This window comes from Diaporthe citri, assembly GCF_014595645.1.
Source record: "Diaporthe citri strain NFHF-8-4 chromosome Unknown scaffold_8, whole genome shotgun sequence".
Taxonomy (NCBI): domain Eukaryota; kingdom Fungi; phylum Ascomycota; class Sordariomycetes; order Diaporthales; family Diaporthaceae; genus Diaporthe; species Diaporthe citri.
The window spans coordinates 1,003,754-1,110,816 of record NW_025064853.1 but is presented as its reverse complement, the minus strand read 5'-3'; the positions used below and the strand labels follow the sequence as shown (position 1 = coordinate 1,110,816).

Sequence of the window (107,063 nt, the reverse complement as noted above, 5' to 3'; positions counted from 1 at the left end):
GTGGACGAGGGATGGTGAACTATCGCCAGGGTGTATCTCACTCGACAAGATGTGACGGGGAACAACCAGCGTGGGTCTCCCAGACTTGAGATAGGCAAGTGGAACACCCTCCTCATGGCAATTAGGCTAATCTAAAGAATGGGACCCGGCCAAAGCATACTAGTAGAACACAGGATATACTAACTGGTGGTGATAAACTTTTGGGTGCCTTGTCTGGCAGATCACCCGCTGAACATTGAACACTTGCAATGCGCCATTCAGTAATGGGTCCCCTAGTAAGCCTTAAGTATTCTTGGTCAGGTATAGACGTATCTCAGAAGGACTTTCTACTTATTTAACAGCCTATATGCCAGTGTAACTGGAGAGGCTCATATCAAATATTATTCATAGGCATAGTTAGATCTCTCTACTGCTACTAGGCTAAATCAAAACGAAGGTGTCCAAATCTTCCATGTGGTTAAAAAGAAATTCCTGCTCTGGGCTGTAACTGAGCTTCTCTGAAGAGTCCACAGGCACTCTCAAGCCTTGCTCAACAACGGTATATCTTCCCCCATGCGAGGGCCGGAGCAGAGCACATGTATCAATCAAGACAGAGGTATGCGGTCAAGTAACCTTAATCCCTGTACCTTACTTAACATCTAAATATGATATTTAAATGTTAATTAACCTCGTTTTATATTTAAATATTAATTAACCTTGTTTTATATTTAAATATTAAAAAAAGAATTATTATTAAATTATTGCGATCGATTTTTAATTTATATTAACAAATCTATTTTGGTATTTTTATGCAGCTACTTTAAGCTATATAAGAATCCCAGCATTTATATTAACATTAAGTATAATTTATCTCCTTTATGCTAAAAACCTTAATATATTTATAAATTAAATCTTTCTTATATTTATAACTTTTATAATAATAGCATTTCTTATTAACCTTCGTTTTATATAAAGCGATTAAAACTTTATATAGCATTATTAAATTCTTTTAAATAATCTTTATTAAATTAACCTTACTTATAAACTTATTATAAAGATAAATATAAACATTATTGCCGTTTATCTTAATAAGCTTTTTAAGGATGGCCTTTTATCTTTTATTAAAATTATATTATTAATAAATTAAAATTATACTTATATGCTTTTTATTAATTATATTGGTTATATTAATTATAAGATTTTAAATAATAGTTGCATTATTTATTTTTATCTTATATTTTTAAATAATTAGGTTATTCTTAATTAAATTAAGATTAATAAGGTATATAACCTTGGGTTTAAGTAATATTTTAAAATTTTCTTTTTTTTAAATTTATTTATTAATAAGTTAAACTTAAAGCTTTGGAAATATAAGTGCTGCTAATTATTACTTGCGTTAAGTTATTTATTAAGTTAATTTTAAATAAATATATTAAAGTTAGCTTTTTTATAAATATAGCTTAAGAAATAAAATTCTTTTTCTTTTTTAATTTTTTTATTTTTTTACTTTTTTAATCTTTTTAATGCATATTATATTATATAATATATTATATATATAATTAAATGTAATAAAGTTTTAATTATTAATATAAATATTATTTTTATTATTAAGGATTTATTATCTTTATTTAATTATTAATAGTTAAATATAAATATTAATATAAAATTAAAATATAAATATAAATATAAATATAAATATAAGAAGAATATAAAAATATAAATATAAATATAAATATAATATTTTATATCTTTATTTATATTTATACTTATATCTATATTTAAATTTAAATATAAGTAATTTATATTCTTATAATTAAAATAATTAAAAAGAATATAAAATATAAATAAATAAATAAATAAATAAATAAATTAATAAATTAATAAATATTATATTAAATATTTAATAAAATATTTTATTAGTTATTTTATTAAGTATCTTATTAAGTATTTTATTAATTATTTTAAATTTATAAATAAATAATAAATTACTTATTTTTTTTATATATACTTATATTTTTTATTAAGTTTTATATAAAAAGGAAAATAAAGATTTAAAAGGGTTTATCTTTCTTTATATATATATTGTTTTATATTTATATTTATATATATATATATAAATATAAATATAAATATAAATATAAATATAAATATAAATATAAATATAAATATAAATATAAATATAAATATAAATATAAATATAAATATAAATATAATATTTTATATTTTTAAAGATATAAATATAAGTATAATGTATATAGTTACTAGGCATAATGGGTATTAAGGGGTAAATAAAAATAGTGCTATTTATAAGTATTAATTGCTATTAAGACTAATTCTTAACCCTTTTAATAGTTTTTTAAGGGCTAAATCCTTTCCTTTTATACCTTAAGCCTTTAGCTACTAGCCGCTAAGCCCTAAGTTATTATAATAAGATATAAAAATATAATTATAACTTTAAGTAATATATGGAAAGTATTTTATAAGATAATAATTTAATTTAAATAAACTACCTTATATTTATAATATCTTAGTAATTTTTAAAGCTAAGCTAAATATTATAATAATTAACCTTTTATTTTAATAAGTATATTATTTATATTTAAATATTAATATATATAATATAAATATTTTAAGATATAAATATTTATAATAAAGGGTAGCTTTTAAGTTAAGAGTTTAAATATAGCTAAAATAAGCTTTATATATAAAAAGCCTAATATATAAAGTTTGCATTGCTTCTTAATTATTATACTTTATATTTTATATAATAATTAATTTAATATATTAAATATAAAAGTTTATAATATACTTTTATTAATTATAGAATCCTTTATTTATTTATATAATGTAATTAAAATAAATAATTTTGCGGAAAAGTAGGATAAGAATTTTTCCTTTTCTTCTTATAAGAATTAATTATAAAAATAATAATTTTATCCCTAACTTTATTTCTTAGCCTAAATATATAATTATTAATATTTAAGCTTTTATTTTTAAAAGAATATTTATTATAAGGATGGTTTCTTAGCCCTTTAGCTACTTTATTTAATAGACTTATATTTAAATATTAGTATATTTAAATATAGTATTTAGATATATAAACTTACTTATCTTAAGCGGCTAGCTCTTCCTTTGCATTATTATCCTCCTTATTTAATTTAGATTTATATTTAAATATTAATATATTTAAATATAATATTTAAATATATAGACTTACTTATCTTAGGCGGCTAGCTTTTCCTTTGCATTATCCTCCTCCTTATTTAATTTAAACCTATATTTAAATATTAGTATATTTAAATATAATATTTAAATATATAAACTTATATATTACTAGATATATTAATGTAATTTATAGCTTTCTCTTTTTTAAGCTTATTATTAAATATTAATATTAATAATTATACCTTTATATTAATATATATTTAATTTATTGCTTTTTATTAAAGCGTTTTTATTAAAGTTTGCGTAATAGGAATATTTTATTAAAGATATTATTTCTATTTAAAGTATATTTAAAAGATTGCTTTTCCATAGCCTTTCTTATTTCTTAAATTTAAGTATTAAGATTAGCTATTAATTATTTTAAGGGTTAATGGATTAAGGTTGGAAGGGAAGCCTTATTAAGGCTCTTATAATAATATTAGCTTATAAGTATATATATATATATAAAAATATATATAAAAATACTTACTTATTATCCTTTTTATTAATAAAGTCTTTATTAATTTCTAAGTTAAAATACCTATAAGATATTAATCTTTATACTTTATATAATATAAAAATAATATATATATTTTAGGTAAAAAATTTAACTTATCTTTTTTTTATTAATAAAAGTATTATTACGAATAGTAATTTCTTTATTAAATAAAAGAGATATTTTAAGAGTAAGGTTATATAAATAATTAAATATAATATATTTAATTTATATAATAAAGAAAAATATTAATATACCTTAAACTTAAATTACTTTTTCATTAACTTTAAATTTCTTTTAACCTTGCTTATCTTTAAAACTCTTTTTAATTTAGCAAAAGATTTCTTTAAGTTTTTGCTAAAGTTTTATAATAAAAGATTTTATAAGGCTTACTTTATTATTATTAAAGTTAGAAAATTTAAGTAGCAAAGTTTTAATAATAATATTTTAATTAAGGTTATAAATAAACCCTTTAAACTTAATATTTAAAGAATTATTATTATTAATTAATATAAGTTTTGCCTTATAAGCAAAATTTATATATTTATTAAAAATAAAAAGATTAAGCTTTTTAAAATAATTAATATTAAGGATATAAATCTTAGCCTTTTTAAGTTAAGATAGCTTTTAAATTACTAAATTTATATTAAAATAAAAGTTAATAAAAGTAAAATATAATTAATAAATTATATATATAATATGCTTAAAGTTCTTTAACTTTTAGGTTTAAGCTATATTTTTTTATATTTAATAATATAATATCTTTATGCTTTAACTTAATATAATTTTGCAAAGCATTTACTAATTTATATAAAGTTTTCTATAATAATAATTAATATTTATTTTATTATTAAAATTAAAAAAATACTTATTATTAAATAATTAAGGTATAAACATTATGGCATATCTATCTTTAAAATTATTAATTTTAATTTTATATTCTAAGAAGAAAAGATAGTTAATTAAGGTAAACTAAATTTAATAAGAGTATAATATAATAGCTATAAAAAAAGAATTAATTTATAATTTAATAAAAAATAATATTAAAATATATATACTTAATCTTTAGCAACTCATAACTTAAGTATTATAATATTAAAAAGTAGCTTTACTACTTACTTTTAATAAATATAAAGATTAATGCTAAAAAAGGTAAAGATAGTAATATAAAAAATTAAAGGGAAGTATATTTAAATATATATATTTAAATATTATATTTAAATATTTAATTAATATTATTTAAAAGTTAATAAGAATGGTTTAATCTCTTTATTAATTTTAAATATAAAACTTATATTTTTGCGGTATTTAAATATAATATTTAAATATTTTATTAATATTATTTAAGAGTTAATAAGAATGATTTAATTTTTATTAATTTTAAATATGAAATTTATATTTTTATGGATCTTTTTATTAATTATAAATTAAAAACTCTACATTTTTATAGTATTTAAATATAATATTTAAATATTTTATTAATATTATTTAAAAGTTAATAAGAATGGTTTAATTTCTATTAATTTTAGATATTAAACTTATATTCTTATAAATCTTTTTATTAATTATAAATTAAAAACTTTATATTTTTGCAATATTTAAATATAATATTTAAATATTTTATTAATATTATTTAAGAGTTAATAAAAATGATTTAATTTTTATTAATTTTAAATATAAAACATATATTCTTATAAATCTTTTTATTAATTATAAATTAAAAACTCTATATTTTTACGGTATTTAAATATAATATTTAAATATTCTATTAATATTATTTAAGAGTTAATAAGAATGATTTGATTTTTTTATTAATTTTAAATACGGAATTTATATTTTTGCGGTATTTAAATATAATATTTAAATATTTTATTAATATTATTTAAGAGTTAATAAGAATAGTTTAATATCTTTATTAATTTTGGATATGGAATTTATATTTTTGCAGTATTTAAATATAATATTTAAATATTTTGTTAATATTATTTAAGAGTTGATAAGAATAGTTTAATTTCTGTTGATTTTAGGTATGGAACCTATATTTTTGCAGTATTTAGATATAATATTTAAATGTAATATTTAAATAATCTTAAATAATAAAGTAATGAAAAAGTAAATTTAATAATATATATATATATATTAATACCTATTTTAAGTATAAAGTTTATATTATCAATTATATTGCTACTTATTATTCTTATAATATAATTAAATTTTTTATTTTTCTTTATACCTTTAGGCTATAATTTTACTTCTTTATTATCTTAATATAACTTTATTACTTTAACTATTTAATTATTTATTAAGTTTAAGATTGCTTATTATAAAAGCCTTTTTATTACCTTTAAAGTAATTAAAAGTATATAAATTAGCTATATTTATATAAGTTATATTTAAATATATTCTTTAATAATTTATTTAAGATTAATATTAATTTAGCTTAATAAATTATTAAAAGAAGATAATAATAAATTTACCTTTATTCTTTATAATAATGCTTTTAATATTAAGGTAATAAAAATATATTATTATAATTAATTTTTAAAATACTTATAAAGTTTAAAGGATGGAATTGCTTATATTTATTATTTTAAATATTATAAGACTTATAAAATAACTTTTAAGGTAAGTAGATAATTATATATATATATATATAAATTATTTATTTTTATTAATATATTAATAGGAAATTTAATTTTATAATTTATTATTTTAAGGAAAGCTTTTTAAAATAAATCCTTTTTTTTAAAATAAGCCTATTTATTTTTAATGGTATAACTATTTAATTACTTTATATTATGAATATCTTTATTCTTGCTTAAAGGAATTTTAATATAATAAAGCAGTACATTTATTCCTTAATGAATTATTAAATTTAATTCAGGCAAAAATTAAAATAAAATTATAAAATAACCTCTTTTAAAAATTTTATAAGTAAGTAAATTCTCTCTTTATATTATAGAAATTAATATTTAAATTTTAAAATATAAATAGTTTTATAGCATAATTACTGCTTTTAGCTTAAAAGAAGGCTTTAAGTATATAAATCCTTAGCTATATAGTTAAGAAGGTTGTTAACTTAAAGTTTGAAATATTAATATAATAAGTATATCTTTATTAATTTATTATATTATATTTAAAATTAACTTTTTATAGGATTATTTAAAACATTTAATATTTATACTTTGCTATTAATAAAATAAATTAAAGAAATAAATGCTAAAAGGGGTTTAGCACTTCTTTATAATTATTTTAAAAGAATACCATTATAATATTTTAATTTTATTTTAAATACTTAATAATATTTATTTATTAAACCTAAGGTATTATTAAAAAGTTTTTTTAATAACTTTATGCTTAATAACTTATAATATATATATTTTATATTTAAATATAATATTAAGATATAATATTTAAATATTAATAAATTTTTAAGTATAGTTTATTTTTAAGGCTTAAAATAACTTAAAATATTATTACGTAAAAGTTATAATATATCTTAGGTAAGAATTTAGGATATTTCTTTAAGTTCTTCTTAAATAGTAATAATCTTTTATAAAACTTATTTAAGCCTTATTCCTTTATTAATAAAAATCCTGCTATATATTGAAAACAAGCTACCCAAACAATAGGGGATAGGTTTTGCTAAACCTTCTTAAGGGTAACTTAAGGAGGAGCTTTAATGCAATAGAGAGAGAAGATAGGAATAAAAGGGAATTAAAGAAAGGGAAAAGATAAAATATTTTAAAAATTCTTAAAAATAAGAAAAGCTTAATCAAAGCATTAAATATATATAAAAAGAAAAGAGTTAATTTCTTAAAAGAATATTTAAAATAAGTATAAAAGCTAATTTTTTATAGCTAATTAAAATTTAATGCAGTATTATTTTTTATATAATTTTTTATATTTATTAATATATTTCTTTTTAAGCATTTTGCAATAAGTATTGCAAAGACTATTAAAATAAGATTTTGCTATCTTTAATTAAATTTATAGGTTTTAAAATTTATTTTATTATAATTTTAATTATTATTATTATCTTTAATCTTTTACTTATTTATTTTATTATAGCTTTTGCTTTTTTATAAAAGTTTTAAATATTTTTAAAATTTGCTTAATAATATATTTACTAATTATATTCTTTTAATTATTAAAGTTCGCTTTAATAGCTAACATTAATATAGCTATTAAAGATTTAAATATCTTTATAAAATAGGAAGTAAATTTATTCTTTCTTTTAATCATTGCATTAAGTATAGCATATTAATTTTGCTAATTTCCACTTTTGCTTTTTGCAAAGTTTCCGTTTTTATTTTTGCTTTTCATAGCATTTTTATTTTTAATATTTATATTTTATATTTAATTGCTTAATTAATTTACTTATAAGCTTTTTAAATCATTTTTAAATAAATTTTATTATTATTTTAATTATTTTAAATTAATTAATATGTTTTAAATTCTATTTATATTCATTATTAAAATAAGCAAGCAAGAAAGATCTTTATATATATTAAGATAAGCATTTTTTATTAACTTTAAAATATCCTATAATGTAATATTTAAGCTAAAGATTTATTTAATTAAAGTTATACTTAATTAATTTTAAGCTATTTAAAAGTTTATATCTTATTATATATTAAATATTTAAAATTAAGTTATTAAATTAATTTGCATTAAAAATATTATTTTCCTTATGTTTTTCTTGCAATTAGCAGTAATCTCAGCATATTATAATTTAAATAGCTGCTGCCAAATAATATCTCTTTATAATAAAAGCCTACTTTTTGCTTTAATTACTTTTATACCGTTAATTTTAATAAGGAGAACTAATATAAGCATTTAAATGGCTTTATTAATCCTATTAAGCTTTAATTAAATAGTAAATATTTAAATGGCAATATTAATAATAGCTTTAAGTATCTTATAATATATAATTCTAATTAAAGAAGTCTTAGCTTAATTCTATATCTCTTAATTATTCTTTCTTTAATTCTCTTTAAAGTAATTTTTAATAAACTTAATAATGTATTATTTATAAGATATTTTATTAATTTATTTTAATTTTAATGCAAACTTTTTATTAAAATCTTATATTTTATTTTTTAAAATAATCATTAAATATTTATAAATAAGCGCTTTAGTATTTTTATTTATTTTACTTTTCTTATTTCTTAATATAAGATTATTTTATAATAAGCAGTAATTCTTTATTTTATTAAAAATTATTATTATTTAATAATTAAGTATATAAATAAATATAATAATGAATTTATAATTCTTTATTAATTTATATTATTAATATTTCTTAAATAAAGTATAATTATAATATAAAGATTTTTTAAATAAGAATATAATATCTTAAAAATTAAGAAGCTATTAAATTATAAGGATTATAATATATTAAATTCTTAATTCTTTATATTTATAAAGCATTCCTTTTATATTAAAGAAATTAAGAATAAGAAAGGCTTAATATTATTTTATTAAATTTATTAATTTAATTGGTTTTTTTAACTTAAAATAAAAATTAATATTTAAAAAATATTCTTGCATTATCTTTATAAGCTTATTATTAAATGCTATTTATTTTATATTAAAGAATAATAATTAATTAGGGGTTTAAAATTGCTAAATATTATTTAAATAAATTCCGTTTATAATAATTCTTATTTTAAAGAAATCTTTAGAAAAATTAATATTTGCTTTTTAAGTAAAGTTTTATTAATTTTAAATATTTATAATATTTAAGAATTGTAATGCTTTGCTAAGTAAATTTTTAAAGTTATTAAAATAAGGAAGTTTTAAAATTATTAACATTAAATTATTCTTTCCTAAATTAATAGGCTTAATTATTAAAATTAAGGCATTAAGATCCTAAAATATCTTATAATATAGAAGCGATTAAAACCGCTTTTTTATCTTATCTTTTTAATTAAAAAACATCTTAGTTTTTAATTATAAAGAAAAAAGGCAAAGAAAATAAATAATAAAGCGAAAAGTAAATAATAAAAATTAAATAATAAAGAGAGGAGATATAGCGATAAGAAAAGCCTTATATCTTTAGGAATTGCTATATAAGTAATTAAAATAAAAAGGGTTAAAAATAAAAAAAATATATTTAATATTTAATTATAGCTTAAAATAGCTTTTATAAATAATTATTGCTTATCTTTAAATAAGAATTAAATAAGAAAAAAATTAATATATTAAAAATGCATTATTATTAAGATAGCTAAATAATAGCTAATTTTTAATTTTTAATTAATAATAATATAAAGATAAGAAAAAGAAGAAAAAGAGAGAAAGAGAAAAAGGGCTTAATTATAAATAAATAGATATAATAATATATATAAGCTAAAGTAGCAGAAGTTAATAACTTACTTTCTTTAAATTAAATAATTGCATTAATTAAAAGAAAAAAGCGATAAGAAGGTTTATAAGTTGTTATTAAAAGCTGTTAATTTATTATTTTGCTAATGATTAAAATAAAAGAAGTGCATAATCTTCCGTTTCTTTTAAATAGCAGCTAATTATAAAATATTCCTCTTTTAATTCGTAAATCTATTAAATATAAATTAAAACGGGCTACCTAGCTGAAATTCCTTTGCAATGGAAAGATAAATAACTTCTTTATAAGTAAGAAATTAAAAATAAATAACTTCTTTTAAGCAATAAACCAACCTTGATTAAAAGTAAGATAATGAATTATTTCTTTTAATAATAAAGTAGTTTATTATTAATATTGCTTATCTTTTCTTATTATAATAACTTTATATATATAAATTTCCTCTTCTCTTTTAAGTTTTCTTTTTTTTTCTTTTCTCTTTTTAATATTCTTTTAACTTTAATTAGCCTTTAAATTAAGTTAAAATTAAAATAAAATATTATAATTCTCTCATTTTTAAATATTTTTTTATAATAGCATTTTTATTATTAAACTCTTCTTAATTAAAATTAAAAAGTTTAATGTAAGAGGATTCCCCTTTTCCTTTTTAAGCTATTTATTATAATTTATAAGCTAAGTAGGTCTTAATTAAGAGTATTTATACCTTTTTTAAGCCAAAAAGCATCTTTAATAAAGATTAGTTTATTGAAATTATTCTTTATAATGCTTTTATAAAAGATATTTATATATATAAGATTATTAATATTAAATAAAATTAATATTTTGCTTAATAACTTATTAATCTTATTTTTAAAAAGGTAATTAAAGAACTATTTAATGGGTTTCTTAATAAGCTATAAAAAAAATAATTTTTAAATAATATTAAGAATTTAATTAAAAGCTATATAAATATTATTATTATTAAGGGAAGCAATAAAGCTCTTTATAAGAAATATATAATAGCGATATATAATTACTTTAATTATTATCATTAAGCAGTTTTGCTTATAATCTTTTATAATTATTAAAATGCTTCTTTTTGCAAATATTATTTAAAACGCATAAGTTATAATTTTTTCTTAATTATAAATAAAAACATTCTTATTATAATCCCTTTTTTTAATTATTGCTTTTTATATAATTTTTATAATAATGCTTATATTAATTATATTTATTATATTAAGAAATTTAATTATACTTTTAATAAATATAATGATATAAAGGAAATATAAAAGGTTATGGTAGTTAAATAGGTAGAGTTTAAAAATATACTTAGTTCCGTGATTATTATTAGCAAAATGGTATAGCTTAAAGGAATGATTAACTTTAATATCATTTAAAATGAAAAGGCTAGTATTATTTAAGATTAATAACCATGACTTTATAATATAAAATTCCCATTATATTAATTATAAAAGTAAGCTTTTAGCAAGGTATAAATAATAATTAAGGCAAAAGGAAAAAGGAAAAAGTAAATTAGATTATTAAAAAAAAAAGAAAGTTTTTAATCTTAGCAAGAAAATAATAAATAAATATATAGTAAATTTTGCAATGCATTTTTTAAAAATATAATATTTTATATTTAAATTCAAGGTTAAATCCGATTAAGTAAATAAATGCATATAAAAAAGAAATTTCATATTTAAACTTAAGGCTAAATCCGATTAAGTAAATAAATGCATATAAAAAAAGAAATTCTATATTATAATAAATATATATGTATATATATATGAGAGAAAACAACCCCTTTTTCTTAAATAAATACTTAAGTTAAGATTTAAAAATATCGCTAAGCTAATTATATTAAGAATATTGAAAGTTATTTAATTAAAGCAAAGAAATATTAATGAATTATAAAGATTTATTTCTTAAGTTCTTTTATTTCATATATAAATATATTATAAGTTTAGCATTTTAAATATTAAAGTTTAAAGAATTTAATGAGTTTAAGCTTATAGATAATTAGTATATTTAGATAGCAAATAAAGATATATTTAATTAATCTTAATAATAATTAAAATTAAGGTTATTTAAGATAAGGTTAGATGGATTGAATTTTATTAAAATATCTGGAAAGGGGTTATTATTTATAATAACTATAAAATTTGTTTCCTAAAGTAAATAAGATTTAGATTCTTATATCCTGGAATGATTAATAAATCTTTTTAATTATTTTAATGAAAATATACCTAAAAGATAAATATTATTAAATATTTAGAGTTTATAAATATTATTATAATAGATTTTATAAATAATAAAAAGATTAAATTAATAATAGGTTAATTTTTAAAATAAAGAATAATTAGCTTTTCTTTGCTTATTAATAAGTAAAATTAAATCGTTCTTTTTTAAAGGAATAAATTAAGGGAAACCATAATATATATTTTATTATGTAGCTTTCTTCTTATAATTTGAGATTAATTTAATTGCTATTTTTATATCTTATAAGAAATTAAGAAGTAATTAAAGCTAAGAATTAAAAGCATTTTAAGTAAATATATTTAGAGTTTAAGTTTAGATATATTATATGGGAATAATGATCTTAATTAAAATAATTAATTTAAAATTATAAAGAAAATAAAAGGAATTCTTTTTATAAGATCTCTTAAATAAAATTTAATTAATAAAGAAGGTATAAAATAAGATTTATATTTAGCTTTTAATCTTTTTATTAAGTATTTTCTTAATAATAATAATAATAATAAAATATCTATATTTAATAATATTATTAATATAAAAGTTATATATTAAGATTATAATCTTCTTAACTTTAATTATTAAGAGATATTAGGTAAATTAACTTATATTCTCTTATCCTTTATTTATTATTATCTTTATTAAAAGCCCTTATTTAAAAAGAAATCTTTAAATAAAGAACTTTTTAATGCTTTTTAAATTAATTATTTTAAGAAGCATAACTTTAACTTATTTTATTAAATTATATTATTCTTTAATTAATTTATTATATTATTAATTAAAAAATAAATATTAAATATTAATATAAATCTTAATAAATAATTAATTTAATATAATTAAAATAATTTTATTATTATAAATTTAAATATTTTATTTATTATAATAAGGATAGCTAGTAATAATTTTCTTAATATTAATATATATTCCTTTTTAATAATATATAGTTTGAATTTAAAAATAAATAACATTCCTTTTATAATATTTAAAAAAAGCATAGTAGTTCCTAATAATTTCTTATTTTTAATTAAAATTATTTATAATTCGTTATTATAATAAATTCTTTTTAAATTATTTTTAAAAAATTCTTTTATAAATAAAGAAATAATAAGTCTTTTTGCAAAAGAATAATTATTATTATAATATTAAGTTTTTAAGATAGGTTTTATAATAAAGATATTAAGTAATTTTAAGTAATTCTTTTAATTAAAAATAATTATTAAGTAATAATAATTTTTAATTAAATAATTAAAATTAAGATAATTAATTAAGAAAAGCATTATATTAATTTTTAATATTTTCTTTAAATTTATAATTTACCTTATTTAATAACTTTAATAGCTTTTTAAAAAGTATATTTATAATAATATTCTTAAAACCTTTAATATAATAAATAGTAAAATTATATATTTTAATTATAGCTAGCTATTTTATAATATAAGCGCTTAATATATTTAAAATAAATTTCTTTAATTATTAAATTAAAATATTTAAATTTATCTTTAAAGTAAAATAAATATTATAAATATAGAAATATAAGCATTTAATTATATATAGAATAATTTTATATTTTTATTTTATTATATTATATAGCTTTTTAATCCTTATTTAAATATCATTTTTATATTAAATTAAGTATTATAATTTATCTTTAATTTATATAAAGTATGCGCTTTATTTCTTAAGATTTATATTTATTATAAAAATAATCTTATTATTAAAATAGTTAATATTAATTAAGTATAGTTTTAAAATAATTATAGCTTTAAGAGTATTTATAGCTTTTTAATAATTTAAGGTTTATTAATAAGGCATATTTTTCTTTAAAAAGTTAAATAATAGCTTAATAATAATTTTATAAAAAGGTATTTATATTTTATAAAAGTTTAATAAGCTTAGAAAAGATTTAAACTTAATTATATTCTTATAAATATTTTATTTATTAATTTTAATAATTTTTTTATTTAATGAAGATTAATTAAATATTTTATAAATATAGCTAATAATATTAATTTATTGCTTATATTATTTTAATTTAGTAATATTAATCGCTTTTTTAGCTAGCTTAAAATTATAAAGAATATTATTAAGATTCTTAATATATTTAATTATATATTTCTAAACTTTTAATAAGATAAGTATTTCTTTATTTTTATAATTTATCTTTAAATTTTTAATTATAATATTATTAAGAAAAAATTTATATATTATAAGAATTAAGTTATAAAAGATTTAAATTATATATTATATAAATTAAGCAATAAAATTTATAATTTTTATAAATAAGTTATATTATTAAAATAATTTAATTAAAGTAAAGAAGATTATAATATTTTAGCTTTTTTTATTTAGCTTAATTTAATTATATCTTAAAAAGAAGTTAAGAAAAAATAATATTTTATATATTATAAATTTCTTAGCAAACTTATTTATTAATAATAAAATAAAGATATTTTTAATTATAACTTTATTAGTTTTTAAGATATTATTAATAAGTTAATAATTAAAGTTCTTTTTTTTTATAAAAAATCATTAATTCTTATAAATAATATAAGATTTTTTAATAACTTTATTAGCTTATTAATTTTTAAGCATTTTAATAATTATCTTTTTTAAGGTTTTTAAAAGTTAAATTATTTTTGCTTAATATACTTTATAAAGAATTATTTAAATAAATTATAATAATATTATATTAATATTAATTTAAGCAATATAAAATTAATTTTATATTAAAGATTTCTCTTAATTAAAAAGTAAATAAGTAAATATTTCTTTTTCTTATTTTAAAAAGAAGTTATAGTTTTTTTATAAAAGAGTATTTAATTAATTAGGCATTAATCTTAATTTCTTATTAATTAAAAAGAATTTAGGCTGAATTTAGGTATTATATTTATTTTTATAATTCTTATTTATAACCAATTTTATTTCTTCTTTATAAATAGGTTTTTAATTAATTATGCCCTTAAAAATAATATTATTAAAAGGATAATTATTTATAAAATGGACTTTAATATTTATTTGCTTATAAAGAGTTTTAATTAAAGATTAAATAATTTCATTAATTAATTTAGTAATAGTTAAAATGAAAGGAATCTTATTAACTTATTTTTTAATATATACAGCTCTTTTTTATAAATAAGCATTATAAATATAAATTAATATTTATTAATCTTTTTCTTTAGCTTAATAAATTTTTTAGATTTTAATTTAAAAGTTTTTTATAAATATAAAGATTAAACTTTTTATATTTTTATTTAAAAAAATGCTTAAAATTTTTTTATTTTTTTTATCTTAATATTAAAATAAATTAGTATAATTAATATATTAATTAATATTAAGCTTTAATTAAAGCTTAAAGAAAGTAAAAAAATGCTTTTGAAAGCTAATAAGTATTTTTAAGGAACTTAAGCTCCTTTAAGTGGAGCTATTTTAAAGGATTTCTAATTCTTTTATTTTAAATTATATATTACCTTAATATTACTAAGAGTAAGATAAGCATAAAGATATTCTTTTAATTATTTAAATATTAAGTTTATATTTAAGAAAAAGAGCATTTTTAAAAGAATATAATATAAGGTATTAAAGGCTTTATTATTAATAATAAAAAATATAGCTTTGATTTTATTTAAATTAATATAAATTTATTTTTCTATAACTTTAATTAAAGATAAAGAATCCTTATTATATATTATTAAGTTTATATTATTAAGTAAAGCGTATAAAAGTTTGTTATATTTATAATATAATAAGAGTAAGAGATTTATCTTAGTTTTAATATTTAAAAGAGTAGGTTATAGAGAATAATTATTTACTTTTATGCGAATTATTAAATAAATTAAATTAAAATATTCTTAATTAATTATATTTATAATAAATATAATAATAAAGTTAATTTAATATTAAATAATTTATAATAAATTAATTAAAATATTGGTTTTAATATTATCTCTTAAGAAAGTAATTATGTTAACTTTAAAAAATAAGTTTTTAATATAATTCCTAAGATATATTAGCTTAAAAGGTATCTTTAATAAGATATATACTTTAAATTATATTATTAATAAGTGCTTAATTAGAGTTAAATTAATATTGCTAAGTATTAAGATATTTATAGTATTTATTTTAATGGTTGCAATTAAAATTGCTTAAGCTGCTTTTTCTTTAAATAATAAGGATTATTAAATATGCTTTTTTAATTTTAAATTTATTGCATTTATTAAGCTTGCTCCTATTATAAAAGATTTAATGTTTTCTTTTTAAATTTAATTTTAATTAATAAATAGGTTTTTTTTTTCTTTATCTTTTTTTTATTTCTTAATTATAACTTATTATTAATAATTTAAGATTAATTATTTTTTATTTCTTTAAAGTCTTTAAATTAAGTATAATTAGTCTTTATAATTTTTATAACTTTATTTTAATTTTCAATATTTTTAACTATATGCTTTCTTTTAATTATAATAATATTTATTTAAAAGAGCTTATTATTATTTATAATTATAAGCTTTTTCTTAATATAAATTGTATAATTTATAGAATTTATAATTGCTAAAATTAAGCTAACTTTCTTTTAATTATTAAGCTTTTAAATTACTTTTAAGGCTTTTAATAAGGCTTTTCTTTTAAATAAAGAATTTATTTTAATAAGCTTATAATATTTAATTATATAAGGTAAATTAAACCTTTCTTTCTTAAATAAGAACTTTAATTAGCTATAAATATATCTTTTTAAATTATAATTATTTTAATTATAATATAATTAAATATAAATAAAGTTTAAATATTTTAAAAAGTTAGCTTAAGCATCTTTAAATAAGCTAAGGAATATTAATAATTTCTTTAATTTAAAAGCTATTAATAAATTATTTAAAGAAAGTTATTTAAGCTTATTGCATTAATATATATTATAATCTTAGGAAATATAATTATAGCAAACTTTAGGTAACTTATTCTTTTTAAAGAAAAACATTAAAATTATAGCTTATGCCTTATTATTATTAAGGTTACTTTAATTAAATCTTATTAAAAGCTGCTAAATAAAATTTACAGCTTTTAATTTAATTATTTTAAGATTATTTTATTATTTATTATAAAAGAAAGCTTTAATATTTTATTAAAATAATTTAAATTTATTTTTAAACTTAATTAAATTAAGTTTTAACTTTGCAAACTTTTTAATAAGTTTATTTATATTTTATAAATCCTAACTATATTTTTTAATAATATTAATATAATTAAATTTAAATAAAGATTATTAAGCCTATGAGTTTTTATTTTAAAAATGATTTAAAAAATTAAAATTATTTTAGCTTTCTTAAAAGAAATTTAGCTTTTTTAAATAAAATGAATTTTAATTAGAATTATTTTATATAAATAAATATTCATTTTGCTTAAAATATTTAAATTTTTAATTAATAACTTTTAGCAAAATATATTTAAAATTTAGCTAAAGAATATTCCTTATTAATTTATAAATAATTTTTTTCTTTATTAATTACTTTTTTAAATGTAATAAAAACGCTTTATAAAAGGGTTAAGTTATAATAAAAGAAATATTATTTATATTATTAAGTTCTTAATTATATTCCATAATTTTTTTTTTATATTTTTAAGTTATTATAAGGGTTATTGCAAATAATATTTTTAATAATTGCAATTAGGTTTGCATAATAAGTTTAATTATTAAATTTATAAAAAATAAAAAGCTTTTTTTTTAATCTTTTTAAATAAATTATTTAATAATAATGCTTTTAATTGCTTTTACTAAGTTTAAAATAATATAGCGTTGCTTAAGTAATTTTAAGATTTAATTATTTAGGTAAGAGAATTAATAAGTAATAATTTTAAAGTTATTTAAAACCTTAATGATATTAATTTTATTAAATTTTAAAATATTTAAATTATAAATTATAAATAAAGCTATTTATAATGAAATTATTATATTAATAAAAAATAAAACTTTTAAAATATTAATTTAAATTCTTAACTTATTGCTAATAGTAAATTATAAAGTTTAATTAAAGCAAAGCTAATATTTTAATTAATAATAAGTAAGATTAAATCTTTTTTTTTTCTTAATAAGTTTCTTAAGATTCCTTTTTTAGCTTTAAGTAGAAAAGAATAGATAATTTTTAAAGTTTAAAGATACTTTTAAAATAAAAGTAAGTTTAAAAGGACTTTAAGCTTAAGAATGCAGTATATATATTATAATAATTTTTATTAAGATAATAATAAAATAAAGAAACTTAAAAATAATAATATTTTTAATTAAAGTAATTGCTTTTAAGGAATTTATTTTTAATATTGCTATAAAATATTTAAATTAAAGTTTAAAGAATAAAGATATTAATAAATATAATAAATAAAATAAATTTAATAAAAGGATATTTTATTAAGAAATAAAAATAATAAGGTTATAATAAAAAAAGCCTTTTAAATTTATATTTAATATTTTGCTTATTAATATTATATTAAATTCTTAATAAATTAAATTTAAGTTTAATTAAAGCTTAAATAAGGTTATATTTTAAGTTTAAGTTTTTTATATAATTTAATTAATATAAAAATATATAATATAATATTACTTATTAAACTTATAAGTAAGTAAGATAAGTATTTTAATTCTGTATTATAGCCCTTTTTATTCTAAATTTAAAATTATAATAGCAATAATAAATATTAATTAAGAGTTTAAAATATTTTTAATTAGTATTAAATGATGTTTATAAAGTTTAAATTTATTATTTTAATCTTAAATTTATATTATTGCTATATTTTAAGCATAGTTTTTAATAAGAGATTTGGAATAAATTTAAAGCTTAATAGTATATTAATATAAAATTAAGGTAGTATTTTATTTAGATATTAAAAGTATAAAAGGTATCTTAAGATTGGAAAATAATTTTAAGATATTTATAATATTATTGCAAGTTTAATTATATTTAATTTTTCTTTATAATAAGTTAAAGATAAATGCAAGCTTTAATTAAAGCTTTGGGCTAAAATATAAAATAATTTAATAATATTTAATATAAAAATAAAAGAAAAAAGAGAATTAGTAAATAATTAATTTATAGTTAATTTTTTATTTTTTTTATTATTAATTAAAGATATATAAGATTAAAATTATACTTAAATTAAATTATTAATAAAAATAAGCCACTTAAATAATAAAAGATAGATTCTGCTAAATTCTTTTAAAGATAACTTAAGGAGAAGCTTTAATGCGATAAAGAGAAAAGATAGAAATAAAAAGGAATTAAAGAAAAGAAAAAGATAAAATATTTTAGAAATTCTTAAAAATAAGAAAAGCTTAATTAAAACATTGAATATATATAAAAAGAAAAGAGTTGATTTCTTAAAAAAATATTTAAAATGAGCGTAAAAGCTAGCTTTTTATAGCCAGCTAAAATTCAACGCGGTATTATTTCTCACGTAATTCCCTATACCCGTTAATAATATTTAAGAAGAGCTAAATAGCATTATTGCTTAAATTAATTTACTTATTTTTATAAATAATAAGTTATCTTATTAATATTAAGATTTATATGGAAAATTATTAATTATTATAGGTACTTTATAAAATTACTCTTTAATTAACAAGTAATTAAAGGAATAATAAGCTTAGGCTTTAAGTAATATTTATTTATTACTTATTAATAAAGATTTAATTTAATTACTTATTTATAAGCATTAATTAATTTATTAATTAAAATGCTTTAATTTACTTGCAATATAATAAATATTTAATAAAAAGAAGAATTTAAAGTATTAAGTAAATATTCTTTTTATTTAAATTATATTAATTAATAATATTATTATTAACATTTTATAGTATATTTAAGATATTCTTATTAATAAGGATTTATTCCTTATTATTTATTTTATTAAGGCTTAAATAATTATGTTTTTAAGAATATAGTTTTGTTTAATTAATATAAACTTTAAATATTTTTAAGGTAAGCATAATAAAGTTATATTTATAGTTTTAAAATTATTAATAAGAAAAAGTAAGTTAAAATAACCTTATATATTTTATATATATATTTATTTTATATAAATATTTAAATATTATACTTATTTATGCTTATATTAATTTAAACTTTCCTTTAATATATTATTTTTTATTTAATAAGTTATTTAATATATTAAAAGAAAGGTTTAATTAAAAAGTATAATAATAGCATTTTATTAATATTAACAGTATTTAAGTTATAAGTAACTTTATTAGTTTTATTATTAATTAAGATTATAAATTTCTTATTAATAAGTTAAATATCTTATTTAAATATAATATTTAAATATAATATTTATATTTTTATAATATTAAGGTTTAAAATATATCTTTATGATTTAAATTCTTAGCATTAATTATGATAATAATAAATTAAATATATTATTTAATTTTGCAAAGTATATTTTTAATAAGGAATTGAAAGAATATTAAGTTAAAATTATATAAGTTTATATCTTAATATAATATTTAAATATAAGATTAATATATTTTAAAGTAAATTATTAAGATTATTATATAGCCTTATAATGGCTTTATTTAATATTATTAATTTTACTTAATATATTTAAACTTATTAATATATATAAGGTATGTATTATTTAAAAGTTTTAATAATATAAATAATACTTATTTTATTAAATTTTGCTTAAACCTTTAATAATAAGCTAAGTATAAAGCAAAGTTTATTAAAATGGGTTAAGTAAAAGGAATGTTTAACTATTTATTATAATTTTAATAAATATAATTCCAAAATCTTATTTAATAATTAGGATAAAATATTATTATTATTAAATTTAGCTAAGGTTTAATATTAATAAAGCTATTTAATTAATGGTAAATATAATTTACTTTTAAGGGTTATTATTAAGTAAGTTATTTAATTACTTATATATATTTATTTATATTAACTTATTTTTATTATAAGTTTATGAATATAAGATAAAGATAATTTTAAATCTCTTTTTATTATAAAAAAGTATAACCTTAAATTTAACTCTTAAAATATAATTATGCTAAGCTTTAAATATAAGCAATAAGCAACTTATACTTATAAGTAATTTTATTCTTTTATTTAATTATATTTATATTAATAACTATATAAAGTTAAAATATTATAAATATGCTTTTTTAAATTTTATTAAATTAAGTTAATAAGAGGAATTAATACTTTTAAATAATGTTATTACCTTTCTTAAGATAAGTTAGCATATTACTAGCTTAAAGATAATATAAAAGTTAACTTAAAAATAGTAATAATTAATATCTTATTTATATATTAATTTAAATTATTATTATTTAAACTTTAATATATTAATAAAAATAAAACTATTAAATAATAAAAGTATATATAATCTTTTATTTTTAATATATTTAAGGAAGAAGGAAATTATATTATAGTTTTAGGCTTTTTTAATTTACTTATACCTTCCTTCCTTCTTTTTATATCCTTTTTATTAATATTAGCTTATTTTAGCTTATCTTAAGTTTTATTAAATATTCTTTTAATTAAGAAGCAAAAGAAATTAAAGATTTAGAAAATAAAGCTAGAAATAAAGATATTAGCAAAGTTAAGTAAAAAGGCTAAAGAAAAGAAAAAAGTTTAGGAAGAAGAATAAAAGCTAAAGCAGTTATAAAGAATAGCGTTAAAGAAAAACTTAAGATTATTTTTTAATTTAAATAATAATTTAAAATAATTTAACCTTTATTAATTTTAAATAAAAAACCTTTATTTTTAAAATATTTAAATATAGTATTTAAATATAGTATTTAAATATAGTATTTAAATATAGTATTTAAATATAATATTTAAATATAATATTAATATTATATAAAACTTAATAAAAGTAATTTAATTTAGAATTTATATTTTTATAATATTTAAATATAATATTTAAATATTCTATTAATATTATTTAAATATTAATAAGAATGGTTTAATCTTTATTAATTTTAAATAAGGAATTTAAATTATTATAATATTTAAATATTATATTTAAATATATAATACTTAAATAATCTTAAATATTAATGTAATTAAAAGGTAAATTTAATAATATATATATATATATAATTATATTAATATTTACTTTAATTATATAGTTTATTATATTATTAATTGTATTACTATTAATTATTTTTATAATATAATTAAACTTTTTTTTTTTATTTTATACCTTTAAGCTATAATTTAATTTATTTATTATCTTAATATAAGTTTATTATTTTAATTATTTAATTATTTATTAAGTTTAAGATTACTTATTATAAAAGCCTTTTAATTAGCTTTAAAGTAATTAAAAGTATATAAATTAATTATATTTATATAAATTATATTTAAATATATTTTATATAAATATTCTTTTTTAAGTTTTATTAAGTTTAATTAATAAAAAGAATTAATATTTTTAAATAATAATTTTACCTTAAGGATAATATAAAGTTAACTTAAAAGTAATAATAATTAAAACTTTATTTATATATTAATTTATATTATTATTATTTAAACTTTAATATATTAATAAGAATTAAAATATATTAAATTAATAAAAGTATATATAATTTTTTATCCTTAATACCTTTAAGGAAAAAAGAAATTATATTATAATTTTAAGTTCTTTTAATTTATTAATACTTTCCTCCTCTTTTATTATACCCTTTTTATTAATATTAACTTATTTTAGCTTATTTTAAATCTTATTAAATATTTATTTAATTAAAAAGTAAAAGGAATTAAAGATTTAAAAATAAAGCTAAAGATAAAAATATTAATAAAGTTAAGTTAAAAAATTAAAAAAGAAAGAAAAGTTTAAAAAGCAAAATAAAAGCTAAAATAATTATAAAATATAGCGTTAAAAGGGAATTTAGGATTATCTTTTAATTTAAATAATAATTAAAAATAATATTAACTTAAAATAATAATAAAGAATAATATTAAAAATAAATATAAAATTATTATAAGGTTATAATAATAATTTAAAATAATATTAAATATAAAATAAAATATAATAAATATAAATTAAATTTAAAAATATAAATTATTTTTAAGATTTTAATTAAAGTTATAATAATTTTAATATATTTAAATATATATATAAATATTTATATTTATATATAAATAATAAATAATAATTAAAAAGATTAAAGAATTAAAAGATTAAATAATTAAAAAAATAAATAATTAAAAGATTAAATAATATAAGTATATAATATATAGCTCTTAATAATATATAAATATAAAGTTTTTATTAAAATTTAATATAATAAATTATTAATATTATAATATTTAAATATAATTTTAAAAAAAGCTTTTATATTATTTAATAAGTAATTTATTAAAAATTAAGTTTTATTAAAATAATTAATTTTAATATATATATAATTATAAAGAATATATTATATGTTATATATTATATATTATATACTTTTTATATTTTAATAATTTTAAATTTAAGAAGAATTATTATAAAATATTAATAATTCTTTTTTTAAAAAAGAAAAAGAATTTTACTTTTTAAGCTATATTTATAAAAAAGTTAATTTTAATATATTTATTTAAAATTAACTTAATAAATAACTTAATGTAAGTAGTAATTAATAATACTTATATTTTTAAGGCTTTAAGTTTAACTTATTAATAAATAAATTTAAAAAAAAAGAATTTTAAAATATTACTTAAACTTAAGATTATTAAGTATATTAATTTTAATTTAATTAAAAATAACTTAGTTATTTAAAAATATAAGATTAATATAAATAATATAATTATTATTAAATATATTATAAATAATATAATTAATATAATTAATAAGAAATATATAAGTATAATTTTAATTTATTAATAATATAATTTTAATAAAAAATAAAAGGCTATCTTTAAAAAGCTTGCTAAGATAAATAGCAATAATATTTATATTTATATTAATATTTACGGTATAAATTTAAATAATAAGTTAAATTTAATATTAAAGGATTTAAATTACTTAATTAAAGTTTTAATTCTATTTTATGAAATTAAGGTTAATAAGAAGTGTAATGATTGCAAGAAGTATAAGCTGGAAAATGCTTTCTTTAAGGGATGCTTTATAATTTTTAGCATAAAGGAGTTAGGCTGCTTAAGATGCTATGCGGCTCTTAATAACTATAGTAAGAATTAAGATAATGCTAAAATAAATTTATTAATATAAATTAAAAATTAATATTAATAATTTAATAATAATTCTTTTTTTAATATTTAAATATAAAATGAGGTTAGTTAATATTTAAATATAAAATAAGGTTAGTTAATATTTAAATATTATATTTAGATGTTAAGTAAGGTATAGGGATTAAGGTTACTTGACCACGTCCTACATTAAGACAACAATTACGTCTCCATCCCTCGCATGAAGCGGAAATTGCCAACTCCAGAACCTAACTTTAGTTATTGGCTCGTCATCATCACTACCAGTTCCGATTTGGTTAAGCGCCGTTTGCTGTTCACCAGGCTCGTTTCGTTCGCCACCAGTTTCTGTGTCGTCCAAATTTGCTCCATCTCCGGCTGCAGGCTGCTCATCAGGGTGGCCTTGACACAAGGCCCTGACTGGCTTCTCAAATTTATCATCACATGTTTCAAATTCTTTGCCAAGAGGGCACGGGAGTGCCACCCAAGCCCGTGAGGGGTGCGCCTCGGAGTCGGCAACAAGGTGGCCCAATGCCTTCCCACGCATCACAAGCGTGTCAGGCTCCGTCACATCCTGGTCGGCCCACCGCCGGGATTTTCGCGCAGATATTCGGGATTTCTGCGAGCTGCCGCCTTCCAAGAGGTAATGGAACAAATGAACCCGGTTGAACTCAAGTAATCTGAGCCAGCTAGGGGCCGGTGAGTGAGCTGAGCACATGGAGAAAAGAATGGACTTTGTTTCCTGGTCCTCCGGTCCATAGTCTTTATTGGACACGGAGAGCGAGGACAACCGCTCAATAGCCACGTAAAAGTGTCTCATCTCGTCATGCGTATCTTCAACGCACGTAGCACTGCGGCCCGGAGACCGACAGAGTAGTCCACCGGGAGCTGTTGCGGAGAACTGGCTATTCTTTTATTATGTGTCAGGCCCCACGAAGCGCTTGAGATGGCGTCCGCCATCGCTGTAAGCGAGAACACCCGGTCGACGGCAATCGAAACATCGAAGCCCCGGGCCATAGTCCCCACGAGAAACACGAGCAGGAGCTCCGTCTGTGTACGCCGTGATTTGATGCGGCCAGCAGGGTCGTTTACGAGCAGCCGCAGTTCGTGAAGGACTTCGGTAAAGGGCAATGAGTATCTGAAGGAGGCTGGCCCGTCGTCCCATATGTGAGAGCCAAACATTTCGGAAACGGAAGCATAACGAGGTCGCTCCCTAAGGCGCTCCAAGACGCTCGGGTCCTCCTTACCTGCCAGAAGGACAGAACGGGTGTTCCAAAGCATTCTTCCAACGTCCGGGATCACATGGAAGAACGCGTCGTACGATGTAACCGACCGACCACATTGGAACTTGACATTGGCTGCGGCCGCAATCTCCTGGATAATCCAGGTCCGTCTTATCCAAGCGCGTCCCAAGATGTCAGCAATCCCATCCAAGGCCATAGATACGAGCCCCAAGGTGTCGGCGCCGGCCCTTTCGTCGTCCAATGGTTCGTTGTCTCGAAGGTCGTTGAGGAATTCGTCCACGTATATGTTTGTATGAATATCATAATATGCCTTCTGCATTAAAACGTTTCTCACTCCTTGAGAAAATGCGCGTCCTATCGTCCTGCCAAATCATGTCGTAAACGTTGAGGATGTCGGCACCCAACCAGGTGCCCGGGCCAGCAGGGCCGAGCCACACAAGGACGGTGCTTGCTTTCCGATAGATGTGGAACATGTTGCGGACTTGGCGTGCTTTTTCAGCCTCGTCGTACTGGTTTATACATAAAGCATCGATCCAGCTACTATTGTCAGAAGTCCACTGGTGACTGGGCAGGCAAAGTCGTGGGTGCTATCTGGTGCGTGCAAATAGAGAGCACGGTTCACAGGGGAAGGCAGCTGTTTACTTACAGCCAACGATGGCCATGAGAGCTCCGCAGGTGCACGAGAGCCGCATGCAGGTTGGCCGTGACGCTGAAGTCGAGGCCGTTGCACCGGATGGCATGGCTGAAGACGGGCGAGTCCGACGTGTACGAGAGTGCCTCGTAGAGAATCACGTCGCCCGAATCCACGAGGCCCAAGCCCTCCAGGTGCGGTATGGCGGCGGTTTCCAGGTGCACCTCAACTATGTCTTCTTGATCGTGCTCGTCATTGACAGGTTCCAAGCGGAGAGCCCGGGTTTCCCATGGCCTGAGGGGCTTGCTGTAGATGATGGAGGCTGTAAGACGCCTTTGTGATTCAGAGAGGCTTGGTACAGACATACTTGTTTCTGTCAGGGTTAAGCAATACTTGGTCTGTAGTAACTGAGAGCGGATAATTAAGTGCGAAGAGCTTGATGAACTATTGCAATGTCTTCTTACCCGCTCCTCAGCTTCAAACTTTTCCACGTTAGGCGCCACGTCACGAATTTGAGAGTGGATTGGCTCTGTGTGAGGCGAGCTCCACAAGTCATACCAACCTCCGAAAGAATAGCTTGCCATGAGTTGGACGGACAGTCTACAATGTTCTATTTAACATAATTTATCAACCCTAGACACTTGTTGTTATAAAATCAATAGCACAGTGTTCCAAAATGGCTATTCAAGGATTGCAGGTAATTTTACGGTGGTTCCCTCAGGCCGTGGGAGGAAGTCCTAGTTCAAGCAGACTACGGGACTCTGTTGTAGCCCAAGGCATCATCATTGACTTCGGTATCCCCGATGGCAGCGGAAATCCTCAGTTGACCAAATGCCGCCGAGAATTACAATCCACACCAGAGCTATTCAACTTGTCACTTCTATAAGCACCAGGCAGAGGACGCATTGGTCAAACGTGAGTATTAAGCAGCAATAACAAGAAATGCGCGTGTACAAAACTTCTGAAGAAGACCCCAAAACAGCGACTCATTTCGTCAGACACCTCCTGCAGGAGCCTCCCATCCGTACATCAACATCGCTTGAAGCATACTATCCATTGCTCGCTAACTTTGGGGCTCAACCAAAGGAGGGGGAGAGGCCTTGGCAGTCGGCTGGTCGGCTGGACAAAAAGGGACTCCCTAGGAGATCTTTGAACTCTCTGAGGGGTCTGATTATCTATCACGTAGGCAGATTTTCAAACGCTTCTGCCCGGTAGAGCCACTGAAACCACTTATAGAAATGACCACTAGTCAAAGATCGTCAGCAACTAGGCCTGGCCGGTGGCCAGACACACAGGACACAGTACGGAGGCATGACGTCACATCAGAGCACTATTCGTTCATAAATAGATCGATCGAAGATGATAGTTTATCGTGTTTGGTATTTTGTACATGGTAAATGTTTCTGAAGCTCAAACGGTAAGACACGGTGTGGGCGCCGAGGGGTGGGTGTAGCAGTGTATCCGTGATAGGTCCGGGCTTTCCTGTGCAAGATGGTTATTGACAGCAAGACATCAGAATCTGGAAACCAGATACTGTGACCGCAAGAGGGAAAACCTGTCTCTTATGGTGCACTTGGCAGTCGGAAGCATTCTAGATAGCTGTCACGTGAATGAATATGTTCCAATCCCATCAGCAAGGTCTTCAGTCAAGCTGATCTTGCTGACCTCAATATCGAAAGCTGTGTCCTTTTCTTTCCATTTTTTTCTTTCAATGTAACGATCCCAAAATTATGTGTGATGAATTTGCGTCCGAGGTCCAGAAGCCGCGGATATCTTCCCGTCGACTCCGACCGCGGATCTTCGATACTCGAAAGGTCCATGCTGTGTCCGACGCGAAACTTTATTGACCTCACAGCACTAGGGCCACCCGGACAGGTCCTGGAGAACAAATTCCTAGCTCGACTGCCTTACTTGTGCAAAATAAGACGTTCGAAAACGGCGAGAAGCATGTGAATAAAAGAGCCTCACTCGAGGTAATGTCCAAGGCGAATTCCTTGCATCGATCTGATAGACCGACGCTGGAATTATCGATACCAGGTCTTGAACGTCACGCTTTTGTAAGCCTGGAGGATGTTTCGAGCACCCGTATTGGATCAGAGTAAATATTCTTCCGCCTGATACACAGTACCACGGCAACCAAGTATCAGGGTGGCATCGGCAGGATCGAGGTCGCAATTGGGACGGGACTAGAAACCTGAATGGCTTGTAAGTGGCGTGGTCAACAAGTTGCCTATGAATCATGATGAGTCGTGCTGTGCATTGAGGGACCCAACTCTCCAGCTTGTGTCGACGAGCAAGCATGCCCTCCATCCATACTGAAAAGCAAAGAAAGGTCGAACCTTGCTAGGGGAGGCGATAAATGTCGTTGTGCGCAATGACTCGAGCGGTTGAGAGCCGTCATGGGTCCCTTTAGAAGTGGTGCCTGGCACAAACATGAGTTGGCACGCTGGAACATAGCAAAGAAGTAGATGGCCAGGGCACCGAGCCGGTAGCAATCTGATGCTCTGAGAGCAAGTGTAAGCCATGCTAGCCCATTCCTTCGGTATAATGTGGTGGACTTCCCGTGATGTCCTTCATAACGGCCTGATGTTGCGAGGGCAAGTGGAGAATAAAGGAGGTTGTGTTCTACTGGAAACTTCACAAGCCACTGAGGGACGCACATCCGGGAAGTGCGCGAGGGGCGAGTGGATTTGCTGGGCGGGGGATTTTGTTCCAGTGGAGACGAAGGTATGCTGCTTGAGCGCAAGCATTTCCCCCTTGCTGTTGGTTGATACTATTATGGCTATGACGAGGAGGCAGACAGACCTGGTGGTACATGCGACTTCCAATCACGCACCCTGTTGTACTAGTGAGCTAGCCCATATTTCCGGTGAGTGAGAACGGCTCGATGCCATCGGCGGCTCGTCATTGCAGTCTCCCCAACACCATTTGGACCCTTGATGTCGCTGCTACCGGGGACGGTCGGGACACTCGGGAAGGAACAAAAATGTCAGGGGTTTCGACAGTCTACCCGACGGGGTACGACATGAAGCACGCATCGATGCAGAGCCATTACCCACCTCGTCATCGCCGTCAGATGTCGATATGAGCTTACCCCCAAGACGCCAGAGTGACGTCTTGCTTGCAGAAAGTCTCATCTGGCTGTGCAGATACGAAAATAAGCGCAGAAAGCATGTCAACACGTTTGGTAGATTCATTCGGGAGGTTTGCGAACATGTCGAAATGGCGTCATGCTGGCTTCTTCCGTCAGCCTCCGTTGTTAAACAGAATCCCAAAGCAAGCAGCGAAGTCAAGGGGTTGACCGCCTGTGCGAATTACATCAGTCTCGATAGATGACGTCCGCACAAAGATTCCCTCCACATGTTAGACGACGAAGGCAAGTGATACAAATTATCGACAGTCTTGAAGCACGGCCTTGACGACATATCCATCAAAGGGCTGTCGACGGGACATTCTAGGACTGATAGAATAAAGAATCCATGTAGACCCGCGGCGAAATCGGTCACTCGGCGAAGGGTTTCATCGCGGAGGCGGATCACAGGCCGGAAGGCCAGATACGACGCCAAGACTGTGGAAACTCGTCTCAGTGGCGAATTATATCAGTGATAGACTGGGCTTTACTGGTTTCTATTGAGATGCCCATGTGTCGACAACGCTTTGCTTGTGTCTCAGACAGGTGCCCCGGCAACGAAATCATCACATGGCGTCTGCCTACTCCGCGTGGGGGAGTTTCAGGTCAGATATCCCAACGCGGGCCGTGTGTGTGTTGTGGAAAACCACTGGCCAGGCTGCGATCTTGGGATCGAAATTTCTTAGTCGAAATCGGAGCAAGGAGTGAACGTCATCACGTGTGCCGGCTGGAATGCTCCAGCCTTGCAGTAGGGAAGAGGTCAAAGGACGTTGCTAGGGCTGTAGGTGTCGAATGACGACGGTCGACGGGCAGCGAAGGACTGGGGACAGGGGGGGTGCAGTAGCGTGTGGATGAGGTTTGTCAACGGGCTGGGCCGTGAGTCATATCCGCTGGCTGGCTGTAGAAAGGATAGTCCTCCTGATAATGTGGTGCTGATTGACTTGTTGAGTAGAGCAGGTACATTTCCGTACTGGCGTATAATGGATGTGCTGTATGTATGTTCTGCGCAGGAGACTACTGGGCAGGGACCAGGCACGCCCAAGCCCGAGTCCATGTCATGGCACGAAGAAGCATGCCTGTCGGACTGTAAGGAAGCAGCCCTGGACCCTTTGCGCGTCTGTGGCGTGTCAGCCCGGATCCGAAAGGAGGAAGACGTCGTGCCAGAGCAGCAGAATTTGCTGCACGGTTCAGACAGTGGACGGTGTGAGTGTGTGGACGGTACATAGACATACGTCCCCTCGGCCGTGTTGACGGGCAGGATGATCTCACCTTACGCGCCAGCGCGCATCGAGGCCCAGCACCGTCTGCAGGTGCAGTGTGCAGATGCTTTGTGTGTGGCGAGCGACGTCAAAGGTGCGGATCTGGCGTTGTGGTGGGCTGGTAGATTAGAATTGTCGAAACGCGCGAGACGTCAACCCTGACGTCGAGTAGGCAGGCAGATCAGCAATAGGCACAAAACTGCATGGAGTCGAGTGGTACGGAGGATTGAGGCGGAAAAAAAAAGAGCTGGGGTCCCTGAAAGAAGGACCCTGAATGCAGCGGAGCAGGCACATGCTTCCGGGCCCCCCCTTGGCTCCTTGGGCCTAGACTGCCGTGGACCCCTGACAGCTTCCACCACACCTTGCCATGCCTCCAGTGCTAGCAGCATCCGGTGGTATTACTGGCCACCCCCCGGACGGCTGACCTAATACCCGTTTCCGTTTCCGTGCCGATGACGTAGCTGCCAGCTGCGACGGGGTGGCACGCCTTCCGTCACTTCTGACCTCACTCGTGCAAAGTCGGCTTCCTCCTGGTGGTGACCACCGCCCAGCAATGTCGGACCACTGTCGTCAATTCCCGCCTCCTCTTTCGCCTCAGCCGCCCAGCACCAGCACCCGTGCTGTACAGGCAACATGTGCCGAAGTACCTGCAGGGCTGTATCGCCCAGCTCGAGACAGGGAGAAAGGGCAGGCGGATAGTGCCAAGGGTCTCCCAGACCAACTCATCTGGTTCCTGACCGACTGGGTGCGCCAGCAGCAACGGTGATAGCTTCGCAGTTCCACAGTGCCTCGCGTCAACAGCCGAGTCACGGGTTGATGTGTGCTCCGAATTGCCATCAGGGGGGATAACACGCTCGGGGCATGGCCGCGCAAGGCCTCTCCATGCATGTGGGATCCAACACCTGCCAACTCGTGCCAACTTTGCTGTTGCGTCTGGTCATGGACAGACACCACCCCCAGTCCCCAGACATTGCCCACCCGGCTGCCCAGCTGCCCAGCTGCTCCTCTACACCACAGCTGACACATGCTGCACAGGCCGTGATCAGCCTTGCTACAGCCAGTGACCTTCTTGCCGTGGCCCACCCTCGCTCTGGGGAAACCCTGGAATACCTGCAGTCCATGTATCGAGTACGCCGGTCCAGCGCGCCAGGCCGTCCTCCGTCCCTCTCGCCAGCCAATGACATCATGTGGAAGCGAGACTTGGGGCGGAAAGGCTGTGTAGATCTCAAGGCATCCTACCCAGGCATCCTGGCGGGCCTGCCACGCAGTGGTCGTGCGCCAGGTCATTGTCTCGCACAGTCCAGGCCGTCCCAAACACACACCTGAGGACGCCTGGCTGCTGTACTCACAATACTCTTGGTGTTTCGTTTGCCATTTACGGGCTAACCTGCTCCGTCCGGCAAGTGCCTTTGATGCCCTCCTGATCTGCGCTGCGTCTGACGACATTCGTCCAGATATTCCTCTCGGACGGGCTGCGGCGAGCTGTGGCCAATCTGTGGCCAACGGGCTCTGATGTAGCCCATGACTTCAGTGCCGTCGCCGATCTGCAGGGTCTTCCACACCCACGCTCTCGCCGTCATGTACATCAGACCCTCCGTGATCCTAGCGTCGCCTGTGAGGTTCGGCAGGACCATGCAGGGCGCATCATCGTCCACCACTCCCGAGCCGCGCCTGGTCTGCGGCTACATCACCCAGCCCTGCAAGTGGCGACGATCGCTGTGGGCCCTCACTCGCACACATGCTAGGTTACGACATTCTGTGCAGCCATGCGTTAGACAGTCTGACCAAACATGGCACCCACAGATGTCGATCCCACTCCCAGAACGCTGCAGGAGGGGCTGGGGGCGTGGAGGTAGCAACGCTCACATCTCCAGTCTTTCTCCTCTGTTCCTAGTGGGCTAGTCTGATGAGGGTCTGGAGACGAAGAAGGGTCCTGGTCAAGGCAGCCCAAACGGCTGCCCGAGCCTTTCTTCGCCTTGCTTCTCGCCCAAATAAGCTTCCGCATGCCTAGTTTTATATAAACTGGATTCATCCCAGGGACTCCTTCTCTTCCCAAACTTTATCTCTACCTCCATCAGGATTCCTATTCAATATAACAAAGATTGCCCACCCAGCTTTTCCCCTACTCCTTTGCGCTCACTCCAGATCTCGAGCCTATCTACTGCCACGAAGCCAAGAAGCCAAACTTGTCTCGTCACCTCCTACACGTCACGCTTCTACACCATCACCTACATTTACAACAACGCATATGCCTCTCCTCAGAATGTCGTCCCAAGAAGACTCCTTTTCCGTCAACATGGCGAACTCCCCACCACCACCCACTGATATTGGGTCGTATTCCCGCACAATGCTCCAGCACACAAAGAGACAAATGGAGGCCTTCTCTGGCACATCCGACCGACGGAGCCGCAGCAACGGATCGCGGAACAGTGGCCAACGCAGCGCAGGCACACCATCAATGCCGAATGGTGTGCACCAAGCATCGAGTTCTCCCGACGACTATCACCACACATGATTTGTGCCAGCGAGGAAGTCGTCAGACTTCAGTTTTAAGACCAAATTTAAACGCCACGCCCAGCGAAAAAGCGCTGAGCGATGTGGAAAAAAGCGTTGGCAGGCAACACAACGCACATCCGGCAGGGAAATAGGCCACTCCGACATGGGAAAGCAAACGAATATCCCCTACACACCACACTGGCACAACTTATGTGCTGGAATTCCCCAGCTCGATCTTGTCCGTCCACAAGAAAACATGCAACGGCCATTTAAACCTGTACCATCATCATTACGAACACGGCCAGATCAGGCACATGTCAGCCTGAACGGCAGTGTAGTTATACACGCAGATTTGGGCGGCGACCCACGAGCATTACCAGGAGCGAAGAAGGGTCTGACGCCGCCGCGGGGGCGGATTTATTTGTATCAGCGCCTGCGATTCAGCGCGAAAACTTTGAACAGCGTTGAAAACCAATACCATATCAGTTTATACAGCATAACAATTGTTTTCCGAATGTGCTTTACTTTGTCGTTTGCCCATTTTCATGTGACACTACGATCGATCTGATATCCACTTCCAGTGAACTTGTCCAACCCACACACACTTTCCAAGCTGCAAGCTTGTAGGCTGTCAAGGCGACAGGCCCTCTGCCAACATTTGCCCGGTATCCAGTGCGTGCGAGTAGGCCCTATGGTCCAGTTTCCACGGTGCGTCATTGATCAATACAATGACCCCACCCCCATCACATTCCGTTCACTTTCTCAGCCGGGGTCACTGTCACGGCCGCAGTCCTTGCCAAGAAGCATGTCTAGCTCAGCATAGAGACCTGCTTTTCGAGATTGGTGGTGTGTACACCCAGCCGTGGGCTCGCCAGAAAACCCCCGTGATCCGCAGCCATGATTTCCATTTCGACCCGTTAGGCCCGTCCGCCCGGTTTTCCTGTCTGTCTGTGCCAGCGTGGGCGGCCACCCACTCTCCTGCCCCGTACTGGCAGCCCTGGATGAGCCTCCTCAGAGGCTAGATCCGGGAGTTATGGGGAAAACCCCCTCCCCAGGATGCCGTGGTTGGACGGTGGCCGCTTTGTTCGGTGAGTGCTCGCCCGGGTAAAGGAGCAGCAACCACCCGCACCACGCAGATTGACAACCTGCTGCCGAGGGCGGAAACGCCCGGCCGTGCAGGATGTAGGAAGTGCGTACAGTTCTCCCTCCAAAAACCTTGCCAGGCGGAGGGACCAGTGCGGCCGCCGGTCCTCAGACACTGCTACACCGGCCGCTCGAGCTTTCCCGTTATTTAATGCGGAGTATCACGTCGTAATGTGTCTCACGGTTAACCAAGTAATCAAAAAATTCCCCTTGCCCGGACCACATTTTGTGTCTGATTCTCGCATTTCGTGTCTACCTCCGGACACCGCGCGGCCGTCGCTCGTCAGCTTTTCTTGGAACATCGTGGCCATCACCAAGGAACTGTGTGCCCCTCCAGCCCTTCCCCCTCCCCCCAAACGGGGACTGGGAACTGGCGTGTAGGTGCCTGACTGGGCAGTAACACCCCTGAGCCCGAGGGAGGATATACCCGCCCCCCTCCACCGGAGGGAACGCCCTCGCCTTGATTGCACACTCTCGCCCCGGCGTAGCAGCACATATGGGGTGACAGTCGACTGTGCGTATGCACACTCTTGACTCGGGGGTCCTACTGTAGTGCCATGGCCGTCGCGCCCACGCCCCAAAGCCTGTTCTTGCTGGATCCACCCAATCTCCACGGGTGGGTTTGTTGTCGTGGGGATTGCCAGACGGTTTGACGGGTTAGCTGAGCCCAGCTGGCTGGCGCGCTGTGGGTGTGCTACGTGTTTATCACTCTTAATTTTGACCCCCCAGCACGCGTGGCGAATAGGCCTTGCTGATAGTAGCTGATCTGACGGACGGACTGAAAGGCGACCGGATACCGCATATCGACGGATACCACCGGGCCTGTTCCGTATGGAAAATCGACATTATTGAACCATTTTGGGTATCGTAGCTTTTGACTCCTAGACGCCGTAACAAACACATGCTTAATCACTGTCCGATCCATAATCAACTAGAACCGCCTTGGCCTTGGCTGCTGCCGGCGCCGGCGCCGTCTTCGCGGCAGGTATAGGAGGGGGCCCCATCTTGAGGCCCGGGATGAGGACCTGCTCCTTCTTCTTGGCCTGCCGCTTGAAGCTGAAGGAAGCCGAGGTATCCTCCTCGGACGCCTTCCTCTTGACTCCGTTCCCGTTGCCGTTGCTGCCCGAGTGGGAGTCCCCAGCGGCCGGGTCCTCCTCCTCCACCACCTCCCAGGTCTCCTGCTGCGCCTTGGCGGCCGCGATGGCCTTCCTGTAGGCCTCCTCGTCCTCCTCGTCCTCCCGGCGCCTCAGGTCGTCGTCCGGCCTGGCGAGGTTGGCGTCCCCGAGCATTCCGTCGTGGTTGGCGCGCTCCATCCTCGCGTTGCGCGTCCTTATCTCGTCCAGGGCGTCGGCGACGGCCATGTCCCGCTTGGCGTCGATGGTCTTGGCCTCGAGCTCCTCCATGGCGTTGCGCTCCTCCTCCTCCTGTTCGAGCCGGTCCAGGCGCTGCTCGTCCGTCTCGGCCTCATCTCCGACCTTGCGCCAGGGCTCCGTGTTCCGCTTGGCGCCCCGCTCGCACGTGTAGTCCTGGTTCTTGGGGTCGGTCTTGAAGGTGATCTCGGAGCTGCACCGCGTGCAGCGGATGTAAAAGCGGAAGATCTGGATGCCGAGGTACTTCTCGGACTCGGGCGTCTCCTTGCGCGCGTTGAACTTGCGGCCCTTGTAGATGTACTCGCCGCAGCTGGTGCACTTCATGCTGAAGGGGGCCATGAGACGGACGGTTTGGACCTTGGGGCCGACCTGCTTCGGGCCCTTCTTCTTGGTCAACTGCGCCGGGTCGAAGTCGGGAGGGTAGTATTTCGCTGTAGAACTTGTTAGTCGGCTCTGCTCATGACGAGGAACAAGTCGCAGAAGTCCAGGCTCCCGAGGCTCGCGAGGCGCCTGCCTAGGCGTAAAGGCGAGGATGCAAGTGAGGAATCAAGCTGTACTTACTGAGGACTTTGCGTTCAGACATCTTGGATCACGTAAACGAGTGGTATGTGAGGTTGATAGTTCATTCAAATCAGATCGTGGTGGAAAGAGCACAGGCTATCAGCATGTGGTGCTGATGCCAGCTCTGGCTAAATTTCCGAAATCTGAGAACCTTGTAAGGAAGTTGAATGGAATGACTAACCTAATTAGGTAGTTACTAATCCCAAATGATGGTTTAGGCAAGCTGTTGCCTTGTCAAGATTAGATAAGCCTTTCGGACGGGATACCAGTGAAAGCTCTTGAAAAATATGTCCTGAATTTGGTGACGAAAATCCACCTGGGGGGAGTGAAACTTTTCTGAAATGTAAATTCCACCACCCTTGGATCACTGGCTGGTGTGGTCGAGCAATCCGCCTCCTCGGGTATTAGGTAATCAGCCGTTTTCACTATCCTGCATCCTTCGAGCTTGCACTTCAAAAGGTACCGGCTTGACAGGTTTCTGAAAACTCGTCGGCGTCCTTTTTCGGCCTATTCTCATGCTATTCTCGTACATGAGTGTTCAATATTCATGCGCTCTACTCAGAATCCTTTTGGTCACCAGCAGGCAGTTGCTGAGATGGACATCTGCTGTGAATGCGCCTAGACAGAAGTACCCAGGCACCCTCCATGCCCCGGCAAAGCGGTGAGGACCCTGACCATTCTGCCGGACGACTCGCAACTTTTTCTTGGGCGCGAGCCGACGCGCTTCTGTCAGGCTCTCTTCTCCTTTCTTCTTCAACGTGCGACCACTCACTCATATAACCGCCAGCATAGCAATCTCTTCCTCTGTACTGGCAAATTCGAGCTGTGGTCTAGATCAAACAAGCTAGACTTGAAAATAGTGCCCTAAAACCGTCATTATGAGGGCCCCTATATGCGTGGCATCCCAGGATCTGATGACGACCTGACGGTACAGACATTCCATTCCTTTCCATTCCAATAAAAGTCGATACTAGAGTCTGCATGACCCGGTACTTTGTTACGTGCCGGGTTGTCACATGCAGGGCCAGGTGAAGCGTAAGTGCATCTTATCATGTTCATCCCTTTACACCTCCTGCTGTGATGCAATATCAATCATCTGGTAAGCTGAAAGCTCAGCCTGTGTGTCTGCGGCATCCGCTAGGAGTTGTGGCATGTCGTGGTTGAGCTGGAAGAAAAGAGATAATGGCATTTTATTTGTCTGAGCAGCGCTGTATGATTCAGCTTGATGAGCCCTGCTTCGTTTGCGGTAGCGACGCTGACTGTTGGCAGCACACCCCTCGGGCCGCTTCTGCTGCCAGCTGCGATGGAGCGAGCAATGGAGATCTGAAGACCACGGCCCGGATCGCCTTGCCGACTGTGGATGTAACTCTACTTTTGGCTCTATCAAACCTTGTATCGCGACGCCTGCGCACACGATAGAATTGTACACAGTAGCTAGCCGTGGACTCTCTTGGGGCGTATGCCAGTGGAATAGTCTACTTGGCCTGGTATCTGGCTGCCGGTCTCTACGCGACAGCGCCATAAGTAAAATGAAGGTCAGCGGGTCTGCCGATTTCGCCCAAGGATCAGTAACGTGCATCCTCTCAGAGAGAGATTATTTGCAAGCATCGCAGCTCGTCCTGCTCTAACGGCCGGCAAATCCTCGAGATAATGAGTATCCTGATACCAGAGTCTCATCCGGCGGCTCTATGATAATCCCCTGGGCCAGGTTTGACTTTGTCCAGGTGGAGGGGACCCCCCACTTGGTGACGGCGGGGCGGGAGCGCGATAGCCAACAATCAGATCTTTGCCAGAACAAGCCATTGAGACGTCACGCCTTCCCTCCTTTATTCAAAAATTTGTCGTGCTTGCTTGATAACTCCCCTCCACTCGCTCAATTGGCCCCTCGCTGTCGCATCGTACCTTGTGCTAGGTTGTCGCGCAGGCTAGAGAAACCGCACGTGGCTGTTTGACTGCCGACAACGGAGCGACCGACGCGTTCCCCCACGTACTGCTGTACTTGCGTCGACGTGAGACATCGTCGTTGTTCTTGTTGTCCAGTCTCTCTGCGCATTTCGCTCGCTGCAGCTGCCCGGGAACCACATCGCCGTCGTCATGGACAAGATCACCGACAAGATCGCGGCTCTGCCGCCCGATGCCAACTACTTCTCCCTCGAGTTCTTCCCTCCCAAGACCCAGATGGGCTTTGCCAACCTGCGATCCCGTCTGGAGCGCATGGCCCGGGCCCTGAAACCGACCTTCGTCAACGTCACATGGGGCGCTGGTGGCTCGACGGCGCAGAAGTCCATGGAGCTGGCCGAGATCTGCCAGCGCGAGCTGGGCCTGACAACCTGCCTGCATCTGACGTGTACCAACATGAGCCGGCGACTCATCGACAAGGCCTTGGAGGATGCGAAGGTATTGGGCATAAGAAACATACTGGCGTTAAGAGGTGATCCGCCACGCAAAGAGGAGTACCGGGATGAGAACGAAGATGACGACGAGGGGGATGACGAGTTCACGTGGGCGGTGGACTTGGTGCGCTATATACGGACGAACCACGGCGACCATTTCTGCATCGGTGTCGCTGCGTACCCCGAGGGCCACGCCGATGAGAGCCACCCTCTGGGCCAGAGTATGGAGCACGACTTACCGTCGCTGGTAGAGAAGGTCCAGGCCGGAGCAGATTTCATCATGACCCAACTCTTCTTCGACATCAAGGCGTACGACAAGTTTGAGAAGACGCTCCGTGAGCACCCAAGCGGCGCTTTCAAGGACACCACCATTATCCCGGGCCTCATGCCCATACAAAATTACCAGATGATCAAGAGGACGACGAAGCTGAGCCATGCCAGGATACCCGACGACCTGATGGCACGACTGGAAGACGTGAAGAAGGATGACGAGCAGGTGAAGCAGGTTGGTGTCGACATCCTGAGTGAGCTGGTCGAGCAGATCAGGGAGATAAAGAGCAGGACACCAGGACCAAAGGGATTCCACTTCTACACTCTCAATCTCGAAAAGGCCGTCTCTTTCATTCTGGAGCGGACGGACTTGATACCACCAGAGACACCTAGTGAGGAAGCGGTGATGGACGACTTGATACCCCTGGTGCCGAAGATCGAAGTCAACGGCTCGGGATCCAACCACTCCTCACAGCTACATCTCGCTGTCGGTCACTCCTCACGCCGCCAGTCCAACGTCTCATCCGAGCCGCGTAATCGGGTCATCATCTCCGCCGAGAACCGCAACCCCTCAAACCCAGAGTACGAGGCCACGCAGCTAGAAGCATCGCGACCCTTCGACCCAGTCCACAGCCGGGTTAACACCCTGGCCATTTCGGAAGGCGAAGGAATTATGGGACGCGAGGCAACCTGGGATGACTTCCCCAACGGGCGATGGGGTGATGCTCGCTCGCCGGCGTACGGCGAGATCGACGGATACGGCGTGAGCCTGCACATGTCCGTGACCCAGGCGCAGAGGTTGTGGGGGGCTCCCAAAGCGGTAGAGGATATCAACACGTTGTTCCTCCGCCACCTGAGGGGTGAGCTTTCGGCAATACCCTGGAGCGAGGAGGAATTCAACGCCGAAACCGGGACAATCAAGGATCGGCTCATCGAGCTGAATACCCGCGGCTGGTGGACGGTAGCATCGCAGCCTGCCGTCAACGGGCTGCGGTCTTCAGACCCGACGTTTGGGTGGGGCCCGGCAAACGGATTCGTCTTCCAGAAGGCGTTCGTCGAGTTCTTCTGCCCTGCTGACGACTGGAAGAGGCTGTACGAGAAGTTGTCAAGACCCGAGATGAAGGACAGCATATGGTTCTACGCGGCAAATGCTTCTGGTGACTTCTTGTCGTCCGACTTCAGCGGCGGGCTAGACCTCGAGATGAAGGAGGCGGGCACCAACGCGGTGACCTGGGGCGTCTTCCCCGGAAAGGAGATAATCACGCCCACGATCATTGAGGAGGTCAGCTTCCGGGCTTGGGCAGAGGAGGCATTCGGCATCTGGGGTGAGTGGGCGCAGGTCTATGGCAAGGGCTCGGAGAGCTCAAGATTCTTGGAGAAGATGAAGAACGGCCTGTGGCTGGTGAACATCATCCACCACGAGTACATCGAAAAGGATGCGCTGTGGGATCTCTTGGCGAGTTCATAAACTGTCACCGAGACTGCACAACAATTGGGGGAATTAGCAGTATCGCCTCAATTGAGGCCCCTCAATACAAAGCGATGCCAAACGATTTCCTCATTAGGACTCGACATCGGTCGAAATGTGGTTCCAGTCCAAGCCCTCTATTTATTCGCTACCCCTGCCCAGCAATTGGGTGTATTTTCCAACGTCCCTTTCTATACCCACGTGGTCCCATTCACATCTTAATCCTGACCCAAGGAGGCTCTCGCTTATCTCTCCAGGAGACCGTCTCGTTTACAGTGGAGCCCCATCTTTCTCTGACAGGCGGACGCACCCGATTAAACTTTTGGTTGATCATAAACAAGTGATTATGATCTTCGCGCCCAGGACAAACAAATTGAGGGAGCCCCGAGAAGCTATTCGGAGCAATAAACACCATCCGTTTTTTTCCTTTTTTTTTTTTTTTTTTTTTTACACGCGTATGTTCCCCCAGGATGCCCACAACCATTCCTCCTTCTGCAGGATGTCAGCTCCTCCTGAAACCCGCCGACGCTCAGGACCGACCCATTTAATTGGCAATCGCACGGTTTTAAATTGCAGCTCGGCTGATCGGCTCCCAGGGCTGTGGGATCCGACAGCGCCGCCGAGCCGCAGCGCTGGGTCCCGATTCTGACAGGCAGCCAATCGACGCCGGCAAATTCTCAACTTCCTCTCGTCTCCTTGGCCAGAACGAGGATGGCGTGGGTGCCGCTTATATCGGTTAGAGGGGGGGCCACGCGACGTGAGCCCTGGGGTGACTTCGTCTTGGTCTTTGGGCCCGTGGGGTGATTTCATGTTCCCATGGCCCTCGTGGGTCCGCCTCTTGAAAGGGCCTCTTCTTCCACCAACCGCCCTCTCCCATAGGTGTCGCTGATCTGCCTTGCTCCTTTCTTTTGATTTCGATAAAAAGCTGTGCTTTAATTTCCAATTAACTGAAGGCGGTGTTGATCACTGTCTTATACTTTCGCTTCTCGGCCGGGAAAACAATACCTTCACTCACGATACCCTCTTAGTTCATAGCCGCATCGATCGATCGAGCAGAGCTGCAGCCCTCACCAGCATTGTACGGACCAGCAAAACAACTCTGGCCATTGCCCTTTTCGTCCACGACCAATCAGCTCGAATATACGTCTCCCCCAAACTACCCAGTCGAGCTCCCTCCAAACCACAGACATGGTGTCCGGCGCGATAGAAGCAGCACCAGGCTCGGCCACGACCGACTGGGTGACCTTCGACGGCACCGGGGTGCCTGCGAAGTTCATGTTCCACGTCGTCTTCTTCCCGGTGCTAATGTTTGCATTCCTGACCGTGCCTGGAATCATCTGCTGGTTCGCCCTGGGATGCGGGCGCCGGGGCAGGATCGCTCAGTATCAGCCGCCGTATCCTGCAAGGTTTGGTGAGTTGTCTTCCATCCATATCAGTCTTCCACACTCTCTCCGTGTGCCATTATTCAGAGAGGCTGTGGGAAGGGGCTTAATGATCTGAATGATCGCTAATGTATTGGCCATGATAGAAACCAAGGATATGCATCATGGACCGGTGCACAATGGACAGGTGGCGGATGTGTAGAACGTATTGATTTGCATTTGCTGGAGTTTGGTGTCTTTTTGTTTTCAGGGCCATCTGTCTTGAGTGGTGGTTGATTTGCATCTCAGCGTTGTGTTGTTGGTTGTCAGCGACCTACTTAGGACTGACTGGATCGCCGTGATCTTGAGGCACGGCACTACATTCATGCAGAATGAAAGAAATAACACAATGTCTCCGAGGCACCAACAAAACGCGTGAAGTTCGAAACGGATAGATGAGACTATGTTGCCGACGGTAACTTCATCTCGTCACCTCCCACTCCCTGCTGACCAGAATCCCTGGCGTGTGTCCGCTGTCCACCTTGGCCTCGACTTCACGGTCATCTCTTCTCTCATCGCTGCTGCCGTTCCCAACCGAGACGGCCGAGACTTCGGCCTGATGCTTGAAGCCTAGGGGACGAAGGCGCAGTTGTTCGCCGCCAGCATCGTCACCAAGAGGCTCAAACTGCTCCCTCCTAGGAACCCTGGACCCAAGGTTGTCCCCAGCTCTGTACTTGCAACGGCCGACCAGTGGCCGGAAGAGAGGAATGCAAGCCAGAGTTACGGCCATGCTGGGCTCGAGGCCACCGAAGATACTGGCCAGTGTGAAGCTGTATGGCAGGTCGGTGAAATCCATTTGCGTGAGGCAGACCAAGCGTATGACACTGGTGACGCATGTGCTGGACAAATTTGGGACAAGTCAGTCTCAGATAGCAGACAAGACACACTTTCAGCAATGCTTCGACGGGGTGGACATACAGCAAGCCCAGACTGAACACGGCAACTAATGCCAGCTTTTTACATATGCTCATGCGCAACTTATACAGCGCAGGTAATGGCAGAACGATGATAGCCAAATTCGTTGCCAAATTGATCGTTCCAATGATAACAAATAACCGGACTTGATCTCCACAATGTCCACCGGAAACCGTCTCCCAGTGCTCCGAAAAAGGCTGGCATGTCAGGAACGCTGTGAGGATCGTCCCAGCGGCCCACACCACATGAATTGCGATGGTGACCCTTGCGGCAACAACGAGATAGTGCTCTGTCTTGAACAGCTGGGAGTACAGAAGCAGTATGGAAGTCTTGGAGAAACCGAGACTCAACGTCCATAGGAACTGTAGCGGGATGACGAGCTTCAGCAACGTCACGACCGGGGTGCTGCCAAACTGTGCCACGATCTCAGAGGCATGTCCGTATGCCAGGCCACAGTGGACAACGGCCGCAATGCTGATTGCTTCGAGGGCTATCGTCAGGACTGCAGCAACGATAGCACAGTAATCGCTCAAGTTCAGGGCCCGAGCCGAAATGCGGCGGGCGATGACACGGAGAAGGACGGCGGCTGTGGGTACGACGCTGAAAATAATGGCCGCGGAGAGGACGGCTCTTTGCCGGTAGTTAACGATTGGGAAGGTCGTCATTTCGTCATGTCTTGTACATGTGTGTGTGTTGGCAGGAGCGACGATATCCCCCGGGAATAAATATTTGTGCTGGGCGAAATGGCTTATAAGACAAGGCCCCTTCTGGTCGAAGCCAACCCGACCAATAATCCAGTAATTATCGCCATCACACGTTGATTAATTACCAGTCATTCAACGCGACAAGAATTCGACGCCACGGCCACGGCACACGAAAACCTGTAATGATCTCCGGTAGTTAGGCAAACCACATGTTCGGTTGCCATCTCCGGGCACGTCAAGTGCCGGGGTAGACTTCCAAACCGGGGTCCGGGGATACTCGGTTTTGTAAGTCTGGAGGCTGGATGGCGATCCACATTGCCGTACTGGGCCTGCCTGAGTGTCCATCTTTCTATGATGGGTCTAGGTCTGCGGAGCCTGTATGACAGAAATACGACAGGTGGACAGTGTGAACCGAGGCGTGCATTGTCACAGTGGGCCAAAAATCTCAGAGCCATGGGCGATGCCTTCGGCTGTCTCTTCCGATTTTGTCGTGGACCTGGGCCCAATGATAACATTCCTCTTAGTTCCGGTAGCTATACAATAGAGACTATGAGCGTCAGCTGCAGGATCACCTCGACACACCAATCTCAGCTCTCTGTTTCTTGCATTGTGGGGAACCTGGCTGACACTACCCGTAATCAGTATCGATACTACAGCAGAGTATCGAGCTGGATGCAACGTCTGACACAAAAAGGACCATCAGGGTAAAATGGTGACTTTGCGTGTTGAACAGGGCATGGGCAAAATGTCGATCGCCTCACAGGTTGTGGGGTCTCTACTGGTGGCTGTTCTGAGCATCCTCTTTTGGAGGAGGTATCTGTCTCCCCTGCGAGATACCCCTGGTCCCTTCGCCGCATCCCTCACCCGTCTCTGGCACATGAAGCGGATCCTGAAAGGCGACCAGAACCTGGAACTGATCCGCCTCCACGAGAAACATGGCCACTTTGTCCGCATTGCCCCGGACGAAGTTAGTGTTAGCCACCCGGATGCGCTCAAGAAGATCCTCCTCGCGCCGCTGCGCAAGGGCGACTGGTACAAGATCGTGCACTTCCCCGACAGGCGCTTCAAGAACCCAATGGGCGAGACGGACCCGGCGACCAAGATTGAGCTGAGCAGGCACCTCGCCGCGGGCTACACCCTCACCAACCTTCTCCAGGCAGAGCCCGCCGTCGATGACACAGTTGAGCTGCTCCTCGGCTGGCTGGACAGGCACGCCGACGAGCACAAGCCCATCGACCTGGAGCGCTTCTTCACCTACACCACCTTCGACGTCGTCGGCGAGGTGATCTTCTCCAAGTCCTTCGGCTTCCTGCGTGAGGGACGGGACATCGGCGGGGCCATCGCCAACTCCCTGGTCCAGAACATCTACGTCGCCGTCGGCGGGTACATGCAGTGGTTCCACCTGCTGCTGTCGAACCCGCTGGTAACATGGCTTGACGTCCTTCCCTTTGGCCACATTATCGACACGGCGGTTGGCGCCATTAAGGAAAGGGAGAAGAATCCAGATGCACGCTTTGACGCTGTGGCCCACTGGTTCCGGTACCTTGCACAGAATCCGGCACGCATGTCCGCAAGGGAAATACAGTCTGCGGCGAGCAACGCCGTGGCCGCCGGCGCGGACACGGTCGCGTGCGGCCTGCAGGCGTTCGTCTACCACATGATCCGCCGCCCGGACCTATGGGACCGAGTGAGGAGGGAAATCGACGACGCGGGCTTGTCGGCGCCTGGGGTGCGGAAGAAGGTGGTGCTGTATTCTGAGGCGCAGAGGCTGCCGCTCTTGCAGGCGTGCATCAAAGAAGCGCTCCGAGTGTTCAGCCCGGCTCCAATGGGACTCCCGCGGGTGGCCGGTGAGGAGGGCGTCACGATTGGTGATCGCACATTCCCAAAGGGAACGATTTTGTCGGTCAACGCGTGGGTGATACACCATTCAAAGGAGATCTGGGGCGCGGACGCAAGCGAGTTCCGTCCGGAAAGGTGGCTGGCTGGTGACAAGTCGGCAGCTCTCGACAAGTACTACATGCCTGTAAGCAGCATATCCCATACTTTGGTCCCGCTGTTTCTTCAGGGTGCAGCAACTCACATCCTCACAGTTTGGGCTCGGTTACATGTCCTGTCCCGGTCAGAACATCGCAAAGATCGAGCTATCCAAAATTTCTGCAACCATAGTTCGTGACTATGATATTCGCCAGGTCGACCCCGGACAGGCATGGCAATGGAAGGCATACTTTACTGTCGCTCCACACTCATGGCCGTGTTATGTCGAGAAACGGGAGTAATTTGCATGCTCCGTTGTCTGGGGGAGGCATTCTGCAGGACCGACAAGAGATGATGCAACTAGCTTGGTGGGACTGGTAACTTTTCCAACAGTGTCCATTCAGAACGGACAGTGGCCTTCAGGATGCGCAATAGGTCCAGTGGCTGCTCACCTCTTAACCTTGCACATCATTGTTTCGATACGATATCAGCAAATACCATTCTTGTCAGAACCATGAAGGCATGAGACAAGGAGATTTGAAAGTCCCTGACAACACCAACAAAACAAGGAGTGGCTTTCTAAAAAAAAATGCCCAGAAAAAGAACTTGAGAGATTCAGTTCTCTGTCTTCAGTTTCTTTTCCCGACACTCGTTCTTCTTCTCTTCCTCTCTTCGCCTCTTCTTGATCGTGGATGCCGGATCAGCGAATCGCAAAGCAAAAGCCTTCGTCACTTCCGACCTGAACAAGTCGTCCTGCAGATCGTCCACGCACGCGGCAAAAACCTGGGGCGGAGCATTGCTGGCGGCTGTGACGAAGGACCATTCGAATGGTTGACCATTGTCTAAACACAGTCGAAAGGCGTCTTGCAGGTCGAGCATCTTCGCTTTCAAACTTGTTTCCGACCTGCGCTCGTACATTCGCTGCCAATCACGGACTGAATAGCCACGGCCTTTCGCATGAAGTTCTTCCTCTGCAATCTCCTTGACTCTATCGTTGCGGAAGCGGTCTCCCAGTTGCCAAAGGAACAAAATCCGCGGCCAAGGATGATGAAGAGGATCCCCGCCACGATCGAGTGGCCATACGTCCTGCAACGTCGTATGACCCCTGTGGAGGGCCAAAGGGTACATGACGCTGACGTAGTCACCGAATTCCTGGACCGAGATGTCGTCGAGATCAATTGAATTCGTTTGTCCCTCACTGAATGGCCCGTCCAGGACCTGAGCGAAGGTATCCGATTGCTCGATTAGCACGTCTCTATGGATGCAAAAGGTATGCCCCCCTTTGACCTTAATCGAGACCATTGCACACGGCGCGCTGACCGCGACTTTAGCTTCAAAAAGATACTCGGGAACAATCGTCTAGATTCGGAACGAAACTGGCGTACCTCAGAGGCCCATATCCCACTGTATCTGTAGGGCCGCTTTCGGACGCTGAGTCTTGCAGCTCGGAGTCACTGCTCATAATGAGTGTATGAACAGCGAGTCAGCCTCTATGGCGGCGTGTGACTGGCAAATTTATCAAAACTGTTGAGTATATGAGCTTGTCGAGGAGATTGTCTGTAGGAGGACATGCAGGGCGCGTCGGACCGTCGCGTCGTGCGCGTCTGGCGTCCCAGGTTTCGGGCTTAGCGTCAAAATTAATTAAGATTGGTTAAAGTTGCCCGATGCGACTCCGGGCCCAGGCTTTCTCATTCACCGATGCAGGTTCCATACACAGCACCTCATCTTGCTCATGGGAACCGAGAGCACGATGTGTAGGGCCGAAACTGGGACATGAACCTCCATTCACCTTTTTCAGACAAGTCAATCATTCAGAATACCTGCCTCAGTTGTTAGGACCAAATGAGTCTCAGAGGCCCAAGCAGATTGACCAGGGCCGTCCGAGAAACATTCTTTAATCACATTCCAATAATTGATTGGTAACTTTGGGGACGCTTATTCTTCATGCAAACATGTCGGCACGTTGATGCATCGACGACGCCTAAAGGACGTCTGACAATCAAGCTTTGCGTATGTTGGCAGCTCAAATGTGTTGCAGATGAGAAGAGGGATGCTGAAGACGGTGGGGCATGGTAGCCCCTGTTCATGGGATCGGCGCTAAGATAACTCTAATTGCTTATCGAAAAAAGTTTTGGTTACTATCCTCACTCTCGGCTTGCAGCCGCCGCCTGTGCAGCCCCGAACTGTCACCAGCATGCAGCAGTCGAGATGACAACAAGGCTTCCTTTCAAAACGACGTTCGAACCCGAAAGGGCGATACAGCCCATTTTCACAGGCGGCTCAATTGCACTGGACAATGGCGCCAAGTTTCTTGCCACAACCCTCGGTGAGGATGCCGTTCTGACGGATCTCTTGACCGGGAGGCAGCTTGCCAAAATCGAAGGGGTTCGTCCACCATCCACGACAAGCATCAGGCAATCAAAGTGCTAACGCTCAGTTCTCATCAGGATGACGAGCAAATCTCGACGTTGACATGTGCGACACACCAAAGCCTTCATAGTGCGCTGAGTGACAGCTGACCTGAAAGCCTAGTGACCCCTTCCGCCTCTCATCTAATAGTCTGCTCTCGGTCCCTTTCCATGCGCATATACTCCCTCAAGGTCTCCGAAGATCAAACCGAGATCGAAGCGACCCTGACACGAACCCTCAAACCACACGGAACTCCCGTTGTCGTCTTGGCCGTCGACCGTACTGGCACCCTGCTCGCGACCGGCGCGGCTGATGGCAACATCAAGGTCTGGGATCTGATCGGTGGATATGTGACGCACACATTCCGAGGGCCCAGCGTCCTCGTTTCGGCTCTTCACTTCTTCGAAATCGCCTCCAGTCGCCTGGCAGACGAGCAACTAACCGGCAAGAAGAGCAAGAAGACGAAGAGGAAGAGCGATGTGGGCAGTGAGGACAAGGATGCCGCAACTGCTAGGTTCCGCCTGGCGTCTGGCAGCCAAGACGGAAAAGTAAGAGTTTGGGACCTACACAAGCGCGCGGTGGTCGCGGACCTCGAGTCGCATGTGTCGGATGTTCAGGGGCTGGACTACTCCGCGTCGCAACATTCGCTCGTCACGGCCAGTCGTGACAAGACGATGATCTGGTGGGATGCGAAGTCGTGGACCCAGAGGAAGGTCATTCCAACATTTGAGACGATGGAAGCGGCTGGCTTCTTGGAAGACGGCAGGCTGACCTACACTGCTGGCGCCAACGGCTGCGTGAGGTTGTGGGATTCCGAGACAGGCCGAGAGGTGACGACGGAGCAGTCCTCGAAGTCTGAGGAGGGCTCAATCGTTGGCGCAGTTCTTTGCTCGGAGCAAAACCTGCTGGTGACTGTCCAGATGGACCATACTCTCGTTCTCTACCGAACACCTTCGATGCGAGACGCTCTCACAATACCTGAATTGCCGCCGCTTGAACCGCTCAGGAGGATTTCCGGCACTCATGACGAGATTATCGACCTTGCATACGTCCTACCTGATCACTCCATGATGGCACTAGCGACGAATTCGGAGGATGTGCGATTGGTCTCTGTGGCAGACGCAGAGGAAGGAGCTGATAGTATCAACGGGACGGGACATTACCTAGGCCAAGATATAGGTCTTCTCAAAGGCCACGACGAGATCGTGATAACACTCGACGTCGATTGGTCTGGACACTGGATCGCAACAGGTGCCAAGGACAACACAGCTCGGCTGTGGCGGGTCGACCGGGAGAACAACAGCTACACGTGCTGGGCAACATTCACGGGTCACGCAGAGTCGTTGGGCGCTATCGGCCTCCCGAAGACTGTTCCTCAGGAGTCGTCTGCAGCATTTCAAGACCCTGTCAATAACCCGCCTGCGGTCCTGATAACGGGATCACAGGATTTAACGGTGAAGAAGTGGGAAATCCCTCGACAAGCTTCAAAGAAGGCCAAAGCTCTGTTTACGAGGAAAGCCCACGAAAAAGACATCAACGCACTCGATATAAACCCCTCAGGACAACTATTTGCATCTGCTTCTCAAGACAAGACTGTCAAGATCTGGTCTGTGGCAGAGGGTGAAGTCCAGGGTATTCTTCGAGGTCACAAGAGAGGCGTTTGGTCAGTGAGATTTGCACCAGCACACACGCCCGTTATCCAGGGCGACAAGGGGGCGGTGGCTGGAAGAGGTCTGATTCTGACCGGCTCTGGAGATAAGACCGTCAAGATATGGAGCCTGTCAGACTACACATGTCTGAGGACATTTGAGGGGCATTCGAACAGTATTTTGAAGGTGGCGTGGCTCTACCAACACACCGAGGGCGACAAGTCCAAGCGGGTCCAGTTCGCCAGCGCCGGTGGTGACGGTCTTGTGAAAGTCTGGGACGTCAACAGCGGCGAAACGGAGACCACGCTGGACAACCATGAGGACCGCGTGTGGGCCCTTGCTGTGCATCCCGAGACGAACATGATCGTCTCCGGAAGCGCTGACTCCACCGTCACCTTCTGGAAGGATACTTCGTCTCAGACGCAAACTGCGGCGGTCGAGGCGGCCACCAAGCTGATCGAGCAGGAGCAGGAGCTCGAGAACTATATGCACACGGGTGCATACAGAGATGCCATCGCCCTCGCGCTGCAGCTCAACCACCTGGAAGGTTGCTCAACCTGTTCACCAAGGTTGTCAACTCCAAGGAGCCAGAGAAGGGAAGCATGTCCGGCCTCAAGGCGGTAGATGAGGTCTTGGCGACGCTGTCTGACGAGCAGATCTTCCTGCTGCTACTACGGTTGCGGGATTGGAACACCAATGCCAGGACCGCGCCAGTAGCCCAGAGGATACTGTGGGCCCTGGTCAGGAGTTATCCGGCCTCCAAGTTCTCGAACCTGTCGGTCAAGGGCGCACGTGGGCAGAGGAGTCTGAAAGAGGTGCTGAATGCGCTGAAAGTGTACACGGAGAGGCACTACAAGCGCACGGAGGAGCTTGTCGATGAATCATACTTGGTGGAGTACACATTACAGGAGATGGAGAACCTGGCACCTATGATGGACCTGCCTGCGGCTGCTGAGAACGGTGAGGGAGATGTGCTGATGCTGGATGCATCTTCATGAGGTGGAGCAATTCTTGGGTAAACAAAATAGAAGTGATACCAAAGCATCCAAGTAAATCCAGACACATTTCCGTCTACGGTCGTCAGCAGTGCTCACAGTCACTGAGGAATAAAGGTACACATTTTCGACGATACCACCAGGAAGCGATTAGTACACTGGGCTATCCTAGTATTGTTGTATTTAGAAGCAGCTGTCTAGGCCGCTCAGTTCCGAAATCCACACTTGTCTTTGAAATCTGTTGCCAACCTGGTCCCTAACTTTCGTACCCCAACTCAGCAGCGTGAAATTCTTCTCTGCTCAGTCATTTCAAATTTTATTGCCATGGTATCATGGTGTCAAGCTTCAATTACACCGTTGTTTGCGAAGTCTTTTCCAGGATAAATGCGTAGCTTGGTGGTGATGCCGTGGGTCTTGCGTGTCCTGTATGGTTTTCCCCTTCCAAAGTCAGCGAAAGTTCGACCAAAAGGATGCTTTGATGGTGGCGCAGACTGCGAGGGAGTGATCAGGAATGATCACCCGTTCTCTTCCTGGGATCGCAGGTCCCGTGTTCCCGGTCACGCAAACAAACCAGAATTATCACCAATGTGGATCCCCACTCTTTATTTCTCACACGTCATTTGCGAATCCAAAACATGGACGAGGCCTCTTGGTTGTCGTGTTGTAAGCTTGTGTGGAAAAAGCAAACGCTTAATCCGTCAGCCGGATCAAGCCTTATATACCGTAGGTACTTCAACATACCCCCGAGTTTGCAAGGTGATACCCACTAAGTGAAGTGTATGCCATGGTAGCCCCTATATACGTGAAATGCTTCGCCTGGGTTATATACCCTAAATGCACTTATATAAGCAGTGCCATTTAAACGGCAGGTGGTTTTTAAACTTATAAACTTTTTAGCCTTTAAACTTAAAATCTTTATAAAACCTAGATATAAGGGGCTTAACCCAGGGCGCTTAATTTGGTATAGCTTAGGGGAATATAGCGGTTAATCGCGCTATATAAACAAACCAAGGGCCCATAACTATGGAAAAAGCGAACGCTTAATCCATCAGCCGGATCAAGCCTTATATACCGTAGGTACTTCAACAGCTTGCGGATGTAAATGGTCATATCGCCACCGCCTGCAGGCCTAATGAAAATGTCATTTCAGTTCCAGCCTTGCAGCAAATCAGTGAATGCTAACATGAGACATGACAATAGCTGTATAAGTATTGCCATGACACAGAAGTATAATACACGGCATGTGTGCAACTATGTTGTAGATCGCCGCTTTACAGCCCCCAAGCTAAAACCGCTCTGCCAGAGAGCGAATGCAGGCTTACTTAAAGTTGCTGTTTTAGGCCTAAATTTGCAGCAGGTTGTTTCTGACGTGAGACATAACAGGAACGATATAGGTAGGGAATAGATACATTTCATGAGTACCAAGTATGTGTACAGCTGTATCATTGGCTTGCAGCTCCCAAGCAGGAACCACTTTATACACATACAGGAACCATGACCAGGCATTCCCACTAAAGGCATGTTTAGCGCCCCAAGAAGAGGTCATCCGTGAGATAACCTCAAAGTCACCTCTGACGGATGTGTGTCAGGGCTTAGGATCCTTCTGTTCAAAATGGTAAGGTTCGAGAAGGCCCACCCTTGACCTACAGTTTAGGTGGATCGAGACAATTAGCTGCGAGACCTCTCTCTCTTCCTCTCTCTGCCTTTTTCCCTTTTTCGCTTCTCTCTTTTGAACACTATCTGGCTTCACAAGTCCTACAAGTGAGTGTGAGAAAGGGACCCACATCTGATTTTGAGCGCCGATATACTGTACTTGAATCATTGCACTCTCAGTCTTTGTTCTTCTGGCCAAGAATCACTACTCTTGCTTTCCACATCACGTTGCTCAAAATGCGTCCCGCCTTGCTTCTCAAAGGCTTGAGTCTTGCCATCGCCTTCGTATCTGTCAATGCCCAGAACCACGGCATGTGGTAGGACAAATGTCCAACCGACTCTCTCTACCACTCTCTGCATATGTTGAGGACACTAACGGACTTCAGTGGGGATGAGGACAATCCGTCAGTCGCGAAGGAATCTGTCGGAATAGACACATGCTAGTCGACCTTGAAAGGCTACCAAACCAATATGAATACTGCAGCTACCTTTGGGGTCAGAAAGTCACCGGGTTCTTCAAGCTCGTTGATGATATCTTCGACCTCACTTACGAAGACAGTTCGGGTCAGTGCTAGTGCCTCCTCGAAAGTTGCTGCCGTCACAGCTTCTCAGCAGCCTGACAGATTCAACTTGAACTGCTGTGATTTCATGGGTGTGCAGTTTTGCTTCCATTTTCTATGCGGCTGTCTTCGTATACGCAGCTGTTTTACTTGCGGCCTGGGGAGCATCACTTTCTAGGAGGGCGAGAGAGGCACATCTAGAGAGGAGGAATGGGGCATCTTAAAGAGTTAGGAAGTTGGGAGGAAAAGGACGCGGGCGGCAGTTGTGATATTCAATAAGCTTGGGTTTTGCTGTACGAGACCCAGCCCACATCCTGCAGCCTGGCGGCCTGTTGGTGACGGCAAGGCACGGACCCAACTTTTTATCACGCGCTCAAATCTATTCTATACTGTCACTACTCTACAAAATAATAACCTCAACTGTCTGTCACACCGAGTCTCATCTTTAAACATGTCTCTCGTGCTTAAGCGAACAACACTTCCCAGTTCTAAACTTTCGTTGCACAGTACCAGGCGCCACTCCACAGCCGATGATGGCCAATGGACAAAGAAAAGACTTCCTAGTTCATGAGACCACTGATCTAGTTAAAGGAGTTACATCTTCATCAGTCATCTCGCCCAACACGGCGTCTGAAGATCAAAACGATGACGACAAGTCTGTGGACCCAGACTCATCATCAGACCAAGAGATAAAGGAACCATATTAAACCTGTTCTGTAGATCCACCATCCTCTGAACCGCTGTGGAGGACAAGGGAAGGCAGAATTGCAGGGTACAAACGCATGTTAGAGTCCAATCACCTTCCAAAGCAGCGTGCCAACTTTGAGGCGACGGTTAGGTACTATGAGGATGGTGGTAAAGTCCCAGAAGGGAAAGAGGAGGTTTGGGAATTTGATGAGCAGGCTTCTTTGGTATTAGGTTCTATACACATATTGACCAGATGCCTGATGAATGGTTGTACAAGCGTAGGTGGCCTGATGTGAGCGCTTTTTGCCTCTGCCGATACTGTTCCTGAGGTTGACTTTATTTTGCTCCTTTCTATTGCTGACTCTTTTGTGCAGAGCTCGAAGTATTGTCAAATCAACTCCGTCCCTACGTCGACTGAATATTTGATTGCTGATTCGCAGGGAAGAGTTATCCTGTGAGGGGAGCGATGCTGTAGTGAAGTGCCCAGGTGGTAAATGAGGGCGTGAACGGATAGGGAACCTGCCGCTGCTGGCAAATACTGAATTGAGTAGCTCGGTCATGGATTGAATGAATCGTGATGGTTATCGGTGATAGACCATATTTATGTCCATGAGATGGCGTTTAACCCGTTGTTACTCGAATTACCTTATACAAGGAGCCAAGGTTGATAGAGCTCTGGTTGTGGCAATAGTGACAGGTGGGGCGTCAGTGCATCAATCCAAACTGCAGGTGTCCCAGGATTTTGGCGCTGCACTGAACCTAATCCACTCCAGCAGCCTCATCGACACAACCACCTGCTGCACCGCCCAGCGAACGCTTCCACTCCTCTTCCTCTCCTTCTCCCCGCAAGCCCCACGCGACTCGATTCCCGCATCAACATGTCGAAGCGACTCGCATCAGAAGCGCTCGAAGAGGCCTTCAACGCAGACTCACCTGCATCGAAAAAGTCGCGGATTGGCGAGCCAAGTGAAAGCCCCAGCGCGCACGAAGACAGCGACCTGGAGCAGCGCAGAGCAGGTGGGGAGACAACACCAAGGCAGAATGGCACCGCAAACGGGCACGACGAGGAACCAGACTCCGACTCGGGCGACGATGAGCCAGAAGAGAAGGCGCCGATCAGGCAGTCGGCGCCCACGGCGGGCTACGACGACTTGTACCTCGACACGATCGACCGGAACGTGCTAGATTTCGATTTCGAGAAGCTCTGCTCGGTGTCGCTCTCCAACATCAACGTGTACGCGTGCCTGGTGTGCGGGAAGTACTTCCAAGGCAGGGGGCCAAAATCACACGCCTACTTCCACTCGCTGGACGAAAACCACCATGTCTACATCAACATGGCGACGCAGAAAGTATACGTGTTACCGGAGGGGTACGAGGTGACGAGCAAGAGCTTGGACGATATCAAGTACGTGTCGGACCCCGAGGTACACGAAACAGGAGGTTATGGAGATAGATCGGCGGCCGCGCACCAGCCTCACGATCTTGGGGAAGGATTACACGCCGGGCTATGTGGGGATGAACAACATCAAGGAGAACGACTACCTGAACGTCGTGGTGCAGGCACTATCACACGTACCGCCACTGCGGAATTTCTTCTTGCTGGAGGACTTCGCGAGCTCGCGGTCGGAGCTGGTCAAGAGGACGAGCATCTTGTTCAGGAAAATCTGGAACCCGCGCGCGTTCAAGTCGCACGTGTCGCCACACGAATTGCTGCAGGAGATCTCGTCGCGGTCGAACAAGCGATATACCCTAACCGCGCAGAGCGACCCCGTCGAGTTCCTGAGCTGGTTCCTGAACAACCTCCACCTCGGCCTGGGAGGGAGCAAGACGAAGCCGGGGAGCAGCATGGTGCAGCGGGTATTCCAGGGAAAGCTCAAGGTCGAGTCACAAGCCATCACCGCAAAAGCAGACGTGGGCGACCGCCTACGGTTCGAGGAGGCCGCAGAAGTGAAGGTGGACGTCAGCCGGTTCCTCCTCCTGACGCTGGACCTCCCACCCGCGCCACTGTTCCAAGACGAGCAGGAGCGCAACATCATCCCCCAGGTGCCACTCACGACGATCCTCTCCAAGTACGACGGGCACTCGGCACAAGAACACCTGGCGCACCGGCGGCGGTACAGGCTGATGCACCCGCTGCCGCCGTACCTGGTGATGCACGTGAAGCGGTTCAGCCAGAACAAGTTCGTCAGCGAGCGCAACCCGACCATCGTGACGTTCGACTCGCGCGACCTGGACGTGAGCCCGTACGTGGAGCCGGACCCGGCGGCGCACCCGGGGGGCGGGCCGATCTACTACGACCTGGTGGCCAACGTGGTGCACGAGGCGGTGCGGCTGCGCGAGGACGTGGCGGACACGGGCGAGGAGCGCAAGACGTGGAAGGTGCAGCTGCTGGACAAGGCGCGGGGCGAGTGGGTGGTCTGCCAGGACCTGTTCGTCGACAAGATCCAGAAGGAGCTGCTGTGCATGGGAGAGAGTTATTTACAGATATGGGAGAGGAGGAGGGAGCCTGGCCCAGGGAAGGGCAAGGCAAAGGCATGATGGAGTGTGTTCTGGCAGGAGGAAAGTGCCCAGTCGGGGCATTAGTCGCCCAACACTGAACCGGGACTGGGTAGCAGCCCTTAACATTAACCGGCTGTGAACACCGGGTATATCGACGAGCCCGTGAGCTATTCGCTCTCTCCTTGTTGCATTTCTTCAGTGACGGTGACAAGGGGAGTCATTCGTAAGGCTTCTGACTGCCCCGTCTGTACTCTGAAGGGAATCCATAAACATCCTGCTTTTTTTGTAGATGTCTATCTCACGCGAGGAGGCTGAACGGTGGTGTGGTGCATTAGTAGCACCCCATGGCTGCAGATTTGCCGCCACCCGTGGTCTGCGGCCAGGTACCCCACACTGCACGCTGGCTGCTGGCTGCTGCTGGCGGCTGTCGATCCATTAGGTGCAACGGTGGAGCTGACTGGGCCTCAAGCCGTCGCCTTGCCATCCCAGTGCTCATTGGAAGAGACTTTTTTCTGTCGACGCTTCACATTTTCCAAAGTTCCGCATTCCATCCCAACCCACCAGACCATCGCGTACCAGACCGTATACCCTTGTGACACCGCCTGCAATCCTCATCCCACCTTCAGATCGACTGTTTTCCCAGCTGCAGCCAGGCCTTTCTTCTCTCCAGCCTAACCCGACCTCGAGGCACCCATCCCAGACTTCGAAAACCCCCCTGCGTCAAGCTCTGTACCTTGACTCTCCTCCGTCATCCGCATCTTTGGTGCATCACATCCCGTCCGCCACTTTAGATACACACCAACACAATCTGCCCTGCAGCTTGCAACCCGAGTTACACATCAACATCACTTTCTTCTTCACTTCTCAGTGGCTTTCTCAAACAGCTCGACCATACTCAGATTTGCATCCTATTATTGAAATACCCTGCAAACGCGCCATCAAAACTCACGTCTTGCTCACCTCTACCGCCGCGACCGTACTGCAAACGCACGACGAACAAAGAAAGCATATCCGAACGACTCGGTCACAATCATTTCCGCAACCTGATAGGAGTCTGTTCAATTGATTGATCATCAGTGAAACCACTTTTGGGTAAATTGTAGCCCTCGGAGCCTGGAATAAGTCTGCGAGGAGGGTTGCAGAAATCTTCCCAAAGAACAAATCGCAAAGGGCAGCTTGCCTCGCCGTTCGTTTCACAGCCTCCATGGATAACCTATGGACCCGCCGGACCAAGTATGTCTCATGCCCATGCCCAATCTCCCCCAGACCTCACATCGCAGCCGCTGACTCTGGCTTCCAACAGCACCAACAAGCTCTCCCTCACGACTCCAGGTTCAGCCCTCAACGACACCGGCTCCATCGGCCGGAATTCCTCCATCTCCAAGCGATTCGGCGGTGACAGCTCGTCGCACGGGACGAGGAACACTCTCAACGACATCAAAACTCCAGGCAGCGGACTCGCCTCACCGGGCGGCGCATCTAACGCCTTCGCCCTCGGCACCGGCGCCTTCTCGAACTTCGGGGCAAAGACACCCAAGTCCACCGGGAACCCTTTCGACCTAGCCTCTAAGACCCCTACTGCCGAGAAACCCGCAAGTCACGGCGCGAACGGGGGAAGCGCGACCAAGGCCGGCCTGAGCGGGGCTGCGAAATCAGCCGCGACCACACCGGGGGCCGCAACGAGGGAGAGGAAGGACAGCGACCACCGCGGGGTCCACCCGCTGCGCAACAGCTGGGCGTTCTGGTACCGCCCTTCCATCCCAAAGAACGTCGGCTACATCCCATACGAGGACACCGTCCATGGCATAGCGGCGGTGAACAGCGCCGAGGAGTTCTGGGCCGTGTATAGGCACCTGAAGCGGCCGTCGTCCCTGCCAGTGGTGTCCGACTACCACCTGTTCAAGAAGGGTGTCCGGCCCATCTGGGAGGATGACGAGAACAGGAAGGGCGGCAAGTGGGTCGTGCGCCTCAAGAAGGGGGTCGCGGACCGGTACTGGGAGGACTTAATGCTTGCGCTCATTGGTGAGCAGTTTGGTGATGCTGGCGAGGAAGTCTGCGGTGCCGTGATGAGTGTCAGAAACGGTGAGGATATCCTCAGCATCTGGACTGCCACCAGTGGGGGCAAGGTGCTCAAGATCAGGCGAGTAACAGGCTACCGCAGTGCACGTGTCTGATGAGGGTGAAAATCTAACATTGCCACCAGGGAAACCTTTAAGCGGGTCCTGAACTTCCCCCCAGAAACCAAGATCGAGTGGAAGGTGCACGAGGAGAGCATCCAACAACGCATCACCGTCGAGGAGTCTCGCAAGGAGAGAGCCAACCAGCACAAGTCTGGCAACAAGCAGAACAACCAGCGACAGGCCCAGCAGCACCAGCAGGGCAACGACGACTCAACCCCGGCCTCTCAGGCGTCATAGTGGCGGCCTCGACAGTGACAGAGTCGGACGGTCCAGGAGGGTTGCCTACCTGGAGGAGGCAACCCCACCGCAGCCCGCTCTTCCGACACCCCACGGCTGATTTCCCGAGTCGGAGGACGGGGTGGGAGTAGGAGACGGCTGGGATTCTGGCATGTCTAGCGAACGGCCCATGGGTCGTGCAGAGCCGCATTGTATCGAATAGTAGCGTGTCTTTTTGGGTCACAGCAAATTCCAATTACTGAGCTTTGCATGCCGAATAATGAAACCGTCAATGTTAAGGTCGATTCTGTCCTAATTATCTTGGTCTCATATCATGCGCTAGGTGCTGCTACCGATCCCGTCTTACTGATCGACGCGATTCTAGGATCTGCAATCAACTTAATGTGAGGCCAATTCAAGGCCAGGTCAGGCTCTTATAATATTCACCACCATGCTCTGCACAACCAGTATCTAGGTGTTAGAGCTGCCGAATGCGATTGCCCCCCAGAAGCTGACTGGAAGGGGTTCGCCACGTTTGGATATGAGCTACGTGATGGCACTCAAAGGTTTTCTAATTTGCAATGGGCCGACGGCTCGAATACGGCGGTGTTAACCTTGCGCCGACACGAAGACACAGGAACAGACTACTTATAAGCATCCTAAAATTGGGGGTTTGACTTCCAAGGAAGAAACCATCCCCTTGGACAAACACTTACGCAGTACTTTATGTCGTGAGTGGAAGTGCATGCGAGGGTACTCGATAGCGATAAGCGGTACGCGAACCGGCCGCCGTGGTTTAAGAGCCCGCGGGGCACTGTAGAGCACTTCGCCCTCGCTATCGTTATCGCACGCCGCATTCCCGCCTGTCAGCCTCAGGTCGCATGTTCGGGCCCCTCCATGCGACACAGCTCACTGGATGTTTCGCAGGATCCACGTTACTGTTGACTCACACTTCACTGCGTTTTATATCTCGTTTGAGCAACAACCCCACGGGATTGAATCCCCTCAGACTATTCTATTAAAAGGCTAAAGCATTTGCGAGTTCAAAGAAATCTTGGGATCCAGCGACATCGATCCAAAGCTGCCCCACCACGTTTTTCCTGAGGGTGGGTCCCAGTCTCTCATTCTCATCCTCAACCCTCGTCCTCACCCAACTCACAAGGCTCACAGCTCGTCGTCACAACAACGCAGCACACACGAGACACGGCCCTCAAGATGGCGACGGACGCGATTTTGCCCGTGGACGGCAAGAGGAATGTTCTCATCACGAGCGCTCTCCCATATGTCAACAACGTGCCCCACCTTGGAAATGTCATCGGTAGTGTTCTGTCCGCAGACGTCTTCTCCCGCTGGTCCAAGGCCCGCGGCTTCCAGACCCTCTTCGTCTGCGGCTCTGACGAGTACGGAACCGCCACCGAGACCAAGGCCCTCGAGGAGGGCGTGAGCCCCGAGGAGCTCTGCAAGAAGTACCACGCCCTTCACAAGGAGATCTACGACTGGTTCAAGATCGAGTTCGACATCTTCGGCCGCACCCCGACCGAGCACCAGACACAGATCACCCAGGACATCTTCCGCAACCTGTGGAACAACGGCTTCATCCTCGAGCGCGAGGAGTTCCAGCCTTTCTGCTCCCACGAGAACCACAACAGCTTCCTCGCTGACAGGTTCGTCGAGGGCGAGTGCTCCATCTGCGGCGACAACGGGGCGCGTGGTGACCAGTGCGACAAGTGCGGCAACCTGCTGGACCCGTTCCAGCCCGAGTCCGAGGCTGGCGCTTCCGACGATGCGGCGGCAAAGGGTACCGGGTGGCTCGTGAACCCCCGCTGCAAGGTTGACGGCACGACCCCGGAGAGGCGAAAGACAAAGCATCTGTACCTGCGGCTAGACGCACTGGGGGACGAGATCAAGGCCTGGTTCCTGGAGGCCAGCAAGAAGGGCGCGTGGAGCTCCAACTGTATCCAGATCACCGACTCGTGGATCCAGAAGGGGCTGTTGCCTCGTGCCATCACTCGTGATCTGAAATGGGGCACTGCCATTCCCAAGGGTCTCAAGGGCCTGGACGACGAGGCATATGCTAACAAGGTGTTTTACGTGTGGTTCGACGCATGCATCGGATATGTGTCCATCACAGCCAACTACACAGACGGCAAGAATGCGGATGGGAAGCTGTGGGAGAAGTGGTGGAAGTCCGACAATGTCGACCTTATACAATTCATGGGCAAGGACAACGTTCCTTTCCACACTATCGTCTTCCCAGGCTCCCAGATCGGAACCAGGGAGAAATGGACCAAGGTCCACAAGCTTTCCACAACCGAGTACCTCAACTACGAGGAGTCCAAGTTCAGCAAATCCAAGGGAGTCGGCGTGTTCGGCAACAACGCGAAGGACACTGGCATCGAGCCAAACGTGTGGAGATACTACCTGCTCTCGCGACGCCCAGAGACGGCAGACAGCGAGTTCAAGTGGACCGAGTTCGTCGACGCCAACAACAACGACCTGCTCAAGAACCTCGGCAACTTCAACCAGCGCGTGCTCAAGTTCTGCCAGGCCAAGTACGAGTCTGTGGTCCCTGACTACACTAAATACAAATCCGAGGGCATCGACGCGCATATCCGGGACGTCAACGCCCTGCTCAAGGAGTACAACACCCACATGGACGCCACCAAGCTGCGGGCGGGCCTGCAGACGGTCCTGGCCATCTCGGCGCTCGGCAACAAGCTCCTGCAGGACAACAAGCTCGACAACCGCCTCCTGACCGAGGAGCCGGACCGCTGCGCGGCCGTCATCGGCCTCGCGCTGAACCACATCGCCCTGCTCGCGTCCATCGTGGCGCCCTACATGCCGGGCACCGCGGCCAACATCTTCGAGCAGCTCGGCCTGCAGCCGCAGCCCTCGATCCCGGACGCCTGGGTGACGGACGCCATCAAGCCCGGGCACAAGCTCGGCACGCCCAAGCTGCTCTTCACGCAGATCCCGGCCGCCAAGGTCGAGGAGTGGCGCGAGGCGTACGGCGGCGAGGAGGTCAAGAAGGCGAAGGAGCTCGCCGCCCGCAAGGCGGAGGAGAAGAGGCTCGCCAAGGAGCGCGACAAGGAGAAGAAGAGGCTTAAGAAGCTGGCTGCCGCCCAGGCCAAGGAGAACGAGACGCGTAAGTGAACCTTTGGCACATACACCCCAGGAGTGTAGGCAAGAGACATGCTAACACAGCTCTTTGATAGCCGCGGCCAAGCCGAGCGTCGAGTCGACCGAGAAGAAGGAGATGGCGGACCCCGAGATCGAGAAGGTCACCGAGGCCATTGCCAAGGCCGACGTGCACACCTCTTGAGTACCTTGATTCATCGAGAAGCGTTTTGTAGCGTACGATCTGCACAGAGGCATTTTGGGGCCTTTCTTGATGGGGATGGGTAGGAGTCAAGGGGCGGCCGGGAGAGGAGCAACTACAAACGACCCGGCGGCGTTCAACTCAGCCACGCGGGACGGACATGAGAGCGTGTTTTTCCTGTGTCGGATCTCGTCGCACAATCTTGATTTCCAAGATTTGCATGTTAGATGGCAAAAGTAGGAGAGAGTAAAGGAGTGAGGGGTTTGAAAAAGGAGCCACTGATTTGCTGGGATTTCACGGAGCTTTAGACGGCCATCTGGAGGGCGGAGGCGGAGCTTGTAGATGCAGCACGTTGTCAGTTCAAGTCAATTGCACATCACGGTGGCGAGGAGCTGAATGTCTAGTCCTCAAGGACCACCAAGAGAGGCTTTCGAGCGACAAATCGCAGAACACGCACGTGGACAGTGTGTTCCACGAGAGACCATGTTCAATGCTTGGATTTGGTCAGGGGCTTTCAATTTTTCCTTTTTCCTTGTGGCTGGAAATGACAAACATTTGCGGATCTAGGCAGCCTGTCTGCTATTATCCCGAATTCCCATCTCCAGCATCTCAGCGAGGATATCCCACTTGGGCGCCGCCGCGTCCACCGACGCCCTCGCCACGCCGCGCAGGCCGCCCGCGATGAAGCGCAGATGCCGGTCAAAGTCGGCGCGGATGCCCATGAGAACCTCCGCGTACGTCTGTCTCTGGTACTGCTGTTTCTGCTGTTGCTTCTGCTTCTGATTCGGCGTGTTGGCCGAGTCCTGGACGCCGAAGTCCTCGTCGTCCTCCTCGTCACCATCCCCAAAGAGTATGGTGTTATCCTCCTCCCTCTCCTTCTCCTTGGGGCTGACATACACGCCGAGCTTAGGTGTCCTTTCGCTCCCGACGGGGCCGCCTGCGCCAGGGCGATTCGGCGTGACGAGGTCCTCGTGACCGGGCTGGCGCTCCTCCTCGGTGCGCCTCGCGTCCTCGAGCTTGATGGCCAGGTCGAGCACGTCGAGCATGCACTCCTTGATGGGCTCCAGTTTGGCGCCCAGGAACGCCTCCTCGGTGATGCGCCTCGAGAAGGCCGAGTGGATCTCGATCATGGCGTCGACGTCCTCTGCGTTCTGGACGTCGCCGCGCATGCGCTCTATGTTCGGGGCGAGGACGAGGGTGGCCAGGTAGGTCTGGAGGATGTTTGTGAACCAGATCAGGCGCGAGCGGAGGCTGTAAAAGGTCAGCTGCTCGCTGGTCTCATCGTAGCTCCTGCAGCTGGTGAAGAGCTTGTTCAAGATGGCGGCTACGCGCCGGATCTGTAAGAGGAGTGTGAAGATGGCTTGGTAGCCGACGATGCTGTCTGCTTTGATGACCAGCCGGACGGGCCAGGCGAGCCTGTAAGAGAGTCGAACCCCAGGTAAAGTGTTTCTGACGCTGCATCGGGCTTTGTGAGGATTGTCGTGGAAAATGTGTCCAGGGTCTACGGCTGCCGAGAGTCGATATGGTTCCAGTCCCGGACATTGTGACCAAGCCTCCTGGGCGACTTCGGTGAGGCTGAAGCGGTCTGTCCAAGTAGTGTTGAGTGCATCCAAGTTAGAGAAAATGTCGGATGTGAATATTTCGGATATGGAGCCGTCTGACATGAAGTAAATGTGTTGTAATACATCAAAGCTGGACCACAACCCACAAGACTCGAACAGTATTTCCTGGAGGTTTGCAGCCGTCGAGAAGTACCTGCTTTGAATCCAAAGGTCGAATGCATCACTGAATAGCTCCGAGAAGGGGGCAATGGCGAGATCTGGGGAGCCACAGATGGACTCGAAATCCAGCGGGGGCTCCAGTGTACGATCTGCGGGATGATCTGTGACGCTGCGGAAGCGCCCAAGCTGTTTGAGGACAACCACGCTCTTTCCAGTGTTGAAGACTTTCTTCAGGGCGGATTGAAGGAAATTTGGTGCATGCAGTTGGTTGTCCGGAGTTCGTCGGAGTTCGAACTTGTGGCTCCAGATCTGGTGCAGAGGGACTGGGCTTTCACACTTCGCAACAAAAAATGTCTTGTCTCCTGGCGTCAGATGGCCCTCCTCCATCCACCGCCTTATGGGGATGGTGTAAACTCTGAAGCATTCGAAGAAGATGGCTCCCAGAAAGCTGTACGTGCGTGTGTCTCCACTCAGTTGAGCAATACAAGTCGCGTTGTAGAGCAGCTCTAGGCAGCGGAAAGCATGAGCGTAACGCTCATCCTGTAGTTGACGGACCACATGGCCAAGCGCAATTAGGGGAGTCAGATGTGGCCGAAGCTCTTCCTGAAGAGCAATTAAGCTGACGACTGTGTCATGTTTGATGTCAACGAAACGGTGCTGGATCAGAGCGACGTCGCGATCAAACAGCCTCAGCCGTTGGAAGACAGAATCCTGGAAGGCTTGGACCATCGGAATACCTTGTGTCGTCTCGCAGAACTTGCGGAGTGGAAGCAGAGTCCGGCCGCACTCGGCAAAGGAGTTGATTAACGCCCTATATGTGTCCCATGAGATATCTGCAAGCTGGAACCTGGGCACAGGCGTGCAGTCCGGGGCGAATAGATCTGACGGGAGGCCATTGAGCATGAAAAGGACTTCACGCAGGATTTGAAGCTCGGAAATAGGTATCTTCAGCGGACGTCCTGCCTCGTCCCTTGGAAGAGCAGTGTTTCGCCATTCCTGGGACTTTTCGACGGCTGCGAGCGCTGCATCACCGTGATCTTGTGTGAGCACGAGATCCTTGGCGGTCCTCCTGCCTTGCGTCGCACTGGATATCGAGGTGTCTGACGACTCATCAGACACCTGTGACTGGGAGTCCTGGACGACTTCATCCTCCGAGCTGTCGGCGAAGTCGACGTTCTTCCAGAGACTGCGGTCTTGCGCCCAGCCATCCTCCTCGGCAATGTCCTCCCATCGCAGTTTCGGACCTGAGTCTTGGTCTGGAGGGCGTAGACGTTCCAACGCGTCGAGTGAGGTCTCTTGCGTGGGCCTATCAGACAACTCAAGGAATAGGTGTAGTAGCTCGGGAGTGAACCTGGTAGTTCTGGTCGACAGAGAATCCAGCCTCTGCCTCAGAGCGTCTGAGAGCCCATCGCGGCCGACAACTGAGAAGCGCTCTACAAGGCCACGGAGTTGCTCTTCGACAGCAAAATGATTTGTCTGCAGGTAGCTTCGATTCCTAAGGCTGCGAAGGGCAGACTCGCGCAATTTGTTGAATCTCTGTGGATGAGACTAGAGAGGTGTCAGAAACGGGGCAACGATAGACTCATAATGGAGAGCGGGCGTACAGTCGGCGAGGTGGATGTGATGACGGTGACGAGCTCGTCTGTAAGAGCCCCAAACTCGGCAAGGAATGCCATTCTGCAGGGGCAGGGAGGAGAAACATAGGATGGCGTTTGACCGTATCACGACGACTCCATTGTAGATTTGTCGATTGCAGTTGGCCCATCAGATGAGGCTCAAGTGCTGCGTCACTGTCTAAGTGCATTTGTACGCGTCCAGGGCAGGCACAGGGTTACACACGCGACTTGCCCCAGTTGCTGGGCCAAGCCAAGCAGATCGAGGGCGCAGATCTGTCTGTCCGCTGCAGAAGCTTCGGCTTGGCCAAACCCACCTGGGCACCCCGGCCGCGTCCCCTATTTCACCGACCACAGGGGCAGCATGACGCTCATCTGCCGCCAGACAGGCTGGTCTTAGCATGCGAGCACCCTATTTGGCTGCACGCCAGTTAAGGAAAATTAGTGGCAACGGCTGGCCCTGGACACCCTACCCAGGAACGGTACCTCCACGTACGCGTCCGGAACCTGTACCAGCCAGCTTGGGCCCCCTTTCGAACTTTTGGATATCTTGTTATCTTTGGAACTCGATCCCAATCCCCAATCCCCATTCGAGACCGAAATCCATAGACCACGATTGACCCACGACAACCCACTCGGCGCCTCGATTCCCATCGCACCACTTCGCTTCCACGGGGCCATGCTTCGTTAGCTCAGCTCCGGCCTTTCTTCTCTCATCTCTCGTCTTGGACACTAGCAAGCTCGCAAGTAAGCAGGCAAGCAGCCCAAGGCCTGCGCCGACCGTCATCATGGCTGTTGCTCGCCCCGTCAGAGTCCTCGGGCTCGCGGCCGTCATGATGTGGTGCTTCTTCCTCTACCAGGTCTTCAAGCCAGGGTCGCCCATCCCATTGCCCTCGGGCATCCCTAAGAACGAAAAGGAGCCATTACTGGACCGTGAGTCGCTTTGCCTGAGCCTGCGCCTCCCCTGGCCGCTCCTCGCCTCCACCCTCCGTCGCGTGGTGACTCTGGTGTCTATCTGACCGACCGACTGACATGGTCGTCTCTGCAGCAACCGGCGAGCCAGCAGGTATCCTCCGTCGCGCCGGCCCTGGATACGCCCCCGATGCGAAAGAGCCCGCCCGTATAAACGCCACACTGTTGGCCCTCGTGCGAAATGAGGAATTACCCGGCATGCTACAAGCTATGAAGGACCTCGAGCGCACTTGGAACCACAAGTTCAACTATCCCTGGACCTTCTTCAACGACAAGCCCTTCACCGACGAGTTCAAGAAGCGCACGTCCGAGGTAACCAATGCAGAGACGAGATATGGTAAGCGAAGGCAGTGATGATGCCAAGCTGGCATTCTGTAGGAGCGTCGCTTACGCATTCTGTAACAGAGGTCATCCCCAAAGAGCACTGGGAAGTACCGTCCTGGATTAATATGGACCTATTCGACGAGTCCGTCAAGATCCTCGAAGAGAACGATATTCAATACGCCGGCATGATGTCCTACCACCAGATGTGTCGCTGGAACAGCGGCCTATTCTACAAGCACCCCGCGCTGGCCGACACGCGATACTACTGGCGTGTAGAACCCAAGGTGCACTTCTTCTGCGACATCGACTACGACGTGTTTGCCTACATGCAGGACAACAACAAGACGTACGGCTTCACTATCAACCTCTACGATGCCCCCGCCTCCATCCCGACCCTGTGGCCCGAGACCACAAAGTTCCTCGCCGACCACCCCGAGTACATGCACGAGAACAACGCCTTGAACTGGGTAGTCGACAAGTCTAGGCGACCGGATCACTACGACAAGGCGAACGGCTACTCGACGTGTCACTTCTGGAGCAACTTTGAGATCGGCGACATGGAGTTCTGGAGGAGCCAGGCGTACGAGGACTACTTCAACCACCTGGACAGGGCGGGCGGCTTCTTTTACGAGCGGTGGGGGGATGCACCGGTGCACAGCATCGCGCTTGGTCTGTTGGAGGACAAGAACCGGATCCACTGGTACGTTGCTCCTTTGCTTATATGTCATTTTTGGTCATGTTTCTGCGGCCGGCATCGCTAACGGTCACGTGTTGTTACACAGGTTCCGCGACATAGGATACCAGCATATTCCCTTCTTCAACTGCCCCAATTCACCAAAATGCAAGGGATGTGTGACGGGCCGCTTCACCGACGGAGAGGCGTGGCTGAACAAAGAGGACTGCCGGCCAAACTGGTTCAAGTTCGCGCACATGGACTAGACCGGCAGTGGGGGCACACGGAAAGATACCACGCCAGAGAAGGCGACAACAGGGTTATGATGATTTCAAGGGAGCGCGGGACGGAACGGGTACTTTTCTTTGGTTGTGAGCACATATATCCTTTCTTGGCAACCACAACAAGCTTCGTGGATGGATATTTGCGTTGCGTCTGTCACAGCATTTCATGGGGCAAGGAGGTGTTTGGCGCCAGGCTATCACATGGGCATTTTATGTCTGTAAAGTCGATTCCGGAGGGCACAAGGCTCATATAGAGACGGGCACACTCAGCTTGCAGCTTTGGTTGTTGACAGGAGCTGGAAGAGTGATGACTCGCTGCTGCTTGTTGGCGTTTGGTCCGCGAAAAGCCACAGTACTGTGCAGAACTTGGCCAGCCCACATCGTGTGCTCCTTCGCGTCTCTTTTTATCCCATGCCATCCATCCCGTCTCCTCTGTCCAGCACCAACCGCCCTGCTAGGCCCGCCCAGCAGCGGGCACCCCCTCCACAGCGTGTCTTCTCAGTCATTCATCCGAGCTTTTAGATGCAACTGTGCTTCGCCAATCAGCGGCCTCAAATTCTAAGATTGTAATTGATCAACATGCTCAATCCCAGCTCGCCCCTAGATCCACAACCAACGGATGTTCAACTAACCGACGCTCTATTACGACAAGACAGCACCATCACCCGTTTGGCGAGCTACCACGTTGGGCACGAGTCCAGCCGACGTAATTCCTAGCGGGGCGAACAGCACCGTCGGTTTCGACTTTGGCGAGACGTTGAAAATGGTGTTTATTAACGAAGCATGATCCTCTTCCTCCCCCCTTTCCCTACTATCCTACCTGAACTCGAGTGGCGTCCTCCATTGATTGACATACAGCATTAGAACCATGGCCGCCTACGATCTTGTCGAGCTCGTGCAGCGGCCGGCGGTGCTCACGCCGGCCCTCGTCGCCGTCGCCTACATCATCTACCGGCTCTTCCTGCAGCCGTCCAGGCTGCCCGACCTCCCCGTGCTCAATGCCAGGAAGGGCGAGTGGTTCTCCCACTACAGGGCGATGTGGCGGAACACCAAGGACTTCAAGGCGGCGTGTGTGCTGGCCCGCACCCAGTACCGCGACCAGCCGTGCATCGTGCCCCTCCTGGGCAGCCGCCCCATGGTCCTGCTCCCGGCCAAGAACACCAAGTTCATCGTCGACAACCCCGAGAACGTCCTGAGCCTGCACGAGTCGGCCATGGACAGCCTGCAGTCCGACTATACCATGGGGGAGCGGCTGATCCGCGAGCCCGTCCACCACCCGCTCATCGTCACGACCCTCACGAACCAGACCGGCAACCTGATCCCCGACCTGGCCGAGGAGACGGAGAACAGCCTCGACGAGCTCTGGGGCACCGGCGCGGGCGAGTGGCGCGAGGTGTGCGTCTACACCTCGCTGCAGAAGTCCATCGGCCGCGTGACGAACCGCATCTTCGTCGGCAAGCCCGTGTGCCGCGACCCGGAGCTGCTGAAGCAGGGCATCGCGCTCGCCATGGACATCCCGCTGGGCTCGCAGCTGCTGCGCCTCTTCCCGGAGTTCGTCAGGCCGCTGGCGGCCGCCGTGATCATGATCCCCAACAGGCTGCACCAGCGGGCCTTTTTCAAGGTCCTCAGGCCGACCATCGAGCAGCGCCTGCGCGAGTACGACGAGCGCCACCGGGACCCGGAGAAGAACAAGGCGCTCGGGCCGGAGCCCAACGACTTCCTGCAGTGGCTGATCAACCAGGCCAAGGAGATGGGGGACCCGTACCACATGAAGCCGTCGACGCTGGCGCTGCGCGTGCAGGTTCTCAACTTCGCCTCGATCCACACCTCGTCCTTCGCCATCACCGGAGCAATCCTGGACCTGGTCGCATCCAGCAAGGAGGTCATCGACGAGCTGCGCGACGAGATCCGCACCGTGCTGGCCGCCCACGGCGGCAAGTGGAACAAGCGCGCCCTCGCGCAGATGGAGAAGCTCGACTCGTGCTTCCGCGAGTCCCAGCGCGTCAACTCGTTCGTCACCGTGGGCCTCGGCCGCCGCGTCGTCGCAAAGGGCGGCATCACCACCCCTGAAGGGCTACACATCCCCCGCGGCAACCAGGTCTGCGTCCCCGGGTATGCGATGCACCACGATCCGGAAGTTTATGAGGCTCCGGACGAGTTCCGGCCCTTCCGGTTCTCCGACATGCGCAGGGCCGCCGAGGGCAATGGTGCTACTGCCGCCACCGCCGAGGATAAGGAGGCCGCCCAGGCGTCGTACCTGTCGCGCGCACGCAAGCAGTGGGCCACCACCACGACCGACTTCCTCGGCTTCGGCCACGGGAGGGGCGCCTGCCCGGGCAGGTTCTTCGCGGCGGCCGAGCTGAAGCTCATGCTGGCGCACCTCATCCTCAACTATGACTTTGAGGTCATGGAGAAGCGGCCGCGGAACATGTGGTTCGCGCTCAACCGTGTCCCGCCGATGGAGCAAACGATCCGCGTCAAGAGGCGGGCGGCGTAGTTTCTGGACGTGTGAGCGATGTCAAATTGTGTAAATGCACCACTTGTAGTTATCTTCCGTAATGATATTATTCTAGGGCGGGGTATATCCGTCAATCACACCTCACTCGTGCTTGTGCCCCGTGCTTCTTACTGCTTACGCCAAAGGGCATTGCTTTGTCTGCTCCTGGGCCACCCGTCGCCCGCCTCAGGCCGGGCCAAACACCGTCACGGCCCCTGACGTCCCACCGGCGCAGAACTGGTCTCCGAACCCGGACTCCCTCCACGCCAGGCAGCTGACAGCGTATTTCCGCTCCTTGGGCTTCCCGTCCCGGCCGACAACCTTCTTGAGCCGCTCCGTTCCCCCCGGGCCCCACGGGACAGGCATCCTCGCGGCGAGCTTCCCCGTCATGAGATCCCACGCCCATATCCTGCCGCCGTCGCCCGTGGCGTGGCCGTCCGCGCCGCCAGTCATCTCGTCCCCGGCGACGACGAACCTCTCCCCGCCGCCCAGCACGCTTTGCACCCTAAAGTCCGCGTTCCTCCACCCCTCCTGCTGACCGCCCCCTTCCTTGTCCCCGACGCCCCCGCCGTACGTCCGCAGGCACGACCCGCTCTCCCGGTCCATAAGCCTGATCCTGCTGTCCAGGCTCCCCACCAGCACCGCCTTGCCGTCGCGCGTGAGGCACAGGCTCGTGACGCTAGCACCGACCACGTCGGCCGCGACCTTGCCCGCGCGGACGTCGTAGCTCCGCACCCGCCCGTCGACCGACCCCGCGACGATCTCGGCGCCGCGGACCACGACGGAAGAAATCGCATCCGCGGCGTCGTCCAGCACCTGCACGGGCCTCGCGCCGCCGCCGCTGCCGCCGCCGCCCGAGCGCGTGTCCCACACCCGCACGCTGGTGTCGAACCCGCCCGACACGACGAGCGAGTCGTCGGCGCCGCCCACCGCGACGCAGTTGACGCGGCCCACGTGGCCCTCGGTGGCGTGCGCGAAGCGCCGCACCGTCTGGGCGGTGGCGACGTCCCACAGGAAGACGGTGCGGTCGCCGCCGGCCGAGGCGAAGCGGGCGTTGTCCGAGGCCACGGCCAGCGAGAGGACCTCGTGCGAGTGCGCCTGGTAGCTCTGGATCAGGCGGCCCTCGGGGAGGGATTCTTGCGTCTGCTGCTGCTTCTGCTGTTGCTGTTTGGTGATGTACGAGTTGGCCGGGTGGATGGCCGTGCTGGGCGAGGGGTTGTACAGCCTGATGGAGCGGTCGGCGCTGCCGGCTAGGATGTAGGTGCCCGGGCTGGCTGAGTAGGCTAGGGCGTGGATCGGGCCTGTTACTGTACGTTAAATCTGTGTTCCTTTCTGTCCAAGAGCAGCACTCATCCGAAAGGTGTTGAGATTGCGATGACCCGCAAGGCGAGTAGAGCGAGATGCACTCACCATTTGCGCCCGTGAGAAACGCTACAGGCTTGTATGGGAACGCCATTTCATAAGGATGACCAGATTCTCCATGACCTCGCAACGTCTGATCAGATCATGTACTGGGATCTTGTGTGGGTGGCCATGGTCTGTCCGTATGAGGCAAGAACGAAGCCTGGTGAGCGAGGTCTCGAGGTGAGAGATGAACATGGGCAGCCACCAGTCGGGTATGGCCAATTCTGCTTACGTAAGTCATCTGCACGGTAAATTGCCTGTTGAACTGTGATGGAGGCAACCACTATTGATTGCAGTCGGTGAGTCTGACATCGGATCAACACAAGTACACACAAGAAATACATTTCATCAGAGACTGCTTTGGAATCTTCACAGATCACCCAAAGTGGAACGTGTCATGGTCATGAGTCTCTCTCCATTCTTCTAGTTGTTCGTCTTCCGCCGCCTCTCAAAAAAGCCTACTTTGTTTGGCACGCCCCCTCACGATGCGCTTCTGCTTCTCCCTCGCCTGAGCCTCTCTACCTCTCGTCTCGCTCTCTCGCCTTATTGTACAGGGTATTGCTTATAATACAGAACAGGCAGGTGCTTTCACAGACCGCCATGAATTGTTGCTTTAGACACGAAAAGAAGAAGAGAAAGAAAATGGTGATCGGATGCCAACGTAAACGGTTTGTTTCATGCTGATGTTTCCATGCGTGCCTCCCTCCCTGGTCCCGTTTGAAGGTAATGAACAAGCCAGATAACGCCGGTGCATGCATCAAAGTCGTAACGGACGCTGTGGAAATAGCCCGCGGAAACCCCCGAAAACAGCGATCGGGGATGGTGAAAAAGAGGAACCTGTCGTCCAAAACACCACCGGATTTGTCGCTTCCTATGCACAGTGCACAGAGGTCGGTCTGTTGGCAGCCTCGTCCGGCCAGCGGAACCGACGTCAGGAGAACCACCACGCGTGTTTCTCCTTTCCATGGCCCGCCGACTTGCACTGTCGCTGCCTCGCCACGCCGGTTTCTGAATTGCGGTCGCGCGAACGCCAATCCAACCGGCTCTCCTGGGTTTAGGCCTTTATCTCAACACCAGGGGCCATTCATGATCACGACCTGATCGTTGCAGCCTCGACACCCAAGGTCCGCCCATTCCACAAAGGCAGGAACCTCGACTGCCTCGTGACCTCAAGTTCGGTTATGTGGTCGACGCAGGGTCGTGGCCGTGGCCGTCACGCTTATGCTCGCTCAAGGTCCTCGGGTGTTCGCTCGTGGCCGGCGGCTATACACGAGCGTCATGTCTTCTGACCAAAGCCACATCTGTGAGCCGGACTATTCCAGGACCCCTCAAACGTATGAACAGGCCGAGGGTCCAGAAAGAACTCACGGGTCCGCCTGCCAAGGCTGCCGCAGCATGTCCTCGTGGATGCGAGGCAGCGGGAGCTGGCCCGCGGGGCGCTCCTGCGGCGGGTGCTGGTGCTGCGGCGGGTGCTGCCACGATAGGGCCCGCATCGCGAAGTCCCTGCTGCCGCTCATCTCCGCCGGCGAGTACGACGTATCGTACGAGTACCTCGGCCGCTTGGGCGGGACTTCCAGCGATAGCGCTGGGGGTCCCGTCGTGCGAGGGGAGACGGAAGGGGAGCGCCTCGAAGGCCGCGGCAGCTCGAACGGCATCCGGCCCTGCCGAGGCGGGGACACCTCCCGTTCCGTCATCAGAGGCGTCGATGGAGATGTGTTGTGGCCTCCACCTCGGGGACTACATCGTATGCACTGTCAGTTACGGGTCTCTTCCATACGCGAGCAGAGGGTGTGAAAGATATGAAAGAGGGGAGTGGGGAGGGGGGAGGGGGGGACTAACGCATTCTTGAACTTGCAGATCCTCCCAAACTTCTCGCACTGGACGCATCGTGGGTAGTCCGGGTCACACTTGATCTTCTTCTCCCTGCACGTCACACACGCGATCGCCAGCCTCTTGCGTGGCTTGCCCGCCTTGGTGACGCCCCAGTGCGCGTTGACAGCCTCGCCATCGATCACCGTCTTGCAGTGGCTCCCGTCGTCATAAAAATAGCACAGTCCCTCGCCCGGCAGCTCTGCCGCCCGCACGAACCTCGGCAGGAAGTGGGTTCCCGTCCAGATCTTGGGGCCCAGCCCGTCCTTGGTGGGGATCGTCTCGGCCGCCACTGGCGTCGACGGCTGACTCGGGTGCTGCGAGTACGGCTGCTGCTGCTGCTGCTGGTACCGGTGCTGTGACGAGGCCGACGATGCTGACCTCGGGTCATGATAGCTGCTGGGGTGGCCTTCGTAGTCGTGCTTCTGCCCCGCCAGGTGGGGGGTCCTGGAATACCTGCTTAAGTGGTCACGCGGGCTGAAGGAGTACTCGCTGCTGCCGCGGCTGTAGTCCTGGTGGGAGGCCCATCTACTGCTGCTGGACTCGGGCCGATGGTGGCTCTCCAGATCCCGATAGCCGGGAGACAATGGGCCCGGGAAAGCCGATCGTACGCTGCTCGAGAAGGACGGTGTTGTCCTGTCGTACACTTTCGGCTCGTACACAGTCCTCGACTGGTGGTGCTGGGAAGTGGATGACCCAGGTGTCGTCGGCGGGAAGTAAGAGGAAGAAGAACCTGATCGCTCGAGGTAGCCTCCGGCACTCCGGGGGTGGTCAAGGGGGGACGTGGCCGGATATGACGGTGGTCGCTCCGAGAGCGGCGAGAGTTGAGGTCGTAATGCTGAAGGGAACAGGCTGCTGAGGGATGGTAGTTGTTGCCGCTGGTCGTTGCTCGATGCACTGGGCGGCAGAGTCCTCGTCTCCGTCCTGGACTGCTCATCGTCCGAACCTTTCCTGCTCATGTCGCCGGTGTCGGTCGGGTGTTGTGGTCGATCATAATTGGACATTGGTGAGAGGGGTCCGTTCGACCGCGATCTCCAGGCCAAGCGGCCTTCTGAAGGTACGGTTGAGTACGTCGAAGAGCTCGGGCTCACCAGTTCAGGAGGAGTATCTGGGAGGGAAACTGGCGCCGCACGATGCTGCTGGGGTTCAAGAGGAGACAACATCCCCATTGGCGAGGAGAGGGCTAGGAATGTTGTGGTTCTGGGTACGGTTTCTCTGGATGCTGTTCTTTGCACGGCCTGAGCAAGATCCGGGGCTCTAGGTTCGACTGATATGCTCCGGCTGCCTAGTTGCAAGCCACGCCCACTCGAGATGTTATACGATCGGTGGTCGCGGCGGGACAGGAGCGAGCAGTCCGCCGGGTAAATAAGGTCAGCCTCTGTCAGTCTCCTTAGCGGCGCAGCAGGGCGCACGCTCTCTCGCACACAGGCACACCACTCAGTCGAGTGGGAACGGAAGCAAGCTCAGAGCACCCCCCGAGACCTTCTTCATCAGGAGCAAGGTGGATAGATAGCTGGCAGTGAATTGGGCCAAGAGGCAGCTTTCTCGTGGTGGTGCTCTGGTTTTCCTTGTTGGTCGAGGGCCTATAGGCAAGATATAGGTGGTACGGTCCCGGTATTCTGGTCGGGCTTGTGGGAAGGAGGGTGGCAGAGCCCGGATGTTGACTAGATGGCGCAAGATAGTGGTGTGGCTTGGAGAACGGGCGAGTATTGGTTATTGTATGCCACCGGCCGAGCCGCAGAGGGACAAGACTTCTCGCCCGGTCTAATAAGTTGGAAGTCTGGGGGACAGGGCTCTGGGGTTGGCACGAGGCACCGGTGACCTGGGTACTTGAGAGGGCCGGCGCTACGTGCCGAGAGGAGTATTAAACAGGGTTCACGGCTTATGTGGGCTCTGGCTTACACGGGTACATGCCAAAATCCTGGTTGTGGGTACGGAAGGGGCACGGATCGAAGACGACTACCGAACATTCAACGTGCTCGGCAGGGCCCAGCGCCCAGGGAAGATTACAGTTGAGTCTGTGTGGTCTGCCCAATGCGGTGGTCGAAACCGCACAGTCGACGATACACTTTGGGCAGCACTCAGCATTGTTTGAGGCGGCCCTGCTTTGTGCTTCTCCACACGTAGGTTGGGCGGCTCTGCTTTTCTCTGGTGCCGAACATCTCATAAGATTAGGTTGGATGGATCGAGAGTGATGCTGCCCACCGCGCCACTGCGGTCTCCATTACGGTAAGGCGAGTGATCTCCCCCTACATGGTTGACGAGGGGTGTAGCGGATGTTTTGGGAGCAGGCTCCTCTTGGCGGCTGGCAGTGACTGGTAAAAAAAAAGTGCCCTGCAGGGAAAGCTGTGCGGAATCCATCGCGCAGAGGGGTCGCAGGGGAGATTGCAAGGACAGGGTGCAGAGTCGAGGGGGGTGGCAGAAGCAGGGGCAAAGTAAATCTGGATGTACCCGTGCTGCTGGGCTTGGGAGGAGCCGAGTGAGAAGGAGAGGCGCCACGCCGCGATGGGGGCCGCGGACAGTCGAGTCGGGGCTGGTGAGATGACAGAAGAGAGGAGGATGCCGGGTCGAGGTTCCAGACTCTGACATGAGCAGATTCGCCGTCCAAAAACGGCAACAAGCCCTCAGGGGGTCACGACGGGACGGCCCAACATCGTCGACATTGCCAAGGGTTGCAGTTGGGAGGGGCGAACCGCAGCATGGCAAGCGCATCTGAAAATTCGATGCAGCGACGTAGTATCTCCCATTCCGGGACCCGGGGGCGGCACCTCGTAAACGCCCCACCAGGGCTTTGGGGTGCACAATTCCATTTTGACTATGCATCTTCTTTTGTGGAGGACAAGGCGCACAATAAGATTCGAGCCTTGTCACAGACAGGAAGGAGGTGCGGGCCTCAGCCGGGGCGCGGTCCCCACAGCGGCTTAAGTCGTGCGGCCGGCGCCCAGGAACAGACAGGGGCAATCCATCACCTGTCTGCCTTTGGCGTCATGGCTTGACAACGGCGTTGGCACTGCTCATCAATGTCAGTGCCATTTGCCATTTTGCTCCCACCGTTGCGCCCCGGTTTTTGGGGCCTTGAACCGCCGATCCAAAATGGCAATTGGCGCGGGTGGCTTGAGAATTTCCACGGTCGTCCAGAGATTGCCAACGTGCGTCCATCGTGCTGGCGGCTGGACCCATCTACCAGCGCCTAGCAAGCCCCCCCGACGAGAGCCGGTCTTTGGTGTTGAGGAGCGCTGCCAAGGCCGCGTAGACGAGAGCTTCAGGGATCAGAATCCGTCCTGCCTACTGCGATAGTCTGCAGGTAATCAGATCCATTCCACATGATCTGATCATCTCAACTTGGAAGCTAGGACGAGGGCTGGAGGAGGCTATCCGAAGTTTCCGAGGTACTCACTGCCACTGGTCCGGAATAAACTTAAAACGTGTCCTCCTTTTTGTTCTTTCTCCCACAGTCCAGTCCAGATCGTCAGGGCTCATCTGCGGCGCATAATGGAAGGAAATAAATAGCTGGATTGGGCAACGTGTCCTCTGGCGGCAAAAATGTGCAAGCGTGCGCCGAGCTTCGGCCCAAGCCAGCCGTCCAAAGAAGTCAAGCTGTCAAAGCTAGTCTGCAGCAGGCCGTGTTGAAGGACGGGCTCTACAGCGTGTGCGGCCTGGGTCGGCGGTCGCATCACCGCGGGAGCAATGACATTACCGCGGTGCTACTATCCACCAGCAACAGTGGGTGCGTGTGGCCCAAGTGGGATGAGATGAGATGGATGGGTTCCCGCCTGGACGCCCACCGGGGCCGTAGGGCCTCAGATCTCTCTACGTACCTTAATCTTGCCCGCCCGTCTAAGTTTTTGTGCAATGACGTTGCTGTCGACGACGATCAGCACTCTGATGTGTGTCGCGCCCCTCAAAACAGCCCACCAGCCCAAGCAGCCCACGCCTAGGCTGTCTCCCACACCTCCGTTGCAGTAGTGATCTTGAGGGCGCACTAGTCTTCTTAGCGATAACCGGCATTGGTATGTGATGTAAAACTACCGTGCTACTCGCGCCACAATCCGGAAGTGGAACAGTCGAGGTTGATTGATTGCAGGGACAATGGGCAAGTATGTGGATCGAGGAAGAAGAGAGACGACCACAGTGCTTTACGCGGTACTACGGTGCATGTTAGGCCGCATGGTACCTGCGGATATCAAAAATGATCACTGCTGGGACTTGGGTGGTGGTGGGGGTTGTCGTGCACGCCTTCTCGAGTCCCGGACGCACAGTGATCGTATACCTAGTACTCTGCAATATAGTACTTCGGTACAGATCCACCCCTGGCCCACTCACTTCGGACGTATTCAGTACGAACATCTCGACAAATGGGATGAAGGCGGGGATGCGGTACCGTCGAAGCGGAGATGTGTGTCAGGTCTCCCGCCACCATCCTTTCGTGGACTACCGTGCCGTGATCGTGGTGCTGGTTCAGCCTCTGCAACTTGCAGATGGTGCGATGAAACTCTACGAGCAAGTTTGCCATATCTGCCGTGTGAAATGGCACATTAGCGGCGCTATCGAGTCGACGAGTCCAAAGTCAAATGGGCAACATGCGGCAGTCAAGGACCCGAGACTCTGGTTGAGATCGAGAGGGGAAGGTCCCAAGAGCCGGAGGGACCTGTTTTCCTCCGCAGGATGAAGGAGGGTCTCCAGAAGCGCGGCACTAGCCGGCGTAGATATCAGTCCATGGTCCGCGTAAGGCGTTGCGAATGCGATGGCGTCTTCGTAGCCTTCCCCCCCTCTTGCGTTAGTGGCCCTGTCCATGATCCGCCGAGTGCCCTGCGCACCGTAAGTGGCTACAAGGGATGACAGCCATCATCCTCCGCCATGAGAATGATTGATGAGGTGCAAGCCCCCTTCCCGCAAGTGCACATGCAGACATGCCGCTCGGAACGGTAGATGAGACGTGGTGAGCACCTGTTGAAGATGGTGGCTGACACTTTGGTCGGGTCATGACCGTTCATTGTCCATAGACTAGCTCTGTGCAGGCCCCCGTGAGGATCTGTGGGCCTGGCCTGGCCTGCTGGGGTGTGATTGACGAGGGCCGGAAGAACCTTGCGTGGCGCTGCAATAACACAGGCTATTAAGACGAGGCTCGGCATGTCGTCGTTAGCTCGATCCAACGCCCTGGGTCGGAGCTGGCAAGCCGGGATGAGACGCCTTGATGTCAGTTGTCTCCCGGGCACCCCTTTTTTTTCACAGCCACTAGGCCTAAACAGGCAAATTCCTTCCACTAGACACATGGATAGCGATCCACTCGAAGGCGTACCCCACCAGCCCTAGAGCAACATGGGTTGGCTTGGCTCATATGACAAGGTGAACAAGCCACAATCTCGAGCATGCCGGTAGCAAACTCTTGAGATAGGACGCCGGAGCGGGGCCGGTGACGGCTCAGGTGTGTCGTGCCGCCGGCCTGCTGGAGCGCTGTGTCAGGTCACGGTACTTGAAATTTGCTTCTGGGCTGTTTCCATTGTTGCTCCCCCGATCGTCTGCAATACCGACCCGTTGTGCCGCCAGGAAATCTTGACATGCCGCCTGCAAGGATCACCATGTTGAGCCAAACCGGACTCTTGTCCCGATGGGTACGCATTTCGCGGATGTGCAGCCACAACGGAAACCCGAGTTCAGCAGAGAGTTCAGCACTCTGTAATGTGCGTGCATGTTACTCTACACGTGTCCCTGCGGACGCCGACTGTAAAGTTTGTTTCCTTGTTGGCCTTGAAGCATCTGACCAACCTAGTTTTAAGGCCGGGAAATCCCACAAACGTGGAAGCAACGTGAGGTCGCACATCTGCAGCTTGTCCACAGCTGACTACCGTCTTGCCGTTTCCCATTCCCGCAGTGGCTGGCTGGTATGCTTGCTTTTTCTGGGCTCCCTCCGCTGCCAACACACACTCACACCCGGCTCGTGTTGTCAGTCTCGTAGCGTTGCAATAAGCTGCCGCATGAGTGAGACGATAATTCGATAGCTTGAGCCGCTAAAGGACCAACACACGGTGACATCGATCCATATCCGTCCTGCGAAGGTAAATCTCCGGGGGCTCGGAAAACGGACAGCGTGGCGCGGGCTGCCCTACCGTTCCTGCCCTTCTGGCGGCTAAGATCCTGTGGGTGGATGAACAGCGTTGCATCAAGGCCAGCGATAGGCCTGAGGGAGGTTGCGCTGCATCAGCAATACCACCGCAAGGTTTCCTTTGCTGCCTACGACGTCGATGTCGGCAATGAGCACTTCTGACCCATCTGATGAAATAGTCAGCTGAACCACATGGCCCCTGCAGACTCTCCCCAGGAGCTGCCCTTCTCGAGAGCCTAACGCCACGTGCGAATCAACAACCTCGTCCCGCCGAAGTGTAGCCAGATCCTAGGGCTTCCTTCGTGGGCTTGCCGACTGACCGCGCCATGGAGCCAGCCCAGCGAGCGCAAGGGCTAGCGGCGACTTGCTCACGCGAAATCGATAGGCCCAATCCTAATCAACGCATGCCTGCGGCGCAACAAAAAATGCCGCACGTCCATTTCGTATGGCTAAACTGCTGGCATGGGCCGGTGTGGAACTGCCCACGTACCGCTGAGGATTGTCGAAGTATGCAGCTCCCATCTTGTATGCAACTCCCATCTTGGCTTCTGGGATAGTTTGAAAGGGGCGGCGCTTTGTTACTTGACAGGACCAATGCTGGCTGACATCCGTGGCCTTCGCAGTCTGGCGGAAGAAGCATCGGCTGTGCCTGGTCTTCCCCTTGCTGTTGAGTTGTGGATTGCGTGCAACATGGCTGTCCATCACATCCACTCACGGCAGTTCCCATGCACATAATTTGTTGATGCCACGCACTGAACTGTGCAAGACCCACCACGGTCGGCCGATATGTTAATTTCGGTTCCGACGAGCATCAGGATTGGCATCCCTGAATCTGACCCTGACATCTGCCTTGTCACGACAATGACGCCGTTCTATACTCAATAGAGATAGAAAGCTTGGGAGAGAAGGATAAAGCCACGGGAAATCAAGCAACGGGAAGCAGATGGTTTGAGATGAGGGATCGCCCCATGGGCTGGATGCTACCCAGGTGCTGGAAAGGTAGGATCCTATCCCGTTCCGCTGCGGTGGAACAGGTCCGGGCACATAGGCGTCGTGAGGTTGAGGACGAAAAGCCTGTCGTGTGCCAGGCTCTTTGTCAGTTTGGTTCGAGAAAACCTTCCCATGGAGCACGCCCCCCACCCCCGTCAGCGACGTGTGTACAGTACAATCATATCCGCATTCTTGGGTTGGGTCCGCGGGCAGGCTGCGGATTGAACAAGTCGCGGAACTTCGGAACCCAACCAACTGCTTTCGAAGTGGCTATTGCAGCATGTGAAAATTGCCGAGCACATGTACTTGGTGTCCAAGCTGTCCGCATCTTGGCATGTTGGTCATCTCAGAGCCAACAGCCGCAAACTGGGTCACTCGAGAGCGGGCCGAAAAGCCTCGGTACAGTACACAGTAGGTTGCCCCGTAAAAAGGGCCGACCCACAAAGGTGGTTCGATTTTCGTTCATAGGCCAACGGGATGGGTTTTGGCAGGGCAAGTGCCAACTAAGCCACCAGCCACCGGCAACGCAACGTGTGGCCGAAGGGCTCGAAGCCAGTGGAAGCTCGGCTTACTTGGTATCTGTGGATTACCAACTTCCTGTGGCCTTCGCAATGGAATTCCGGGACGTTGCGGTTGCTGCCAGCCAGCGTTATTCCACGGTGCGGCTTAATCGGGCGGTACTTGACAGCGAGGGTAGCCTTGCTGTTGCGGTGGATCCAGGGCAACAATGATGGATGGGGTCGACAAAAGGACCGCGGAAATGTATCTGCTGCCGTGGCATTGCAGAAAAGCCGTTACGACGTTTCGAAGTTGACCACAATTCCCTTCTAGAAAACCCGACCTGTGCTGGTTTGTGGCCGTTCAATACGTCCCTCGTACACACAAGGTATGGGATCTCCTTGCATGTTCCCCGGCTGCACTCCGATGGAGCGCCTGGACCTCGGCTTCCTATTCGGGCCTGTACTCCGGGGCAAAAGATAAATCGGCTCGTCGGCCGATGCAGGAGTACTCCGTGCGATCCGCATGAGCAGATATGCCGTTACATTGTACACAGTGTTCCGAGAGAACCACATCATACCCTCATTCCCGGACCAGGCAGAAGCGTTTTGCACACGCTAGTCCCAAACTGTCCTCTGCTTGCTGGGCTTCCTTTGTCCCGTTATTCGCGGGAGGTCTATCTTCCAAGACCCTGTCCGGCCTCGAGGTCGGGGGTGTGCCGAGAGTGCGGAGAAGGCGGAGCCGTACGTCACGGCACATGCACGGGTTGTGGCCGACATGTTTCGTTCGACCGCGTTGTCCCCATATCATGACTGAGCTTACCCGAAGATCCTCTTGTCTTTCGCCATCGACGTTGTATTATGTGCGGCAGAGGTTTCGTGTTCGTTCAGCCGACCTAGGTCGGAAAAGGTCGAACTTCCGAGCGGAAGAAACGCAACGGAATGTGACGATGAATCTTGATTTCTTCATCGATCTGCGTCTAGCTCACCCTCCCCCTTAGCGGCCCATGGCTATCGGGACCGAATAGACACCCGAAGGGTACGAGTGTCGAAGACGCGGCACTGGAAACGGCAATATTATTCTTGTGGCGTCGTGCCGCGATGGGGAAGGGGGTGTCTTCGGCCGCAGGGTAAAGCAGAACGCTAGCTATTTATAGATCCCACTCATGGAGGTCGAAAATTCTCCTTTCAAGATACCGATCGAACCTTAACAGGGTCGAACTAAGATTTTGCGTTATCTCGGTCATTTCTAGCATTCGAGTGATGCGCGTTCTCCATTCTGCCTGGTCTTCGGCCTCTCGTAACTGCCCATGGATGCATCTTGTTAACAAGCAAGGAGCTAATGTCCTCAAGCGCTGGAGGTGTCTGAGAAGGGGAGATCAGCCTATTCAATGACCCTGCTCATCGGCCGAGATAGAATCAGAGAGCTGCAAGAGGCGCCCCGAGTTGGGACTAGTTCCGGCTAGACGCTCCGTCACAAGCGGGAGTGCCAGGGCTCAGTTCCCCTGGGCTGAACCATGGGGCAGTACTGTAGGAGAACGTCTCGCTGTCGAATGGGACGGGCATTCTCGCTCTGACATCAGTGTCGGGGATCGTTACCTATCGAGTTGATAGTCAGCGGTAATGCGGTGTCACAGATGTGTCGGTCGTCAACCTGGCAGCCTGGTTCGACGACACAATATACCCACGATAACCCGCGAAACAGCCTATCGGGAACAATATACCACAGACAATCCAGTAAACTCCGCTGACGACCGGTGCGGTTGGACCAGGTTTTTCTGGGGCAGGATGGTGGTTTCTACGGCTTCGTGACACACCCTCACACGGCTTGGCGTAAATTTACAAGGTGTTTCTCGGAAACGCATGGCCGTCATGTAAGGGAACCAGAGAATGGTTCGCTTGGGAAAGTCTTGAAGATGACACTAGAGCACGAGCCGCCGTTGTGCGTGAGCGAATGCGTGTGCTGCACAGGCTGACAAGTCGGAATCATCGAAAATGCTGGGCATCATCCACAGTGAGCAATACTGGTGGTCTGCTGACCTGCATGGCATATCGCCAGTTCCTAGCTTAGCTGTACGCGGAAAAGTGCATTGATCCTGCAGGAAGCTCTTTGTTGATGATTGAAGCTTGGTATTTTCCGTCGGCATTCCAGGGCGAGTCGACGATCACGGGTCCTCAGCCCATTGTCGTGCGTTGCCGACTGTGAAGCAGCATCTCGTGAGCAGCCCCTCGCCTCTCTTTCTAGGCAAGTCAGACCACTAGGGTCGGCCAGGTGATGGTATCGTGAAGCTGAAGATCATGCCTGCGCAAGCCGGCGGTAAGGTGACAACGGTGAGCGGGCCCTCTTGCCGTGGTCGGCTCATTCACAAAGCAGATCTGGAAATCTCTCACAGTACGAAGTACAGTACTGACGATGTTGTGAGATGGTGCAGATCCCCTTTACATGACGCCGTACTGCGTGTTCCAGGTGCATTGTGGCCAGGTAGGGTAGACGGGCGGCTAGTACAATGCCAGGCCACTTAGCACGAGGCACCTTCCGGATAGGGCAGGCCTCAAGGTGCCCGGCTTGGCCGGTTCGTGCAAGAGCGGTTGAGGGGCTGAAATAAAGATCTGGTCTGGCCAGTGTAGGCCGTCACTCGCCTATCTAGCCTGGCTGCCTAGCCGGTGACGAAGTGCTTTGCGAATTTGCCTGTGGGCGTGTGGTTGCGGCAGGTTGTCGCGGCAAGAGAAGTGGACCGTATCTGTGGTTCTGTCCATAAAGTCAGATGGGAGTAATTCTTGACACAAAACGGTGTCTACATCCTTTAGATCAGGACCGAGCGGACGGATATCCTGCGCGTTGTGCTTGCTCCGAGGAGTAAATTTGCGTGTAGCAAGCTTCAGCCCGTACGGCGTCACAGCACTAGCAAAGAGAGTTTTTGCCCTGCGTGCAACGTCGCGTTACACTCGGATTGATTCCCACAATGCTGAAACCTCGCACGGGTAGAGCAGGAGGCGAGGCTGGTCGAGGCGTGGGCTCCGCTTCTGCAAGGAGAAACACGCGGTGAATTGGGCGGCGCAGCGGGCGTGGCGACTTCAGATGTGGCTCTCTCGGGTCTGACAGGTCGGCCGGAGGCTGTGCGAGGTGTGATTGATGGGAATTTGATTGTCCGCCCTCTTGCCTGCAATACGTCCCAAGACGTCGGTACCTGGATGTCGGTCTAAGAGGGCACCTGCATTAGCACGAGAATGATGGATCGGACGACGGTACAGGGGTCACGCCCGCCAGAAACCCAGGGACCATCAGCGCTGGTGACTAACTGGAATGCCATCAAGTTATTGGACGTTTCGGGTAGCAGCATGCTGCAAGCGTCTCGTACACAGGTTCGACATTACCTTTCGAGTTCGTCGAGTTTGATTTTGCATGCAGGTAGGCCATGCATCGAGGGTCCAGCGGGGCCGCCGTCTGCCTGTGGGAGCTGGTGCATGCTCCAGGCACCCAAGGGAAGCTACGGGCCGACGACAGTTGCTCCAGACCATTCCATGAGACGGCAGCCCCAGTAAGTTCGTATTGAATGGCCAGCTTGCAGAGGAAGAATCGAGCGGACGAGAGAAATGCATGGCGAAATGAACTCAAGCAGGAGGCGGTCGAAGGGGAGAGACGGGCGAGTGTCGCCCACGAGAAGAATTTTGTTGGGCACGGGTCGGTCTGGGGAAGATCGCAGGCTGGTACGGCGGTTGAGGTCGAAGCTCGTGCCTTCCCGGCCTGGTTGAGTTACGGTCAATCCGGTGCGACCGTTGACATGTTGCGCGTGCCTTCGGTTTCTGGCGGTCGCCTGCATCGCAATGAAGAATCCAAAAGACAGAACAGATATCCGCGCCGCATGAGAACATGGGGGAAAGACACACGAAGAAGACCAGTGTAAGGCAGAATTGCCTACATATGCTTTGTGATCTGTCTGATCTGCTTGCCTCATCTGTCTCTACGTTCCGATACCCGAGTATGTCGGCGCGTGCTTCTAGTCCTCCCTCCTTGCCAGGTTCGAGTGCAAAGTATGCTGCCTCATCAGCGAGACGCATATCAATCCCACCAATGCAAGGCCCAGCCCCGTCAGCCACACGCCCCTGAAGGCCTCCATGAACGATGCGATGACGCCGTCCTTCCAGCCATCGGGGAGATGCTTCAGCTCGCCCAGGTCATCTCTAATCCTCTTGATCTCCTCCGCCGCCCCCGGCAGCGACCCGAATCGGTCCCAGAGACGCGATTTCAGGATATTCTGGTACACTGTAGAGGCAATGGTAACACCAAGCGTGGCTCCCACGGACCTGAAAGCATACGTCGCAGACGTGATAACCGCCTGCTGAGAGTGGTCAACCGCAGCAATGCAAGCCAGGAGCGTCACTGTAAGCATGCCCCCGTAGCCCGCGCCCGTGAGCACAAAGGCGGGAAAAGGCACCCAGCTTGGGCTGTTGGCGTCGAGGGTCGAGAACACGATGTTGCCCGCCACGAATGACACGAGGACAGTTGTGCCGAGGCCCAGGTACCGGCCAGTCCTCTTCATGATTAGACCGCAGCCAATGGAGCTTATCGAGACCCCTAGGGAGGCAAAGAAGATCCTATAGCCAGACTCCGTCGGTGAGTAGCCCAGGACTTGAAGATAGAGTGGTATATAGAATATCAACATCGTGTTTGCTAAGTGACGTGTTAGTCATATGGTATCTCATCTGGTAGTTTTGACGTGTCTCAGGAGCGCTTCAAATCTCCTCACGTTGGAGTCCATACCCGCATTTGATGAGCAGACAGCTCGCAAGATGACTCAAAGGCGTCTCGAAGCACACTGTGTGTCATCCTGGGATGTGGGAACAAGCGAAGGAGAGGAGCACGGGCAGAGGGAAAGGGAGTTTTGGTACTGACCCATTGTACAGACGAGGTTGGTGATACAGGCTGTGAGGACGGTCCGGTTGACAAGCAGGCGCACTGGAATAATAGGCAGCGCAGCCCGGCTTTCCCACAGGACAAAGCCTACGAGCAAGACGAATGCCAACGGCAGTGTCGTCAGGACCAGAGGGTCGGTCCAAGCGACCAAGTTCCCCCCGGCGTTCAGGCCCAGCAGCAGAACCACGAGGAAAGCAACAGTCAGGAAGGCTCCTACAAAGTCGATGCGGGATATGTACGACTTGTTAGATGCCTTGGGTGGGACCTTGACCAGGAAGAACACGAGCAGGCCCGACACCACGATGACGGGGACCTGGACGAGGAATGCCAGCCTCCACCCCCGCGACGAGTTGTCGTTGATGAAGCCACCAAAGACTCCCCCAAGCATTGCGCCAGACCCGAAACAAATGTTGCCCATGCCCTGAACGATGCCCCTCTTCCTCAGAGGGACCAGGTCGGAGCCCAGGAACGTCGAGATCGACATCAGCCCGCCGCCCCCGATGCCCGCAACCACGCGGCCGACGATCATGACGGTGTCGGTCTGGGCGAGGCCGCAGATGAGGTTCCCCGCCGCAAAGAAGATGTTGCTGAACACCAGCCCGGGGCCCCGGCCGAAGATGTCGGTCAGCCTGCCCGAGATGGGCTGGCAGGCAGCATTGGCGATCAGGTAGGCGGTGGCCAGCCACGACAGCAGGCTCAGCGACTTGAACTCGCTCGAGATGGGCGCTGACAGCGTCGCTATGATGGTCGAGTCGATGGCGCCCAGGAAGACGCCCACGTACGCGGCGCTGAGGATGAGCCACAGCTTCGGGCCGGTGACGTCGTCGGCCAGCACGGTCTGCTCCTGGTTCTCTGAGGGGCCATCATGCGGCTGTGCTTCAGCATCTCCCGCAGCAGCTTTTGGCTGCCCGTTGAGAAGCGGTGTTGTCTCGCTGTCCCGCGCTCCATCGAGGGCTGGTGCTTGCCTTGGGTCGACGATGACGTCCCCGTTCTGCCCGTTCATCTTTCCCGGAGACCCCCACCTTCAGCTGACCTCACGCAGTGATACGGATATCGCAACAGCAGAGTTGAATATACTTGATGCTGGAATATGTCTTTGTATTGAGGAGAAAATGCGACACAGTCAGCGGTGTGTGCATGAGTCGTCAGAAAAGTTCTGTGAAACTCGATAAGCGAGAGGGCGCCTTGTGCGATCTCCGACTACCGGCATTTATGGATTCAATTCGGCGACTAAGGACGGACCCGCCCGGCGCCGATAGTTCGGTAGATCTAGCACCAGTCAAAAATTAAGCATTAATCCAACTGTCATCATGGCGCGAATACCATTTTGCTGAACACGGAAAATATTGAATCGCATTTTTGTTTTGTGGGGTCTGGAGGCGAGGATCGTTTAGACACAATTTTCACCCAAGATTGATTTCTGACACAGTGTTAGACAGGTGTCAAAACTAGACCAACAACCACATCACAAAGAGTGCTAGAGAGAAATCAATAGGAAACTCATTTAGGTGCAATGTGAAACACAGCCTAAGACGTTTGTACTCGGTACTTCTGGTTGCACTGCAGCCTCTGCAAGTTGCCACCCGCTCATCTCTGCCTACACTTCAGGCAGGACTTTTCTCAAATTGTGCCTTGCAATTGCCAGGGCACAAGGAGAGAGGAGTCCCACGTGTGGTATCAGCTAAAATTGGTGGGAAATGGTGATGAACTTGTCAACTTATGTTTCTTCTTGTACTCATCTGGCTTGCTTGTACGCATTCATTGCCAGATCAAATACTGTCTGTGGGCTTGAGAGTAATCATTGCGTTCAGTTTGGCAACATTATCCATGACAAATATCAGTACTAAGGACCTAGCTTGATAGAAGCAATGAATTTGGAACAGTCTCATTACCTGGGTACGGCACAATTCTTGCAAGCAACAAATGGGCGATCCCAAGCGGTGAAAACAACATCCTATGAGGGTCGATGTGAATACTGCATTCATGTGCTGCACACAATACTTTTACCCTCCCAGGCTTTCTTTTTACGTGCGTATGTACACATGTAGAAAATACTGTGGCTTTAGTAGTGATCCTTTTATCAAGCACAATCCGGCTCAAAATGGGCCTTGTAGTATCTCGAATTCTGAACTCTGCAGCAGAAATACATCATGTCTCGGATTCCTCTAAATAGGAGCACGAATCTTCATATGTGTGCTGTAAGTAGATAGTTCCAAAGCTGGCGGTCATCCAAACTGATCTCAAACTCCATCCCTAAGCCTAGATCATCCATCCACCTGGGCATTTACCCTGTCGGTAGGACATTTTGTCCAAGGGGAATAACCTAGCAGCCCTATGTGGTCAAAGCATTATTGAAGACTCTGATGTGACTCTGTCTAAATAGTTTTGGAGCAAGACAACTTTATTGCGCGGCCAGGAGAAGGGCCGATACATATGTCAAGCCAGGGTTCGGACTTTGTCGTCGATTGAGTCTGATGTCACACACGTGGACCAGAGTTTGTTCTCAAACACGCACGCCGATCAACTCGGATCTTCGCCGCACTATTTCAGCGACAACTGGGCCGCCCACACGGGTCCGCCAAGTTATCAGACCGGCATGACGCAGAGCCGCAAGCCTTTTTGCCCCATCCTGAACCGTTAATATGGCGAACTTATCAGGCGAGTCGCGAGCTTCGTTGACGACGGCTCATCTTCGGGGCTTGCCAGGCTGTCCGGCCAACGACTCAGGGCCCACGACATCACCATGACTTCACTCGCCCTGACTAACAGGATGTACTCAACGATGGCGATGATGCCTGAATGAGCCCTCCGAAAGAGCCGCATTTTCAGCCTGTACTGTGATCCATATCAAGTCCATTTTAACGGTCCCACAGACCCTGCATGTATTTAAAATGGAAAAGAGCTCTCAAGACGCAGAAATTGCATGTTTTGTTTATGATTCTCGATCTGGCTCTTGACGTCGCTGCACCATACCTAAATATTGGGTCAGAGTCTAGGACACGCACTACCCGAAATGTCCGAGCCAGACGTTGAGAAACTAGAGCACCGGCCGCCTGCACCGCACCGGCCTGGTATGTTATCCACCACTCCGGGCCCAGACTCCAGAAAGGAAGACTGACACAAGAGGCAGATGACCCGTCGTATTTCTCATCAGACTCAACAACACCACCAAGCACAGAGCATGGCGTATCAGATAAAGGGCGGAAAGCAGCCGCCGGCGTCCCCGGCGCTGAGAAGACCACCGACGACGGCAGGATCATCCACTCGTGGAACGGCCCAGACGACCCAGAGAACCCCTTCAACTGGGCGACGTGGTACAAATGGGTTCTAACCGTGACGGTCTGCTTCGTCTCCATCCTTACCGGCCTCCCGGCGGGGAGCTATGGCGTCGGCGCCTCGTACTACAGCTCGCAGTTCAACATCCTGACGGCACCCTTCGACAACTCGATCTGGGCGACGGTCAGCTGGAATATTGGAGCCGCTGTGTGGCCGTTGATATTCGTACCATTGACTGAGGCTAAAGGGCGCATGCCTGGGTAGGTATTTGCTCTCGTGTCTGTGCCTTTGAGTCTGATGTCAGTGAGACAAGTTGTACTGACAATATACCCTTCTTCAGATATTTCGGTGCCTATATCATATTCGTCGCATTCCTCTTCGGGTCGGCATTTGCTCAAAACTACGCAACACTGATTGTGACCCGTTTCGTACGTGAACACACTCACACTTCTATGCCCACCGCCACTAACTCACTGTCTGCTGTATAGTTCGGCGGAGGCGCATCATCAGTGAGCATCAACATTGTGGGCGGCTCGATCGCCGACGTCTGGAAGGGCGACCGGGCCCGCTCGCTGCCCATGTCCCTGTTCGGCTTCACCTCCGTCGCGGGCATCGCGCTGGGGCCCTTTATCGGCAGCGCCATCATCCAGACCGACAAAGTGGACCCATGGAGATGGATTTTCTACGTCCAGATCATCTACAACGCGGGCCTCATCCCGATCTTCTGGCTCATCCTCCGCGAGACCCGGAGCGACGTCATCCTCGCCCGCCGCGCGAGGAAGCTCAGGAAGGAGACGGGCAGGCCGATATACGCTGAGAGCGAGCTGAACCGGGACTCGATCGTTACGCAGCTGGAGCTTTCGTTCGCGAGACCGGCTCGGATGCTAACCAAGGAGCCTGTTGTGATATTCTTTACACTGTAGGTGCTCGAATTCTCAAGTGTTTTAGATGACATTGCTAACTAAATCCAGATGGGTCTCATTCGCCTGGGGCATCCTCTTCCTGTTCTTCTCATCCGTCGTCCAAACCTTCGAGTCGGCATACAACTTCGATACACTCCAGACGGGCCTCGTCCAGCTCGCCATCAGCGCGGGAGCCCTCATCGCCACCTTCATCAACCCCCTGCAGGACATGATGTACCTCAAGTCCGCGGGCCGCAACAAGGACAGGCCGGGGAAGCCCATCCCTGAGGCCCGGCTCTACTTCTCCATCCCGGGCTCAGTACTGTTCGGGGCCGGCCTCTTCTGGTACGGCTGGAGCTGCCGCGGTAGCGTGTACTGGCTGGTCCCGACCTGCGGCATTGCCTGCGTCGGCATCGGCATCTACTCTATATATCTCGGTGTTGTCAACTACCTGACCGACGCCTACGAGAAGTACGCCGCGAGCGCGCTCTCGGCCGCGAGCCTCGGCAGGAACATGTTCGGCGCGTTCCTGCCCCTCGCGTCCCAGCCCCTATTCAACACCCTCGGGTTCGGCTGGGCGGGGTCGCTGCTGGGCTTCGTGGGCCTCGCCATGACCGCCATCCCCGTGGTACTCCTGTTCAAGGGCAAGCAGATCAGGGCCAACAGCCCGTTCATGAGCGAGGCGACTTATGATGAGGAGGAAGTGGAGGTCAGGAGGTCTAGTTATACGCGCGCGCACTCCACCCGATAAGCACCGTCATTCGAGGGCGGAGGCCTATCTCGGCGATTCCTGCTGGGTAACTTAGACGTTGTTGTTTTGGTGGTTCGTAGACTTTTCCGACACTGGTCTCCCACAATGCTTTGAAGACAGGTAGGAGGGTGAGATAGATCGAAATCAATGATCATATCAGGAGATGCCAATACCAAAAAGTCAGAATTTTATGCCAATCTTCCTGGGTACCATGCACAGTGGCTTTGTAACTTTCGTCTAGCTCGAGAGTGTGAGTACGTGCATCAGACTACTGATATTAATTCGTTCCCCGTGAACACAAATCCAGTGTGACGCAGCTAAATACTACACAAACAAGTCACATAGCGAGATCTTCGGCTTATTTTCTTTACAATATAGACGTCCCCAATGTGGCGCCGTCGCAAATTCACCCACGCCACCTCTCTTGTTCAGACGACGTGCATGTATATAGGCTGCCATAGCGCGTATAAGCCAGGCGACGTGCAGGGGGACAGATCAAACTTGGAAAACTTTCTTTTGATATGGCTATCCTTAACCCAAAAAATGCAATCTAAATTACGCAAGATGCCAATGGTGAATTTCAAGCCCATCTCTCCCTGCATACAACCCTGGCTCTCCTTAAACCAACTTCCACGCCCCATCCTTAGACTCGATCCTGACCTCCCTGTTCTCATCGATACTCCTCCTGCCGGCCTCGAGGATGGCCGTCGTGGCGATGGTGTTCCTCAGCGTCGGCAGGCCCTTGTTGTCGAGGTCCTTGGGCGTCAGGGTCTTGGCGTTGACGGCGCGGCACCCGTCGACGAACTTCTCCATCGAGACGTAGCCGTAGCCGGTCTGGCCGTTGAAGTTGCCGTCTTCGTCCGGCGCGTAGCGCATGTAGAAGGGGTTGTACCACATGAGCTGTCCCGCGCTGTCGTCGGCGACGTCGTAGCCCCGCTTGGCCTGGTCGATGCGGATCTCGCCGTTGGCGGCCAGGTAGTGGAAGTACTGGTTGGAGTGCACGCCCGCCTTCTGGGGCGCGGTCCACGACGCCGTGTAGACGCCCGTGGCCTGCTTTCCCGGCTCGCCCGCCTTCTCCCAGTGCACGAGCAGCGAGATGGTGTCCTCGGTGGCCTCGTTGCAGCCCAGGCCGGTCGCGACGCCCTTGGAGGCCGAGGCGGACACCTTGACGGGGACGAAGCCGAGCTGCGTGACCATGGACTCGTTGACGTCAATGTGGTGCGAGTTTAGGTAGTAGCTGATGTCGGACTCGACACCGGCCCAGGCCTTGAAGGTCTCGAGCTGGGACTTGGGCTGCGACATGTAGCTGTAGAAGTAGTTAAAGTCGCCGAGCTTCTGGGCGCGGAAGCGGGCATCCGCGTAGGCCGGGTCGTAGCGCTTGTGGTGCTCGATGTAGACATAGACACCGGTCTTTTGCGCAGCCTCGATGAGCTTGACGTGGTGCTCAAGGAGCTTGACAGCGGGCTTTGTGATCATGACATGGATTCCGCGCTCAATCGCATAGAGCGCGATGGGGAAGTGCTATAGAGGCATGCATTAGTTTCTGGCTCCGACAAGACAAGGCTGCAATTCCCGAGGACGTGGATCTCACCGTTGTGTCAGGGGTGAAGATGGTGATGGCATCACCGGGCTTGAGCTGGTCGATGGCCTTCTTGAAAGCATCCGGGTCGACCGTGTTGTTGTCGGGGAAAGAATCAAACGAGGTGTCTAGGTTGTTGTAGACCTGCTGGATATTCTTGTTGAGATGTTCCCCTGGCTGGCATCAGCACCGGGCTCGTTCGACGGCGAGGAACGGCGCCTGAGGGTGCCAGAGGAAGTGACGGGAGTGTACTCACGAATGGCTGGGAACTTCTTGCCGTTGACACCGGCCATGCCCAGCTTGCCAACCTTGCCTCTCCGGCGTAGGTCAAACATTGACAGGCCGACGACACCGACCTTCTTGTCCGAGCCAGAGGCACCGCCTCCTACGAAGCCCGTGGTGTACTCACCAGTACCGATCTGGCGGGGCAGTCAGAGGACAGCTGTGATGCCATTGGAGTGTGAGGACTCACCATCAAGACGTTGAGAGGCTCCATTGTGTCCGCTGTCGATGTGTTCCGGCCGTGATACGGGTGGTTCCAAGGTAAGCAGGTAGTTGGTGAGCCTTGCGTCAGTATTGCTGCTCAACGTGCTGGAGGGGCAGTGCAAAATGTGAGGGAGTAAGAGAGACGAAGGGGAGCTTGATAAGTTAACGGCATCAATTGTCTAAATCATAAATAACATGTGAGCCCGGTCTATTGGCCAATGGTGGATGGGTAGCTTGGCCAGGCCTGATGGACACTGTGAAGCACGCAGAGGCTGGCATCGGAGAAATTGACCGAGAGGGGACGGAGGGGCTGCAAGACCACGAATTGGAGGAATTCCCCTTTCCCCATCATTCGAGCTGTACAGCACCAAGAGACGGGGTCCTGCCAGACAGGGGGGACCGGGCCACTTTACAGTCCATGTAGCCTACCTGGATACGCAGCAGATCGTGCTGTTGGGAGCCTGTCATGTCCAACATCCTGCCTGGATGAGTGCCCAGGCGAGCCTCACGAGACAGTCAAGCCTCGCCCAGGCCATGAGCCCAGCACGCTCTTCTGTCCATTGGGGGATGTGTTCCTGGGATTCGCCGTGGAACGATGCCCACGAGACCTTGGCCCACGATGCTGGAACTGGACTGACTGATCATGCTGGACGGCCAGGAGCAGAATACGTCGCTGCTGGGGCAAAAGCTGCCGAAGACCGGGCCGTTACCCTTGGGACAGCCCCACAACCGTTCAATCTAGGCTGGACTACCAGACGTGCTGCGTGCCCAGGAATAAATGTACCATGTACTAAACTAATGTGTTCCTGTCTAGGTACTGCTTGTTGCGAGATGAACAGGCAGGCGGGCGTGTCACGAGAGCAGCTTCTGGCTCACTCGGCAGCAGCCGTGTCTGTGTGGCCTGCTCTGATGGATGCGTGCCGCTGGGGCAGGAATCATCGACGCATGGCGTGCATGGCTGCTCATGCCAGGGACTTATTCTGGAAGACATGGGGCAGAATCTCGCTGCTGGTGTGGCGCCAAGGGCCAAGGCCTGGAGAAGTAGCGAAAGGTTGCAGGCTCAGACAGAGCAGAGCAAAGGTCAATCAATCCCTACCCCGCCCCCACGTCGACGCCGACCAACCGACCTCTACCCCGCGATTCTGTCTGTCTTGTCCTTATTAGCTCCACTATACCGTCATTTCGTCCTAGCCCACCTGTTCCACCTGTCGTGCTTCAGAATGCAACCAAGTCAGCCACCAGCCTCAATCACCACAACAGGCTAAATTCGCCGGAGCACACACCATATCTGAGGGTGTACAAACATTCATGTACACATGCGCATCAAAGTGCCTGAGTTCTCACGTTCAGGACAAGGAGTCCCTTGCCAGCCTCTCCAAGACCTCCGTCGTCGAAATCAAACACGGACTGGCCTGACCGCATTGGATTGGCCTCGCTTTTCATTCGTGGGATTACTTTCCCCGCCATTTTTCCTTCCACTCATCACCGTCCCCTCCACTGTGCTACTGCCTACAAATTGGGGTGACCTCGTAGCTCGACGACAGCCCACATCGGCTGTCACGACGTGGGATGACTTCTGTCAGTCGACACGCCTGTTGACAATCCTCACCGGCATCGTGACATTTGTCTGTGTCTTCGCCGTCTCCGACACTGGGCTCGCCACTCATACACATCAGCATGCTCTCGCCTGCATACATTGAACCCTCAACAGCAACAGCAGCAGTCGCAGCACTTAACTCGATCCAGTCGGCATGCAGCCAACAGTGCCGGCCTCGCTGCTACTTGGCGTGCATCCCCGGCAGTCCACCGCCTTCCTTTTCCTTTTGTCTCGTGGGGTATTTCTCTCTCTCTCTCGTCCCCCGCCTTTCTGCCCTGTCCCCAGTTTTTCGTCGCGGCCGAGTTCACAGCCAAGCCTGCGAGTCTCCCCGGAGGCTTCCCTGTCCCTTGAGGCTGGCTTCAGAGGGTCACTAAAGGACAGGCAGAGCCTCTGCCAAGTGCTAAGACTTGAAGGCTTCCACTGTCGAGGAAGCCATGTCCACCTGGCAGAAAAAAAGTGGCCAATGCGACACCAGAAATCTTCAACACCCTTCGGGTGATTTGTCCTCCAGTAACGCGCTCAAGGTTCTCAGCCACCTGCACGCAATGCTGCAACCATCCAGGAGTGTTTTCCGCCCTGTCGTGCGACCTGGCGACCCGGCTTTTCACTTGCTTACCCGCGGGACCAGGTCACCGGATTTCTTGCCCTGACATAGACAGGGCGATCAAGTCCCGTTGACATATGCGCTGCGGATCAGACCTCACCGCCGACAATGCCGGCTCTGTAGCAAAACCCGCTGAGTGATTGTCTCGTGCAGGTGTCCAGCATGGAAGCCAGCCAGCCAGCTCGAAGCATCCTGAATCAGATCATGGCCGTCCGTCTGTCGACATAGCATCCACTGCAGTTCACCCCACGCCCCATCGTGGATCTTCCCCCCAAAATAGTCCGGTCTCGAATTGCCTAGTCCTAGTCCTTCCTTTCTGTCTCTGCATACTGCCCCATCCCTGTGGCCTGTCTGCCCGTGGGCAAGGTTCGCCTCTCGCTCGGGATCTAGTAGGGGCCTGGCTACCACCAGTGTGGTGTCCTGATTCGATCCGTTGCCTGTCTCGGGCCAATGTCTTCACGACACACCCACATCCGATACACTCGACCTCGCTGCCGCGTCTAATACGGTCCATGCTGTACACTTGGCCCCCGCTACCGGCCCTGCCCAAGCATTAGGTCATGGGAAACCGATTTATCGCGCTGCCGGGAAAGGTTTCCCGGAACATGTATAATAAGCCGCAAGTCTCTGGGTTCCATTCCTATTCCTTCCTTTCAACTCGTGTCTGATCTCCAACATATCCTGGCTTGCCTTGGCTCTGTTTCTCTGTCATCCTTACCGTCTTGACTCCTTTGCCCATCATGACTACGAACGGTCACACGACGTCCCGAAGGGACCTGCCCTGCGGCATCTACGCCCCGACCATGACCTTTTTCAACCCAGAGACGGAGGAGCTCGATATCCCTGTCATCAAGAAGCACGCCCAGCGCCTCGTCCGTGATGGTCTAGTCGGCCTTGTAGTAATGGGCTCCAACGGAGAGGCAGCCCACTGCACCCGTGAGGAGAAGTTGGCTGTGACAACAGCAACGCGGGAGGCGCTGGACGAGGCTGGCTTCAAGGACACCCCTGTCGTCGTCGGAGCCACAGAAGGCAGCGTGAAGGGAACCATCGAGCTGTGCAAACTGTCCCAGAAGGCCGGCGGCGACTACGTGCTCATCCTGCCCCCCTCGTACTTCCGCAACCAGATGGACGAGGACGCCGTGTACGGCTACTTCACCGCCGTGGCCGACGAGTCCCCGCTGCCCCTGATCCTCTACAACTACCCGGGCGCGGTCGCCGGCATCGACATGGACTCGGACCTGCTCATCAAGCTCGCCCAGCACCCCAACATCATCGGCACCAAGTTCACGTGCGGCAACACCGGCAAGCTGACGCGCGTCGCCCTCGCGACCAAGGCCAAGACCCCCTGGTCCCGGGGCAGCGGCTACATGGCCTTCGGCGGCGTGTGCGACTTCACCACGCAGACGCTCATCTCGGGCGGCAGCGGCATCATCGCTGGCGGCGCCAACGTCATGCCCAAGCTGTGCGCGCGCGTCTGGAGCCTGTACGCCGAGGGCAAGAGGGACGAGGCCGAGCAGCTGCAGAAGGTGCTGTCCAAGTGCGACTGGGTCCTGACCAAGGCCGCCGTGCCCGGCACCAAGCAGGCCATCCAGAGCTACTTCGGCTACGGTGGGTACGGCCGCAGGCCGCTGAGGAGGCTGGACCAGGTCAAGGTGTCCGCCATCGAAGAGGGCATCAAGGAGGCCCTGGAGATCGAGAAGTCGTTGTAGGTGGTCGGGGTGGTGGCTGCCTTGGTCGGCCGTCACGGCAATATCACTGAATTATGTACGGGCCACAGGGCTCCACGTGAGGCCTGACAGACGGCTCGGCCCGCACTCAAAAAGGGCTACGAAGAACCTGGCAACATCGAGAAGCATGGTACGACGGCTATGACCCAGCCACAGCTGTGAACTCTGCAGCTCGGCTGGATTTAGAGCGATTCTTTCAGGACGGCGTTCAGCATCCATCTGCATGACTTTGCATATTTCGTTGAGCTCTTCTTCGTACGGGAGGTTGATGGGATATATGTTATATAGACGCTTATCAAAATCATTCACGCTTTACCATAATCACACTGACCCGACGCTCATGAATTGATGCTCAAACGACATGAGATGATACATGTACAAGTACCCAAAGAAGCCCACATCTTCAGATCCAAGACTAGGCTGGAGAACTTCCCAACAAGTTAAGGGAGTCAAGCCTCCAGTCTCACAGCCATGAGCATGCCGCGCCGTGTCGTTCATCCCCTAGACCATCTCCCCCGAGCCACAATGTCAGTCAGCCGCTCGCATGCGACGAAGGACGTCAAACCGGCGACGCCACGGTTCCACCGCCGCCTCGTCCCGCCACTCCCCCATGGGCGGCTGGGGCTCGCTGCCCCCCACGCAGGCTTACCTCCCCCCCCCTGGCTCGCCCTGGTTCGCCCTGGTCCGGCATAGTGGGCGGCGGTCAACACGCACAGTGAGGCGTTCCCAGGCTGGACGTGGGCACGTCCCGGGCCGATGCACGATCGACAGGCGCCAGTGACGCCCGCCTGCACAATTGAACAGCCAAGCAAGTGCAGAGACAGACAGTCGGACAGATCTACCTCGCACCGATCGTGTCACCAAGCCTGTCGACAACAGTCCCACACAAAAAGCCGTGCAACGCCACAGCCGTTGGCACAGATTCCCCACCACCGAACTCGGGGAAGGAGGGAAGTAGAAAAAAAGAGAGAAAGCGCTAGACCTTGAACTTCTTAGGGTCCAGCACCTCGACGTCCGCGCTCCTGGCCGCGCCGTCAAGCAGCATCTCGGCGACCAGGAACCCCGTCGCGGGCCCGTTCTGGATGCCCCAGCACGTGTGGCCGGCGGCGACCCAGACGCCCGGGGACGAGGTCTGCCCTATGAGCGGCCCGCGCTCGTCGCCGAAGCGCATGTGCCGCGGCAGGTAGCACGCCTGCCTGGCCTTGATCGGGGCGGCGGCCAGCTGCGGCGACACGGTCGCGATGTACGCCGCCAGGTCGTCGCACTGCGCGTCGTCGCACTGCACCTGGTCCGCCGTCTCCGGGAGGGGTACGCTCTTGTCTGGCTCGCCTAGTTGAGGTGGGCGGTTTTGCCCATGTCAGCCGACCAGATTTGAAGACTCCAAGAGGGAGAAAGAGGTGGAGGCTCTTCACTCACCGCATGCGTACACCTCCCCAAAGGGCCGCGCGTAGATCTCCGGATCGACGTTGCCCCTGTGCCTGCGCTTCTGACCCAATTTCACCCGGTGCTCGGGGACGTAGTCGGAGGGCAGCTGGATGTCGGTGAAGACGGCGTACGGGCTGACGTCCGCCTCATAGACCACGCTGTGGGCGCGGAGGCCCTCCACCTTGGTCCTGGGCAGGAGCGTCCCCGTCCACGGCCCCGCGGTCACGATCACATCCGTCACACCGCCGATCACCCTCGCGGCGCCCCCGTGCTGCCGGTCCTCGTACTCGACCGTCTTGGCGCCGTCTGCCTGGCCCGCGGGGGTGGTGATCCTGGTCACCTTCGCCTGCGTCCGGATGTCGACGCCTGCGGCCTGCGCGAGTTCGGCTATGGCTGTCGTGAAATGTAAGGGGTGTACTTGTGCCGTTTCGGTGAAGCCTGGGCGGCCCATTTCCTCGTAGAACTGAACCAGTTTGGGATCTATCCAGTCCAGGTCGGACGGTAGTGATGAGTCTGAGAGGAGGGATGCGGCGGCCTCATCCTGTTTGGGGAGTTTCTCCCACTCCTTGCTGTCCTTGGCCTCGCCTTCCTCCAGCTTCCCGTCAGGAGTCCCTGCTCCTGGTGGTTCAGGCTCTGCTGTTGCCCCATTGGCATGACCGTTCACCTCCAGGGCACTCATCCCAGGTTGAGTTGCAGGTACCTTTGCCCGTGCCGCCGCCTTGGCTGCCGTCCGTGACTTAGTACCCGCGGTGGGCACGACGGCGCCGATGCTCCCGCATCCCAGCCGGCGGTACCCCCATTTCTCAGCTCCGCCATGCTGTTCAGCCAGCTCGCGGTGCAGCCGGTAGGACAAGGGGACCAGGCATTCTGGGTAGGCCCACAGTGCCAGCAGGCCACCGGCCTTGCCAGATGCACCAGACGCGATGGAGGTAGCCTCCAGGAGAGTGATCTTGTGCAGAGAAGGGTCAAACTTGGGATGGCGTGTTAAGAAGTAGGCAGTGGTAGAGCCGATGACACCGCCACCTGGTCGTGCCTTACATCAGCATGGGAGCACTGGTGAGGAGGATCAGGAAACGATAGTATCCCGTGATGGTGAAGATGGTCCCCTGAGTGCAGGGAGGGGTATTTGGTGGGAACTGGATGGAACACTGATAGCAAGGATCTGGGAGGGTGCATGGTAGACGGACAGGTAGCTTGCAACCGTTGAAGTCGACTACTGGCGGCTGGCTAAGAGGAGCTTATATTGGGACGGACGATTGAGTTAGGTATAGAGAGATTGAATGAGAGGTGGCACATACCTATGATGACAATATTTCTTTTCTGTTGCACTTCCATTGTGATCTGTTCAGAGGCCTGGCCCTGATCTTGACCTTGACCTTGGATGATTTTCAGGCTCTACAAGCCTTTGGACAAGGGTTTATACAGTTGGAAGACAGGGGAAGTATACGCTCTGAGTCTGGGTCTGGCTCGAGCAGTTGCAGTTCGGAAGCACAGACTCGGGTATTCTATGTTGTGACGGTCTCCTGTGCACCAGCATCAATTGCCGAAACAGGCTTCGAGAGACTGGTATCCAGTGTGGTGAAACCCAGCAGAATTGAGCAAGAGCTAGAGACAAAGGTAGAGGTCCATGTCAGCTGATGGACGCTTTGTTGGGCTGTGGTATGGTATTGTCCTTCTCATGAAAGCACTGCGAACGCCATGTATGAGGCTACATCCGTTCCTTGGGTTCATTGTCTGGGTGAACGCCGGCACAGGGCAATCTCAGATGCTCAGGCCAGCCCACCTGGGCAGTCCTTGCAGTTTGACTGCTGGGCGGGTGGATGACCGGCTCGACTTCCTTATCGCTTCCCACCGCACCTTATCGCGCATCGGTGGCGGGGTAGCTCGAGCTTGACACGATCTGCACCGCACTGGACCCCTCAGACCCATCTGACAGGCCCGGACCTACCCCAACCGTTCCTGTCTTCCTCCACCAGCTGGAGCCTCCTGGCTACCTAGGTACTGGTATGCGAGCTGCACACTGCATAACAGTGAAACGAATCTGCAACGTCCTGCCTTCCGGGCTCTGCCAAACAGTGACAGACGAAGCTTGACTGTACACAGTAGGTGATCTCCACCGCGGATAGATTGTTGCATCTTCTTTCGGGGTCGGTTGAATTGCTATTTCCGTAGCGCAGCTCAGAATCTCTCCTGGACAGGAACAAAACCTGAATCAGGCCCTGCAGAAGCTTGCCCCGTTGGGGCTAATGAGATGGGCGTGCCGAGGTTGATGGCGAGCCGCGCCCCGTTCCGAAGCAGATCTGAGCTGAAGCATAGCAAGCAGTAGGAGCAGCATCATTCCTGTAAGCGGCGCAAGGGGAGAGAGGATCCAGAAGGCGTCACCAACAAGAGGCACAGCACCCAGTCAGCAGCTGGAGAGGCATCGAGACAGCCACAAACAGCCCCCAACCAGCAGGGCCAAGTGGGCACGCTGCTGCACTGTGCCGTCCCAGGCGGAACTGAAACTCGAGTTCATCGTCGTCCCATCTCGACTTTGGCCCCCCATCACCTATTGCCCGCCTCCCAAACCCTTCCGAGCCTTCCATCACCCAATGCCACCGTCGTACAATCCCTGCTCTGTTGCAGCCAGGCTCGGGCTGAGGCGTGTCCCTGGGCCAAGACCAGCACCTGGCCCTGGCCTTACAAATACCGATTGCGTCTTCCACCCCGCCGCAGGTCCGGTTGCGCATTGCCGTCATCTTCGACATCTTCATCTTCACCATCACCATCACCATCAACGTCAACAACTTCCTGCGGTTCCATCAACCACCACCTTCCAACTGCGACCAAGATCCCCCTTGCGTCCGACACCATCCACCCTCTGCATCGCACAATCTCCGTTCGCAACCATGGCATCAGCAACGAGCTTCTACGACTTCAAGCCTGTCGACAGTAAGTTCTGCTACTCCACCCGAAACACCCTCGCTTCCACCCTTATGCTCCCCTATATGGCCATCGTCCTCGCATAAGCGCAACGCATCTCTTGCTGCGCCCATGGCGTCTGCATGCACAACTGCCGTCTTCCTTCCTTATTTGAACTCCGCGCGCTGCCCAGCACATTCAGCTGCCCTTTCTGTCCTCGACTGCACCACACACGCAGCGTTCCACCATCATCACTACCACCGCGGCAAGCACTATCGTGGCAGTGGCAAAAGAGCCTGGCTGACAATCTGTGACCACCCCCACCTACAGAGCGCGGCGAGCCCAAGCCCCTTGAAGAGTACAAGGGCAAGGTCGTTCTGGTCGTCAACACTGCCTCCAAGTGCGGCTTCACCCCCCAGTTCGAGGGCCTCGAGAAGCTTTACAAGGGCCTCAAGGAGAAGCACCCTGACGACTTCGTCATTCTTGGCTTCCCCTGCAACCAGTTTGGTGGCCAGGACCCCGGCTCCAACGAGGAGATCCAGAGCTTCTGCCAGGTCAACTACGGCGTGAGCTTCCCGGTCCTTGGCAAGATCGACGTCAACGGTGACAAGGCCGACCCTCTCTACGAGTGGCTCAAGAACGAGCAGCCCGGCCTCATGGGCCTCAAGAGGATCAAGTGGAACTTTGAGAAGTTCCTCATCGGCCGCGACGGCAAGGTCAAGGGCCGCTGGGCCAGCACGACCAAGCCCGAGAGTCTCGAGAAGCCCATCCTCGAGCAGCTCAACAACAAGGAGTAAGCCGCATAACGGGGGGCGTTTGTTCTGTGTGTGCTCGCGCGTGGGGGGAGATGGAACCAAGGGGCTGGATGACGCACGTTCCCGGTTACTTCCCCACGATGAGAGGCGACAGTAATACGGGCTGATATTGTCTTGTGCAAATTTGCCAGGCCTGTCGTGCCTCTGACGAGACCGGTCGAAACGAAGCTTTGACGAATCGTGGGTGGGCACTCGCGCCGAGCCTCTCAAAAGTAATGGGTCAACGTGGGACACGTTACGACCCTGTATGCACTCATTATAGTCTAGTCTTGAGAGGTGGCAAACGGGTGGACAGTTGTCTCCCCATTGTCACCTGTTGTTGAGTAATTAATCTGCCTGCGTGTATAGATGGGCAGAGACAGAGAGAGGGAGACAGAGGAAGAGAATGATACCAAATTTGTCTACTATAAATCAAATCATCAAGGCGAGTGGGATGGCATGTCTCCATGATCGGCGTACAAAGCGTAAACATATGAAGGGTGCCTTATTATACTTGACATCGTGCACAACTGCCTCCCTTACAGATGGACGAGCAAACCGAGCGGGCTCGATTCTCCGCCCGTCTAGAACAAATGTTCGCCGCAATGCCAACTGACACCTGCAGCTAAAACCAACCCCCCTTAACTGAATTCCGCCCACCTTGGCTGCGGAACCAACGTACAACAGAATACAGCCCTGCATGTGCCGATCTCACGAGGTGTTACGAGAGACAGGCACGGACGGCTCAAGTCCACCACACTGATTTGCGACTCACACCAACAATTATGCATAAAAACACGGTGCCAACTCGGCCCTTGCCCTCCTGCTGTTGCCGCCTGCCTGCGCACCCTGGGACGCCCAGCCGAGCCCCCAGTCCACACCCCAACCCGCAGGATACTTCAAGTACAAGGCAGGACATAGGACCACCATCACGGGCTCAGCTGTAGGCACCCAGGTATCCACTCTCGTACATTACATACATACATACATACATACACAACACACACTGACACAGACACACACACACATATGCGGGCACCCACCCACACACACATATGTATGCGCCGCAGCAGCAGCAGCAGGCGCGGCGGACAGGGCACGGAGATATCCCCACCCACATCGGAGCCGACATACCAAAGGGGAAATTTAACAAAGAACAACAATCACAGCAGACAAGGGGTGGTCGGGGCTGGCATGTGATAGGCCGGCCCGGCCGGGCGCGACGGGGCCAAGGAGTCAGTCCAGTTAGCACGCAGTCTATACATCACATTTAACACATTACCCTACCCCCTCCCCACCATGCAAAAGAAGCGCAGAGAAGGTACAAGGTAGAATGGGGGAGGGGCCTGACATATGCACTGATCTGCAATGCGGAATGCGATGCCACTCACACACGCCCCCTTCCCTTCCCTTCCCTTCTCTCCCCTGCCCGTCGAATTGAAGGGTTGCGTGCTTTTGTCTCCCGTGTCTCTTTCTCTGCTGTGGAGGGGAGGGGGAGGGAAAAAGTGGATATACAGGGCTTTTGAGGGAGGGAGGAAATATTGGTTCGAGCCCGGGAGAGTTATCTAAGTAAAGAATTCATGTCGGGAAAAATATGGGGTTGAGGGGGGGGTCAGCTTCGGTCCGGGGACGGGGCTGGGTCCCTGGCAGATGGTGGGAGTGTGGGTGGGTATGGAGGAGGGGGAGGGGGGGGGGTTGTGACGTGCTGGAAGTGGAAAGACGACAGACAATTCAGAGGTGATTCCCGTTGTCGTTTGAAACCCCCATGCAAAGCAATGTCGTGGCTGTAGACGCGGGAGAAAGGGGGACCCGCTTCTGGAAGCACAAACACGTCCTACGTGAGTCCTGCGCGGTTGCTGGTTGCCCGAGGCTTGGGTTGACACATGCTACTGAGGCTATTTTGGAAGACGCAGAAGAAAAAAAAAAAAAAAAGGAAATGCAAGGGAGGCTGGTGATCTCCGTGGCCCCTTACGCGATGGGGACACAAAGTTGATTTGAGATATGGTCCAACCCACCACCGTCACCATCCACTAACACCGCTGCACAGGACGTAACATAATGAGAAAGACGGAATGTACTACACACATAACGATATCCCTCAGTCCTTAATACTGTGGGAAAGCCTTGGCTGTGTTACGCCTTGAACATAACAAATCGAGCCTGGCTAAAGTGTAACCCCCTCAGGGACACATAACTTCACATCGCACCTCGACGCAACCCATATCCTGTCCTTGAGCGACTGTATTTTCCAAATTTCGCGAAGAAAACACCTCTGATTCCCCTGTCCTCTAGCCTTCACACACACACACTCTCTCTCCCTTCAGGCACACACACGACTTTCCCCCATTATTTCGTGGCTGCAACCCACCCTCACAAAGACATCCGACATATGCTCGAAACCCCACGGCCGATGTCTGCTGTTCCCCACGCACAAGTGCACCTTGCCATCGTATAGCGAGTGCGAGGCGGCTGCCACCCACGCCTCCCTGCCCCCTCTCCCTCCCCAGATCTGCACCCTCGCGGATGAGGCAGGTCGAGATGGGGTGTGTGAGTCGGATAGGGGACCGACCGGGTCATCCTCACCGGATCGACCAGCGCATCAGCGCGCGGGGGGCTGGACCCCTTGGGACTCGGTGACCATCACCAACGTACCTACTGCATGTATGCAGGCCCTCCACGGTGTCCTGTACGCGTTCGGACAAAAGCTTGTATCTCCACGTCGATGCACAGTGAGGCATATGTCGACGACTGGAGCGCCCGCATGCGGGCCGGGGGCCGGGCTTGCCTGTTCCTGCCAGCGAGGCGATGCTCACACGAGCCAGACCTCCTAGCCCTGCGCATCTCCCAGGCTGGGCGAGCTGGTGAATCGAGTAATGGCACTCGAGCAGGAAGGTCGCCGACGTGCTGCAGCTGGCATCCAGGATCTGCAGCGCCCGGCCAGACGGCCGATGCTCCAGGGCCCAGATGCCAGCCGCCTCAACAGCCAGGGTAATTTGATATCCGGCGCGAGGAAGGGATCGCCCTGGAACCGACGGCGATCGAGGCGATACTGAGATGCCGTGCTGCCGATCGAGCCTGCATTCGAGGCGAGCATGTCGAGTATTTGGGTTTGACCGGCTTGGGCGTCCCTATCGCCCACAGCTGCAAGACATGCCCGAGGCTCTGGTGCACAGGCTCCCGTGCTCGAGAGGATGACAAGCATGGTCAGGCCCAGGCCGGCATTTGGACAGCAGTGCTGTCTGTGCCTTGTGCATGCCTCGGTTTCAGCCCTTAGCTGTGTGGGCAAAATCCCAAGATGGGTGGCTTTGTGAAGCACGGCGTGCGGCTGCCTGGAAGGAACACTCCACGCACCATTGCGGCACAGGCTGCAAGGACACACTCGATCTCTCTTTCGCAGGCGCTTCTTCCCTCTCAGATGCTTCGCAGTAGGCTAGTCCGTTTTGTGAAATTGGTGTGGGAGTTGAGGTCATAGACACTTGTCAGGACTGCGGTCGCTGGATGGTGGTCACTGCGTGTAAGTAAATGGCTGGGGTGCTCCAGACGCGAGGTCACACAGACCTTGGGACACACCATTGTCGCGTCGTGGAGATGACCGTCAAACATCATCACCGATGGACCCATCATCGCTCTCGGAGTTACCGCATAGCGAGAACTACCCCGATGCTGTGCCCGGGTTCTAAACAAAGACCTACGACCGAAACAGATGGCTCGAGAGCTGGTTGTACATGGTGGTACTTGCACCAAGGCACAATATGTTGCTGAAGACTTGATGAACTGGCGTCCCTTGACGAGCTCGCGTTCAAGCACACAACGCCACTTCTTGATCAGATCCTGCATGATTCCGCAGGAGTGAAATACGTGCAACATCAGTCTTCGGTGTGGTCGGTGCTGAAATCGACATGCGGGCACGCCGTGCCAGTGTGCGCTATGGCCTGGTCCCGCGTTGACCACCATCTTGCTGAATAGAAATGCAGTGATGTAATGCTCGCCCTTGTTTGATCTATGGCATCCAAATGAATATCCTGCAGAAAGCCCCCCTAAAGTCAACACACAGTAGAGATCCTGCAAGATGTCCCAGACGCCTAAACGGAAGCGGACCAGAGATGGAAGCCAGCTAGAGCCAGGCTGGAAAGAGGCTGCAGTCTCTTTGAGTGCGGCTCTCAGTTGCCTCTTGTTCGAAGGGAGAAACACAATGAAATGTCAGAATCGCTGCTTCCAACAACCCGACAGGCTGCCGTTACTGAGAAAGCTGAGTATCAGGGTCCCAAACATGTGTGTCACAATATGTCTCGCATGCGACCACGAAAGCTCACAAGACAACTCTGAGAAAGGAAGGGCTGGCCCATCGTGCTCACACACCAAAGCGGCCCTCAGCCTCTTACAGCACGTCGCATCCCGACTTGAAAGCAAGCTGGGGTGACACAGAATGATGTCGCCTCTCTCAATTCTGGGAGTGGTAAGACAGGGTGCCGTCAAACGATCCGTCGTCCTCCAACGGGTTTGTGCCACCACCTAGCACAACCAGATGCGTGAAACCCAATCGCTTTGCCAATCCTGCCCCAAGGAAAAGTGCCGAAGCTAGACCATGGAAGCTCGCGGCAGTCTTGGAAGGGGGGTTAAAATGACGGAACGAAGCATTGTGCGCGCGGGATGTGGTGCACTCGGGCACTCTCCTGGGTGCGCCGCCCGTTGCCCAGTTTCCTGAAGAGAATGCGAGCCAAGATTTCGGCACCGTGCAGCAGTGCTTGCCTAGCTGCGTTCGGCTCCTTCAAGAAGTGAGTTCCTGCGCGAGGCAGTGTCGCTTGACACGAAAAGTTCGAGCCTTGCTCGTCGGGCCTCCGCGAGATCCCCGTTTCCCGAGCTTCAGATCCACAGCTGTATCCCACCTGCCAACTTTGGCAACGCGCCCGCCGTTATAAGCTGCCGTGGGGGCGCCAAAGTGCTGAAGTCGAGAGGCGCGGGGGCGGTTCTTGAACACTCTTCAGATTTTCATGGTTGACTGACGGTGGATATCTTGCGCCAGCCTCCGGGTGACGTGCAACAGGGTGCGAGACCCAAGCCTCGCCTGCAGCCTCGTCGAAGCGGCGTAGGCGAATGACTGGCCGCACGCCCCCAGTCGCGCACTCCGTCGCGCTTTTGAAAGGGGATGGTACTCCAATCTAGTGAGTGGCGCATGGCTCGTGTGCTCAGAAGAACGATGGCAGCAGCACTGTCGTTCGCTAGAAGTGCATGACGGACCTGTAATCGCAATTTATGACAATGGCATGTATGGCTGAGCGTGACCTGCTGGAATGTTGTGCAATCTTTGGACGTGCGCCTGATGCTGATCACTGAAGGGGGCGACAGAGTTCGGCGAGCAGTGAAGTCAAATCCGCGCAACCGATTGGTGGAACGCCGCTCACAAAGCTTGACTAACTTTAGCATAGCTTGCAGATTGCAACGTTCCATCGCCGAACCCCTTGATATCTACTGGCGAATCATGGCTCCGGCTAGCGCTGCAGACTGTTGTGTCTTGGCGACGGCGAAGGTCAAGTGGTATTCTGGAGGCGCTGCCCTCCTCGAGGCGGATGATCGTCTGGAATA

At 46.5% G+C, this 107,063-nt stretch overlaps 22 protein-coding genes across 22 annotated transcripts; 12 read left to right on the top strand and 10 right to left on the bottom strand.

The window, feature by feature from the left end:
- Positions 1–25,246: 25,246 nt before the first annotated feature.
- Positions 25,247–26,670, bottom strand: INS49_014680 (uncharacterized protein; the record flags this gene model as incomplete). Its single annotated transcript, XM_043175370.1, has 3 exons — positions 25,247–25,987; positions 26,058–26,211; positions 26,321–26,670. The coding sequence occupies 3 exons, from the start codon at positions 26,668–26,670 to the stop codon at positions 25,247–25,249; spliced, it is 1,245 nt and encodes a 414-aa protein (XP_043020327.1).
- An 8,568-nt stretch (positions 26,671–35,238) lies between these two features.
- Positions 35,239–36,286, bottom strand: INS49_014679 (uncharacterized protein; the record flags this gene model as incomplete). The annotated part of the gene is made up of 2 exons (XM_043175369.1): positions 35,239–36,134; positions 36,265–36,286. 2 exons carry the CDS (start codon positions 36,284–36,286, stop codon positions 35,239–35,241), a joined length of 918 nt encoding a protein of 305 aa, XP_043020326.1.
- Positions 36,287–38,358: 2,072 nt separating this feature from the next.
- Positions 38,359–40,395, top strand: INS49_014678 (uncharacterized protein; the record flags this gene model as incomplete). The annotated part of the gene is made up of 1 exon (XM_043175368.1): positions 38,359–40,395. The coding sequence occupies one exon, from the start codon at positions 38,359–38,361 to the stop codon at positions 40,393–40,395; it is 2,037 nt and encodes a 678-aa protein (XP_043020325.1).
- A 1,188-nt stretch (positions 40,396–41,583) lies between these two features.
- Positions 41,584–41,887, top strand: INS49_014677 (uncharacterized protein; the record flags this gene model as incomplete). Its single annotated transcript, XM_043175367.1, has 2 exons — positions 41,584–41,806; positions 41,880–41,887. The coding sequence occupies 2 exons, from the start codon at positions 41,584–41,586 to the stop codon at positions 41,885–41,887; spliced, it is 231 nt and encodes a 76-aa protein (XP_043020324.1).
- Positions 41,888–42,237: 350 nt separating this feature from the next.
- INS49_014676 (uncharacterized protein) lies at positions 42,238–43,396 on the bottom strand (the record flags this gene model as incomplete). Its single annotated transcript, XM_043175366.1, has 3 exons — positions 42,238–42,655; positions 42,735–42,793; positions 42,974–43,396. 3 exons carry the CDS (start codon positions 43,394–43,396, stop codon positions 42,238–42,240), a joined length of 900 nt encoding a protein of 299 aa, XP_043020323.1.
- Positions 43,397–44,180: 784 nt separating this feature from the next.
- Positions 44,181–45,711, top strand: INS49_014675 (uncharacterized protein; the record flags this gene model as incomplete). The annotated part of the gene is made up of 2 exons (XM_043175365.1): positions 44,181–45,458; positions 45,526–45,711. 2 exons carry the CDS (start codon positions 44,181–44,183, stop codon positions 45,709–45,711), a joined length of 1,464 nt encoding a protein of 487 aa, XP_043020322.1.
- A 313-nt stretch (positions 45,712–46,024) lies between these two features.
- On the bottom strand, positions 46,025–46,871 carry INS49_014674 (uncharacterized protein; the record flags this gene model as incomplete). The annotated part of the gene is made up of 2 exons (XM_043175364.1): positions 46,025–46,724; positions 46,795–46,871. 2 exons carry the CDS (start codon positions 46,869–46,871, stop codon positions 46,025–46,027), a joined length of 777 nt encoding a protein of 258 aa, XP_043020321.1.
- A 746-nt stretch (positions 46,872–47,617) lies between these two features.
- INS49_014673 (uncharacterized protein) lies at positions 47,618–50,465 on the top strand (the record flags this gene model as incomplete). Its single annotated transcript, XM_043175363.1, has 4 exons — positions 47,618–47,794; positions 47,857–47,884; positions 47,942–50,014; positions 50,059–50,465. The coding sequence occupies 4 exons, from the start codon at positions 47,618–47,620 to the stop codon at positions 50,463–50,465; spliced, it is 2,685 nt and encodes an 894-aa protein (XP_043020320.1).
- Positions 50,466–54,240: 3,775 nt separating this feature from the next.
- Positions 54,241–55,900, top strand: INS49_014672 (uncharacterized protein; the record flags this gene model as incomplete). The annotated part of the gene is made up of 2 exons (XM_043175362.1): positions 54,241–54,786; positions 54,854–55,900. 2 exons carry the CDS (start codon positions 54,241–54,243, stop codon positions 55,898–55,900), a joined length of 1,593 nt encoding a protein of 530 aa, XP_043020319.1.
- Positions 55,901–57,065: 1,165 nt separating this feature from the next.
- Positions 57,066–58,278, top strand: INS49_014671 (uncharacterized protein; the record flags this gene model as incomplete). The annotated part of the gene is made up of 3 exons (XM_043175361.1): positions 57,066–57,094; positions 57,165–58,005; positions 58,078–58,278. 3 exons carry the CDS (start codon positions 57,066–57,068, stop codon positions 58,276–58,278), a joined length of 1,071 nt encoding a protein of 356 aa, XP_043020318.1.
- A 1,194-nt stretch (positions 58,279–59,472) lies between these two features.
- Positions 59,473–61,579, top strand: INS49_014670 (uncharacterized protein; the record flags this gene model as incomplete). Its single annotated transcript, XM_043175360.1, has 2 exons — positions 59,473–61,402; positions 61,473–61,579. 2 exons carry the CDS (start codon positions 59,473–59,475, stop codon positions 61,577–61,579), a joined length of 2,037 nt encoding a protein of 678 aa, XP_043020317.1.
- A 560-nt stretch (positions 61,580–62,139) lies between these two features.
- On the bottom strand, positions 62,140–64,973 carry INS49_014669 (uncharacterized protein; the record flags this gene model as incomplete). The annotated part of the gene is made up of 3 exons (XM_043175359.1): positions 62,140–62,992; positions 63,332–64,845; positions 64,902–64,973. The coding sequence occupies 3 exons, from the start codon at positions 64,971–64,973 to the stop codon at positions 62,140–62,142; spliced, it is 2,439 nt and encodes an 812-aa protein (XP_043020316.1).
- Positions 64,974–65,698: 725 nt separating this feature from the next.
- INS49_014668 (uncharacterized protein) lies at positions 65,699–67,145 on the top strand (the record flags this gene model as incomplete). Its single annotated transcript, XM_043175358.1, has 4 exons — positions 65,699–65,843; positions 65,959–66,219; positions 66,288–66,906; positions 66,989–67,145. The coding sequence occupies 4 exons, from the start codon at positions 65,699–65,701 to the stop codon at positions 67,143–67,145; spliced, it is 1,182 nt and encodes a 393-aa protein (XP_043020315.1).
- An 886-nt stretch (positions 67,146–68,031) lies between these two features.
- Positions 68,032–69,660, top strand: INS49_014667 (uncharacterized protein; the record flags this gene model as incomplete). Its single annotated transcript, XM_043175357.1, has 1 exon — positions 68,032–69,660. The coding sequence occupies one exon, from the start codon at positions 68,032–68,034 to the stop codon at positions 69,658–69,660; it is 1,629 nt and encodes a 542-aa protein (XP_043020314.1).
- A 186-nt stretch (positions 69,661–69,846) lies between these two features.
- Positions 69,847–71,116, bottom strand: INS49_014666 (uncharacterized protein; the record flags this gene model as incomplete). Its single annotated transcript, XM_043175356.1, has 2 exons — positions 69,847–70,961; positions 71,071–71,116. 2 exons carry the CDS (start codon positions 71,114–71,116, stop codon positions 69,847–69,849), a joined length of 1,161 nt encoding a protein of 386 aa, XP_043020313.1.
- A 1,312-nt stretch (positions 71,117–72,428) lies between these two features.
- INS49_014665 (uncharacterized protein) lies at positions 72,429–73,937 on the bottom strand (the record flags this gene model as incomplete). Its single annotated transcript, XM_043175355.1, has 2 exons — positions 72,429–72,801; positions 72,904–73,937. 2 exons carry the CDS (start codon positions 73,935–73,937, stop codon positions 72,429–72,431), a joined length of 1,407 nt encoding a protein of 468 aa, XP_043020312.1.
- Positions 73,938–84,521: 10,584 nt separating this feature from the next.
- INS49_014664 (uncharacterized protein) lies at positions 84,522–86,441 on the bottom strand (the record flags this gene model as incomplete). Its single annotated transcript, XM_043175354.1, has 2 exons — positions 84,522–85,195; positions 85,418–86,441. The coding sequence occupies 2 exons, from the start codon at positions 86,439–86,441 to the stop codon at positions 84,522–84,524; spliced, it is 1,698 nt and encodes a 565-aa protein (XP_043020311.1).
- Positions 86,442–88,451: 2,010 nt separating this feature from the next.
- Positions 88,452–90,367, top strand: INS49_014663 (uncharacterized protein; the record flags this gene model as incomplete). The annotated part of the gene is made up of 5 exons (XM_043175353.1): positions 88,452–88,509; positions 88,569–88,974; positions 89,055–89,142; positions 89,203–89,633; positions 89,686–90,367. 5 exons carry the CDS (start codon positions 88,452–88,454, stop codon positions 90,365–90,367), a joined length of 1,665 nt encoding a protein of 554 aa, XP_043020310.1.
- Positions 90,368–90,985: 618 nt separating this feature from the next.
- Positions 90,986–92,442, bottom strand: INS49_014662 (uncharacterized protein; the record flags this gene model as incomplete). Its single annotated transcript, XM_043175352.1, has 4 exons — positions 90,986–91,888; positions 91,959–92,119; positions 92,203–92,365; positions 92,419–92,442. 4 exons carry the CDS (start codon positions 92,440–92,442, stop codon positions 90,986–90,988), a joined length of 1,251 nt encoding a protein of 416 aa, XP_043020309.1.
- A 2,931-nt stretch (positions 92,443–95,373) lies between these two features.
- INS49_014661 (uncharacterized protein) lies at positions 95,374–96,342 on the top strand (the record flags this gene model as incomplete). Its single annotated transcript, XM_043175351.1, has 1 exon — positions 95,374–96,342. One exon carries the CDS (start codon positions 95,374–95,376, stop codon positions 96,340–96,342), a length of 969 nt encoding a protein of 322 aa, XP_043020308.1.
- Positions 96,343–97,336: 994 nt separating this feature from the next.
- On the bottom strand, positions 97,337–99,120 carry INS49_014660 (uncharacterized protein; the record flags this gene model as incomplete). The annotated part of the gene is made up of 3 exons (XM_043175350.1): positions 97,337–97,689; positions 97,777–98,808; positions 99,084–99,120. The coding sequence occupies 3 exons, from the start codon at positions 99,118–99,120 to the stop codon at positions 97,337–97,339; spliced, it is 1,422 nt and encodes a 473-aa protein (XP_043020307.1).
- A 1,553-nt stretch (positions 99,121–100,673) lies between these two features.
- On the top strand, positions 100,674–101,483 carry INS49_014659 (uncharacterized protein; the record flags this gene model as incomplete). Its single annotated transcript, XM_043175349.1, has 2 exons — positions 100,674–100,716; positions 101,017–101,483. 2 exons carry the CDS (start codon positions 100,674–100,676, stop codon positions 101,481–101,483), a joined length of 510 nt encoding a protein of 169 aa, XP_043020306.1.
- Between the last annotated feature and the right edge of the window lie 5,580 nt (positions 101,484–107,063).